The sequence below is a fragment of the Varanus komodoensis genome, unplaced genomic scaffold, assembly GCF_004798865.1.
Source record: "Varanus komodoensis strain SLA01 unplaced genomic scaffold, ASM479886v1 scaffold7_1, whole genome shotgun sequence".
NCBI lineage: Eukaryota > Metazoa > Chordata > Lepidosauria > Squamata > Varanidae > Varanus > Varanus komodoensis.
The window spans coordinates 11,178,718-11,300,613 of NW_025336479.1; the positions used below are offsets into that span (position 1 = coordinate 11,178,718).

Below are 121,896 nucleotides of genomic sequence, written 5' to 3' on the forward strand. Positions count from 1 at the left end.
AGGTGACTGTGCAGGCTACATGCATCACCCTGATGGCTATGAGTGTGGACCGCTGCTACGCCACGCTGTACCCACTGCAGTCGTTGCATTATCGAACTCCCCAGGTGGCCATGGCTGTCAGCATTGCGATCTGGATTGGTGAGTAAGTCCAAAAAATCTACGTGCACAAAGCTATAGGAAAGAAGATGGCTGACATTACTTTTATTGCCACACACAACTAAATCTTCATATATTGAGCCTGGTCTTCTGAGCAGCTGTCTCACAATGTAACATCGAGGCAAATACCAACTTCTCTACAGAGTGCTTGATTGGTTGGTTTGTTGAGTGATTATAGTAAATTATAGCCCACACTTCTGAGTTCTAGAAGGCTAGCCATGTTTGTTTGCATCAAAACAACAAAGAGTGGAACAAATTTAGCATGCTGTTTTGGTCTCTTTGAGGCCCTGCCTGTAACCCCCCCCCCCTTTTTTTTTACTTCTCAAAAAGTTGGTGTTCCACCAAGCCTTTTTCTTCCCTCTTCTGCATGAATAGTACTATTTGTCTACATAGTCAACAACATTCGACATCTAAACCCTGGAAATACATGGAAAGATGAATACAGTGTAAGAGGGTTAGGCCTAGTTGGTTGCTGTACCCAGCTTTCTCCTGAGCTTTGGTTCTCAACTTCACTTATGCTAATAATCCAGTTTTTACTAGTAACCAGCCTTCCTTTACACCCATTCTTATCAAAGCTATTGTTTTCTGGGAGGCAAAGATGTGTGAACATGGACTAATTTGACTTGCAAACACTGGATGCTATCCGATGTTAGTCCTACACAGAGTAGACCCACTGAACGGATCAATGGATCTATGCTACATGGGACTAACATTGGACATTACCCAGAGGTCAAGTAAGTTGTAAAAATGAATTAAGCTGTATATGCGGAAGTATATAATTCATATTTTAACATATCCAGTGGGATACAGTCTACAATCAATTTAAAATCATGAGGTAAAATGTATTGAAATGCATTTCAACTGAAAAGCTGCATTAAGCAAGAATGCAGAGGCATCTGAGCTGCTCATCCTTAATACCCATGCCAGTACTACCTCACAGGACCCTGACTTTGGTATCTTTTGCCTCCAGGGTCATTCATCCTATCGCTGCCCATGGCTGTGTACCATCGGACTGAGGTGGGCTACTGGTACGGCTTGCGCACCTACTGTATTGAAGCCTTCACCAGCAAGAGCCAGGAGCGCAGCTTCATTCTATACACTTTCCTGGCTGTCTATCTGTTGCCCTTGTTTACTATCTGCCTCTGCTATTCCATCATGCTCAAGCGCATTGGGCGCCCCGTGGTGGAGCCCATGGACCATGATTACCAGGTAAGATGGAGGACAAGAATTTAGGGTCACTCTGTTTCTTCAAGTGTTGGACCTTTGTGAAGAAAGCTCCAGCAGCCTACCTGTAGATAGTTCAGGTAAGGTTTTAATTCAAGGAATCTAAAGAATATGTAGGAATCAATCCTTAAAACACCTGGCAAGGTACCAAACACCTGTTCTCCCAGACATGTATAATGTAATATCAGTTTCATTTGGTCTTCTTCTTTAGTTCACTCCTTTTACGGTGAAAGTGTTCCTAGGTATTTTATAAAAACACAGGTTGTTGAACTTTTTCCATAACATTAGACAAGAAACCATTTGAAAATATTTCAGACTTCCTATTTTCTTTCTAAAACTTGTTTTTCTGAAGAATTAATTCAGATGTATGTATCCATGCAGTGACCTTCCTCCATATACTCTTAAACTTTAGAACTGCAGGCTGAAAGAAAGAAAGGAGGGAGGGAGGGAGGGAGGGAGGGAGAAGAAAGCTGAGATTAGCAGGATGCCACTTCTTCGCTGGATACGCAGATTTTAAGATTGCATGGCAGTCCCTTCCTCATGAATCCAACATGTTGCTCTAACCTACTAGGATCTCTTCCTTACCTAGAGAGGAAGCCGATCTTGCTGCCATATCACTGCACCACACTATATTCTGGATCGACTATCCATGCCTTTTCTGTTCAATCCCAGCAGGTGCAGCATCTATCTGAACGCTCAGCTGCCATGCGGGCCAAGATTTCCAAGATGGTTGTGGTGATTGTGCTTCTGTTTGCCATTTGCTGGGGGCCGATCCAGTTCTACTTGCTCTTTCAGGGTTTCTATCTCCACTTCCAAGCCAACTATGAGACCTATAAGATCAAGACATGGGCCAACTGCATGTCATATGCCAACTCTTCTCTCAACCCCATTGTCTATGCTTTCATGGGAGACAGTTTCCGTAAGTCCTTCAAGAAGGCCTTTCCCTTCCTGTTCCGCCAGCGTGTACGGGACAATGGCATCCACTCAGGCTCCCACAATGCAGAAGGGAATGAAATTTGTCACTGAAGAGACCTAAGTTGTTCATGATCGAGCTTCCACAAGGAAGCATTCTGCTTGATATGGCATCTAATAAAACTGGATGGCTGCTATTCAAGGACCTCACAAAATGTGAATGGCGTTTAGCATTAAAAGGCCAGAGCACTAAGGAATCTACGTAGCTCAGATACATAAAGTGATAATGAGGGCTAGGAACTCTGTGTGACTGATTGCAGATTTTAGTTCTGAGTGAAAGCTACAATCTGCAAATTATCTGAAACTTAATCAAACTTGAGTTGAAAATATAATCGATAGAACTATAATCTGCAGTAAAACTCTGCCATTCTTGTGACTTAGCCACAGGACTGGCAGAGATAACCCTGAGTTTTGGCCTGTGTATATTATGGGCACAGAGTCTTTTTCAGTCTGAGGGCCAACTTCAATTCTGAGAAATTTTCTTGAGTCACATTACACCAGTGGTAGAGTGTGGAGGAAATGATGAGGAGAGAGACCCAAGTGTCCCAAACTTTTATGACCCAGATAGTGCCCCTTGCACATGCTCTAGAATAAATTGGGGTGGGGGGGGGAGATGTCGCTACTAAGTATGGATTTAAAGTAAGGATTTTTGGACTCCAGTGACATTACATGCCTCAGCCAAAGATTAGATCAGTATAGGCAGTTTTGGGGCCATTTTCCAGCCCTTAGACTCCCCAGAGGTTGTACTCCTACCACCATGCCACCTTATCACACACTGGCAACAAAAATTGGTTGCTTGCCACCAAAAGTTGGCAACACAGCACTATAGAGACCCAGAAGGGCCACGTTTAGCATACGAGCTAACTTTGGTGCTTTTGACTCTCCACAGTAGTTTGTTGCAGGATTTTAGAGGCAAACTACTGGTTTTCTATTTACTTTTCTTTTCTCATGATGTGGGGGGCAGGCATCTGTGGTCCCTGGGCTGCATGTTGCCCTTTTCTGTATTAGGCAGTGGCCACTTGCTTTGACAATGGTTTACCTTTTCCCTGCTATGCCTATGGAAGAAACGGGAATCTTGCCCTCTTGCCATCCTAATTAGAAGGTATAGGCAGGCTGGGGGGAAGCAGAGCACACGGTTCTGATCCGTGGGAAATCGGCAGGCCACAGGCAGGCCCTTTGCAGCATTCCGTGTTCTCAAGGGCCACCTGCTGGTGGATGTTTTAGGTTGCCCTTGAACCTCTGAGTAAACATACATGAGATTGTGTCCTCATGTCTGATCATCTTTGCTTTGGGATGTACAAAACACCCAGACGGAAGAGATCAGCTTGGAAAGTGTCAGGACAAAACGAGCAACGACTTTGCCAAACTGTGGCTGCTAAAAGCCTAACGCTGTAAGAACGGCTTTCGACTCAAGATCAGGAATCCATGTTGCAAGTCCTGCTAACGTCCCTGTCCCGAAATACTTGTCCTTTGGGGCACACCTTAGATGTGCTAATATCTGCCTTTCCTGAAGGCTCTTCTTTTTTGTATTGTGTTCACCCCTTCTTGTTTTATTCTATACCGTGTAGGCTTAGGGCTAGGATCTCCCACCCCTCCTCCAAACTGTGTATGTAAGTGATAGGTTATAAAGTTTCTTGTGCAGACTCCATCTTTGTATTCCCTTCAGGGACTGCCTACATGCCACATGTATTTCCTGTACGTCTGAATAAACTGTAAATGTTCTTTTGACTGTATGCCCCCAGTCGACTCTCAGGTTTTTTTTTTTTTCATGTCTGTCAAAAGAGAAATTGCTTTTAAGCAGATACAATTGCAATCTTGTGCTAAGATGTAAGTAGCCATTAGGGAAGAACAAGCTGGCCCCCACTCCTGCATCGTCATTGCGTTTGCCTGGGCACAGCTGTGTGCTCCACAAGCAAAACTGTGTTTTTCAGACTTGCAGAACTCCATTTACCAAGTGTGCATAGAAGGCGGAAGAGTGGATCTTTGGCTTTCCATTCTTGGGAAAGAGCGAAAGGGTAAATCCATTATCTTTATCTTTACAAGAGGAGGGGTTCTCAAGCTCTGCCACAACTCAGCTTCCCACCCCTCAGATCAGAATCTAATAATCTCAAGCTCTCTACACATGACTATGGCAACAGGATGAGTGACTGACAAAGGCCGATTAATCACACCTCAGTACTTGCGATCACTCACACATGCAAAAATTATGGAGTGAGACCTCCTACCAGTATTCCCTACCAGTAATAGTTAAATGTTTGACCTATTTTCAACTGTAGGGTGTGAGGGTCTCACGCAGCAGAGCTCAGAGGCTGAAACAAGATCACAGTATTGGGACAGGCTTCAGTCCTGAGCATGCTTGCTTGGAATAAGGACATGTGAACTCAGTGATATTTATTTATTTATATTTCCATTTATATGTTGCCTACCACCCAAAGGTCTCAATGTGGCTTACAGTTAATCAAGGCAGCTTACAAGTAAACACACACAGAACTGATACTGCATGAACAGAGTCAGAAAATAAGGATTGTGAATACATAATATATTAGGAATCAACTCCAATAGCTGCCATGGAGTTACAGAGGTGGGTAGAGACCTGTTCTCCCCTGCAGAGGAGGGCAGGATGCATTTCAATGGAGCAAAGCTCAGGGAGCCAAGGTTCCGTTTGGATGCCAGGAAGCACTTCCTGTGAGTTAGGACCCCGAGGGTATGGAATGGGCTTCCACGGAAGGTGGTTGAGGCCCCATCGGTGGGAGTGTTCAAAGATAGGCTGGACATGCACATGGTGAGCATGTCATGAGCGGATCAGGCTGGAGCCAGGGGTCAGACTAGATGGCCTTGGAGGCCCCTTCTGACTCACTCTGTTTCTGTGTTTCTTTGTTTCTATCTCTTCTGCTGGTAACAAAGGTCTTAATTCATGGTCATACTATGAATGAGTGTGAAAGCTTGACAGTGAAGAATGTTGACCGGAAGAAAGTGGATCAATTCAAAAGTGGGTGTTGCAGGACAGCTTTGCAAATATCCTGGACTGACAGAAGGACAGACAAGTAAGTGGGTCCTGGATCAAATTTATTTATTTAGAAAGCTTCTATGCCGCCCCATTCGCCGAAGCCTTGGGGCGGCTTACAACAATACATAAAAACAATATAAAACAATATAATATAATTGGAGACGTCCTGGCCATAAGACGTCTGGCCAAATCAAGCCAGAACTTGTCCCGGAAGCAAACATGACAAAACTGAGTTTGTTGTACTTCAGGCGTATCATGAGAAGGCAAGACTCAATGGAGAAGACAATCAGACCAAGGAATGTCGAAGGCAGAAGAGGGAGACCAGCTATGAGATGGATCGGCTCCATATAGGAAGCCACAGCCTTAGTTTACAAGAGCTGAGCAGGGCTGTCAAGCACAGCGCATTGTGGAGGGCATACATTCATGGTGTTGCCATGAGCCAGAGGTGTCTTGATGGCGTGTGACTACATAACGAAAACAACGTGCCTTGCATTCTCCATACGAGTTCACTGCTGTGCAAGGCTGGTTGATGATGCAATCAATAGCAAGAAATAATGTATGTGCGTGCATGTGTGTGTGAAGATACACATTGCTTCTCTCCTCTCCCATCTCATCTTGAATATGTTGAGGTGCCTTGCGTTAAAGAGCAAGCCAGTGACACTCAGAGGGCAGGTGAACTACTCTTCGCAGCTACAGTGCTGGCTTCTGCAGTTTCCTAGGCAACCAAAGGCGGACAAGGCTCAGGAGCAACGCCTCTCTCTTCTGATGGCAGGAAAACAAGGCCAGGAACGCCAGGGGTGCCAATGGAGAGGCAGGTACTTCAGCCCAAGCAGCTAATGGAGTAACCCTGGAGGCAGCCCCTTCACTGCAGAGAGCAGCCCTAGCTTTAGTCCCATTATTATGCAAGCTAAGAAGAGAGGCATTTTAGAAGGCAGCTATTCAACTGGTGATGCTCCTGTTCATGAAAACACTGAAAACAATCCAGCTTTCAGGGATTTGCAGGTGCAACCTACTGTGGCAGAAAGGAACATTGCCAGAAACATGCTAAGGGCAAATAGAAGGGCAGTGGATTTGATGCCAGCCTCTGTTGTAACATTTAACTGTCTCTGCTCTCGTTTCCTTATTTTTGAGTAAATTGTTACTCAGTGTGAAGGTAACTCCTTGGACATTCTTACCACACTTATTGAACAGTTGCCCCCAAGTAGGCCACACAAGTTCTTTCATGTGGATATGTTCAACCACTTCCCCCAGGGGTGGGATGTTCCAGCGGAAACTTAGTTCACTTTGAATAACAGAACACTGGAGACTTAGAATGCCTTTAATATATACTTATTGTATTTCAGTTTCTGTTGAGTCTATGCGGTGTGGGGTGTTTCCGTCCAAGGCTACCGCCTGCTGTGTCCTCTTCCTAGATACTCCATTCCACTCTCTCTCCTCTGGCTTTTCCTTCAACAGAAAATCAACATTTTGTCTCTGTAGCATGCTTGATCTTCATTAGATTTGAGGAGGGGGGATCTTTAGCAGATCTTGCTGTATTGCAGAGTAAGCTGGCACTTCCTCCTTTTTTTCCTCACTGGCTCCACTTGGGCAATTCACTTAGTAGCTCAGCTTATGATTAGAAGAAGTTGTATAAGCAGAGCCTTTTGGAAGTATATTGGACACTCCTTCAGTAGGCAGCACAACCCCGAACAACAATGTAAGTAGTGCTGCCCATGAAGGTTGTACCCCTGGTCTGAATGAACTCCATCAACAAATCGCCACTTCCTCTGTCTCTGGATGCAGAGGCCTTGGGGAGCCATACACACGACAACACTGGGGATGGATGTGCTTTAGTTGTAGAGCTACCCTCATTTTTCCCATCCTCACTCCTCTAATGACAAACGACAACTAGCTCTGAATACAGCACTGATTTTTATCCCTCACCCTCATCTTTCAAACAGAGTGTTGGCTTTAGCAGAAATACTTTGGACACCTGACATATTTATTTGGTCCAGCATTTACAGGGAGGCCCTTCTCTGCTCTGCTCTGCTCTGCTCTGCTCTATTCCCTCTTCCCTCCTCTGCTCTCCTCTCCTCTTCAAAGAAAAGCTTGGAAGATTATACTGTGAGATGGGCTTTATCAAGGGTTACAGCCAAGCACAAGGTCATCCAGTCGGAACGCTGCATGGCTGACTAAGGAGGGAGGAAGTTTGTGGCACTGATTTTTATGCAGGCCAGGCTGTCAGTATTCTTCACAGCCAGTTTCTGTTGGAAACAGAAAGAGGTGGTTGCTCATAATTCAGTTATCGGAGGTATGTTGTACATTTGGCCAAAGAGGTGGTTGGTGGTCGAATGCAAAAGAGGACATCATTCTGCAGCAAGCAATCGTTTTGGTCGCTAGCACTCCTTAAGGGTGTTTGCCTGAATGTGCATGCAGAACATTCTTCAGAGCCTTCAGATTAGCAGGCCAGGTTCTAACCAGGAACTGGGGACACGATGATGCTGCAGCCGAGGCTTGAACATAGGCAGGGCAACACATCAAATTGCCCCTAAAGAATACCTTTAGTGAATAAAAAAGTATCGGAATGTTAATGTGGGAAGTCACCGTCACTCCTCCACCAATCTGTCATCCTTCAGCATGAAAGATGTTGACAGGGTAGAATAAAAATAAAACAGGGGTGAGAAGCCCTAAACAAAAACATAAGAACTCAAGAACGTAACATAAGACAAGCCATGCTAGATCAGACCAAGAATGATCTAGTCCAGCTTTCCAGTCACACAGTGGCAAGCCAGCTGCTCCCAGGAACCGTCAAGGAGCTTATGAGTGCAACAGTCCCCTCTTGCTCAAGTGCTCCAGGAACTGGTGCACGCAGGCACGCTGCCTCCAATTCTGGAGGGAGCATGCAGCATCAAGAGGAGTAGGCGCTGATAGCCTTTTCCTCCATAAACTTCTCCAGTCCCATTTTGAAGCCATCCAAATGGGTTGCTATCACTCTTTGTAGCAGTAAATTCCATAGTTTAGCTATGTGTGAAGAAGACCCTAACCCTTCATCTGTCCTGAATCTCCCACCAGTCAACCCACCTTGGGTTTGAATATTATGGGAAAGGGAGAAAATGAGTCCCATGGAGTTACATCCCATAGGGAACTGTATCAGAATTACTTCCTCTGTTGGTACATTTATGCTAGTATGCATTTGGCCTCAGTTTTTATGTCTGAAAGGGTATTGTGTGTTCTTCATATAACTCATGGCTAGCCAGGTTTCATGACATGGCACCCCCCACCCCAAGCAGCTGTTTTATGTTGAAAATAGCAGCAGCATGTGCCACAGGCTCTTCGTGAGATAAATAACCCACCTAGCATGTTCACTTTTCTTAGACTTTAATTTTACACTGTTCAGACTCATACAAAATGCTTTCTCATTTTTGCTGGCAAATCTTGCCCATGGCGAGTGTTCCTCCACTTTGCTGTGTCTCTTTGCATACCTTTACCTCTCTCCCTTATCGGGTGGAGTTTGCTGGGGAGAACTAGAATTCTGTTTGCCCAGGATGTGTTCTGTGCCTATTCACCTCATATACCACTTGAGCTTTATTAATACCTCATTCATGCTTGGGATATCCAATATGCTCTTGGTACTTGGAATGCCCTGTTCAGAGTCAGCTCTTGCAACGCCTGTGATTTTTCTTGGACCTCTTCTGAGCTGGATCCTGTTCATACTCAATACTCTTAATAATGTTTTGAAAATCACAGTCATTGGCTATGAGGCGCAACTGCGTGACCCACTCGTCTATTGCTTCGGTTGCCCCTTGCTTCCCTTCACAAAGCAACTTGTACTGCGCTGCGATGTTCTTATGGGTGTGCAGCATGTTTCAAACAAGGCAAACTATGCAATAAGCATTTTTTAAAATATTCTTCAGACAACTACCATGGACAGCGTGGACCTTGCAGCTTCCTCTGCCTTTCTACCCAATGCTGATCAGCCATCTTTCCGTCTAGGCTTGCAGATATGCATTCCATGAACTCCCTCCACTGGACCCAATCTTCAGCACCAATGCCATGATCAAAGTCTATAGGGGGAGGTACTTTTCTGGGGCCGAAGGCCACCTCTGATCCTTCATGTTCTTCACAAATTTTAGCTTTTTCACTTTTGACACTGTATTCTGTCTTTGATCTCTCACAAACAGACTGACACCCTCTTGTCTTTGTAACTATTTTTATTTTGTCTTCCAGTACTTAATTGCAGCTGTAGGGTGTGAACTCTGTTACCAATTTTGATAGCCTGAGAGAAGGCATTCTTGGCTTATTATAGGTAATCATGTCCTTCCTTAGCCTTTTGGGAATATGTTGTATTTTTATGAGTTCACAGATACTGTAAATAATCCCAACATTTCTTGAGCAAGTTCCTTCCATGACCAACAATTCTTTGTGCTGCTTATTCTATCTCTACTTTTCTTGCTTCCAAGTTTCCTTTTTAAAAGCCAAATTTGAACAATTCACCCCTTTTCTATATTTCTCATTCCTATTTCACCTGCCAGTTGAGCAATAAGACAATTTTTCTCGCATCTTACTCCTATTATTGACGTAGTCATTACTTTGGGGAAAAAATCATTTTCCAGCACAAATTTGCTTTCAGAATTGCTTTTTATCTTGCTGTTCTTATTTTCTCATGCTCTGCTTTTGCTATTTATAGGTGTCCTTAATTATCTTTCTTCCCCTTCCATCTCCTGTATATTTCCCTTCTAATTTGCAGGTCAGTGAAAAGCAAGGTACAGTCCTGTATGATCCCTTAAGGTACAATCTTACGCACATTTAGGCAGAGAAAAGGCCTATAAATCCCAGCATTTTCTGGTTTAGAAGGCCAGCGGTCAATCTCTTTCTCACTTAATAGAGCTGATGCAAAGATGCAAATAAATAGGCAAGCTGCAAAGCCTCGGTCTGCATGCATAGACACCCTCCCTCCAAATTGGATGGGACTCCGTGGAAGTAACAACTCTGGATTCACCTCTACTGCAGTGCTGGAGCTGTGTGAGGCATGTTCCTGTCTTAGAAAGCATAGAATGGCAAGATCTTCTCCATGCCTCCCTCATGTGCCAGGGTACACATCAGTCAGAGTACACACAAAGCGCAGGCAGTAGCACTCCACTAGTCTGTGGTTATAACTCCTTGGACAGAAACGTACAGTCTCCTTCAGTCTGAGGCAAAGTGATCTCTGAGAGAAGGAGGACAAACAGACAAAGCCAGGCTGGGGTTGGGGGCAGGCAGACAGCGACAATTGCTTCGGCTTGCTTTGGGTCTGGTGGGGTGCTTGGTGCTGGTTGTGGCATGGACAAGCTTGCCAGGTGCAGCAAGAAACCTTTTGCTGCTATTGCCAAGGAGCCACAAGCCAAGCCATCCTGAGGAAAGCGGTCTAGGTTTGCGTGGCTTGACCATCCACCGTGGCTGGCTGCTCATGCTGGGTTGCTGCGTCATGTGAACCAGGTCAGTATTTGTCCGTCTGGCCAAGTACTGGCAGCAGCTCTCCAGAGAATCAAGCCAACATATCTCTGTTATCACTTCACCTGCTCCCCGATCCTTTCAACTGGAGATGTCTGGGACCGAATATAGGGAGCTACTGCATGCAAAGCATGTGCTTCATCATTGTGTGGCCGTCAGTCTGAGGCAATGTATACTCCAATGTTTGTTGGAGATGCAACTGGGAAGTGGGTACATATTTCCATAGGTGGTGGAAGTGTAAATAAATAAATAAGTTTTGGGAAATGTTTTTAAAGAAATTAGTAAAATATAGAATTTAAATATTGAGCTGGCCCTGGACTAGGGAGAAAGCGTTTCCCACTGAGCGGGATGGAGTCGGTAGCGGGCACGACGCGGCCGACCGAGGCTCCCCTGATGACTGAGAAGGCGCTGGATGAAAGGGTGCTGGTGTGTTTTGGTGCCACCCCCTCTGATCGGTGAGGTGCCACTCTCGGAGGAAATGATGGGGGACGGGGAAGGAGGAGAGGTTCAGAAGAAGGGGAAAACAAAGGAATGTGGACTCTCAGATATAGATACAGGGGAGGAGATGGAACAGGGGAGGGAACAAGGAATAGAACCTCTAAGCAGTTCAGAGGAAGAGATGGGGTGGCCGAAAAGAAGAGGCCATGATTACATAATCCGGAAAACATAAGAGAAGGCAGGGTTCAAAAGGGGGGATGGGGAAGGAGAGTCAAGTGACAGATATTGCCTCTCGAGAAGGGATGGGAGAGAGTGAGGAAGGACAGGGAAGCAAGGCAGGGAAAACTGTGGAACACCATACTGGGCCTTGTGGTTCTGTTTCTAGTTTCAGTGAGAGGAAAACTTCAACAAGAGATGAAGAATCCGTGATCAGGAGAAAACAAAGGCAGCAGACTGCCTTGACAGATATGTTTCTAGCCTCTGAACTCGCTTACTGGAAATTTTGGGCAAAGTGTAGAGCGGTGCAAAGGGCAAACCTCCTTACTAGAGGGTTTCGAGGTAGTCCCCCTCTTCAAAGGAGACAGTAAAGTCTGACTGTGATCCTTTGCACCACAACCATTCCGGAGGAGGATGTGGCCCGGTGGGTCATTATTTAGAGAATAGATGGGACAAAATACTCAAGAATTGATGATAAATTTATTAACAGCAGTAGGATTAATAATAGCAAGGAAATGGAAAATAAAAGGTGAATGTCAAATAACTGACTTGGTATAAAGAAGTCTGGCATATAGCTATTAATTATAAGTTAACTTGTAATATTAAATGGAAAAATGTTTGATAAGTAAAAACAAATTTGAAAATATTGGGGGACCTTTTATTGAATATGCTTTAATAAAAGGAAAGGCGTGTGAACCACCAGAAGAGTCAATGAAGTTCTGGAAGGGGAATGGGGCAACCTGAATGAATAAATGATCTTAACATTAAGTGACTTGAGTTGTTGGTTCTGTTGGAGGTCGCACTAGTATTAATGCATTGTTTAATTATGTTTATTAGTAAAGTTTAATTAGGTTCACTGTTATTATATTAATTGTATTGTTTTTGTTCATTTAATAAAAATAAAAAAACAGAATTGTGAATAATTTCTGTCAAGCTGGCTACTAACTTCTCTTGCTTAATGGGTTCATAACTGTTGAGCAAAAGTGGATCCATAGATGACTCTACTTCTTCTTGGAGTTCTATAAAAATTTATATTTAAGAATTTTAAGGATATACTTTTTGGTCATGGTCTTTTATAGTTTTGTATGAGCATGGGGTTTCTACTTTAGGTTTTTGTAGGCAGATGTCCATCTGGAACCCACAGCTTAATTTCTTTTTCTATAGCTGACTTACCTAAAGGTGGGAAAGATTTTGCCTTTCTGCATTGCTGCCTGTATGTTTTATATGATGCTGCCCTTCCTTCATGTGGTGACCAATTCTAAGACTCTGCCTTCAAGGAATAACAGATTACAGTGCTAACAGAATTCAATCCATCCATTCATTATTGCTTATTTAACGCATACATTTCCCTGAGTGCCATTTTTGGTTCAAGAAACCCCATTCCACATCATCAAAAGCACAATGGAGGCAAGAAGAAATCAATAAACATTCTTACCAGAGTAACTAGTTTGTTTGAACTAGCTCTGCTTTGCATATGAGGACTATGCTACAGAGTTCTGAATCTCGGCTCATGCTTGACTGGCCTCCAGTATTGACCTCTGGAGCACCCACCCCACTGCTCAGCAAGCTAGAAGCCAGCTAAAAAAATTGGGAACCACTGAAACACATTCATGAACTTACAAATAATGCCAAGGAAGGCTCTTGTCCAGAAATAATCATAAAAAGGCATACTCATTGGATATGAATGATTCATCATTGGCATAGTATTTATTCTCTATCACATTATGTTGTCCAGAGAAGTCAGGGGGGAAGATTGCAAGTCATGGGCTATACAGTTTTTCTGCAAATGAGCATGTAATACTTATAAATTAATATAAAGCCTTCATATTTCTCATGTTGGTTGTTTTTCACAAATGTAACGATGAGATTTAGAGCAAGGAGTCTGTGTTTTCTTATTTGTGCCATCTTCTTGTAAGACATATACACAGCTTGTCTTATTCATTATTTTGAGCTGAGAACTGTAAAGAAAGAATGACATGCATTACTTCCATTCCAATCCAAAATGCAATATAGTAAAACAACAGAAAATTCCTACAACAAAAGACTGAACAATCATTTAGCCATGAGCCTCACCTCTAAACCATATATTTGCCCACATAGCTCTTTGTTCTGGGTTTTCATGAAGCTTCCAATTTGGGTTGGCAGGCACATTTTCTGGAAAACATCTGGGGCTGATTTACACCAAGTTTTTCCACCTGTCATTGTGATGCTTGGCTCCCTCACACAGCACTCCCCAACCTGTTCTCCTCACACTATTTCTGCCCTAATGTCCCCAATTTATTTAGACTATGTTTATCACTTTTCAAAACAATGTTGCAGTTTCCATGCCATGCAGCATATATTTTGGTGTGTACTAGCCTGGCCATTTTCTAACTTATCCTGCTGTGAGTGGTTCTGGCCCATACAGCTGGGTCAGCAGCCTTCCTTTCTGTTCTCAAATTCCAGCTCCTGCAGGTGGCTTTATAGAAAGGAAATACGGTGTTGTTATCTATTTGTTCACTGCCATGAAGGAGGGTGAATCATCAACCATTTCTTTCACAATCTTGTTTTAATGCCCACATAGAAAACCCCTCAGCTGTTCTCCGGGTGGACACGCTCACAGGTGATCCTGCCCACATATTATCCGCTTCACAGCTATTTCCTCCATGGGACCCTTTTTGGGGGTATATTCCTCCAGTACAAGTTACACTTTCAAAGGACAACCATTTTAACTTGCCTCTCTCACTATCACCATAGATCATTATGGCAACTGGGCTCGGCACCCCAAACCCTACAATTGTCACCCTTTGCGTCTTTTGGCAAGGGCGTATTTGCAGCTTCTCCTCACTGTTCTAGATGTTATGGCAACAGAGTGAGTCATTCATCCAGATTCAGAAAAAGCAGCAGCATCAGAGGAACATGATGTTCCTGTCTGTTCGTGACCACATCTCCAGGAATAGACAAGGGCGTCATCAGATGATGTTCTATATGGTTAAATAAAGAGAAGCCATTATGCTTCTGTTCTCTGTTGCCACTCTGTTTCTCTCTGCAACAGAGGCAGAGAAGCAGCTTCTGAAATAGCCATGGCAATCTTTGCACCTCTCCACTTGTGTGCCTGTCCTGCTCCTCTCTCTCTCTCTCTCTCTCTCTCTCTCTCTCTCTCCCTCTCCCTCTCCCTCTCCCTCTCCCTCTCCCTCTCCCTCTCTCTCCCCCTCTCCCTCTCCCTCTCCCTCTCCCTCTCTCTCCCTCCCTCCCTCCCTCTCTCTCGGCCAGAGAGGCAGTTCAGGTTTGGTTACTCCAATATGCTACCTCACATGGTTGCTCCTCCACTGCTGTGGTCACAACAGCTGGAACAACACTGGAGGCAAGAGAATCTTGCCATGGCCATCTTGCCATGCTGATCACGTGGGGACAGCTAGCAAGCCCTAAAAAGCTTGCCAGATACGAACATTTGGCAGCTCCACCGGCTGTAGAAAAAATATCTCATGTGCATGCACACACACCCCAAGGTGGCCAAGCTCAGCTTATCACCACCTTCCATTTCTGACACAACTGCATCCATACAGTTGTGTCAGAATTATTTATTTATGTATGTTTTTATGTATTCTTTGTGAGCCGCCCTGAGGCTTTGTTGCGATGGGGGCGGCATAGAAATGTTTTAAATAAATAAATAAATAAATAAATAAATACTAAGCATCGTGTGACACAACATTGTGTCATCATGGAATGCTTACATGGTCTGGATATTTTCAGCCATTTCTCCTGCGATTGCAACATTACACATTGTTGTGAGGTGCAGGAAGACGTGATAAACATGAAGTGTACCACACAGGCCTTGTTGACATACGCCCACCACTGAGAAACGATTGCAGCATCAGAACAATCCAGCCCCGCAGTTCCTTGGGCATGAAGAGCGCTCTCGTGTGGATCCTACTGATACCCCACTGAGGTCTCACTGTCCTCCTGCTGCGGCTCTGCAGCAGGTTCTGCAGCCAGTTCATTTCATGCCCCAGCACAAACCGCGGATGCAGCTCTGCCACAAATCTTTCCTGCACGAGGGGCCATTTCTCAGGAGCAGTTCTGATAATTTAGTCAAGCTGGTAGCATGAAATCTTTCTCTCTGCCCACTGTCTCGGTGCAAGACGCATTAGCCATGATTATCCTCTGCTACTCAACTCCATTGGCCAGTGAGAATTACTCAAGGCTGGAAGACCCTGAGTGGAAACAGCACTTGAAGTTCCCAGAACTATTTTATACAAATTACAATAATCTGGCACTATTTTCCCCAGAACTTCCCTGAAATTTCATCCCGGCAGTACAGCTCATTATGAGTCCACTTCTCATTTTGTTTTATTATTATGAAAAAGATACCTCACTGGATGCACTCACTTCCTTTGCAAGGTCACTTGCCATGACAACCTCCTTTCCTACCCGCAGATCCTTTTTCAGAAGGAAAAGGACTATACTACTCTTTGCCGCAGCCTTCCCTCAGGAAGAGATCTCCGTGAAGCAGGACCACCCTTCCATTTTCTAATGGCTAAAATAGATGCTCCATTGTACATGTGCTATCCAAGGGATGCTGTACTCAAGATGGTGCCACTTTACCAAGGCTTCTGCTTCCCACAGAATGTTTGTAGGATTATTCTTATTATTCCACTGTATTTATATCCCACCAATATCAGGTGCTTTACATGTGGTCCCCCCACGTCCAGGGTTTTTTTCTTCCCTTCTTTGCTTTCATAAACATGCTCTATTACACAACCACAAAGTGGAGCTTCAGTAAAGCAGAATGGCAAAAATAAGTGAGTTTCTCAGTCCAGGTTGTTCTGCACTGGCAATTTAGTAGCCTCTTTTCTTCATTCTAAAAAGGATCTGGGCATGGGAGAGGCCCTGGTGACTTTGTGCAAAGCACTCACAATTCTGTGAGTAGCACAACTGCACAGTAAGTGCCGTGTATAGAAAAATCCTAGGCAATCGTAGCATTTTCCTACGCTAGAATAGGCACGAGGGGCCCAGTCCAGAATGGGACCATTGTGCAGAAGTACAGGGGGCTGAACCTTTCCACCCAGCCACATCCCCTCCCCGCACCATTCACCTCCCTCACACCTCCAGTGATGTTTCTTCCCTGACCCCATTTCACACAATGCTCACTTTCACATAACAGGCCACGGTCTTTTCCTGCATGTGGATTCACTTCTAAGGAAGTGCTGATCCTTCTGCTTTGAGGGAAAGACTGGGGCCCTTCCATGCTAGGGGGAGCAGTTGTAAGTTGATGAAAGCAGGGTGCTTGTTTACATGGGCTGTGCATGCCCTAAAGCGGCATACAATTTGTAGAGGACTAAGGGTGACAGAAGGACAAAAGAAAGGAAGACCGGATGGACAAAAGGACGGACTTCTTTTTTCCTTTGTCCCAAGGGAAGAAAAGGCTGAGGCAAACACAGGTCCGGATCAGAGCCCTCAGGGCATAGTGCAAGCCAAGGGTGGGGCAGAGGCCTCTTTCAGTAGAGCTGTCATGCAATGAAAGGAACTGGATTCTGTGGATGTTGCATTGGCACAGGCCGAATCTGCACAAGCTGCTTGCCCATTGTGTGTGCATTGTGTGTGCTCAGTGTAACTTCTCTAAGAGCCTCTGTGAGCATACTGTGGATCTGTGCAGATGGGAATCTGGGTCCTTGACCTCCTATTCAGAGCCTCATGTGCGTATGATGTGCAGGCCTTCTTAGAAATTAGACTCAGCAGGTGTGGAATGGGTAGGGTTCGGGCTGGCAGATGCAATTCCTTTACCCCTCTTTGCATTTAGTCTCCCCCAGTGTAACATCTGTGCAATCTTTTTCTTAAGGAATAATCTAAATATAATCAATTAAATCTACCCATAAATAAAAGTAGTTCTGAAGGAACAGGCATTCTGGATGACAGCAACCAAGCTGAAGCTCAGTCCAGGCAAGACAGAGGTGCCTTTGGTCCGTCAAAAGGCAGACCAGGGAATGGGGAAGCAGGGCAGCACTCCTCCAAAGACTCAGGCTCTCCTGCGTGGGGCACACTGCTGGATACAACCCCGAACTTGCATGCCAAGGCAGGTTTCGCTGGAGTCCAAGAACGCATTTGCCCAGCTGAGACTCGAGGCCGATTCCTAGAGGGGTCTGCCTGGGCTACAGCCACACAGGCCTTAGTGACATCCAATTTGGACTGCTGACAAACTGTGCAGAAATTTCAGCATGCTGTGACCGACTGTTGATGGGAGCAGATTGCTAGGACTTCCTTGCTGCAGCAGATACCAGACAGAATCCAAAGCAGACTATGACCTTCAAAGCCTCACAGGGCTGGGGACCAGGTCACCTGAGAGACCGCCTTCTCCCATAAGAGCCTGCCTGGATTTTGGAGAGGGCTTCTTTCAAGACCGCTGCCTTCAGAAGCACGTGTAAGTCTCTGCTCCCAGGCCAAGAAACTCCTTCCCGTGGAGTTCTATTGTTTTAATAATCCATTTTCATTACACCTGTAAGTTGCCTGAGGTGACATTTTTGGAAGAAAGGCAGGATGCAAAATCCAATCAAACAGAAAAATAATCCTTTCTTTGTTTCTCAGATCATGCACACACACATAGGGGCCAGGTCACATGATCAAACAAGCCACAGTGGCTTAAATAAATCAAAAGCATTCCCTTTGAACCAGCGATGCTGCCCAGGTTTGGAGAACATGAGAAGCTGCAGGTGGGGCAATAATTCAGGAAATGGCACCTGGCCTACCCCAGCATGTCCCAGGGATTAAGGCAAATGATTGTGGCTTAAATAATGGCAGCTTCTTGTGATCACGTACATGAAGTCATTGCGGCACACGCTCTTGGGAAGTGCACTGGCTTTTGCACAATGAGCAAGAAGGACAAATATTTATACTAAAATGTCACCTGCCAAATCTGATTTTTTAAAAAGTCCTTCCATTAGAACAGTCATGGCACTACTACTTAGCAGCCCTTTCTACCCATCTATCAAAAGGTACTTAATCAATTAGTCCAGCTAGGTAATTACAGAATCTTTGCAGCACTAGCAGTGAATAATTACAACACATGGGTAGAAACCTTGGCTTAATGAACAACTAAGAAAGAATACAAATAAAATGGGAAATAAATGTTCCCCCATCCCTGTATTGGTGAGGGGCTAACATGCTTTCTAAAATTCTAGTGGATATATACATCCAAACGAAAAATTTCAACAATGGGTCGATTGATGTGTGGCTAAAATAACTAGACAAGATCAGTGGGCGAGAAACAAACCTGACAGGGATTTATTTTTGAAATTAACAAAAATGTGAAACAACTACTCTGCTTCAACAGCTTCTTGGGAAAACTTGGGCCATTATTACAAGGAACATGGAAGCAGGCAGATAACCAGCAGAGGGTGGCTAAACTCAGAACACGACTCCCACAGAAATGCCAGGAGGCGAAAGAGCCGGGCTCTGTAGGGAAGCAGTACTGGATTTATCATCTCCCAGGGAACATTTGGTACCAGGCTGGTTGCAGGAGTATTTTTAATATGATGACAGCCTCATAAATGTATTATTCTGAGCAATTTTGACAGGATGAAGCAATTTTCTGAATGCTTTCATGCGTCAAAGCTCCCATTCTCCAGGTCCCATTCGCAGATTTTTAAAATATATTGAACTGCAATTTTTCTCATGTTACAGCATTCCAGTGATCTCCTGGGAACATACACCTGTGGGGAATTAATTGCTAATGGCCATGTGCATTGCCATTAACCTAGTTGCTGTAGCTAACCCACAATGATTTTTGTTCTGCCTGCTTCTTTTGTCCCATGATTCCATCATGTACAGTCCATTTCTTAACGTTCTCTTTGAAAACATACTATGCACAATTGCACATCCATGTCTTCTCTGGCTGTCTTCTCAGAGTTCTTCCCCCCACCCCATGCGTCTTGAGAACAGGTGGAACATTAGAGAAGTAGCCATCATCTCTCAAAGTAACTTACGTGTCAGATTGGGGTGTGCCATCCACCCACACCAATCCTCTATTCTCATAATTCTTCAAGCCAATCCAGTAACTAAATTTTGTTTTCTGGTCCAGAAACATCTTGGAGGAGATAAAAGCAGAAAAGCACATATCAATATCTGTTCCACTGCCCAAGTCCAAGATGGCTTGTCAACCATCCCAACAACCTGCTTTCCTGGGTTTGCAGGAAATGGGAATTTGCAGGGTGGTCTTGGACTGACACCTGGGCACTGCAACCTCCCATGGCTACTAAGTCTTGGTGGGCTCCAGAGACTGTGCAAACCTCATCCAGCATCCCACCATGTTCACCTAGCTCAGTATCCCACTGTGGCCACCCAGATGCCTCCAGTAAACCAACTAGCAGAGGACGAGGGAGACAGGATAACCCTCTTTGCAGGGGAAGCAATTTGGAGGTGTTGGCTGGGTCAGCCATCAAAACACAGAAATGTGAAACCAAAATTTGAATTACATTTTGGGAAGGCAAGGAACTGAAAGGGCAGCACATTGTACACAAGAGGTTATGAACTCACACCAGCACTTAAGGATAATGGTAAGTACGGAAAATGATGTTCGCTGCTGTCAGGTGAACAGAGCAAACCGCTGGTGACCAGAGGAATTGGCCCAGAGGAAAGGCAGCCCTTTGTTTTGTGGCAGAAATGATGTAAGAACAGAAGTACAGGGATGCTGGTAGGAGAGGCGGGAGGTTATGGCTCAGACCTTTGCTGTTACATGATAGTCATGAATGGCTCACCTGTTCAGCTGCACCTTCCTCATCATCACCAATCACCACCAGGTGTGCACCAAGGCTCTGGCAGGCCCACTTTGCCTCCATCCATGTAACGTTGTTCATAGAGAAGTGGTAGCATTTGGCCTGGAACGTCTGCCAACCGTATGGGCAGCGGGGAAAAACTGCAGTGCATAGAGCAGTCCTGGGGTGAGTAACATGGAACTGAAAGCGTTCTGTGTTCCAGGAATGGGCGTGTGCCACCAGTCCCAGAACAGCCAGCTTTTCAGAACCATTTCGACCTCTACTGGATTCTCTACATTGCATGTCCAGTGCTGTTGCTGGGGATATTTGTGCATGCATGCATGGCACAAGAAGGGCCCTGCCGGATGAGACACCCACAAGCAGGACACGAGTGCAGCAGCGACACACTCTCTGGGCAGGGCAGGGGATGCGTTAGGCTGCTACATAGATCATTCACCAGGGTGTCTGTTAAACTGCACCAGAGCCCTGTCCTACCTCCTTTCCTTTGGGCTGCAAACGTCTTGTTACCCCTCCCAAGTTGGCCACTGGCCCCCTGTTTACATGCCACACCTACAAATTTGAACCATTCTGAGAAAGCCAAGGAAGGTATCCTCGTCAACCATGAAAGTCAAATCTTTATGGGCACACTTAGGCAGCTGGCCCCATTTTAACTCCACATAAACATAAGCCTGAGACAATCCCATCAGTAGAGCTCTGGGCTTGGTCATCAGCACTGCCACGTCAGTGGAAGTGACTCCATCAGCAACCCACCGCAACAGGCTGTGATTCTGTAGATGGAGGACAGATGACATGCACTGCACAGCTCAGATAGGGAACAAGTGGTACTCTGTCATAGGAAATGTGGTGTGAGAAAGAGCTAAGAACCCCTACTCCCTGGTCCTGCATCTTGGTCCTGATTTCTCCTGTTCCATGGCTTCTTTAAAACTGGACATGCAATTGAAGCATAACTGCAAGGAATGTGATGTATAGCTTTGTCCCAAGAAGTAACCCAACTTGAGCCAAGACACAACACATGTTCTTGAATGACAGAGCAGGAATGATCCACATGCTTTCAGTGGCTGGAGTGGGCCCTTTACCAGTCTGGCTGATATAATCCATATCAACATCAACAACCAGACATTTGTGGCTAGCATTTCTGAGCCTTTCTCCCAATCCATCCACACAACTCTTTTATTGAACTTACATTTCAAAAAGGACAGCACAAACGCTGTTGTGGCTATTAACAGGGAAACACACACCAAGAGGTAAAGAATGACAATGGGTGTTTTCCAAGATCTGCCCCTTGTATTGTCAGTCAATGTGATGGATGAAGGAACATCTGTAAAGAACCACAAACAAGGTAAGTACTGTTACTGTTATAGTAGAGAGTTGGTATTGGAAAGCAGGCCCAGTATGACTTGTAGATATAAAAGGCGGGAGGATAGTGTTGAAAAGAAGGAAAACAAGCAAATATGCATACGGGACTTAATGCCACCCCTGTTCAACCACCAAAGATCCTGTGGGTAGGGGACACCATGGGAACTAAGTTCCAGGATGAAGTGGGGTGGGTGAGGATATGGTGCCTTGGTGGTGTGGTGCTTCAGGCCATCAGCTTCCACGTTCTCTATTCCCTGTAATCCTGGGAGACAGAGGGCCTAATGAGTTGAGCATGGAAAGAAGCAGCAACAGTTCTGGTTTAGAACCTGCAAGTGAGCCTTCCCAAACCTGGTGCAGACGTAGCTCCCATCGTGATGTAACTGTAGCTCTCATCATCCCCGGCCCATATGCTCACTGACTGTACCAGTGAGGGGTGCTGGGAGGTGCAGCCCAACACATCTGGAGGGGAAGGCTGGTGTATTGGGCACTGAGATCGAAGTGCAGGGAGTTCAAGATCTTTTCTTAGCCCTTGGATCTAGTAGGCAGATCTGCGTGGAGAATTCTGCCAGAAGTAAGGGCTTTGGCCAAATAGTCTGGAAGTAAATATAGGGAAGTGATGAGGTAACTAAACATGCTGGAAGGCTGGGAGTTTGTGTCACAGTTTATTTATTTATTTATCATTAATTTAGGAGGCTTCTATGCCGCCCCATTCGCTGAAGCCTCAGGGCAGCTCACAACAATAAATAAATAATCAAAATATAAAAACAATATAATTTGAGTCGACCTGGCCAAAGAATAAAATAAAAAATAATATTAACAATTAAAATAATGCTTAAATAAAAAGGTCTTGGCCTGGCACTGAAAAACAAATAACGACGGCGCCAGGCGGACCTCTCTGGGGAGCGCATTCCATAGATTGGGCGCCACCGCAGAGAAAGCCCTCCTCTGAGTACCTACCCTCCTAATTTCTTTCACGGAGGGTTCCCGGAGAAGGGCCTCTCCCGCTGATCTCAAGGGGCGGGTGGGCAAATATGGACGTAAGCGCTCCTTCAGGTAACCAGGACCCAAGCCGTTAAGAGCTTTATAGGTCATAACCAACCAGTTGTTTCACAATGTTTGATCCCGCTGGGAGGAAGTAAAATGAAGTTATATGGCTAAGCTTGTCACAATATTTTATATGGATCAAGTTTTGACTCAAACAGTATGATGTGTCACAGTATCTTAGCTACTTAAAAAATGCACCACCCCTTAAGCGTGGAAACTCTTATAGCATGTTCATTTATACCAGGGCTTTCCTGTCACAAGATGTTCTGTTAGTTTAAGATCATCCTTCTTCCCCTTCTCCTGCATCAGCAAGTGACTGATTCTTTCCTGAAACACTGTATCTTATCAGTCAAATAAGGACATCCAGAAAGATGCCAAGGTGTCATGGTCATGGGTTTCACCACCCTGCTTCTCTGGTAAGATTGTTAATGATGCAACCACTATTGAAAGAGGTCCTGGTAAGCCTTTCTTGGAGGTGATAGGATGAGCCCTCACATTGCACATCAAGGCAGTTTTATTGCTCCCCAAACCCCATAAATAAGACTTCTAGATCTGCGGGACAAGATCATTTGGTGCTGCTAAGGAGCTCTTACCTGGCTTTGCTTCCCGTGCTGGCTTTGTACCTAATTGCTGCAGTCTCAGCACACGTGGAGGTAACACATTCTCATAATCTCTGTCCGAATTTTCAAAACCTTCAGAAGCTAGAGAAAGAAATAGCTGCTAAGTGCTGGTGTCCAAATGCAAGCCCCATTCATTTCATTCCTGTGATTTTGTACATGCAAGAGGACAAGACACAGCAAGCACCGTCGTAACTCTGGTGACTGCAGTGGCTAGAAGAGCTGCAGCCCCAGTTGCGGAACTGCTGCTATGGTTGCATGTCACCTGGTTAAGATGAAACGGCTCAGTTTAACCCACCATTTGCAGCAGCAACAGAAAGCTAGTGTACTGAAGGCAAACTCACTGCGCCCTGCCAGCCTCCTCTCTCTCTCTCTAGATTACCATTTAGAGATGCAGCATCAGCCTCTTTCCCTCTCACCCACATCCACACACGCACAAGCACAGACACTCCCACTGTGTCTGTTATCAATTTACACACACCTCCCCCTCTTCTCTTGCACTTTCTTTTTCTTTCTCTTACACACACACACGCCCCCATGTTATTGCAATGATATAAATTACTGTTGGGAATGAAAGAGGCAGTTGTGTTTGGTGCAAGTTTCAAGGGCTTTGGAGCGGGAGGATGGGCCCTGGGGCCCTCCAGATACTGAAATGGGAGAAGCGGAGGGGCTTATCTCTAAGCTGCCCTTTCCAGGTGTTCAGGCAGGCTCCAAGATTAGCCAGGATCTACAACTGCCAGGAGAGGGTGTGGGACAGGAGCTCCAGGAGCCAGGCAAGCCTGGTGCAACTTTTGCACAGTGCTGGGAGAGAGGGGCTAGCCAGCTAGATGGGTGGCATACAGCAAAGAGGCCGGCCCACCTCAAAGGGGCCCTCCCAGAGGGAGGGGACCAGGGCTGCTCAAAAGGAGGGTTCTCGAAAGTAGTTGCTAGATTGGGTTCAACAAACTGCTCTGTGCATGCTCAGAGACTCGTTCTGTGGAGACTGTGCTTACTGGATGTACTTTGGAGTATACACAGTTTTTGCCAAAGAATGGTCTGTTGCTTTGGATACATAAAGGGGGAACCCAGCTCCCCAAAATCATAGAAACATAGAAACAAAGTGAGTCAGAAGTGGCCTCCCATCTAGCATGGCCCCTGGCTCCAGCCGCTCTGCTCATGTAATTCCCAATGTGTGGTTGCCCAATCTTTCCTCGAACATCCCCACTGATGGGGCCTCAACCACCTCCCGTGGAAGCACATTCCATATCCTAGGGGTCCTAACTATCAGGAAGTGCTTCCTGACATCCAACCTGAAGCCTAGTTCCTTGAGTTTTGTCCCATTGAGTGCCCTGCCCACCACTGCAGGGGAGGTCACAGCCCTCCTCTACATGACAACCGCTCCCAGACCTCTATGTTGCTAAAAGATCCCCTCAGAGACTCCTCTTCTCCAGGCTGAAAAGACCCAGTTCCCTCAATCTCTCCTCATATGTCTTCACACCCAAACTGGCTATCATTCTTGGCCCTGTGCTGAGCCAATTCTGGCCAAGCTATGTTAGGTTAGTGGGTGCACCAGAGTCATTTAAGTGGTACTAACACCTCCCTAGCTCTGGAACCACACTTCTGGCTATCCATCCAAGGGTGGCATTTGCCTTCTGAACCACCACGTCACACTGCTGGCTCATGTTGACAAGTCCCCTGAGATCCCTTTCACAAGAGCTGCTCTTCAGCCATTTGTCTCCCATCCTGTACCTGTGACACCTATTCCCGTGTCCCAAGTGCAAGACCTTGCACTTATCCACATTGAATGCCATCCTGTTGTCCCCCAACCACTTCCACAGCCTGTCCAGATCCTTCTGGATCTGGACCACCTGCTCCTCAGTTGTGGCCACTGCCCCCACTTTGGTATTGTCTGTGAATTTGGTCAGGAGACTGGTTATCCCCTCTTCCAGGTCACTGATTAAAAAAGTTGAACAGAATCGGTCCTAGAACTGAGCCCTGGGGGACTCTCCCGGTCATCGGCTGCCATCCTGATGATTCCCCACTGATAGTCACCCTCTGCTTGAGGCCCATCAGCCATGCCCTAATCCATCAGACAGTGCATCAGTCTGTCCTAAAGCTCATTAATTTCTCAACCAGGTTATCATGTGGGACCTTGTCAAAGGCTCTGCCAAAATCCAGGTAAACCACATCCCCCCCTCCCCCAATCTAGCCACTCAAAACCTTGTCATAAAACTCCACAAGGTTGTCTGGCAGGACCTATTTTTGTGGAATCCGTGCTGTGTGGCTGCCAACCTCCCTTCCCTATCTAGGATTTCTAGAAATTTCCCTATTATGAGCCTTTCCATCGTCTTTCCCAGAACTGACGTAAGGCTAACTGGTCTGTAATTCCCCATATCCCCGCTGCTACCCTTTCTGAAGATTGGAACCACTGATGACACCCTCCAGTCCTCCAGAACTCCTCCTATTTTCCACAAGGCCTCAAAAATGAAGGCCAACCAATATGAGAGTACCCCTGGCAATTCCCAAAGTGCCTTTGGATGTAGCCCATCAGGGCTCAGCACCTTTGTAACATCCGGGGCCCTCAGGAGCTCCTTGACTTCTAGTGAGGTAGCTCCAATCTGTGCCCCCATGACCCCAACTTCATCAAGCCCCATCAACCTGCTTTGGGGAGAACACAGAAGCAAAATAATCATTCAACGTCTGTGCCTGTTCCCTTGCATCAGTTACCAGATCCCCCCTCCCTTTTAAGTGGTCCTACCGTCTGTCTTCCCTTCCTCTTCCTATTTGCATGAGCATAGAAGCCCTTTTTGTTGCTCTTGACATATTTAGCAAGTATCAGCTCATAACCAGCCCTAGACTTGCGAAGAATCCTGCATCATGCCACCTCCTCCTGGTATACCCTTTTGTCCACTTGCCCCAGTGTCCATTTCCTGTGGAGGCCCCTCTTCCTTCTCACCCCTCTTACCACCTCTCTTTGCATCCGCAGTGGTGCCCTCCCACGCCTCTCAGCTTTGCTAATCAGCGGTATTGTTAAGCCCTGTGCCTCTAAGACCTCCCTTTACAGAGCCATCCACCCCTCCTGAACTCCCTTGCCTTCCGGTACCCTCTGCCAGGAGACTTCCCCCAGCCTGGCCAAAGCTGGCCCCGAGAAGCCCCAGCTCCTAGTACATGACATGCCATTCGTCCCTGTTCCCCTGATCTCAAAGCATCACATATATTGTACATATGCGACAGTGTAAAACGAGCCAAGAGAAAATACAGCTATTTTAAAAACGAGTATCTTATATTGCATTATGCTTGTTACCAAGTCTTACCATGCTGCCATATGTCTGTCTGGGTTAAAAAAATAAGCAGTGTGTGTCTGCCTGTGTGCATGCCAGAGAGAGATTTAGGGCTTCCCCACATGAAGTACTTCCTAAGTTGTCCTGATTCCTCACACTTGGTAATTTATGGATGCTTTACATGATGTTATCCTACAGGATTTCTCCTGTGTTTTATGAGCATTTCTATGACCCATTTTTTGAAAGGAAGATACTGGGCTATTAACAAGCTAGCTCACTATAGAATGCTACAAAATGGTGGAGTATTTTTGTAATTCTGCTATAGCACAGTATCACCGTATGGTGGTGAAATGGAACATATGGAAATGCAGGGAGAGAAAAACTCCTGGGGAATCAGAAACATTTAAAGGACCCAATCTTAATCCCGTGAAGAATCAGGAAGCCTCAGTAAAGTGGCAGGTTAAAACAAGTTAGGGCCCTAATTCACAGAAGCCCTTGGTTTGAGCCCAATCCTAAACATGTTTCTTCAGAAACAGTTCCCACTAAGCTCAGCTGGGTCCACCTAGTGCCCATGTAATCGTGCGTCGGAGCCTCATGCGCTGCCCTGCCTTGCAGTCTCTGAGAGGGAAAAGGAGATGCAACAGCCTGGGGACACTCCCACCCTTAACCACTGTGGCTGTGGTTGCAAGGAAGCCACTTCTCGTCAACCCAGTCACGATTTCCTTCGGCGCATGTCCACGGCTCCCAGATCAAGGGCTGAAGACTGGGTAGCAGCTTCCCTTTCTTTCTTTCAGCTCCCAGAAATACAGCAAAGTTAAACAGGCTGTGAACTTTTGCACAGCACTGCAAAAAAGTAATCGAAGTTTGATATAAGTGCTAATATCTTACTAAAAATAAAAGAAGTTACCTGCAGTCAGAGCATGCCCATTACATGCATAGGTTGCACGTCATCCCAATAATAATTTCCAGATCCAGATAATGAAATCCCAAGCACATTTTGATCCATCTGGTTCTCTTCAGAGGGAGATATATAAACAAGAACTAACTCTGGGGGATGGCTTAAAGATTGCACCGATGGGAATTTTTGGAGAGTTAGCCAATTGTTTTAGTTTCTAGTGACATTAGCCTTTATGTTAAATGTTATATTTTGGGATATACATAATTTTCTTTTAACCTACTGTATATAGTTGCCGTGGTTGTAAGTGGTTATGGGTGGAACTCACTTATTACTCTTAGCTTTTGCCCTGTTATGTGGGAATAAAGAACCCAGTTGAATTCAGTTGGCTTTACATCCAAGTCATCATGCATACGATTGTATTGTAAGCCTGTCTTGAGGTGCATATGCAACAGAGTTCCAGAAGATACAGGCGAAAAAGATGTGAAAGAAAAAAGGTGTAACAGAAAAGCCATGCATCATCATCATCATCACATTCCATGAATACCCAGCCTTTCCTCCTCTTGTAAGGAACTCAAGGCAGCTTACAAGGTTCTCTTGGTCTCCATTTTATATGCATGACAACCCTTTGAGGTAGGTTAGGCCCAGGGTCACCCAGTGAGTGTAATGGCTAATGGGGGAATTGAACCTGGATCTCCTGAGTCCACCCATCTAGCCACTATGCTACACTGGCATTGAGGAAAGAGAGATCCCACAAACTACTGATTAACTTGGAGGGCGAGCAGGAGATGGTTCTGTACTTTGGATTTTCCAAGCCAAGATACTGGCAGTACCTCACTAGTATTTAACTATATACGACACTACAAAGATAAGAGTGATATGATACATCTTGAGCCATGGTTTTCCTGCCAATATCATAGCTGACCCAAAAAAGCCTACATTTCAGGAAGGGTGAATGAAAAGGAAGAGGCTGGGAATTAGTGTAAAAAAATTTCTACAGCTAATGTAAAACAACCATCCAAAATCTATGAATCTTGGTAGCCACTGCCCGCTAGAGTTGCTTTAGATGTTTTATTTGGCAAGTACCTTGCCTCATTGTTGGAATTTAAGGGAGTCCAAGCATCAACTTTGTCTTCCATTTATAATCCTCCCATGTTTTCCTACCCCTTTGAGCTTGTTTTCCTCATCACAGCAAACCTATTATGGAGGGAAAGCTGGAATTGCTGAACAACACATTTTGATTGGTAGGGCTAAAAGCATTGTCAGGAAGCTTGCCAGGTAAGATGGGCAGCTCTGATCCAACCGGCAGCTTTTTCCATGAGTAAGAATGAAAAATATGTGTCTCTCGTCTTTCTCTCCAGCTCCCAGCATCTCGCTGCGCTTGCAGTACCTCTCCACGGCATGCATCCCAGCCGATCAGTGGCAAACCAAGTGCCTGTAGGATCCTTCAAGCAGGGCAGGAGAACAACAGCCCCCTCCTGCCCGAGTGTCCCAGCAACTGGTGCGTGTGGGCATGGAGGGAGGGAGCATAGAGCCCCCCTGACTGGTAGCCACCGATAGCCTCCAGGAATGTGCCCAATCCCTTGTCAAAGCCCTCCAAGTTGATGGTCATTACTATTTCTTGTGGCAGTGAATTCCACAGTTTAACGGTATGCTATCTGAAGAAGTACTTTTATCTGTATCCCTCTCCACTTTTTCCACACCAAGCATATCTCTACTGTGTATGTCTAGAGGCTTTGAACACCTCTTTTATGTATCCTCTTACCCTCATTTTGTCTAAGCTAGACAATTTCAGCTAATGTAACCACTCCTGAAAGGCGAGTTGCTTCAACTCCTTGATCATGTTAGTTGCCTTTCTCTGCACTTTTTCCAGCGCTATAATGTCCTTTCCCAGGTGTGGTGTCGAGAACATGCTTGGTCTGTCATTGCTTCCTCAGATCCCATCAGCTTATAGTTGAGGTTGGGATTTTTATTTTATTTTATTTTACTCCAACATCCATTACTTTACACTTGTTTAACTTGAACCACATTTGCCATTTTGACGCTCATTTTCAGTTGCACCAAGGAGTTGCATAAGGGAAGTATGATCTTGGCAGTAGCATTTTCAATTCCTTCCCTAATTATGCCTAACCTGGAGCTTGGTTTTTCCACAGCAGCTGCACACACACTGGGCCAACGTTTTCATCAGCCTGTCAACCACATCCCCAAGATCCCTTTCTTGGTCAGTCAATGGCAGCTTAAATTCCATTAGCTTATACTTAAAGTTGGACTTTTTTGACCCAACATATATTACTTCACACACGCATACCTTGAACCACATTTGCCATTTTCAAGCCTATTTTCTCAGCTTGGAGCACCTCACAATCCCTTTTTGGTTTTAACCTCTCTAAATGGCTTGGTGTAATTGGCAAACCCAACCACTTTGCTGCTTATTCCTAATCAAGTACCCATATCAAATATTAAAGAGACAGGCAAGAAAGGAGGGGTGGGCAGTTAAGTGGCTGAGCTGCAATTGCCAACCTCAGAAGACTGTCATAATGTGCCCATAAACAGTGTGGTTCTTTTAGGAAAGGCACTTGAGCCAGCTGGAGCCAGGGGTCAGTCTAGATGGCCCAGGAGACCCCTTCTGACTTGCTCTGTTTCTATGTTAGGAAGTCAAGAGATGCCGGTGACAAGTTAGGACAGTAAGTCAGAAAGGGTCACTGCTTCTCCAAAAGCGAAAGATGATGTTGTGAATAGGCCAACCAGAAAGCAGGCAAGAATACTTGTTCAGGCTTGGGTGGTGGTCCCTTCAGGCACAGCCAGGCTGCCCTGTTGCTGAAAGTACACATGCACAGTGAAGGATTTAGCTGGGAAGCAGATTCTCTTTCATCTCAGGCACACTGCTCCTCCAGAACAGGCTCCGTCCTGCCCACAGTCGGCACAATCATTCCCCCCCCGTCTCAGCTTGCTCTCACTTTTCACGCACTCCTACTGTCTTTACAGTAAATACTGTCATCCAGCAGACAGTGGTGCAGGTAGAGAAGGACCGCTTCCATGGCTATCCCCCCACCTTGCCCATGGCCGAGTTCCTACCTGGCCGGAGATGCGCCATTTGTTCTTTTTTGTGTGTACAGTGCAGCTGCAGTGTGTCTGAAGAGGTTGGTCATGGAGCGTTCCTTCCAAAGTGAGATTTGGCAATATCCCCAAAGGCAGCCACTGAGTTATAAGGAGGGGATCAACATGGCTGTGTCTTGCAAGAGCGTTTCCGGTAGCTCAGAAACCACAGGAAGCAAGGAGCCACAACCCAGTTCTTGACACTAACTATGCTACTTTCTTTGACCTGATTCGGGAGGATGGCAGGGAGAACATGCCGTCTTAGGAAGCCGTGATCACTGCTGGAGCTAGCCTGAGTCAGGCATATCTGTTCCAATGCAACTTGGGACAATAAAGGCAGGAGGAGGGAAGGAAGAAGAGACCTAGGAAATATCCAGGAGAACAACACATTGTTGACCTTGTACACAGAGAAATGCGGGATGCAAGCTACTATAGAAAAAGTTAAAATAGAGGATCAGCATGCTTTGCTTTAACTAACAGCAATTAATCGGATTAATCAGCAGGGCTGATGAGGAAGCTCCCCAAGACAAAGAAGCAGTTCCTGGATCTCCAGGGTAGGGACATTTAAGGCATGGGTTGGCATGGTGTCCCCAGAGCATGCTCTTGCATGTCTGGATTTTTCTCTGCTTAGCTTGCTGAGGGCAGAAGAAGTTGGCTCTCTGTGGATGGGGTGTCATTTTGGGACTTCTTTTGCAGCGTTCCTTTCAAATAAATCACTAACAAGTTTAGTGCTGGAGTGTACAGTAATGCATCAAAAGGACAAACGAAATCATCAGTATGCCGAGTCTCAGTTTGTACCCACAAAAAATGGAACATGAACATCTTTTCTGAACACACATATGCACACGCATATGTTCAGAAATACAAGAACCTAAGTCGGCTTGCACTACTTGTTTGTCTTCAGTGAGCTTACATGCACACGCACATGGCTTTTCCAAAATGGGAAGTATGTTTTCTTAAGCAAGTACAAAAAAATACACATGATCAATCATGGGGCATTCGACTGTTGCAATAATTATAGCAAGTCACATACACAGCTTCTAATATGGACTAGATCAGATCAGATTATACAAAATGAACAGTTCTAGGCATAATAAGCAAGTAAATCTTAACAGGGATCACATATCTATCAATGGTGGAAAATCATCCCATGACTAGCTTACCTGCCCATGGTGAATTCTAGAATATAGCGATGGCATGGCTTGCTCTGAAGCACCAATGCATATTCCCATACATCTGCCCATAGAGTCCACAAGTGCCTGGAGGACCATGGGATGAAAAGCTTTATCATTGCCATCTTCACCTGACCTGAGCAATGCTAAAGATGCACACATGTGAGGAAAACATGGCCTCTGCCGCCTGTCAATGTGCCATTTGTTCTTTTCCAGGGACCCCCAGTTCATAGAACCCTTTCATTCTCTTTCTCTTATCTCCTGTTTTATGACATTAGACAAGTAGAGCTCATCCATTCATTGCGCATGGCTTAATCCTGGAGCGCTGTTACATGCTGCATTTTTCTAAAACCTTTTCTTCAACCTGTGATATTTTCCTTGCAGCACAAGGGGGAGCATGTGAAGCTGCATGCTGATTTCTGCTCTGAAAACCAGGGGGAAAATTGCACCCGGTGCTCTGCAGATACTTTTGTGCCTCTGAATATATCCAGAGATCTATGAATGTGCCAAGTTTCTTCTCATTCCAGGAAAGTCCCCAAACTCTCTGGTGGTGTTGCTCTCCCTCTGCCTCACTTGGGGCTCCAGATGCATTGTGAGCTCACTCTTCAGAGTGGAAGGAAGAGGAGCCCTGGAAAATGGGCTCTCCCAATTTCATGATGTAAGAGGTGGGAGGTAAATAAAAATTAAGATCACGTCACTTTCCATTGGCTGATTCATATATATATCAACCCATGTTCAAAACTATGTTTGCAACCCTTACAAGGAAGGCGAGTATAAAGCACAGCATGCTCAGTCGGGAGAAGAAATGAATTATGTGGAGGAAGCATGAATTTTGATGATTGGACATGCTTCAGCATTACATGTGAACTGATTTCCCTGGGCTTTTCTGCAGGATGCATTTAATCCACAGCTTTGCTGAAGCATCTGTTTTCTTTGTGTTTTTCCTTATTTGTTTTCCTTCATCCATGTTCCTATATGTTCTATTACCCAACCACAAGGTGGTGCTGTAGCATAGGCCAATTACAAAAAATAGTAGCACAATAGGAAATAGCTGACTTAGCTATTCCTATTTTTTTCAAAAAAAGCTGCAAAAATGGCTGGAAAATGCGGGAGAGGCCCCGGGGAATGATAGTGCTAATGATCTTGCAAGCTTCTGTGAATGAGGGAGCACATGCACAAGAAATGTGTTGTGCAGAGAAGCCCTCTGGGTCTATCAAGATAAAATTTATAGCAGTGAACAAAGCTGCTGAATCTCTGTTGCTTAGTGTACCCTTATATAACCATCTCTTTGAAACTTCATGGGAAATTTTCTGAGGGCCACAGCAAAAGAAAGCTCAAAGAGTCTTTTCATATACTTTTAAGGGAGCATATGGAACAGGTGTGAAAGAGAAGGAGATAATTACCTTCTGAATTGCCAGGTCAGCAAAGGAAAAGGACTGGGGAAATGGACAAAAGCACTAGTAAGTGTTCTATGCAAAGCTTTGCGATAGAGAAGGGAATCATACTAGAGTTGGGAGGGATCAGAGGGCCATCAGGTCCAACGTCCTGCTCAGTGCAGGACTCCAAGCTAAGCCGTCGCTCTCAGATGGCTGTCTAGTTGCATCCTGAATTCCTCTGGTGTGGGAGAGCCCACAGCCTCCCCAGGTCACACTGGTCTACAAGGAAAAAGCCTCAGAAATGAAAGTAGCTAAATTTTACCAGAACTGGGTCACTAATAAAGGAAAATTAAGTCCTGAGTATTAATTGGCTCCGGTTTCCAAGATACAGTTTCAGGTCAAAATTGCATCAAAATAATTCAAAATTACGAGGGGGATGTGTGATTATGCACCATAACTTTTCTGAAAAATGTGATACAGCAATGAGAATGGTCATTTAATTCACTCTATGAAATTAGATGTGGTTCAGGAGGAGGAATAAAGTTTGGGTCTGCTGACATTGACAGCCTTGGATCAGCTGCATCCTGCTCATTGTCATTATCATCATCTGAGCATAGAGAGGAGGATTCTGGTGGATCTGGAATCGGCAAGGGGATGCAAATGTAACCTCACCACAAATGTAGCAGAAGTTATTTGCCTCGTTTACACAGTTTTGAGGCATCTTGGCTGCTAAGGGGAAATATCACATAACTGTTCCTTGGAAATGTTAGACAATGACACTTTCACAAGCTGCCAGATGTAACTGCATGATGCGTAGGTCTGACCAAGACAAATGTCAATAAAAGAGCAATAAATTACAGTTAGATAATAATCTTTAGTCTCAAAGTGAAGATAAAGTTATACACTTCTGTGTGGTACCATTTTCATTGTTCTACCGTACTTTGTCAAGAAGTTACGAGGCATCATGATCATCAGACACCTCCCTCCCTTGTAGGCAAATATACTCACCTGTGCATAAATCTTTATTGTGAAATATCTTGAAAACTTTGGCCAACCAGCACCTTTATCAACTGTTTTCTAATTCATCTAATCAAAATATGTAAAAATTAGCACATTTTATCTTGGAAGCCGATAATTTCCCAAAATTTGTAGACCAGTGTCATTGGTTCCATTGTCTTACTGCTCTAAGAGTCAAGAAATTTTTCCTGATATCTAGCCAGAATCTGGCTTCCTGCACCTTGAGCCTGTTATTCCATGCCCTGCACTTTGGAATGATCGAGAAGAAAACCTGTCCTTCCTCTGTATGACAGCTTTTCAAGTACTTGAAGAGTGTGATCATATCTACCCTCAGTCTTCTCAAGGCTAACCATGCCCGATTCTTTTCGTATCCCCTCATAGAACTTTGCTCCCAGGCCCTAATCATCCTTGTTGCCCTCCTCTGAATTCTTTCCAGCTTGTCTGCATCTCTGCTAAACTGTGGTGCCCAGAACTGGACACAGTACTCCAGATGAGGCCTAACCAGTGATGATTAAAGAGGAACTAGTACTTCATGTTATTTGGAAGTGATACTTCTCTTAATGCAGCCTAAAATAGCATTTGCCTTTTTGCAGCCACATCACATTTAGCTTGCGATATACAATAATTCCAAAATCCTTCTCACTAGCAGTACTGTTGAGCCAAGTAGTCCCCATCTTGTAAAGATGTGATTGGGTTCTTATTCCTATGTGCTGAACTTGGCACTTGTCTCAGCTGAATTTCATTCTGTTGTTTTCAGCTCAGTGCTCCATCCTGTCAAGATTGCCTTGAATCTTCTGTCTTCTAGCTATCACACCCAATTTTGTGTCTTCTGCAGATTTGATAAGCATTGTCTGCACTTCCTCATCCAAATCATTAATGAAAATATTGAAGAGCACTGAGCCCAAGACTGAACCTTGCAACACCCCACTTACTACCTCTACTCAGTCTGAGAAGTTATCATTGATGATCACACTTGAGTCTGATTTTGTAGCCAACTGTGGATCCACCTGATACTTGTTCCATCCAGTCCACTAGTTCCATCTACTTTGCTTATCAGAATATCACGGGCCACTTTGTCAAAAGATTTGCTAAAGTCAAGATAGATTATGTCCATAGGAATCCCACAATCTATCAGGGAAGCTATTCAGTCAAAAAAATGAAATCAGATTTGTCTGGCAGGATTTGGTCTTGAGAAATTCATGTTGACTTCTTATACTCATTGCATTGTTCTCAGGGTGTTTGCAGATTGACTGCTTTAAAATCTGCTCCAGAATTTTTCCAGGGATTGATGTCAGACTGACTGGTCTGTAGTTCCCAGGTTCTTCTGTTTCCCCTTTCTTGAAGATGGGGACAACAGTAGCCCTTCTCCAGTCATTGGCACCTCCCATGTCCACCATAATTTCTCAAAGAGAATAGACAGTGGTTCTAATACTTCCTCCAGCTCCTTTATGACCCTAGGAGGCAGTACGTACTGAAGATGTATAAGGCCAAAACATAGTATTATATGAAGATGATGATGATGAAGCACTGTCAGTTTCCTGTTTTCATTACTTCTTGTGAGAGAACAGGGGAATCTTTTGTAAAAATACAAGTTGATTCACGTTTCTTTCCTTTATGTCTCATGTTCAGAATCAAATATAGCCTTATATATGAGGACTCCAAGGGCTTTTTCCTTTGAACAGGCATAATGCACAAACCTATTTGTTTTCTTGATACTGGAAAACATCCATGAATCACCAAGTTTCACTTGTGTTTGCAGCCAATTCTGTATAGTACAACGGAAAGTGGAAACTTCTCTATTTCTCTTTTAGTCCTATGCCTTAGTGAATCCTGCTCATATCCTGGAAAGGAAAATATTGTAAAGCAAAGAATATTTAAATATATTGACATTTAAAAAATAATAATTTCCTTTTTGGGGGGGCATTATATACTGCTTCCTAGCTGCACTGTTAAAGCAACTTTCTCTCCCATCCTAATTTAAGAGATTGTTACACCACCCTTCAACAGGTTTTTCATGTTGATTTATAAAAATACCTTCAGAAAAAATCATTAGAAATTACATAACAATCATGAAGCAAAGCTTAAAACAATATTTTGAAGAGTTTGAAAGGTCTAGTGGAATCAAAAGGCCATTGTCTGGCAAAAAAACAGTTAGCAATGCTGATGCCAGGTGGGCCTCACTGGGGGGGAGAAATTCAGAAATGTTGTTGCTATTTCCCATCAAGTCTTCTCCAACTTATGGTGACCCTGTCAATGACATAGTGATGTAAGCCGCCCCGAGGCTTTGGCGAATGGGGCGGCATAAAAATGTTTTAATAAATAAATAAATGAATGAATGAATACCCTTCAAAATGTCCTGACCTTGACAGCCCCGCTCTGCTCTTGCAAACTCAAGCCTGTGGCTTCCTTTATGAATCACTCCATCTCATAATTGGCCTTCTTCATCTCTCTCTCTCTCTCTCTCTCTCTCTCTGCCTTTATCTTTTACTAGCATGATTGTCTTCTCCAGTGAATCGTGCCTTCTCATGATGTGGCCAAAGTATGACAACCTCCATTTTGTCATTTTTGCTTCCAGGGGACATTCTGGCTTGAATTGATCTAGGATGTAGTTGTTCATCTTTCTGTTAATCCAGGACATTCACACAGCTCTCCTCCAGTACCATGTTTCAAATACATCGCTTTGCTTCCTGTCAGTTTTCTTCACTGTCTAACTTTCACACCCATACATAGTGATCAGGAGTACAATAGTGTGATCATGGCCTTGGTTTCCAGCAAATCATTCTTATGCTTGATGATGTTTCTAATTCCTTCACTGCTACTATTCCTAGTCTCAGTCTTCTTCTAATTTCATGACTGCAATCTCCATTTGAATTCTTGACTGAGCCAAGGTATGCAAAAATATTTCACAAATGGGGTAGCACAAACAATAAAGTCTCCTTTCTAGCCACGTGGGGACACCCACAAGAAAGCCCTCAAAGATAATCTTGGGAGAGGTGGGAACAGTGTAATTTCAACTACTTGAGAAGATGCACTCTGAATTATGCCAAGAAGCCCTTTCATACAGTAGAAGATACGTCCTCAAGTACAGCCCCAGAAAGTAACCTGAAAGTCATTGCTTCAAACAAAATGCAGTTTCTCGATGGTTTTGAAAGCTAGCTTCTCTTTACAAGATATTTCAGTGGTTCAACCTGAGGATGTCAGAACACCTATAACTGTGGCTGGTCAATCTCTCCAGGAGCTTCAGCTGGTGGAAGGTGCTCTGTGCCACTGAAGTAACTTGGACCTCTACTGACAAAGTTGACTATAAGAACCAAGCCTACTTTTTTAGGGAGAGCACAGCCCTATCCAGAACAGGCCAAACACCATCTTCTTGAACAAACCAACCACTGACTTTTAGAACATCTTATCAGGGCTGATTTCGGTTTATTGGCCATCATCCAGGCCACTGGCAATTCCTGACACCCATTCAACACTTCTGCTGTCTTATATAAAATGGTACCTTAGCCCCTTTGTGAGAGGCTAGCAACCACAGAAAGAAATCCCCATCATCATCACCACCTTCACTACTAGGAAGTGTCAGGAAAGCTCAGAATCACAGACTGGGAGAATGTACATTTGGTTTCACACGGAAAATGATACATTCAATTTCAGCAGTTTATTGGCAAAACACCCCAGGAATCCCTCTCTAATAGAGAATAAACATCAGCGCTGCTGGGTAGCCAGTATACCAAACTGGCTACAAGCTTTCCAGAGCATATGCAGAGTTTTTATAAGTTGCGGCTCATGTACAGTTTCAGGGCAGTGATGAGATTCTGAATGGCTAAGAAGGGAAGAACAATGAGGAAGCACAATATCATAATACAGAGACTTCAAGAAATCATTACAGACATCAGAAAAAACATCATGACACATTAAATGCTTGAGTAACAGATAACAAATAAAACAATCAGGAGTTACAAAATGCTAACAGGTTTCAAAGTTTTGTTTTTTACAATAAAAGATGCAAAATTCCTTAAGACAAAGCATGAGCTGGCTAGATATTATTACATTGCAAAGGAAGCACAGCTGCCCCAATTGCAACATTGTTTCCATTCTGTTTCAGCTGGATAATCAGGAGCTGTCCAAGAATGGGTGAATCACTAGCACAGCTTGGAACTGTTTTTCCTTTTTCCCAGAGAAGGAAATAGAAAGGAAAAACCCTGCATATGTGGGGCGGGAGAGGACAGGTGAGGCTTTTCATATTTTAACATATAAAATGTATAACTTTTATTAGAGCAACACCAAGAGAAGGAAGACTCATATGAAGAGAGAGATACTGGATCCAGGCCATTTAGTGTTTCTAGGTTAGAACTAGCAGCTCGAGTAGTTCACAGTACAAAAAGCAGAAATGTGACTTCTTTGGCAAACCGTACATGGATATATCCATTTGCAGATGCATAGAGCTGCTGTGACTTGCTATACATAAGACCACAGAAGAGATATGCATATAACTAAGAAATATATATAAGAACATTATAGCTATGATGTGCCATTTTTGGATTAGAGATAAATCAAAAGCTGCCAGCCTCCTTAACACATGTCTTGGTGTGGACATGGCTGAAGTTGGTTACTAGCTCCCAGTTCCTTGTTCCTTGAAAGCATGGCATCCAGCCAAGTGCAAAGCTTTAAAAAAGAATTAAAAGAACTAAGGTCCCTGCACCTTATAGAGTGTCTTGCCATAAACAAGGGGGATGGTCCTCTTCAAACTAAAAATGTGCTGGTTTTGCACAATGCTTTTTGCTGTGTGATGACTGTGGAACAGAATTACAAACAAGTGATTAAAGAGGTACAGTGGCACAAACTAACCTTTGGAATACCCCCAGTCATACACCCAAACCTCAAGCATGTCCACTGTGATGGCATAGCGTCACATCTAGCCCAACAACATTAAGTGTCCTGTCACATAGTGATAATTTCATCTTTAATACAGGTTCTTGGGCAAACTTTGGGCAACCCCAAATCATAGGTCCACACCTCCAAGAGTGCCACACCCCTTGTATGAAATGGCATCGACTGGCATTTAACCTAAAGCTTCATTTCCAACAAACTGAACACCTTTCTCAGACACTGGGAATTCCAATAGTAGCCATATTATGGTCCATCCAGAGCCAAAGTATGCAGCTGAATGCCTCAACCACGTAAAATCCACTTAAAGAATTCTTAGAAAAGAATGGAAATCCCGTTTTTCATTCATTCTATTCGGTTTTTTCAGTATAATGCCTGCTCTGCGCGTTTGTGACCAAAATCGTCCAGTGGAGAGAGCCAAAGGACACGCGACGAACCTCCACCTCAAACCTCGCCAGCGCCTGATACAAGGAGAGCTCCATAGATCAGAGAAAGGAGAGAGATTAATTGCAGTGCGCATGCGTATAACCGCCTTTCGCTCTTGCGGAGAAACCGGAAACGTCGATCTACCGACCACTTCCTTGGTAATCATAGAGGTGGTAACTAATAGCTCCTGTAACATTCCCACATCCAAGACACGTTTTCCTTTCTTTCCTTCCTTCAGCTTTCTGACGAGCCCCTATTTTATTCTGCATCTTTGTGAAAGACGCGTAAGTCTTTTACTATTGTCGGTTTCAACTCAAGCTCACAGGCTTTATGCACTTCGCGTTCTCGTTGCCATGGGGACGCTGGCTGGGTCTTGATACTTCCGCTAAGCTCATGTACTCCGTCTCGACTCCTTTTGCGGCAGTCGTAAAGGGTGTTGTAGAGGCGGAAGTGATCGTAACAGCTTGATAACTTCATACACTGGGTGAGAAAATGGGGCTGTGAAGGGGATGTGGGGAGCTTTAGTGTGCAGTAAGGGTGGGAAGGAAGTATGATGGGGTCACATGCAGCGCTTTTCCGCTACAGGCGCTTTTCAGCCATCCCTGTCGCCGTACCCCGCAGAGCCGAGTCAGCCTAGTTGAGAATGTCTTTAACTCTGGGAAAGAGGGTAGATGCCCTTTAAAAAAAAACCTGGCTTCAATCGAGATAAAGCTGTTTTCTGCTGCAAGGGGGAATATATCTCGCATCTGCCTTTGACAAGATTTGACAATTGGCGGGGTGAACATGGCTACTTCCAAAGAGAATCCTAAAGTTTTGTCATTCTTTGGTAATCCTCAGCACTCTCATAAAACTACAAACCTTATATAGTAAAACAGCCTTGAAATATTTTTGTCTGTAGTGTAAAGGAAAGAAATCTGGAAATGAAAGTTTGGTATCTCTGTATGTTTCTATCATTATTTCTGAATAAATGAAAGAAGCTAATGACAAGAACATTTGTTCCAGCTAATCAGATCCCACAATGCCCAGTTATATGCTTACAGAAAGCCTAGAAACAGGGCATGAAAAGCATAGCATCTCTCAGAAAAAAGTACTCAAAGGTGCTTCTCATTGGGTACCAAATGGCTGCCACTACTAATAGCAGTTGCTGGCCTTGATTAATGTTTGTAATTTTCATTTAAAACTGTGTAAACTTATGGCTATCACCATCGCATGTTGTAGTGAATTCATAAGGTCATGAGAAGAGTTGGGCTGCATCAGCCCAGAAACCTGTATAGTCCAGCATTCTGGGTCCAAAGCAGCTAGCTAAATGCTAGTGAAAGTCCACAAACCTAACATGAGGACAATAGCATATTCTTGCTTTCCATAAACTCTGTGTTTCTGGGTTGGTGCAAGATCTTTCCCCACTTAAGACAGAAGGGTGTGTTCCTGGTGGGGCGGGAATATGTGCCATTGCAGTCATATGGGAGGGGAACATGAGCTACTGCTTGCTGCTGTTTGGAGTGGGAGGAATGTGAACTGCTCTGCCAGCTGCTGTCACTTTCTCTTCCCCCCAGTGCTTTGCTCTGATGAGTCCTTTTTTAGAGCAAGGCAATTGTCAGGGTGGTGGCTTTAGAAACCACCTGTTCACAGCAGCACAGGGATCCCCAGGGTCAGCTCCCTGACGATGCCTTCCTCTGAAGGGCCCCAGAGGCATTTGGCCAGGCTCTGCAGGCAGCTGAGCTGGACACTCTCTTGCTGAAGTTCTGCCTGTACTCATTTAATACAAGTGCTTATTACCCCAAAATTTGTGTTTTGCTCATTAGCACCATGGATGCACGTTTTACACGTGGGAAGTCTGCTATCCTGGAACGGTCGCTCACCCGACCCAAGACAGATGTCAGCCTCAGTGCCTTTTCACTCTTGTTTTCTGAGATTGTGCAGTACTGCCAGAACAGGGTCTACTCTGTTTCTGAGCTTCAGAACAAACTCTCAGAGCTAGGTCAGCAAGTGGGAGCCCGTATCTTGGATGTGCTGGTGATGCGAGAAAAAAATGGCAAGCGAGAAACCAAAGTCATCAACATCCTGTTGTTCATCAAGGTGACTGTATGGAAGGCTCTGTTTGGGAAGGAGGCTGACAAGCTGGAGCAAGCCAATGATGATGACAAGACCTACTACATCATCGAGAAGGAACCTCTCATCAATACTTACATTTCAGTTCCCAAGGAAAACAGCACACTCAATTGTGCCTCCTTTACGGCTGGCATTGTGGAGGCCATGCTTACTTGCAGTGGCTTCCCTGCCAAAGTCACAGCCCACTGGCATAAGGGTACTACCCTCATGATCAAATTTGATGAGTCGGTTATAGCACGTGACAAAGCCTTGGATGGCCGTTGACTTCCTTTTACATGAATTTATTTGAACTGTTACTCTATACATGTACTTTACCGGTGTTCTGATATAACTACCCTGATCGTGCTTGGGCATTGTGAGAAAACAAGCAGTCTCCATCAGAATAAGTGATCTTGTTTCATTCACTGATGCTGAATATTTCTATAGCATTTATACTGATTACTTAGGACCACTTGTGCTTCTAGAAATCTACTCCAAATCTGCTCTTTAACTTTTGACAGAGTCTGAGAATTGAAGAGGGAATAAAATACATTGTTTTCCTTGTCAAGAAACATCTCTTCTAAGCAGGGCTAAATTATGTGAGATTTAATTTAAGACATTCCTCTTTACTGTTGTCTTGCATTTCAATTGCTTTTGATTTTGTTACTGTCCTACAACTGAAGTTGCCACTAGAATATAGTAATATAAAGTGTATGTTGTTGAGAGGTCAGCTTTGGAATGAACTGAAATTCTACTGTTGCTTCTTAGCTAGTCATTATCTGGAATTATTCAGCATTATAATGTATTTGCTATCTTGCCTGTCAGGTTCAGCAAAGCAGATACAAATGATATAAGCAATTTGTTTTAGAGCTGATGAGGCTTGCAAGCCAAATACTTTGCATAAAATGTTCAAGGACAGGTAAAACATCAGAAAAAGCAAAAGCTATGTCTATTTCTGTTTCTGCTCTAGAGACAAAAAGGCAACAGAAGTTTAAATCTAGTGCTTGCTTTAACTTGAAAACTTCAAAGTAAAGGGTTTCTGAATGTTGCTGTTATGGAGATTACCTTTTAATACAGTCGGCCGTTTCCTTAGCCATTTTCTGCTATTCTTGTTGAAAAGAGGAGGATGTGGTGCATTTCGCACCTCTCTTTTTGATTTTAGGAAAAAAGAATTCAAGAACCAGGAACATAGATTGCATTTGAACACATTACATAAAATCATCTTAATGATCCCCATTAACCCAAGACAGCATGGCCAATGATCACTTTGAGGAAGACTGTGCTAATCCAGGGGTTAGCATTAAGTATGAATTCTCTGTACTATTTTTGCAGGATTTTTCTTTAATCCAGTTTGAAAATGTTACATTAAAAAGACTCTTAAAGACTTTGAAGAATTAGTTTACCCAGTGAATATATATGATAAAATGCCTGTCAGGGTGCATTTTTTCCCTTCTAAAATTGACTATTCATTTAGTGAACTTTACCCGTGTCATTCCTGTTCTGTATATGATCTATCATGTATGACTGAAACAGTATTAGTGCTCTGTCCAAAGGGACTATGTGATGGAAAATTCTGTTGACACATTTAGTTTATATCCATGTGTATAGGGACATAAGTGAGTTTGGTATATGGTTAGCACTGTGTTTTATCTTTTTTGAGAATGAACCTTTCCTTTTTCTCAAAATATCTCTTATGTATTAAGCAAGGTTTAATTACACAGGTATAAAATCTCTGTGTGAGAATTTGTTCCAAACAATCTTTTGATTTAGCTAGTTGCCATTCGTCTTTAGTAGAAAGCAATCCAGAAAGTAAAATTATGACCTGAGCTGCATCCTACAGTTTCTTTATCATTCATAAATGGATTATCTTCCATTATGGACCCTCTACCTTGCTGTGCAATAATTGGCTCCCAGCAATTCAGACTGAGAACTAGAAAGGAGATGGTAGAATTCAGGTAATAGGAAAAATGGGCCTTGGGGTACTTTCCCCTACCTTTCTGCCAGTGGTTTCGTGGGACATGCTACATGAAAGCACATAAACCAAGTGTTTATAGAAATTCAGGTAAGGTTAAAAACATTTTGATCATGTAATAAAGTTTCTTTTGAGTCTGAAATATCTAGATAGCTTAGGGTGTATTATGGAAACATTTTCAAAACCATTTATCTTTGCTAATGTTGTATCACATCAAAACTCTTCTTGGAGAAAGATCCTTAAGTTGATTTTTTTTGCACAGGTGAGAAGTTTTGGGAGAGCTGTAGCTGACCTTTCAATTCCTAGAGAAAAACCAATATGATTCCCAAAAGGAGCTACTATCAGTAAAACTCGGAGTCTTGTATATGCATGTCAGTCAACCCCAAGTAATACTGAGTGACTCCACTGAAGCAATCGCCCCATTCCTGTCATGCAGTTCATCATGAAATGACTACAAGTAAACTTACACTCTTTTTTGCATGCCTATTTGGAACCAAGATATACATAGTATTACAGACTTTGAGAGGGCAATCTTACGCATATTTTGACAGAAGTCCTACAACTCTCAGCACAGGGAGTAAGATTTATTTCTGTCTAAACAGGCATAGGATTAAACCCTTACTTATATATAACATTGTCTATTCATTGCTTTTGGACTCATTGTAAGGGTAGCCTTTGTTCACCCATCAGAGCCAGAAGCTTTCTTGTCATAAAAGAAACAGTTTTTTCTATAATACCATGTTAATCCAACAACTAAAATGTGAGAGGAGAAAGGGCTTTGCTTAGATCAGCGATCTGAAAGATACAACACTCCAGATGTTAATGGACTGCACCTTCCATCTTTCCTTATGCTTGGCTGTGTAGCTTAGAGTTGATGGAAGCTGCAGTCCTCCAGCTGACATTCCCCACCACTGCTTTAAACAGTTAATTAAACAGTCTCCATGGAACAAAAGCTGCTTCTGAGTGATGATTGGTACTTGAAAACGAGTGCTTGTGTATAAATTACATGCATATAACTTTAGTTATGATGGTCACACAGATATATAAAATGGAATGCCAGTCCTTTCCTCTTCCTGGCTGTGAAATGTGTAGGTATAATTGTTGGAGAAAATAAATACCTTCCTAAGTGCAGTGGTTTTCTTTTCCATGAATGTGTCTCTGTAAGATCAAGGCAATAGCCTGGTGACAGTTATAAATACTCTGGTGACCTCCAGTTTGGATTACTGCAATCCATTGTACATGGGGCTACCTTTGGAAAATGGTTTCGGTTCATTTAGTCTAAAATAGAGCCGCTAGGCTAGAAATTCCGACTGGCTGGTATGATTATATGACACAAATGCTTTGTTAACTGCACTGACTTCCTTTTCATTTCTGGGCTCTATTCAAAATGTTGGTTAAACTATTAAAGCTCTAAATTGTGGCTAGCAGGGATATGACACTTCTTTCAGAGTAATGCCCAAATTCAGTTCAAAAGAATTCAGGGGCCAAATTTCAGTGATGAGTGGAACCAGAGGAAACTTTAGGATTGGATCTTTGCCCCCTTGTCTTACAAAAACTGGCAGGGAAGGAACACTTGGCTGTGCCAGGGAGGGCAATGGCTCCTTGTGAGGGAGTGAGAGCACTCCTGAATAAACCTTCCTTGTCTCTGGAAAAGCTTAATAAATTCAGGCTCTAGTCCTGCACAGGATCCTTGAGGAGATTGTGGCCAGCAGCCCTCAATGCTCTTCCCTGAGACCAGTTATCTGGATCCATTCTAGCTGGGGTTCAAGCTGAATTTTGGCACAGAAACAGCCTTGGTCACTGTGTATGATAGCCTATGTTGGGGGAGAAACAATGGGAATGTGGCCTTGTTGATTCTCCATGGTCTGTCAGTGCCTGTTGATACCATCAACCATACCATCATTCTGGGGTGATTGAATTAAGAGCAGGCTGCTCTGTACTACTGTACTTTCTTCTACTTGCATGGCTGGCTCCAGAAGGTGGTCCTTGGAGAGTACTGCTTGGCCCTGTGTATTCTTTAGTACAGCATTGATTTTGTCCCCTGTGCTATTTAACATCTACATGAAGCTGCTGGGTGGAGTCATCTGGTTTTTTGGAGTGTGTTGTCCTCAGTATGTTGATGATACACAGTGCTTTCTGTTGTGTATGTGTTAGATCAGTTCTTTGCTACAACAGTGGACTGGATGAAAGCTAATAAACCAAAGCTCTGTCCAAATGGAACCAACATGCTGATAGTGGATGGTTCTTCTGACTGGATAGAGGGTGTTCAACTTGTTCTGGATGGGTTGCATGTCCCCCGAAGGAGCGGTTTTGGAAAGTTCTCCAGGAGCCATCTTTATCACTTGAAACTCAAATGGCCTAAGTGGCACAGAGTGCCTTCTACAAGTTTGATTTGGTGGCCCAACTATGCCCTTACCTGGACAGGGTTAACCTAGCTTCAGTTGTTTATGCATTGATAACTCCCAGATTAGACTATTGCAATGTGCTGTATGCAGAGCTGCCCTTGAAGATGGTTCAGAAGCTGCAGCCTGTGCAAAATGCAGTAGTCAGACTGATAACAGGGATAAAAAAAGTGGGAACACTTGATTCTGATTCAATTGTGTTTATTTCCCAGCACAATTCAGAATGGTGGTTTTGAGCTATAAATCCTTACATGGCTTGGGACTATAGTACTTGTGCTGGCATGAGCCTACCTGTACTCTACACTCATCCTCTAAGGCCTTGCAAGGGGTCTTGGAAGGTGACAAGAAAGATGAGAGCCTTCTTGATGGCAGTCTCTTAATTATGGAATAAATGCCCCAGTGAAGCCAGCCTGGCTTCAGTATCCTCTTTGGCCCCAGGTCAAGGCCTCCTTCTTCCAGCCATTTAGTACCATATCATAGATTCTAATCAGGATATAGGGTATCATTTGGATTTGTGTCTGTTTATAAATTTATAGCTTAACTGCTTTTATGTTATAGACAATGCAATATTTTAAAGGGTTCTAACCCTTGTAAGTTAGCCAGAAATCTTTGGCTATTGGGCAATATAAATATGTAATCAATGGAGTGTCTTGAAAATGAAAAAGAGCTGGGTCAAATTACCAGCATGCTTTAGTTTACAACGCTTCTTACCAGTAAAGATGCTTTAGGAAAGGATTTTCAACCATTCTGTATAGGGAAGATGTTGGACAAAATCTGAGATACCACAACACTCTTGGTGGCCAGGAGAAATGCAGGACTCTCTTGGTGACAGAGAGATGGCATGACCTTATTGGGACCACAGGTGGGCTGGACATGGACATTTGACACCCCTGGTGCAATGGAGCACCTCTGATATGCACCAGGCCAGATTCTCAGCTTGCTTTGGAGGGCCTCTGCAGGTGCCTCCACCAAAGGAAGTGAGATGGTTGGCTACAAGACCTTCTGGGTTAGGGCAGCCTGTTCATCAAATGCCACCTCAGAGGAGGCTTGCTTGGGGTCCACACTGTTATCTTTTCAGAAGCAGGTAAGGTGTTTCTCTCAGGTAACATCCTTACTTTGATTTTAAAGAACTGTATTAATTTTCTGAAATCTGTTTTATTGTGAGCTACTCTGAAAGCCTTTTGTTGTAAGGCAACAAAAATACCAAACAGAACTTGGAACAGCAACAATCTGGCTTTCTGAATATTGTAAGTACATCATTGTGGATCCCATCCACACATCTCAGATATCACAGCAACAGCACCATTCATCAACCTCAACGAGAGAGGCAGGGATGTGCTGCAAAGCCATGCAGGATGTGCTTGTGCAGAGCTCATGTATATTGTGTCTGAGCATGAACTGGGTACACATATGCTGAGTGAGTCCTGGAGCTGTGCCTTGCCTGTGTCTTGAAAAGAAGAAATACAATGCACACCTGAATGAAAATGGTGACAGACATGTGTGCCTTCAGTGGGTGGAGCAAAAAGATTCCAGTGGCACAGCACCCATTTTAGGAATTACTGATGGTACCTCGTAGCATTTGCTCTAAATAGGTCATTCTGAGCCAGCAGCAAGCAGTGTGTGTTTTACTGCTTACTGAGTCACAGAGTGATGTTTTAATGCTGAATGATTTGCAATGCTGCCATAGCTCTGGGATAAAACTTACTAATGCAATACATTGGGGATGGTTGTGCTTGTGGAAAAGCATCTCAGTCTGGAAAGTGCAAGAGGTGTGTCTTAACAGTAACATCAACCATACTGACAGAACTGGCTGTAGTACAAAATATTCCAGGATGGGGTTCTCCATCCTCTTTGGGTTGGTGGGTACATTTGGAAAGTTGTGAGGTCATCGTGCCATTCAGATCCCAGCTGTCACTGTGGGAATCGCTGATCACAAAATACTCCTTTCCCACTGGCAGAACAGTCTTTTCCCAGTAGGCAACTAGTAGCACTGAAAGTCACTTGCCTAAGAACCTTTAAGTATATGCAAAGATGCAGTCAAAGCTTCAAAAACACAAAACCTCTCTTTTGAACTCAAAGGCGATACTGCACGGCAGCACTTTGCTTTGCAGCATAACAGCCACCTAATCAAATTCATTTAAAAAAATCTTAAATGCGAAATCAGGAAGGTGCGGGGGAGGAAGCCTGGAAGATACACAGGGGCCCCTTGGCTGTCATGTTGGAGGCCCCGGTTCTAAAAGAAGAATGCCGTGCATCTGGCCATGGAAAGAGGCAGGGCGTGATGGCTGGACAGGGAAAAATAATTCTTCACATGAGAAGCCACTTGCCTGGTTTTAAAAACTTCTCCCTTGAGGTTCCTGAATTACACAACCAGGGGATAGGCTCAAAACAGGAGAAAATGCTGGTCAGGTCATAAAATCCCCAATGACTATGTTTACATCTGCTTTTGTCTGCCTGCTTTGAAACTAACCGATTAGCACTTACAGCATGTCCTTCTAATGGTGTATCAAGGGAGGGGTACTTGCCTAGTAGACAAGATCCCCCTCACTGCCCACAAGCTGCAAGGCTTTATGGGTAGTGCTGGCCTAGCTCTTCTGTGGCTTCTCAGATAGAAAGGAAGCTGATAATGATAGAGAGCTAAAGCATCTGTTTGCTGGGTTGCCTCAATTACAAGAACTCTTGTTGAGGCAGCCTCATCCAGCCATGGATGAAGACTACCAAAATGAAGACTACCACAACAAAGAATACCAGAATGACACAGCTTCGGAGAAATCATCCCAGACCTCAGAAGTGTGCTCAGAGTTGAAAGATGCAGGAACAGGTAATGGAGGGTGAGAAAAGTTCTCATGGGGCTGCCCTAATTCTGTTAGTAGATATTGTATTCACACAACAGCTGCAAAAAAACTCCTGTAGCAAAATGCCCTAGCTGGGCAAGGCGTCGTATTTGTAACTGAAGTGTGGTGCCCTTCCCACTACATATGGGTAGGCAATTTGTGGCCTTCTGAAATACATTTGGCCTATAACTTCCATCATCTCTTGCCATTTACTGACTAGGGTGCAGGCTAGGGCAGATGGGGATTGTGGCCTTCCAGATGTTCTGGCCTACCTGGCGCCTGCCCCCTGCCCTGCATTATCCAGCTACAGTTTTCAAAGGATAATCAGCCATTTTGCAGAAAACTCAAATCTTGTGGTTAGGCTGCAAATGTTAGTTATTTATACAAACTTTTAAAATTGGCATATATGCTAAAGTATCCAGCACACTGAAGATTTTTACATTCTCTTTTCTTTGGCTGCCAGCAATTAATGAGGGCTAAATGTTCTCCGCAGGGGAAAAAACATCTGTAGCAATGAGGGCTGGGTGTTGGGGTACTTGCCCAGGTGCAACCTAGACAAAAGGGCATGATTGGCTTCAAAGTCAAAGCTATGATTAAATGATGCTAATAAATGATGATAGTGTCCCCATTTGGAAGAAAATACTAATATCTCGCTGTGTGTTTAATGGTAGATTAACTTGAGGGATGGAAGCAGAGGCAGAAGGCCAGAGAGGATGAGAGAGAGTGCACCATCTAATTCTTCATATCTATTATTAAATCCTATCCCACTTTGTTTCTTCTTGCAAGGAGCCAAGGCAGTGTACACGATCCTCTCCACTCTCCATTGGATCGTCACAAGAAGGCAGGCAGAGGGACAGGGAAAGTCACTCACTGAGCTTCAGAGCCAAGATCTCTGGAGTCCAGTTCAACAGTTTAACTGATACGTCACACTGGGTCATAGGCTGAAAGCAGGGGTCCAAACATGCATAGGCAAATCTGAATAAATATTGGGAATCAACAACCCGAAGGACAATGGTTTTTTTGGGTGGCACTTAAAAAGTGGAACTGGTATTCTCAGGGTGCAATTCTAGGCAAGTTTAAACAGAAAAATCGGCTACAACTGGCTGGGGAAGACTGGATCTTATACCGAATCCTATTGGTGCCCTAGCCAATGTAGATGGCCAAAAAAGGCCTCTTTGAGCAGATACCTCTTCCTTGGTTGGCACCGTGTTCACGGGGGTGCGCTGGTGCTGCCAATGGTGGGGGGGCAGGGAGGGGAGAGATGTCTTGGTGGGAGTAGACTGGGAGCCACGCTGTGCCGATTTTGGTGTTTTGCTCTTTTGTTGGCACTTTTTGTTGCTCGGTTTCTGGTTGTTTTGGAGAAGATTCTTTTTTTTTTTTTTTTGGTATTGGTTTTGGAAACTAATACACAGACTACTGTTTTATGTGTATGGTGCTTTTTCTTTCTGCCTCAGTGGTTCCCGAGGCGGGTCCCCAGCTGTGGAAAGGATGAAAACCAGTGCTTTAGGTGACATTGTAACTCCCCAGTTTTGCACCTGCTTTTTAAAAGTATTTTTACTGGTAGGTAGAGGCAGCTGGAACAGAAGAAATCTGGCATTCTTGTCATCATGAAACAAAGCACAATTACATTACCCACCAATGTAATTGCATTACTCCACTGTGCCACAGTACCACCAAGAGGTTATATTGTACAGAAAGCCAGGAAAGGAAAATCGCTTCATGCAGGGCATAATTCCCTGCACAAATTTCCTTAATTTTACAAGGAAGGTAGAATAGAAACAGTAAATTAAACAACTTTGTCTAGAAAAGCTCTAAAACTTTTTCCTGTTGTTATGTGCAGCAACAGCATGAGCTGGAAGGTGTTCCTCTTTTGATCCCTGCTGGGAGAAATGCTTTTTTAGTCTTTGAGTGATATATTCCATCTTTATTTTTGGCATTGTATTCTGTAGAGACCCAGATGTGAGCACTCCCAAATGTATAGCAAGACTATTCAGATGAGAATTAGGATGTGTCCTAAGCAGGCAACCCCTTAAATTGCCTTTTCTATCTCTAGAATCAGTGACTTCAGACCAGGGATACGAAAATGCTGAGCAGGAATATGAACACATCCCTCTTCCTGACATGCGGATGAGAAGGCTGCCAAAAGAGGGAATGAAAACAGAGCCAGGTGAAAGCTTCAGCACACTTTCTGCAGAGGCCTTTCCAAAATCTCTTACATGCTTTGAAAAATGGGAACATAATTAAAGTAGTATATAATATGGGGAACAGACATTCTCTCTGCATGCTATAATCCCTTCAAATGTGGCCTTTTTATCGGAATTATTTAGATAAATAATGTAACTATTATTATTATTACTAAATATTATTTGATAATGATATATTTTACCTTCCTGTGAGCAGTGATGACCTTAGAGATGCTCATTACTGATCAGTAGTCACCACTTTATGTTGATTGTACATCAGATTGTGGCACTATTCAGGAGAAGCTAAACAGGCATCTCTCATGATGGGCAAAAATGGCCATGCCACATATGTCTCTGAATGAAAATAACAACAATAGTAACCCCATCAATGCAACATTTTTAGTGATAAATTCCAAGTATCCTTTGAATAGCATGTGGCTTTGATTAAAGAAAAAGATTCACAATGGAAATGGTATGACAGGCATAATTTTTATATCCACAAATCAAGGAAATTATTTTGAAACAGCCAGAGAGATTCCTCCCCTCCCACCACCAATTTGGAGCCCTGCTTGGGCACAACACAGGTAGAGAAAACACCTGAGCTAAGAATGCTTGTTCTGCAGGTAGTGGTAAGTCGTGTTTTGATGTTACCACACCATTGAAATCTGAAAAAGTGTTATTTCAATCAGCACATGGGATGAACCATCCAACATCTGTTTTGGGTCTCCCCCTAATATAATATTCTTGCCATAATACTTGGAGAACGACTACACAGAATAAGAAGCAGGGCAGGGTATGGAAGCTCCATGTCTATTGAAGTCTATGGCTTCTTTTACCAGACACTACTCCAGCGACTTTTAGCAGACTCTGCTTTTCCCCCTAAAACTGTGAGAACTAAATTTTCATGTTTTCCCTTGCGCATCTGCAAATCTCAGGATGACAGTTACTGTCTCTTAAATATTCTTTGTATTTTCCAGTTTATTCCAGTTGCATTGTTAATGTTTTTCTGGGGAAATGCTGAAAGCTACTGCACCTTTGAAACAGCATGCTTAGCAGAAAATAAGTCGCTTGCCTTTGCTCTCTACCTGCCACCCGTGTCTTGGTCCAGGTGTCCATCAATTATTTCACTGAGGTGAATTCAGAGACCATCGGTATTTCTCTGCTGTTTGCTTAGCTAAGCTCACTCCACCTGTTATCCACTATCCATCTGTCTGACAAGCATGGTGCCCCTTTCTCATATAGGTTGTGCGCCTTTTTACTCTTAATAACTTGGTCCTGAAGTCATCTGGTCCACCTACAACTTCCAGACTTACTTTTCTTCTTTGCAGCACTGTGTGCATCCACAGCTGACGAATGGAGAGCCCCTGACCGGAAACTGTTCATCATCCTCTCTGTTCTGCTGCTGCTTTCCTTGCTGACAGTGATGGCCATTCTTGCGCTGGCCTGCGTTAGGTGTAAGTGCCGATCTGATGCTTTGGACATCGTCTGCCCACATGAGGCATTTAACCCGACACTTTAGTGAGGCTTCGTCTTCTGTTTACTCTGAGGGAGTACGAGCACATCCTCTGCATGTGTTTTTCCCAGGGCCTTCCTTCTCTGCCTTCTATGTGTTTCTGTTTGTTCCATTGCACAATCACAAAGTAGAGCTGTGGTGTAGTGCGGAATTTCTCCTTCCGATTCATGCTGATGTTCTGAATCATACATGACTTTTCTCACTCTGCCAAAGCTGCAGAAATGACTGCAAAACAGGGGAGAGGCTCTGGAAGATAAGTTGTAGAAAGTGTTCACAAACTTCCATGAGTGAAGTATCACAAGTGCGCAATAAATGACTTGTTTATTGTGTAGAGAAAATCTTTGAATTATAAAAGTATAAATCATGCTACATGCATGCACCCTTCACAACTGGTGCAACACGTGTCTATTTCGTGCTCAGGCTTCCAGATCTAAGTGGAGACTGATAGTTTGTATTTGGGTGCAAAAATCTGGGTACAGAAAAGAGACAGGAATCATGTCAGTTTAAAATGCAAGGTGCCCTAAGACAGAAATAAGAATGCTTTGTCCTTTCTTTTCCTTCTTCCTTGTCCTTTCTTTCTCTGCTCCACAGAGAGCAGTGGGGACTTAGGGCTAGGCATGATTCCTTGGTCGAATCTGCTTTTCCCTGGGGCTCTGTAGATGAGCATGTCCTAGCATCTCACATTTTTATATAGAAACACAAACAATGCCTGTAAGTGAATAGGTGGTCCTATTACTTTATTACTCTATGTGCTCAGTGAGTAATGAAGTAAATGAATTCATTATGTATATGTGTATGTATTCATCCAACTAGGAAAAGGGGTAGATCCTTGTACATTGGAGAGCAGGTTCCAAAATCCACTATTGGGTTTTCTAAAAAGGGGTGGATTTGCATATCTTTATCATCACACATGTTAATTTCCCTTGAAATGAACTTAAATTATGATAAGATGTGGACTTTCTTGGTGGTGGACCCCTGATTATAGAATGTTCTTTACTCAAACCCAATTAGCATCAACATTGACATCTTTTTGGTGACAGGTCATTCCTTTACTACCAGGAATACAGCAATATGTGATAAGGTTTTCAACAGGTCCTGGGATATACTATTGAGTGTTTTGTTGTATGTTGACTTAATACGATGTGCTTTACAGGTTTAATCTTTAATCTAAAGAGGTTTACAAAGTCCAGAATGATATAGAAATCCAATAAATGAAATGAAGTGAATGAAATGAAATGAAGACATTTGATCCTGATCCAGTAGTGGTCCATCTATATCTGATGAACAACACACTATCTGAAGACACTGCAAACAACAGCGTGATTAAGTTAAAGGAGCACAAGAAGTCATTTGCTGAGTGTAACTCGATGGTAGAATTCCAGGCTAGCTACAAAAACAACAGGGGGACTGGCTTGCTTAGGATGTTGTCGCACAGGCAGTATCACTTCAACATATTGCAGGTTTTTTAGAGTGTCCATCTACATGGCAGGAGTTCCAGGATCAATGCTACTATTACAATAAACAAGTGAGGAAAAAATGGCATGAGGCCCGAAGTAGCTGCCAGCAGCAGGGAGCCGATCTCATGGTGATTGACCATGAAAAGGAACAGGTGAGTCTCACGAAGGAGCAGAAATGTCCCGATTGCTGCACAGACGGCCCCTCCTTGCCAGTCAGAGGTGCCTGCAGACTCCCTTGGCTCTGAGGGATCAGAATGACAGAAGGCACAAATCCCACACCAAGACAATGGGAAGGCCTTGGACTGTGAACCTTTCTGCAGATGGTGCTGCCTGAGGTGGCAAGCTGAGGGGGCCGAAATCTGGTCTGTGCCATTTTTGCTGCAGTTTACTCTTATTTCTGATTGCTGGTTGGTGTCTTACATTTAATTACTGTCACATAAAAAGAGGAGAGGAAAAAACCTTCTTGCCTGTAGCAGCTGCTTCATGGTTTGGGCTTGGGACCATCGGGCAGTGGATAAAGAACAAATCTCTCCTGTTTTCATTTTGGCCTAGGACTTTCTGATTTATAAAATGAGTTCTGAACTGGACTCTGATATCTGGATTGGATTAAATTACACAAAGGCTGAAAACAAGTGGAAGTGGGTAGATGGCACAGATCTACCCTATAGGTGAGTAGAATTCTTCAATGGCACATCCATTACCTCGTCAGAATATATTGAAATTCAGGCTCAGCTTGGTTTAAGCATGTCAGGAGTAACATTTGGAATGCATGTTTTTATAATATCAGTTGGAAAAAAAAGAATGTTATTCACTTGAAAAAGTGACACATTTGTGAATGGCATCCTCATTTGAGGAGGCAAATAAAAAGTAAAGATAGTTGTTTTGGTCTGTGTTGCTCTTGATGCTGTTATGTGTCGTCAAGTTGTCTTCAGCCTATGGCAACCATATGAATGAAAGCCCTCCAGAATGTCCTTCCCATGACTGCTCCATTCAGCTCTTCCAGGTTCAAGGCTGTGGCTTCCCTTTTGGAGCCACTCCATCTCGCATTTGGTCTTCCTTTTCTTCTTCTGCCTCTGACTTTCCCTAGCTTGACTGTCATCTCCAGGGAGTCTTGCCTCTCATGACGTGTCTGAGCACGGCAGCCTCAGTGTTGTCATTTTTTGCTTCTAGCAAAGCTCTGGCTTCATAAAATTCGATGAGTCCTTCGCCTGCTTCATTTCTTACCCCTAGGCCAAATTTTCCTACAACATTCGATTCTGCTTTGTTTCCCACTTCTGCATTCAAGTCTCCTAAGGTTAGTAACAAGTCTTGTCTTCATGTGTTACCAGTTTCCTCTTGAACACCTGCGTAGAAGTTGTTGATTTCTTTTTCTTCAGCATCTCTTGTTGGAGTGCAGACTTGAGTGATGGTATTCACTAATCTTGATTGATACTATTTGGTCAAATTGTGCATTATAGGCTCTTACTGCATGTGCTACTTCTTGTCTCTGAATTAGAGCCAGCCCATTTCTTCTGAGTTTGCCATTTCTTGAGTAAAACACTTTGTCTCATGGAAATGTCCCTTTCCAATCCACTTTAGTTTACTCCCACCAAGTACTGCAACATGCATTGTTTCCATTTCTTGCTTTACAGTTTTCAGTTTCAGGCAGTATTCCCCTTTTTATAGTCTGTATGCTGAGCTTTTAACAGTCATTGCAAGTAAGAAGACATTAGGCTAGCTGCTTGTTGGGTGCAAGCAGCAACAATTTATACACCTGTTTAGAGGCTGCCTTTAACTGCCAAGGCCTTAGAGGTTTATTGTGCCCTGCACAGCACAATTCTATGCATGTTCGCTCATAAGCAGGTCCCAGGTGATCAATGGGGCTTCCAGAAGTGTATGTGGGGCTGCAGCTGGACAGTTTTTCCAGCTGCTCAGAATCCACAGCAAAATGGATTCCAGCAGTGAATGCTTTCCCAAATCCAAGGCCTGTCCCACGTGTGACATTCTCTGTTAGAATGCAACTCCAATAACATGCTGCTTTTCTTTTTCAGTAGCTGGAGCACTGAAGGAGGAAATCCACATTTGATAGACAATAAGCAAGAGAATGTCTGTGTTATTGCACAGGAAGATGTGAAATACAAATGGAAGAACATTATGTGCAAAAAGTACCATCATTTTTTTTGTGAACTGGGCAAGCATGTTTCCTGTGTCCTGCGATCCCCACTTTTGCTCCATTAAAGCTAGATTTCTGTGTGCATATAAACAGAATCAAAATTGTCTATTAAATGTCTATTTCTTGTCTGTATTTTATCAGTATTTTATCACTTGCATTCGCAGCTTAAGCTTCGGGGCCATCCCCTGCGGGTAGGGGACGTGTGTTTCGAGAATAGTCAGAGTGATGGAACCAGTAACAAATGTCTGTCAGAGAAACAGAGGGCAGGGAGAGAGATGTCGACTGGAAATGGCTGTATTGCTACAGAAAAAGAGACTCCAAGCATGCACTCATTATTTCCTCTCCCAGGATACCGCTCAACTCACAGAGCCTGGGTTGCCCCAGTGGCAGTCTCTTTGGTCGAAGATATTGCCAGACCATCAGTGAATAGGTTCAGATAGCATGAGGACCTACGCTCAGGGCCTCTGTGGCTTGCTTTGTCATCCACCATGGTATCCTTCCAGACTGGCTGCCTGGGATGGGATTCAGAGGCACTGCCTTACTGGCTTTCTTGGAGGGCTACTTCCAGAAGGTGGGGCTGGTGGACTCCTTTTGGACACCTTGCCTGCTGTCTGCATGATGGTGTCTCCCAAGCTTCTTCCTTCCTGCAAGCTATTTCCCATATAAAGGTTATCTGGGGCTTGCATGTTTGTTGTTGCCAGTATGTTGCTGACATCAAATTCTATCTCCATTTACTACTTTCAAGAAATCTATTTAAATTCTGAATCAAAGTCTGCTGGGCTGGATGAGGGGAAACAAACTGAAAATTCCAGCAGGCAAAGCAGAAGGGAACAGATGGTGTAATACATCTTGCCGTTGCGCTCCCTTAAGAGTCTGCTTTGCAGCTGGAGTGTATTCCAGGCTGATGCACTGACGCTGCATGCCCAGGTTTCAGTGGTGCCCAGGAGCACTTTTGCACGACTAAGGTTGTGCACCGGGAAATGCCGCATTTGGCCTCTGCAACCCATGTCTTAGTTGCATCTCTTATGGACCACAGTTACACAATATCTGGTGCTGCCCTTGGAGCGTCTTTGGAAATGTTGGCAGCCAGACTATTAGCTCTTAGCAGGTATTCAAAGAGCTTCATTGGCCACCTGTCCTGACACCAGGTCTGGCCCAAGACATTTTCCTGCCTGAAATAAGGACCAAGAAGGTGTCCCCGCATCCCAGTCACAAAAGCCAACTGGACCAGCAGCTGAGTCTCACTTCAGTGCAGGGATGGGAAAGCTTCCTCCACTACATCTGGTTAGCAGATGGTTCTTTCTGTTACTCCGCTTAGCTAGCTCCTTCCAGATATTCTCATAGTCAGACTGCTCTCCTGTAATACATGGAGGAGAAGGCTGCCAATGGTGGCAAGTCCTGGTGACTTCAGCCTCAGAGGCAACGTGGCTATGTACAGGAGTCACTCAGAGCACTGGCGGGAAGGTGCTGCTGCACCCACATCCTGCTTGTGGGTTTCCTGTGGGAACCTGTGAACAGACCGCTACAGCAGCGGCACACTTGCACTGAGTCCGCAGGGAACTTCTTATGTTCTGCTTGTTGGAAAGAGCTGGAGGCAGCAAAGCAGTTGCATCCCATACCGTCTATGAGCAATTCCCCTGGCACCTTTCAGTGGACTTCTCCAAATGAGGCATTTATTCTGCACCTGTGTTTCTTTACTCATGGACTTTTACAGGTCCTTTTGATGGCAGTCCCATGTTTTCTAGCCATTTTCACTAGCATTTCTTGTTGAGCTACTGCCCATGATTTGCCACAGAGGCCAAAGTATCGTGTTGCGGTTCCACTCCATGGCACAGCTCTGCCTTGCGCTTGTGCAACAAAGCCTGCAGGTGCATGCATACAGGCGGCCAGGGAAAACCTGGGGAAAAGCCTCCTGCGAAGGACTCGCCAATTGTCTCACAAGGACAATGGAAGAAGAACCTTGTTAAAGGGGCAGGTGAAACAGCTCATGGAGAGAAGCCCAGTGTTGGTGAGCCTTGCAAATCAAATGCTTCGTCCCTCTTCAGGGTGTGAAAGCTGTGTCTCTCTGCATAACTTCACAATACTTAAAATCCAGAAACAATAATAAGAGGAAACCATTGATTAAGACCTCCCTCCCTGCGAGTGAAACTGATTACAGGGCAATTAAGTGGTAACTCAGCAGTAATTAATTGGTCATGCTGGAGCTGCATAGGAAGCAGAAGGAGTCCCTTCATGGAGGAAGTTCTGATTAAAGCAGCATGGGAGCTTTACGGATTGGAACTTATTTCTGAGAGACCTGGAGAGAAGGGCTTTGATGGTAGGGATGAGGATTGCCAGTAACAGAGCTGCTCTATCCAGTGCTGCATGGAAGCACCTTTCCCTTTCATGCCCAGCTACTGCAGAAAAACAGTGCCTCCACAGTGCTAAAGAGCCATAGTGCAGCAGAAGTCAGTCAGAAATCAGAATTTCCTGTCCGCTGTAGGGACAGAAGATGTGGCATGAAATCCGGCTTCTGACAGAAGCCCCTTCCTAAAAGGGTCTGGGCAGCAAAGTAATGATGAAGTAATGGTCAAAAGGACCCAACCTTTCTCCTTAAGGATGGGAGAAGCAAAACTAATAGATTATTAACACTGCAGTCTTGCAAGAAGATGAACTGAAGCTTCTCCACTTTTTTGCTAGTCTGAGGTTTTTCTGCAGACTGGGCTGGACTGGAAGCATATGGACCTGATTCCAGTAACATTAAAACTTGTTGTTAAAATAGCTTTGCACTGTGTAGGAAATGGCTAATCTAGATAAGAAGAAACTGGCTAGATAACAGTCTGGATAAAAATGACATATCTAGAGAATGGGCTAAAACAGGCTCATGTGGCACTGCAGGTTTCTTTCTTCTTCCTTCTGCCCCAGCCACTCCTCATCCAGTCACTCACGGTTCTATCAGATTTGTGTCTTCCTCGGCCTGTTCATGTGCCATGCCATTGAGTTATCACTGGGAGTGAGAAAGGGGGCTTTAAGGGTTTTCATGCTCCTGAAAACAGTCAGCTGACTTCCTGATGCAGAATTGAGGAGACTCCATTCTCCAAAGATGGAATTAGTACTGGAAGGAAATCCCTCACTGGGACAGTTCCAGTGAGAGCCCTTATTTCCAGTGGCTTGTGAACTTGTAAACAAGGTTAACCTCCAAATGGCAAAGCTTTAGGATGGGTGCACATATGCAGACTCTTCTGCAGCTTGTTCAATAAAAAAGGAAGCTGATAACAATAGAAATTGCAGGCGTCTGGTTGCTGGGTTTCATTGGTTCCAAGAGATATTGTTTCTCCATCCTTTTTCCACCATGGATGAAGACTACCAGAACGAAGACTACCAGAATGACAGTGCTTCAGAGAAACTTTCCCATGCTTGGGAACTGCAGCGTCAGAACTTGCATGGACAGGTAATGGGGTGGAGCTGGGAAGAAGGGAGAGTAAGAAATCATTCTCAAAGGGCTGTACTAGTTTTGCTACTGATGTGACATGTTTACAGAAAAGAAGAGAAAAATATTTCTCTAGTTTATTCCCATGAGAGCTTCTCATTCTGAACTGAAAACTTTTCTACTGAAGCCATTGATAGAACACTCATTATTTCTGACTCAAGTTATTTGGGGGTTGTTTAGATGATGCCTTGGCCCTTCTGTTTAACTTCTGATTTTTTAAGATCACTTTTCCAGATTTTGTTTTGTTTTGTTTTAAAGGGGGTGGGGTGAGAATGGAACATTATTCCTACAAGTGAAAGTAAATGTATTTTTCTATTGTGCAATTGTTGTATCCTCCTATAGCACAGCATCACCTAGAGGATATATATAGCAGAAAACAGGAAAGGGAAAGTCTTTGGTGTAGAGCTCAGATCTCAATCTGCTGAGTTTAAAGGAACTTGATCCAGCAGATTAGCAGCCTCATACAGAAAAGCTCTAACGTTCAGCACCCAAGACATTAGGGAAATACAGCCATAGTTCTCCATGTGTGGCAACTCCACATCTTACTGAAGTATTTACCCGCTTTCTCAGAGCTCTTTGTTAGATTTCAAGAAGCAGCAGAAGTTAGGCTCAGGGTAGCCAAATGCAGACATTTCTTGCACCAGCTGGCTGTTAGCACAAGTGCTATAAAAATGTAAGTCCACTAAGAAGCCCTTTTTGTTTTGCTTTTGTGTCTTTGTGGGATATATTCCACCTTTCTCTGGGCTGTCATATTATGTGTGAGCCAAAGAACTGGACGAACACACACTCCCAGAAGTGTTGAGGGTGGCAAACAGCAGCAGTGCCAAATAGGCAACGCATGCCTGAGAGCTGACTCTTTCGCTTTTAGAATCGAGGACTTTGGACCAAGGATATGAGAATGCAGAACACGAATATGAGCACATCGTGTTTCCTGACATACGGATGAGAAGGTTGCGAAAGCTGCAACACATCTCCACAAACGACTTTTTAACATCTCTAATCATGCCAGACTAGCAGTGTGATCCTATGCATGTTTAGACAGACAAACATCCTACACTTCCCAGCATCTGCCCCCTGGGCAATGATCTAGGACATTCTTCTGTCTAAGTATGCATAGGACTGCACCCTAAGACGTTAGTTCCTTGAAATGGAGCACGTATCTGTCAGGCAGAGAAGGCAGATTTAGAAGTCTTTGCTGATGATTTGGAAGCCTGTTTTCTCTCCTCATTTCTTCCCTTCTACATCATAGTGCCAACTGAAGTGGGTCACTTTGGCCTGCCCCATCACAAGGTTGACCCTCATCTCCAATACATTTGCAAAAGCATGTGAGCATTTTCCTTGTTGTTCTAATTGGCACCTTTATTTCCAAAGTTCAATGGTGAATGTAAATCCTTGTGGATCCACATGTACAAAAGGGCGGTATCAGTAGGCATTGCGGGAGGTCAACATTTACAGAAATGCAAACAAATGGATTTGTGTGTAGTGTATGTGAGGGGGTAAGACAGGGCATGGGTTGTTCCATCTAACATTTCTTTATGTCTTTTGCTGTAAGGTTAGGAGGCAGACTACAAAGAAGAAGGAGCAGTGCAGAGTATAAAAGCTCCAGCTTTTGGCTACTGAAATTTCAGCTCACCTCTCTTAGCGGAAACTACATTTCCCTTAAAACCATGAGGGCTAGAAACTTCATATTTTCCCTGAAATTCTACAAACCTCAGACTGTCAGATTTTGTCCCTTAAATATTCCTATGCAATGCAAAATTTATACACATGTTCTTTTGAGATTTTTTTCCACTAGTACTATTAGTAATGATCTCCTGCAAAAATGATAGTAGCCTACATTGGAAAGAGTAATACTGGCTTTAATTTGTTATCGAATTCTGCCCATATTGGTACCACTCATCAGTTCTGTCATTATGGAAATCCAAATATTCAGAGATTCTTTCTGCTGTTTCCCCAGGTAGGCTGTCTCCCTTCAATGCTCCAATCCAGCAGTCATTCTTTGAAGAACGTTGCCTTCCCTTTTTTAGGGGTAGATGCTCCCTCTCTGTCTGTCTTTTTATTTAAAATTCTCAGTAACCTGTTCCTGAAATCCTCTGGTCATCCTACAACTCCCACACTGACTGTTCTTGTTTACAGCACCGTTTGCATTCAGGAATGACAAATGGCGCGCCCCTGGCAAAAAACCCTTCATCGTCTTCTCTGTGCTGCTTCTCCTTTCGCTGATGGTGGTGGTGGCTGCTCTTGCGCTGGTGTGCCATAGATGTAAGTGCAGATCTGATGCTGTGGACCTCACTTTTCTGGGCTTCTTTGGATAAGGCTTCTTTTTACTAAAGCCCATCATTCTCCCTCCCTCCCTCACTCCCTCTCTCCCCCTCCCCCCTTCAGGATTGATGCAGTTCTGTGCCCGAGTGCATTTTTTCTGACAATAATTAAAGCCACTCATGATGCTTGGAACACAAGAGGAAAAGAACTGGGAGGACTCCCCTTCCTTTCCTTTCTTTTTTGTTCCTTCTCTGGGACAATGGAATGGAGATTTAGTATGGACGGACCACCGATTCTTCGTAGGGCTGGCTTGAAGGGGAAAGAATGATACTTCTTTCGTTTTAGCAAAATTCATTCTGCTGCTGAGGGCATTTTCCTAGCTCAGTAACTTACATGAAGGAAATATCACCCCTTAATTCGGGATTATTCAGGGCATGCATCTTTGAACAGAGAAAGTCATAAGTTGCAGCATTTCCCAGCCAGCATTGCTGACTGGGGAATGTTGGGAGTTGTAGGACTTTTTCCCTCCTTAAACAAACATAGGATTATATTCGAGGTTCTTGCCATCCCTGAGCTCTGTTATGTTAAGGATGATGGGAGCCAAAGTAAGATAAATATCTACCTGTTAATAACAAATCAATCTGATCTATACCTTGTTTTCTCTTTACAAGACATATCATTTGTGATATTGGCCAGATTGACTGCTAGTTTGGATGGTTTAAAAAGAGATTAGATTAACAATTCATAGAACAAAGGTTTTTCAATAATTGCATGGGTATTGCCAGCTATGTACGCCTGCTAAATGGAACCTCCATGTTCAGAGGCAGTATATCTAGAAATGACAGATAATGGAGGGCAGGGGGAGGCAATGGCAGGAGTGGTTTTCTTGTGGTGCTTTAGCCACTGGTGAGAGAACAATTGAAATCGGGGAACTTCGCATGCACTGGGTCAGGACTCTAGCAGGAGAAATCTGCAAGAGAGAGTGTTGCAGAAAGTTAGCAGAGAGAGAGTGAAGTGGTGTGCAAAATATACTCAGCACATATTCAGAGGTATTGCACCTGAATAGAGAGTGTTTAATTTTTATTACAAAAAAGGAACATGAAAGCAGAGCCCCCACAGTAGTAATAACTTTTAAAAGTGTGATGCATGAATGCATGTATTTATACTGATTGACAATATTGCATATGCATAGTAAGAAAAAAGGGAAAACTCCCTTGTGGACCAGCTGGGATTGGTGGCTGAATATCTAATTGTGATAGAGTCTGACCAGTGAAATACTTTAGATGCATTCATGCTGGGCAGCATTATTTCAAGGGCTGACGTTTTGCAGGTGTTCTGCTTTGTCCAGATGGCTGGGAGAAGTACCATGATAAATGCTACTATTACAATACAGAAGTGAAAGAGTGGGGTGAGGCCCGAAGTAGCTGCCAGCAGCAGGGAGCCGATCTCATGGTGATTGACCATGAAAAGGAACAGGTGAGTCTCTCACGATTGCTGCACAGACGGCCCCTCCTTGCTGGTTAGCTGTGCCTGCCAACTCCCTTGGCTCTGAGGGATCAGGACGGCAGAAGGCACAGACCCCCCACCAAGGGAACAGGCAGGCCTTGGACTGTGAACCTTTCTGCAGATGGTGCTGCCTGAGGTGGCAAGCTGAGGGGGCCGAAATCTGGTCTGTGCCATTTTTGAACGCTTATGACATAAGAAAGGTAGCCACCATCTTGGAAAGCTAGCCAGAATTTGGGTTTTGCATGGCTGCCCTTGACAAAAGAGCTCGTGGTTCTAAATTGCATTAGGCGCCAAAAAACAAGTTGTTTCTTTTACAACTTTGAGCTTGATTCTCTCTTCATATTCTGTCCAGAATTGGTGATGGCAGTGCTCCTGCTGATGATGATGATGATGATGACGATGATGATGATGACCAAATCTAATTTCACCCACATGTCAGTCAAGGCAAGATATGTAAAAAAAAAAAAAATCAGGCAAATTTCCCTTACAAGGATCTATGGAACAGATATTCAATTTTCAAGCATTTTATGTTACCTTATATTGTCCTCATAAAGTGGTCCTATCTTTCTCACATTGAGAAAGATTTTATGTTACCTTATATTGTCCTCATAAAGTGGTCCTATCTTTCTCACATTGATGCACATTGGCCTACTGAAATTCACTGGTTATTTCTATCCTCATGCATGTCAGTCTTTCTGCTTCGGCCACTCCATCCTATTATCCCCCAGTCCAGTTGCCTTGCCTGTCCACCACTCAGCTGGATCCAATGTAATTGGTTCTCGCAGTCCGGGGGCAACAGTACTAAATCCAGTCTTGGAACCATCGCGTGGCTTTCAGAGCTTCATTGGAATGTCTGCAGACCCCTTTCCTTGACATTACTGTGGAGTTTGCAACATACGGATGCTGTGACTTCACCATTAAGTCAAATCCGTTACTTCTTGCCTCTTGAAAGCTTGCATGTTGCAAACGTTGTTAATAAGATATGAAAAAAACCTTTCTAGGAAAGTTTTGTCAGGGAATTTAGCCCTGCCTTTCCTTTCCAGGGGACACCGGAAGTCTTAACAGTAACATGGCAAAAAGTTCTTTGCACCTAGAATAGGTGCTGGTGGGGTGCACAGCCTGTGGCAGCTGTTTGGTGCTTCCTTGGCACATTTTGGCAATCAAGTTGTTGTTTTCACCTAGGAGTTTCCAGAGGAAACATGGCATCCTAAGGAAGACTTCTGGATTGGCTTAAGTTACATACAGACTGAACAAATATGGAGGTGGGTGGATAACAAAACACCTTCCTACACGTGAGTATCATTCTTCAGTGGATCCTTCTCTCCCATACCATTACCAGATTGTAACTCAGCTTAAAAATAATTTTTAAAAAACCATTAGTTGCCAAGCTTTTAGCCAATCAATTCATGACTAGATTATATTTGCATGGATTCTCATATGCATACTGGATTTTCTTCTTTCTCCATTAGTAAACTAGCAGTTAAAGCTAAAAGCCCAAATAAAACACCTTTACTGATTTCAGCAGGCCTATGTGTGCCCAAGTCAACAGAAAACCTGGCTATTATGGTGTGTAAGCTCAATTGGATTCAGAGGGACTTGCATCAGAGTAAACATGCATAGAATGGGGATGCTACCTTTGTGATCTTACAAATGGAATAGAAGGAAAATCAGCTCCATACTTCTCTTTTAAACTTGGAAGGAAAAAGGGAAGAAAGTGACTGATGCAGCATCACCGAATAAGCTCCAGACTTACTCATTCCAGGTGCTAATGCTTACATGGTCAAGACAGCACCACCACCCACAAGTGGAAGGGACTAGCAGGCAGGGAGAATGATAGATTTTGCAGAAGTATCCCAAAAAATCTATGATCTCAACTCCCAGCGGGGATTCCTAAAAATGAGGACAGGGCCTATAGTGACCACAGAACGTTGAGCATCTTTGGAGGGGGAAACTGGAATTCAGACTCCTGCCCTGCATTAGTTCAGGGGTCTTGCATACAGCACTTGTGAAGGGGTCCTCAACTGTGTGTCCACAGTAGTTTCTCAAGTTCTCAAATGTTCTCATGGTCCAAAACCTTTAAAGAAGCTTGCACATGGGTATGTCTGACTGGTTAGAAGCCTGCAAAGAATTATTGCACACTGCAACTTTTTGTGATCATCAGAAAAGTAAACAATGTCCCTAAATTTGCCTACAGCGTGACCCTATGCATGTCTACTCAGAAGTAAATCCATCTAATTCAGTTGGGGTTATTCCCAAGTGAGGGTGTATAATATTTCATTCATAATTTCTTAGGGCCAAAACAGATATAGCAAACATTTTAAATTTTGACCCTAGAGTAGATGGAGGACTTGAGCCAGATTTAGATCCTAGGGGGCTTTTAACACTTCCTCTGCTATGGGCCCAATCCAGATTGGGGGGCATACCTGAAATTCCTTTTTCACAATAATGACCCATAAACCAACTTCAAGTCATATATGTTTTTAGCACTTAGCCGTATTAAAACCTGTCCCAACTCCTGTGGTTTAATAGTCAAAAGTCCTTTTGAAGTCTGCTCAATATGTTCAACAAGATTCTGCTCCCTGCTGAAGACTTTTGTATACAGTGGAGTTTCAGTTCCCTGTTCTAGATATTTTTTGGTACTAGTTCCTCTGTTTTCTTTCTAAAATCCTATTTATTTATTTATTGAGTTTCCACAGCTTTGCCAAATATGTTGATTTTTTGTTTTGGGTTTTAAAGTTGATCATTCTTTGCATGTACCAACAAGAAAGCTTTCAATCAAGTTGTCCCCAACTATAGCAATCACATGAATGAATTCCCTCCAAGATGTCCTGCTCAGGTCTTGCAAACTCAGGGCTGTGGTTTCCTGTATGGAATTGATCCATCTCACAACTGGTCTTCCTCTTTTTCTTCTGCCTTTGAATGTGCCTTGCATGAAATCTGCAGTGAGTCTTGTCTTCTCATGACGTGCCTGAAGTAGAACTTCTATTTTGTTATTTTTGTTTCCAGGGAGAGTATCTATCTATCTATCTATCTATCTATCTATCTATCTATCTATTTATTTATAAAATTTGTATGCCGTCCAATTACTAACATCTCTGGACAGCTAACAGCATAAATAAATTGACGACACACTCTGGCTGCAATTAATAAAATACAATAATAAAGTTCAATATTAAACCTTATTAAAATATCGATTAAATAAAAAGGTCTTTGCCTGGCGCCAAAAAACATACAATGATGACACCAGGCGGACCTCTCTGGGGAGCGCGTTCCATAGTCGGGGCGCCACCGCAGAGAAGGCCTTCCTCCGGGATCAACCCATCTGTACATCTTTCTATCAGTCCAGACATTCAGAATCTCTCCTCCAGCACCACCTTTTGAACGCACCCATTTTCTTCCTGCCAGCTTTCTTCACTGTCCTGCTTTCACACTCATCCACTCTGACTGGGAGTATGATGCTGGGAGTGATCTTGGCCTTGGTCTCCAATGAAACGTTCTTAGACTTATTTTTCTTATCCCTTCATTTCTGCCTTTCCAAGTCTCAGGCATCTTCTAACTTCTTGGCTGTTGCTTCCCTTTGAATTGATGACTGGCCAATGTATGCAAAATCTTTCACAATTCAATTTCTCCATTGTTAACCTTAAATTTGCGCATTTCTTCTGTTGCGGATTTAGTTTTTTTAATATTCAGCTGCTTTAAAAGCTTAATTCTCCCATTCTGTTCCCTTTTTGAAACACTAATTATTCTGCTATATCAAGTAATACGACATCTTTTTCTGTCTGTACTGTTCACAAGGCTTGTCATTTTTACAGGCTCTTTCTGCCAGCTGATACTGCAGTTCCAACCTGGGCTGGAGCTGATACATAGAGTGAGGTGCCTGCACTTGCTTTCTGTGCCTTGCTTCATGAGCCAGTTCAGAGTCTACAATGAAGGCCAGTGGCTGGATTCACTCTTCACATGTAGCACCCAGCAAATTCTCTTTATCCTTTACAGAATGTGGAAAGAGGGAAATCCAGAGATGCGTGAACATTTGGAAAATAGTAGGGATTGTGTTGTTTCCGAGCCTGCAAGCAACTACAAGTGGAAGAACACTTTTTGCCAAAAGCACCACCCGTCCATCTGTGAAAAGAGCAGGCATGTAGCCTGCGCTCTGCAGTCCCCATTTGCGCCACACTGAATTGTACACAAGAACTTAAGATCAGACCGAGCATCCACCTAGTCCAGCATTCCAGGCACACAGTGGGCAACTGGCTGCTCACGGAAGCTGACAAGCAGGACATGAGTGCAACGGCCTCGGTCTGCCCAGGTTCCTCAGCGACTGTTGTACATGGCGTCTGATAGTGGAGACAGCATTGAGCCATATGGACTACAAGCCATTGATAACCTTGCCTCCAGGAATTTGCCCATTCTGCTTTTAAATCCCCTCAAATTGGAATCCATCACAACTTCCTTAGTTTCTCTGACCTTCCATGGGGCACTGCCAATTTTCAGGGGTTTCTGGCTTCCATGATTGGCACTCCATCCCTTGTTTCCCAACCCCTAGTAATACCATGCACTGTCCAGTGTGTGTCCCGTATCTGTCCAGGCAGTGTATGTAGTGCTGTGCAAAATAAGGTGACAGTGCTGGTAGTGGGTTATAGTAAATTGCAGCGTTCTTGTTTTAAGGACTTGTTTTGTTTATGGCAAAGTTGCATCATGGGAAAACAAAGGGGATTTGCACATGTGTTTTCATCCATGTTCAGTTGAACTTGGTTTGCCTCGGAGCCATAAGAATGCATTTCGCACTCATGCGGGAGTGTTCTAGCAACACTGAGCTGGATTAGGAGCATGACATGGAATGGAGGGGCTTTAAAACTTTGCAGTTCCAGTGCAGTTCCAGTTGCAATGCAGGATACTTGCTATATGCAATGGGAAGTAAGTTTTAGCTCTTGTCAGTGTGAGTTGGTCATGAATGTGCTGCCTATTTTGCTATATTATGATCCCCTAGCCTTGATTTGCACTTTGCTACTGGGGAGTTCTGAATTAAAGCAGAAAACATTTGAAAGGGCCTTTGCCTCTGGAAAACTATGTTACATCTTAGCCTGTAAGGTGCAAGAGATGTATCACAGTATCTCTCTTTTGCTATTAAGAGAGAGAGAGACCACCATGTTTCTGGATCCAAACCTGACTGGCATTGCCTCTAGTCCCAAACATACCAGAAGAGTTGTCTGGAGTACAAATGTAATTCTCTGCTGTGCAGCACGGCAAGGGCACTCGTGGCAAAAATCAAACCTGTTTACACCAACCCGTTTCATGATCCCAGGAATTTTCCCACTATACATAGCTTGAGATGCTACATAAACTGCATGTTTCCAATAGTACATAAGAGCATAAGAACATTAGAAACTAGAACATAAAAAGACCAATGGTTCATCCATTCCAGCACTCCGTGCACACGGTGACAAAGCTGCTGCCCACAGTGCAAGACCTCCACCTGCCCAAGCAACTCAGTAACTGCTGTGTGCAGCATGTCAGCTCTGATAACGGAGGTAGCACATAGCCAGAAGGGCTAGTAGCCATCAGTAGCCTTCTCCACCAAGAAAACACAGGAGAACATCACCTCAATGTAAAACATGTGGCATACTGAGTGATGAAAACAGAACACAATGGATCTCTAGCACCACTGTCCCCAGAGCAAGGCTGAAGTAACCCTGTGACAGATTGGTGACAATCCTAGGCCTACTTTGCAACCAAGTCCCACTGAATTCAAAGTGGTTCCTGAGTAACTGTGGTTAAGTTGCAGCTCAATAGGACAACCATCCAACTGGTTCCACTGTTGTATTGCTCTCACAGTGAGGAAAATTTTCCTGATGTCCAGCCTGAATCTGGGTTGTTGCAGCTTGAATCAATTGTTCCATGTCCTACACTCTGGCATCACTGAGAAGAGATCTTGACCTTCCTCTTTGTGACAGCCTTTGAGGTACCTATAGAGGGATATCTTGTCTTCTCTTCTCAAGGCTGAACCTGCCCAGTTCTCTCAGTCTCTCCCTATAGGGCCATGTTTCCAAACCCTGGATCCTTTTTGTTGCCCTCCTTTGGACCCTTTCTAATATTTCAGCATCTTTCTTAAATGGGTGCGGTTTGCTCATTAAGACAGATTTAGAAGTCCATATATCTTGCACAGCCTGAGCCACACTGGATATCAAATGAAGATGAGAAGGACATATTGTTGTGCTTTTCAGTAATTTGTCATTTCAAAAATTGTTCTCTACCATAATGCTGTTCCAGCACATAAAAATGGTGGCTTATGCCCTTCCTGGTTGGAGTCTGCCCCAAACTGGAGAAGCAAATATGAACGTGTTAAAATAGAAGTATAGGATGCCACATCCCCCACCTCAGGGGTTTAGCAAGAGGTGGTGGGCAACCTCCCAGAAGACACCCCATTTGCACAGGCCATAATGTTGAGATACCGCTGTCCCCCGGACAGGATCTTCACCCCAGTTATGGAGTTCTGGGGCTCAGGCAATGCTGCAGCCATAGGGCCTCCTCGCTCTCCCCTTACTTAGGCAAGGGCAAGCATCAGTGAGTGCTGCAGATCAGGGCCCCATTGAGATCTGGAAAGAGGCAGAGCAGCAGGATCCTCCAGCAAATCATTTAGCAAACGCCTCGTATTTGCAGGTGAGACAGTTCTGTGAAGAAGTTCCCTTGCCTAGCTTTGCCAGCCAGGCCCCCATCTGGCTCTCGGTGATTTCCCAGAAGACCCGACTCCTTTTATGTGTTGCTTTCTTGGCTTCTGTGCTGTCTTCTCCCCATTCTAAAAGACTGAAATGCCTCGGTTTGATTTCTGGCACTAAAAGCATTAAGCTACACTATGCTGGCATTTTGGGAATTTTGGTCCTGCCCCTTTTGCCTTCCGCTCCAGTTAGGTGGGGGAATGGTGCTGCTATTTCCCTCTGCTTAACGTGGAAAGGAAGGCCAAGACCATTGGCCTACTCTCCTGTCTCATTTGCCAGTCCCATGGCCCTCTACACACTGCGGCCAGAACATATGGAAGAAGGAAGCCTGCTTTCCCTGTCTAAGCTTCCCCACTCATCCAGGGCTACTTGGAAAGTTCTACTGACTGTGTTTGCTTCCCCCTCTCTAACCTCCTGTCTTCATAATTCGAGAGAAATGGATCAGTAATTACACATTCATGGAAGCTTTTGAGTTGCACTGCAAGTCCAGTCCCAAGAGAGCAGATGAAACTTTTAAGTGCTTGTAACAGCTCAAGACCTTTAAAACAATCAATTTTCCTGTCTTGGAAAGAGACTGTCTGGATTTTACACTTACTTGTTTCTAAAAGCAGCACAGCTGAATGTTAGTTGGAATTTAAAAGGAACCTGAGGTAATCAGGATTCTTTTCCCGTAGTCTGACCTTTTCTAAAAGGAAAAATACCCCACACTTTTGGGTTCCTTTGCTTTGCATAATGTTCTTCTTTCTGTGTTTGGAATAAGAAATCCTTCAGCATGTCTTAGAGAAATTAGGACTGTGGTGCCAGGAACAAGAGGTGGCTGGTGCACCCACACTGATCGTTGGATGAGGTATGCAGTCTTCTGTGAGAGAGCATTGCATAGTTAGGGAAGGGCTCAGGGAGTTCTGGAGAACGTGCCAAACTAATTTGCTTCTCCAACTTGTGGAGAAATTGCCTGAAAAGGAGAAGAAATAACAACAGAAACAGCATGTTAGTGGAACATGGGAAGGAGAAATCTTTTTAAATGACGAATTGCTTGAGAGATCATTTTGGAGGGCACTAAATGTTTAATTTTCACCCTCACTGGAAGTTTTTGAAAGTGCCTCACAAGATGCAGGACATACTATAAAGAAAATACTTATATGTTTTATAGGCAGAGACCTCTAAAACACTACAAATTAGCATATGAGCCACTCCTCAAATGTTGCAGGAGAGCAGCACTGTTATTAAATCATATGAGCAGAACTGGAGCAAATTCCACCTCTGAGCTCAACCGTGAGTTGATTTTTCAACTGCAAATGTAGCAACAAAACACTAGTCTGCCACTCGCAGCATCTCCTTCCATAACTACATCAAGGCAAACTGATCTTAATGGTTGCTACTGCTGCTATTGTTTATCTTTTACATCCCGCCTTTCTCCCATTATGGAACCCAAGGTGGCTACATGCAGTTCCTAGATCGTTTCCCCTCCAGGCTCAGGCCAGCCCCAGACCTGATTAGCTTCCACATGGTGGACACCGTATGTGCCTTCAGACCATACTGTATTATATCATTTCACATACATTTTACAGCTTTAATGATGAATGGTAATAGATTGGCCACTGACACATTGCCTTGGAAGAGGAAGAATTATATCACCAAAACAGAGAGTAAAAGGACATGCAACTTTGCATAAAATGGGTGTGTGATCATTTACACACATTGATGCAAATTCAGAAAAAGACGGTATGACTGAAATAGAAGTTAAAAGGTTCTTCTGCACTGGGAAGAATGTTGTCCAGGCATCTGAGCGCCAACCTGCTCAGCCTGCTCTCCTGGCACCGGCTGCTGCAGGGCCACTCCAAGGTCCCTCCTTGCCTTTCTTTTCTGGTATTCTTTCTCTTTAAACTGAACTTGGACTGGACAGCTCTATAAAGTGAGCCAGATGGCTCTTTTATTGAAGAATGATCAAAAAGGTTTCCTTAGATCTCCAAAGATGAATATAAAACATTGTTTTCTTGCTGTAATGAAATGCAATTTCATATTGGAAAAATTGAAATTGTAAGCTGAGAAGGAGGTGGCTAGATGAAGTCACTGAAGCAGTTGGTGTGAGCTTAAGTGGGCTCCAGGGGATGGTGGAGGACAGGAAGGCCTGGAGGAATGTTGTCCATGGGATCGCGATGGGTCGGACACGACTTCATGACTAGCAACAACAAGCTGAGAAGAGTGTAAGTATTTGTGACATACCTTTATTTGGAAAAGTTGGCATTAGAAATGGTGACAAATGTAGAAATGCAAATAATTTTTAAAGTCTTGACATATGGACAACTCCTTAATAATTAAAATTTAACCAAATTCTCACTAAGCTATTTAGAGTTTATACTTTCCTTTTACGTTTTACTTCTTCCTAAGAGGAAAAAAATGGGATAGCCCAGCCAGTCTTATCATACATGGCTATATATATATATATATATATATATATATATATATAAGATAGATAGATAGATATATCACGCGCGCGCACACACAATTATTATACAAATAAGCAGAATTAAGTGCACTTCTGCAAACAGAGGTATGATTTTACTACCTAAAGATAGATTGGAGGATGGTTATATAACCCCCAAACTAATGGTGTCAGTTTCTTTGGTTATGTGTCATGAAAGTTACAAATTCTCAAACTTACTATTTGAAGTTTAAAGAAGGAGATATTAGTTTGATATTATGGACTGTGTAAACACCCTTTTTCAGTCCTAGCATGATTAATGTTATGATTTGGGGGGTGGGGGGGAATTATATGGTAAGGCATTAGTGAAATGTTGAATGTTCAAATGGTGGCATTTACTATCTATTTATATCTGTTAAAATCATTAAATAAAGTAATTAATGAAGTATAATATGCATTATTGTTAATAATGGATTATAGTGCGAGTTAGATGTGACTGTATCAATACTAACGATGATGCGGAAAATGCAACAGCACGCAAGTGAATTTCCACTTGTGCAGCAAGACTTTCCCCTCCTCTCTTCCCCCTGCACACACGCCATGGATGGAAGCTGTTTGTTCAGCAGGAGGAGCTAATACAACACAAAGAAAAGAACAAAGGACTTGTGCTGAGCATTGTGTGTGACCCAGAGCATCATGTTTGCTCGCTATCATCCTCTTCTGTAATTTCAGGCTCTGAGGTGGTGCACCAAGATGAAGAATCAAACATACGCGAAAGAATTTATTCTGACAGGTTTTTCCAGTTTTCCAGAAATGCAGGCAGTTTTGTTTACTCTGTTTTTGTTCATATATAGCCTAACCTGGAAATCTGCTAATCATTTCAGTCACTGGGTCCTTTCACAGTCCTTTCTTCCTTTTCATTTTGTCTTTTTCTGAAACCTGTTACAGTTTAGTTATTATCCTTAAGAGGCTGGCTGATTTGCTAACAACAAGCAAAAAGATCTCTTTTGCAGGATGTATGGCACAGATGTTTTTCTTTCTTGGACTGGGTGAAACAAAGTGCATCATTCTTACAGTAATGGGGGAGGATGACCTCCTTCTAGCAATACGCTACCCTTTGCACTATCCAATCCTTATGAACTTGCAGGAACTTCTTTGGCTTGTACATGTTGCATGCGCAGGAGGGTTTCTCATATCCCTAACACAAACAGCTCTGATTTTGGGACTGCCCTTCTGTGGCTCCAGCACAGTCAGCCACTTCTTCTGTCTCATGAGGACACTGGCCAGGCTAGCTTGGACAGATGGCCACACCATCGGAGTGGTGATCTCTTCCATCTCTACTGTGGGCTTGGCCAGCAGGTTGCTCTTCATCATGTTGGCATGTTTTCATCTTCTCCACCATCCTGTGCATCCCCTCCACAGAAGGCCCCCAGAAAGCCTTCTCCACTTGCGCTGCCCATCACATCGTGGTGATTGTGCATTATGGGTTTGCATCCTTCATCTATTTTAAATCCCAAACTGCAAATCCATTAGGTAATGATACGTTGCTGTCCATACCCCACACAGTAGTTACCCCATTTCTCAGTCCCATGATACCTACCTTGAGAAACAAGGAGAGCAAAGGAGATCAAAGACTTTTGCTCTAAGTAAAACAATCAGCAGAAAAAATATTTCCCCAAAAGATCTGAAAATGCTCAATGCGCATTTCAAATGTAAAGAAATTGAAATTGTATTTAGGACTATTTAATATATGCTTAGGTTTCTTAAGAAATATATGCTTAGGCTTCGTGATTCTAGGCTCTTAGGTTTATTGATTAAATGTTTGCTTCCTGCAGTGACTTTTGGTAAACTTTTTGTCCAAATTAAGAATGGAGATGGGCAAACATTTGTTCCCCTTCAGTGCTAAGAATTGTGCAAATAATGAACAATGGCTCAAGAAACAGGAAAAGTGGGGATATTTTTCATGAAGGTATGGTTGGAGAGGAAGGTATGAAATGGCTCTACATGTCATGGCTTAGCCATCTGATAAGTTTTGCTATACCACCTGCAGGTTTACAGAAAGCATTTCAACTCAGTCACTTTATCATTGGCTTGGTGTCAGGGCGGGAAAACTCCTTTTGACACAGGGCCCAGATTCCAAAAAGGGAAATGTCTCAGGGACCCCATTCCAGCCATGTCAGGGCTAAGGGCGTGGATGGGGCTGAGGACAGGCTAGGCCAATGGTCGAATGTGGGACATTATGCTGCCAACCCTATAGAGCACAGTTCAATGCTATGCATGATGGCTCAGAACTTTAAATACCCAGCTATTTAAAAAATGAAGATATTTAAAGGTCAGGGTATCAGAGTTTAAATCCTTTTAAATGACCTCTATTTTCTATCAGTGATTGGAGAAAAGAGCAGAGTTTCCCTGCTCACCAGAAGTGACTGTTCTCAGTTTTCTTCTTAGCTCTGATCAGAGAAGGGGCAGAGCCTGCTAAAGAAACTGGGATGGGGAAATTTTGCAAGCCAAACCTGGCCTGTAGGCCAAGACTTCCCCATCCCTGGCTTGCTGGGGATTGCAAGAGTTTTCAGGATTTTCCATCTAAATATACATAGCATTGTACTATTGACATTGTACTATTGACATATATTTTTTAGAAAAAATATCCACCTTTGCCAGTACTCTTTGCTTTAGGTTGGGTTGGGACTGGTTTCTAAAGGCTGGAGAAGTATGAAAGGAGGGATCTCTTAGACCTACCTTGTTTCATAGATCTCAGGTGCGATGGTGTAACGTGGTGTCCTGCAACAGCAGGGGGTTGAACTCGATGGCCTTCATGGCCCCTTCCAACCCTTCTGTTCTATGATTCCATGATCAGGTGGGGCACAAAGGGATTTTTCTGAAGTCATGCCAATTCCAGAGTTTTTTGCGGAGATTGAGAATGACTTTCCAAGGCTATGCAAAGTAGCTCACAGTGCAATCCTAAAGCTGGCTAGGGTATGCTGGAGGTTGTAGGGCCTTTTTGTTTAAATATACATAGAATTTTGTTTTAAACGTGACTGTACAGCTGTCATTGCCTATGGAACAGAAGACCTTTTCCTTCACTTCCCCATCCTACCAAGCTCTCTCTTCAAACTGAATTTGTAACTCTATTGTAGGGTTTCAAGCATGTCCTTATAGTATTATGAACAATATCACAATGGGTGCACATCTCTTTTGGGGTCCCTCTTTTTTAGGTACCTCTTGAAGAACTTCCAGAAGTGGCAAAATATATGTAGCATATTCTGATCAGTAAACTAGTGCAACGTTTTTAAAAAATTAAGCATGTGAAAGGGGAGACAGAGCACACAACCAGTGCAAATTCCCTGCTCAACAATCCTTGACATTTTGCAACATTTCCTTCCTTCCACCCAAGGAAACTCAACCAGTAGCTGTTTGCCATGCTCTACACAGAAAAGTAGACAGTGTCTTATATAAACGGCTGTGTAGGGTGTTCTCACATGGTGTTTTCTAAGTGCCATGAAAGAAAGTGGTTTCAGTGGGAAGAACTAAGAAGGACCTGCCAGACACAGGCAAACTGCACATTCCTCTCACAAATGAATAGATATTTATTGTGGCATTCGACATCGTGCCACTTGTAATTGCCTTCTTCCTCTAAGACAGCACAGTCTTCTTCCCCTGAATTGTTATTTGGTTCTGAAGAAGCCCAGTATCTGAAAGAGATAAAGAACATTTGTCCTGAGATCTGCTTAGGTGCCACTGTCCCACTTTGCATGATCACTGTAGGTCAGCTCAGCTTTGTCAAGCCATGGTGGTTTGCAGCATGTTCCAATGCCCATTTTGAATGTTCAGACCTCTATTGGGGGAGGGGGTTGCCCTGATTTCTGAAACTGGATGCCAAGGCTTGGCTTGATGGAGAGGAAAATAACCTTGCAATGAGGTGTGGGCTTCTAGAGAGTTGTTTCTCCCTCCAACAAGCCATGCCACCCAGGTTCAGAGGTTGCAGAGCACTATGACTGGGACTTGAATAGGCAACTATCTTGTTGTGGCTTAACTAAATCATGTTAGCCTGTGAAGATGGTTGGAACAAGGTCACTGTTAGATGGGTAGCTCACCTTCCCCTCTCCCTCGCGTATACTGGAGAGAAAGCAGCTTTCCACCTGGTCAGGCCATTCACTGGGAAAGCAGAACTAGCAGCCTGAGATTTCTGCAGCTTGCAAATTCCAAGAAGCAGGATAAGACACTCTGGAGCACTGGGGAGCAAACAGCACATAACCCTGAAGCTGGCTTGAAGCCATGGTGACCCCTTCTCTCTGGCAAAGAACCCCCAAGAAGGGAGCGGTTGCAATGAAGTCGACATGGAGAGCGAGGGAATGTTTTGCTCAGACTCAGGCAACCTGGAGCTCTCCAGATCATATGGACGACTACAGAAGTCTCCCTAACCCAGGACCATTTCCCGGGCTGGCTGGGGCTTATGGGAGGTTTCTATCTTCCCTGCTTTCCTTCAGAACCTGCCTCCCCCACTGCCCTGCTGCAAAAGAACAAGGGACCGGCAGCACAAAACTAAGGAAACCCTTTCCTTTTCCCTCCCATTCTTTATCAGATATCAACTTCCTCCTCCTGAGAAGAGGAAGTCCATGCACTCCCTGTCTGCTCCAGAGCCCTGTTGGATAACAGGCACGATGCTGTTTTCACATCCATGGTTCAGTTGACCTGTTCCCAAAAAGTATGAGGGCAATCACCATTTCCTGCAGTCCTTCCTTAGGCTTACTTTGCTTCCCTGAAAGCTCGGGTGCCACATACAGCTGCTGTCTCTGTGGACCCAGCTATATAAACCTGAGCAGTTACTGGCTGGGCTGAAGACCTCAGAGTATTTTGTGTGGTAAATGCAAACAATGTGATGTGTGGCAAAGTGCTTATAAGGCATTTTAAAGCACTCAAGTTGTTTCTCCACTTTATCCATGCATGATTTTGCATCTGTTGCATTTGTTGAGCTTCCCAAGTTTGGGTCACCTAAAAACATTTTGCAGCTTTTGATGCATCATATTGAAGAGGCCTCCAACAGAATGAAAGGGGCCCAGAGAGAGCCTAGAACAAGTACTGTACTCTCACTGAGCAGTTTGACAAACAACTGTACATTGTTGCCCAGCTCCAAACTTAAATTTACATTTAAGAAGACATAAAAAGCTCTCAAAGTCTTATAGGGTCCTGATATCCCCACCATATTCACTAATTTCCACTAATGCTACTGAACACAGGGGTGAGTGTGCAATCTATGCAAATGATCAGCAGGAGTTTGGGGACTTCTCTCTGTGGAAAAAGGGCAATGCACTTGGGCTGCAATTCTGTACCTCGGGTGGGGTGGGGGGTATTTTCTGGAGCAAAGGTGGAACTGGCCTTGGGGAGGCTGTCAGAAGTGGAGCCTCTGTACCTGCAGTAGGTGAGTCTTAGCTCAGGTGCACAGGATTCTTTGAGCAAATAAGGTCAGCTCCTTTACGCATACTGTATATACAGGTGTATAAGATGACTTGTGTATAAGATGAGGTCAATATTTTGTGCTGTTTTCTGGTGTTTGTCATATGTCAGGCATATAGGATGACCCCTGATTTTTGCTTCATTATTTTCAGTTTCAAGGGGCTCTTATATGTCAACATATGTATATATATTTGTCAGCTGGAAGCTTTTGGACCAGGGGTCCTCAGACTTTTTGAATAGGGGGCCAGTTGAAAGGTGTCAGCAATGGGTGCGGGCCGCAGAAAGGCAGGGGCATGCGTGCGCAGAGATCCTTCTCTCCCAATGAGTCCAAAACGATCTCCTTGTGAGCAAGGAGATCCTTTTCTCCAAGCGAGTCCAAAACGATCTCCTCGCGAACAAGCCGGCACCTCACCACATGTGCGTGCGCACACACGTGTGGCAAGCTATGGCAGGCCAGATTAATGGGCATGGTGGGCCGGATCCAGCCCACAGTCCATAGTTTGAGGACCCATGTTCTAGACCAGGGGTCTCAAACTCACGGCCCATGGGCCAATTGCCGGGCAGGCAGGGCACGGGGGAGGGGCCCTGTGGCCTTCAAAGCGCCGGCGGCACCCGGGCCGGCCTCCGGGAGCCACGTGGGATGATGCGGCCCAGCCTCACCCAGACTTTACTTCCAGCGGCCCCCAGGTAAGTTGAGTTTGAGACCCCTGCTCTAGACTCTCCTGACGTCACAATAGTCATGTTACCTCTCTGATTTGAAGGCCTACAGCAGCCCACAGGAGGACTGGCTGGCTGGGGCCAGTCGGGGAGGATGGTTGGCAGCAGCACAGTGGATGGGCCCAGGGGGAACCGCACAGGCAGCACGGTGTCTCTGCACAGATAGCTGCGCAGGGGATGCTCCCATTCCCAGGCACGGTGGTGCCCAGCCCAGAATGGTGCACCCTCAAGTCCAGGTCTGTGGCAGCATGCAAAGCTTGAAACATCATGCAATGCAGGATAAGCTCCCCGAGTCCCAGTAGAAGGTTTTTTTAAAAAAAAATATTAATTTAAAAACACAGTTGTAAATACATTTTTAAAGCAATTAATATAATCTGATGAAAAAAATTCACCTGATGTATAAGATGACCCCCCCAATTTTTGCCTCACTATTTCTGGTTTCAAGGGTCATCTTATTAGTGATATATGATATTATCATCTTATTAATGATATATGGTATCATTTTCTGGGGTTTTTTCTTTTTCTTCCTTTCTGTATGTTCCATTGCACAACCACTAGGTGATGATGTGGTATAGCAGAATTACACATACAGGAGGTTTCCATGTCACCATTCACTGACATGCCAAACTTTCCTTGTTCAAAAAGAAAAAGCTAAAATGGTTGCAAAGCATGGAGTGCCCTGGATCATAATGGCATCATGTAGAGGACCCACAAATTCCCCTGACTTAAGAGTCACAAAAGCACAGTAGAAAGAAAGTCTCTCTCAAGGCATGTGTTCACATGCAGAGAATCCCAACTGCATGGATTCTGAAGAAAAATTCATCCAGTCTCCCAGTTGTCAAGCTTAGTTGTGTAGCTATTCCAGCACAATAGAATGGAAATGCATACACTGTGTGGTTTTACACCCAAAGTGATGCATCTAGAATCCATCTGGATTAGTGGACAGCATACAAATTCAAAAAGAAAATAAATAAATAAATAAATAAATAAATAAATAAGACAGGCATGCTCTTAAATTTTATGGAAAGTCAGAAAGCAATCCATTCAAAAATGGCACACTCACTTGTAAGAAGCGTTTGTGCCATCCACCCATTTCCAGCTTCCTTCATTCTCGAGGTCACTGTAGCCAATCCAGTGTGACTGTTTATATTGTTTGTTAAAAACAAGAAAATCCTAGGCAAAGAAGATTTGAAACAAGTCAAAGAAACCCCCAGGTTTATCAAGGATGCAACCTAGGGGCACAACCTCATGCAAGTTTAGGCAGGGAAAAAAGTCCTACAACTCCCAATATTTCCCAGAAAGCATAGGATGGCCACCCAAACTGTTAAAGATGAACATTTCAAAACAAGGCAACAAGCACCTTGCACCATTCTGTACAATGACTGAAGCAGTTTACAGAAACACTGGCTACTCAAATGGAAGAGTGAAGGGGAGAAGAGTCTCCCTTATAGAGCGGACAAACTTCTGAAGATGAAATCCAGTGCTCCAAAATGCAGGAAGCTGCAGGAAAGGTTCTCCTCTTACTTGCTTTCTGTCTACCACATGAAACACATAGCAAAAACTCACCTGCTCCTGTCCACTGTTAATCACCACCAGATCTGCATTCAGGTTACGGCAGATGTGCCTGCTGTTTTCCCAAGTCTCCTTATTTGGGGAATAGTAGTAGCACTTCTCCTGGAACACATGCCACTCAAAGGGGCACGATGGAAAGCCTGTGGCACATGGAGCTTTGCATTAATGCAGCAGACAACATCCAAAAAGTTCACGGTTTACAAGAGGATTTTGTGACATGTGCCACACACTGCCTCAGCCAATGCACTCGCTGGGTGGGCCTTTAGGAGGTCCTTTTGCCTCAACAAGGATGTAATGCCACTGCCAGCAAACTTCCCCATTGCTGGCCTCGTATCTGGGCCATTATCGGGCTGACCCTTAAATTCCTTACCACGCCAGGGGATCTTTTCACAGTTAACCAATTCACGCAACAGTTGAAACATTATGTGTTGGAGTACAGGCTCAACAGAGTTGACTGCTTGCTATCTCTTACCCTGCAGAACAGGGGAGCTCACCTACCACTGCTCTTCTTCAGGAATAGAGGGAGTGGGATTCAGTCCCCTCCTGTGGAAGGCACCAGCAGGTTTAAGAGAGCCACTGAAGTCAGTAACCAGCAGCCTGCAATACTGGGACTCCCAGACCCTAAATAGTGATGTAGGTGCTCAGCAGTGGAATAGTATTGTGCACAGCCTGGTACAAAGCCGGCCTGACCGTTAGGTAACAGGGACCTCCTAGAGCGGGTGCCTGCCACAGCTGGACCAAGGAGAATGCCAGGCCTTTGCAGGCTGAGTACTGACTGCCATCACTGTGACCACAGCTGCCCCAAGGGAAGGAAGAGGAGGGGGCCACGCCACACACCTGCCCCCTCCCACAAACACACCTCACAGAAGGCTGGCCATGGAGCCCAGCCACTGTTGCTGCTGCTGTGGCTGGCAAGTGCCCAAGGTCAGCCTCACCCCGGGGCAGATCCCACAACACCGCCCCCCCCCCCCCCCTTTCAGGAAGAAGCCTCAGCAGCCCTTGCATGCTTTCCCAGCCTGAGAACATGGCCCTCTCTGCCACGCCAAGGGAGACACTTCCACCACTTATTCTGGGTCTCAGCCGTGCTGGAAGCCAGAGGCTCCCCCAAGTGCTGCAGCCAGCCTCCAGCAGGGTGGAGCCCCTGAAAGGCCTGGCCCGGAAAGCCCCCCTAAGGCCTCCATTAGCTGCAGTCCTTTGCTGGTGGAGTAGCTCCCTCTCTGAGAGAACGGCCCTGCTGGCATCTCCTGTGGCGTGAGCTCCGGAACATGCCAGGGGTGAACCTCTGTGGAACGTTTGTGTGGTGGGTGTTTTGCCAAGGGCAAAAGGTTCTTTTTGGATCCAGAAGCAATGTGCACACAGGTGGATTAAAGTCTAAAGATTTTATTCTAAAACAGGCACTACAATATAAACAGACATAATAACATGAAAAAGGAAATACAATAGCAAGTAAGCTGGCTTTCCTCTGTCAGCTGTCAGGAGCCCCCCCTCGCGAACGACAAGGAAAAAACCCTAAGTCTTGGCCGGTGTGTGTCACCTTCCTTGCTCTGCTAGATCTCACTCTGGAACTTGCACACAGCTTCTCTCCCTACCCCAAATCTAAGAGTGTTACTTGCAGTGGAAAACTACATCAAAACAGTTAGCCACATATGCTTTCCCAGCTGTCATGGTGATAAGCTCCACTGTTTACTTTTCTGCATTCCAATGCTGTACCATCCTGATTAGCAAGCGGCTTCCCTTGCATGCTGGAGGGCCTCAACTGAGTCTCCACAGGTGAGGCAGGAACAGAAGGGCAATGGTGTTACACAACCTGTCTCCTCAGTATACAATAGTCTTCTGGCAATTTTCTTCTACAATCCACCCCTTGGGGTACTCAATTTTCCTTCGACTCCTATTGCTTAGTGGGCCCCAACCTGGAAAGACGTCCCACTCCTGTGACATTCACCTGCCACAGGACTGGCTGTTCACATAGAGAGACGGTGGTCACGTTGTCCTTCCAGGTGTCAGTGGCAGTGTGGATTCTGACACTGGCAGGTTAGGCTGTGACCAGATCATCACCAAGACCACATTATTTTCATCCTCAACCTATAGCTAAGTAACAAAATAACAGCTATTTTCTACTAACAACAGTTATTTTCTACTAACAATGCAAGTAAGATATTGAGTGTTCTACATCTCTAATATACTCTGGCCTAAAGAAGTGCCACATAGGCATCTGGATCCAAAAAGAACCTTTTGCCCTTGGCAAAACAGTGGGCCATGCGCCTCGGGCCTGCAGCCTGCCCAAGACAGTGGCTGTGCTTGCATTATGGGTGTGGAAGTGAAGGGGCAGGGGCACAGCAAGTTCGGGCAGGTATCACCAGAAGAGTCAGCAATAAGCATGGCTCACCGGCAAAACCTCAAGTCACAAGAGCCCTAACCTTCAAAGGAAAGTCATCCTTTGGCATTTTCTGTTCTGCTTCCCCTCCTAGGACCAGCTTGTTGGACTCAGGGACACAGATATGGCCATTCCTGCACTGGAATGATCTTTGCCTGGGCCCTAGGCAGGCAGCTGGTCAGGCCTGGAGTTTGCTTTGGGCCAGCACTTACATCTGAGAAGCGCAATCACAAGGGTAGCGGTTGCCATTGTCAGGGAAAGCAGTGCCAGGACGTCGATGGTGATAATAAGCAGTCCGTACTCTCTCCATTTGCTAGCACTGGATGCAAACAGAGCTGCAAACAAATGAGACGTTATGGCAGTGTATTTCTATTGCAAGACTGCAAAGGGCAGGCAGTAGGCCCACCTTCACTGCTGGAAAGGGAGGAGAGCTGGGAGGCTGGCTACCAAGGAGGAGAAAAAGCACCCAGCAGGGCAAAACAAGGAGGATCCCAGAGTGTTGAAGCAGGTGACACCTACCTTAAATGTTGTAGCTCAGTGATAGGACATCTGCCTTGCATGCAAAAGGTCCCAGGTTTGATCCCTGGCATCTCCAGGTACAGCTGGGAAAGACCCCTTTTTAAAACCTTGGAGAAGCATTGTCCCTCAATGTTGCTGGTGCTGTGCTAATGGGCCAGTAGTTTGACTTGGTCTGAAGCAGCTTCCTGTGTTCCTAATGGTAGCAGTTTCAGGAGAAACTCAAAAGCAACCCTGAAATAATCACATGATGGGCACTATATCTTTTCCAAGGAAGTAGCAAAAGCAAATTGTATCACGGGAACCCAATAAGGGCTAGGCAAATTTCTATCCTGGTACTGATATTTTTTCTACTCAATGGTTAGGGGGTTCAGGTGCAGGCTTATGTGTGCCGCATGTGTTTGTGTAGAAGCATAGGACACGGTAGGTTGTAGCCAAGGGCTAGAGCAGCTGGGGCTTGCATTGTTTTCCTAATCAACTACCTGTATACCCAGGCAATAGCCCTTCAGCTTGTGTTTATTGCCGCCCACTTCACTTACTGTTGCCAACATATTCCAAATATCTAAAGATCAAAATTACAGAACTAGCACAAATGAGCAAGGCTCCTAAAGCCACACCCGCCCCAGTTCTTATGGCAACTGCTTCTGAGCCTGCTCTGGGTCACAAGATCAAAACGTGTGTTATCACACACTTAGAGCTGAAACAGCAGATATAAGGAAAAGAACTTCCTCTTTACACCCGACTCAGAAGGATCTTGGTTTAAAACAATAATGATGTGGCATTTGAACCAGAATCTTCAACACTTTGCACAGTGGCAAACCCCTGCAAAAATAACGTAGACCAGTGGTTCCCAACCTGTGGTCCGCAGACCCCTGGTGGGTCACAATGTCGTCACAGGGGGTCCGCGAAGGATTGAAGAAATGATATGGGTTTTTACAGTTTCATCTGAATGAACGAATGAGTGAACCAATGAAAGCAAGAGGGAATGGGATATAGAACAAAATCTTAATTTTACTTGTTTTGAAAACTTGGCTTTTTTGACCTATTGCCTCAATTTAAAACAATCAGAGGTATAAATTGGCTATGAGAGTAGCTGTCTGATGCCAAGCAGCTGCATTTGGTATTTCTGCACATGCTGGGAACATGAAAGTGAATGACTTTGAGTGGCAGAGAAAAGGCATGTGACATTTCTTGCTATCGCGCAGACAGTCAGAGACTGCGAGGCAGAGAAAGCCGAGTCAGTCATTGTCAGGGTGAGTGAGCGTTTGGACCGATTTCGTAATTGTCTTTGATTTCTGCTAACCATTTGGTTATCATTCGTTCAAGTGGTTTTTCGATACTGCTGCAGTGGATTTCGTGACAACACATTTCAGTTTAGCCTCAGAATGGATCGCTGGCTGAATCTGAAACATAAAGGAACTGATGATGTTGATGAGGGTGCATCCTGTTCAAAGCAGGATACTATTATTTGAAATTCGTATGGAATCATTGCAATAAAGATATAATAGGAGTGCGTCCATTAACAGATTGACTTATTTCCCCTTCTCTCCAAATTTGAAGGCCCTTCATGAGAAAATAGAAATAAATATTGATACCGTCTGTTGCTTTAAATCTTGAGTTAATTCTTGGTGGTCTGCAGCCACAAAAGGTATTTAAAGGGGGTCCATGGTGAAGGAAAGGTTGAGAACCACTGACGTAGACCACAACATCTGCCTTCCATTAGTTGTAATGCTTGGGAGATGCTAGTCTAGTTCTAGTCCTCACTTGGCCATGAAGCCCACTGGGTGACATTGGGCCAGGCTCTCACTCTCAGTCAAACCTGCCGCACAGGGTTGGTGTTGAGGATAAAATGGTTGTTGTCGAGTTTATCCCCACAGGATAAAATGGAGTTATGTGAAAGACAGCTGGGCAAGCTGCCTTGAGTTCTGCATGAGAGGAAAAAAGGTGGAACATAAATGCAATGAAATAATAATAATAATGTGAGAGACTCAGTTATAGATTGTGATTTGGAAATGGTAGGAAAGCTACCACTTTGGTCCCATCGCATCATACTTAAGACTGTTCTGCTTCTTATTATAAGTGGCACCACTGGAATGCCTTGGGAATCAGGGACATGGGATGCCAAGAATATACAGACAGCTCTTTCCACAGCTATGTCCAAATATGCTATGGTGGAAAATTCCTTGAATCAAACATTTCAAAAGTTGAGGGTTCTTTTCTCACCATGAGAACATTCCTTTGCCCAGGTAGCTTATCTTTGATATTTCATTATCAGCATCACTCTTGCCCCACATTATGAACATAATGTGCCTCTCTAACACACATTGTTGCCATTTTCAAAATAAACACATAACAGGGAGAACCCAGGAACAGAGGGGAAATTCAAGAGAGTACAATTTCCAGGAATCTTCCTATCTACTATTGTTATAATGCATAAGATACAAAATATTTTTAGTAATATCCGTGCAAGCTCTCTGAATTTTTCACCTTGCTCTATTTTCAATTCTTTTGTTGGAAGCTTCCTCATCAACATGATGGGATCTGGAATGTATTCATAGTCTGTGTCGGTATCTTCACTTCTGGTAGTCACTGATTCTAGAGGTAGAAAGAACATTAATCTGTCAGGAATCCACTGGGCCCCTTCGAATTGTCCATTGCGCTTTCTCAACTCTGTATTTTCATCCTATGAAGACAGAACACTGTTGTCTCAATAAAAATGGAGATCTTAAACTTAAGGTATCTTAACAGGATTAATAACAGGTTGTTCCAATTTAGAAAAACGCTTTTCATGGGTAAAGCAAAAAGCAGGACATTTGGATATATATTGTCAAATTGAGATTCTCTTTCTCACATGCCCACATTAATTATAGGTGCACAAGTACATGATCATCCCACATAATAATCCACACATGTGCTTCATGCATTTTCCTACATACAAGTGCTTTCCATCTGGAAAAAGCACAAGATATGAAACAACTTGTTGGAGACAGGTGATAAAGATAAGAATCGGGAGGGGGGTGAGGGTAAGTTTCTAGGCTGCAGAACTGTTACTATATAATCAGGGATGGGGAGCAGGATCAACCCATCTCAAAGCACTGGAGGAGCCACCTAAAAGTTGGAGCAGAGCCTGGAAGAAAGGAAGGAGCAGCTCTTCTTTCAACTGCTCTGAAATTCTTCACAGTGAAGAACAGGGGGCTGACCAATACGATGCTTTTTCAAAATCATGTGGCAGACTCTGTGGGGTAAATTCAGCCTTTTCGAACATATCAGCAAATAGGCAAGCATAGATTTTTAAAGGTCTTTTCAAGAGGCTCTCTCTCTCTCTCTCTCTCTCTCTCTCTCTCTCTCTCTCTCTCTCTCTCTCTCACACACACACACACACACACACACACACACACACACACACACTTACTGGCCAAATGCCCCAAGCTAATTTTAGAACTGCTTCAATCACTATCAGTCTGAAGGTCCTATGGCAGTGTGGCCTAAGCGAATGAGGGTCAATGCAGGACAGCTTTGAGCAAAAAGGAAGCTAACAGCAAGTAGGACACATACAAGAAATGTGCACCAGACCCCAGCTGCCACTTGGATCCTGGTCTGGTTTAATACTTGCGAAAATGGCCCAATTCAGCTTGGACAGAGTTGGAGGCCATCTGCTTGGACTTAGTACTTAATGCAAGTTGAGGTTCAGAAATCAGAGGCTTTGTGCTTCCCATGGACTATCATGGAAGATTCAAAAAATGGCTATAATGTTATTTTCCCTTAGTCAGAATTGCATAATTGCAGGCAAAGCAGCACCTTAGAGAGGGGAATGCGCCTGCTGAGTGCCAGAAAAATGGGAATACAGGTTTTTGTGCATGTTTTATGATTTTATGTTTTGGGAACTTCTATAGCATTTTAATTTCTTGACAAACTGGATGAAAATTGCAAGGATGGTTGTCCCTTCTATGGGGATCAAGCCTGTCAAGTATCAGAATTATAGTTCTGGAAGTATGTGCAAAATGTCAAGCAGCCCTGACATTTTGAATATCTCCAAAAGAGAACTCACATATCCCCCTGGACCTCTTGGACCACGTTTTCTGAAAATTTATTTACTGATTAATCATTGGACTTGTATGCTGCACCCTTAGCCTTAGGTTCTCTGGATGGTTTACAATACCTTAAACGGCACCGTTAAAAAAGTTACAGATCCTAGAGATTTCTCCAGCTGAGAAATCTGGGGAATGATTGGCACAGGAGTTTTATGGTGGCCGAAAACCAGTTTAAAGCATTTTCCGTTGTGGAGCTTTGGGCCGTTGGAAGAATGGCTTCCCTTGCCCGCCTCTAAAGCACAATGATTGGACTCCTGGAAAAACATGCCGTAGGATTAAAAGCTGGACATAGTCACTCACGCACACTCTCCTTCCCCTTTCCTCTGTTCCTAATCGGCAGGACAAAATGAAAAGACACGATTTGAAGGAGACATAAAGTCTCTGTTTCCAAAACAGAAGTGAGCCCTCATTTGGCCACAGCTTTAGTTATGTTGGCTTCTGAGAGAAGCCCACTTCAGCTTGGGAAGCCACAGAAGTGGAGCAAAGCAATCCATTCTGCTAGGACTTCAGGGTCTGCTCTAATCCAATGCACTTTCCCAACACCTGCCCAGGAGAATTGTTTTCTCTTCTGCACTTTGCGGTTCCAAAACAACCTTTTCAGGCATGCCTTCTTTCTTCCTTTCTCCTCCCCCCCCCCCCGCCACACCTCTCATTTCATGTTTACCTGCTCCTCCATGTTCTGAATGTGACTTTGAGGTACAGAACAAGCTCTCCGGAATGGTGTCCTTCTGGTACTCTTCATTCTGGTAGTTGTCCTCCATGGCAGAGTGCAACTGCATCAAGCGCTTTCAGGGCAGATCCAGGCCAGCGACTTGATGATTGTACTTTCCTCCTCTCATTATCAGCTTCCTTTCTATCTAATAAGCCACACAAGAACCAAGACACTCACACCAGCCCGAGTCTGCCATTGTTTAAGCAGTGGGAGGGGATCTTAGAAACAGCAAGTCAGAAAGGATCTCCTGAGTCATCTAGTCTGATCCTGTCGTGAGCTAGGTGTTCCCTACCCAGTAAGACAGACCCTCCAGCACTTCTTGTAAGCATCTTTCTTCTTCATAGAAGATTGTAAGCACACTCAAGCCTCTGAGCAAACACAAGGAGAGATGCTGAACCCTTTCTGCCCCCCTTTACCCAAAGCTTTGCTTATGAACCCTTCTGGGCGTGGTTTGGGAAGGTGGGATGCTGTGGAACCAGGTGTGCCTGCGCTCTGCACTCTGAGCCCCTAACTGGGCCAGCCTGTGGCTGTACCGATGGGCCCTAGGGTCCAATTCCTCAGGGGGCGGGCGCTCTCCATCCAAGGGACTACCCAATTCCAAATCTCCTCCCTCTAGATCAGGGGTCAGCAACCCGCGGCTCTGGAGCCACATGCGGTCTTTCATCCCTCTGCTGCAGCTCCCTGTTGCTCAAAATATGTGCCCGCCAGCACGCGGTTTGCTGAGCTTTTTGACCCCCGGTAGGCCAACCATGGATAAATCCAAGAAAAGAAAAGTTTCAGAAGAAAACAGAACATATAATGGTACATGGGCAGATTCATTTGCTTTCACTGCTGACGAGGCTGGTTTACCAGTCTGGTTTTTTTTAGGTAAAAAATGATACATGCAGTGATCTTCCTTTTAGATGTGAAAAGGGTTTTGTGACTCCCGGTGTTTTCTTTGTGGGAAACGGGTCCAAATGGCTCTTTGAGTGTTTAAGCTTGCCGACCCCTGCTCTGGATGTTTCTGCCCATCTTCTCCTTCATTCTCACAGACAGAGAGATCAGGCTCCGTGGATGACCTTGAACTACTTTCTTCCAGAGCAGGCTCAGACTGGTACTGAGAGACCGGGGCTGCAGGTGCAGGCCTGCCCATTGCCACAACCATTCTGTTATCAGCGTTTGAACTCCAAGCCTCATCTGGTTCTGCCTCAGACTCTGAGCTATCAGTTCCCCCAAAACAGTCAGCTTCTTGTGTGCGCCTAGGAATCTCGCCAGAGTGCGCGCGCACACGACAGACCCCTGGCACAAGCCAGCTGCACTCACATAATGTCCAACATGTGGGTGTCCAATCCTTCCTTGAACGCCCTCACTGATGGGGCCTCCACCACCTCCTGTGGAAGCCCATTCCATATCCTAGGGGACCTAACCATCAGGAAGTACATCCTGACATCCAACCTGAGGCCTGGTTTGTTTAGCTTTGCCCCATTGGAACACACCCAGCCCTCCACTGCAGGGAAGAACAGGCCATGGCCCTCCTCCACGTGACATCCGCTCACATACCTCTTTGTTGCTAAAAAGATCCTCTCAGAGTCTCCTCTTCTCCAGACTGAAAAGTCCTAGTTCTCTCAATCTCATCTCACATGGCATCCCCCGGAATCCAGCTACCATCCTGCACTGAACTGATTCCATCCTTGCTATGGCCCTCTTGTAATGTTGAGCCCAGAACAGTGCTCCAGTTGTGGGTGCACCAGAGTCTTATAGCATGGCACCAGCACCTCTCTCGATCTGGAAGCCACACTTCTGCCTATCCATCCAAGGCTGGCATTTGCCTTCTTAACCGCCGTGTCACACTGCTGGCTCATGTTCAGCCTGCTGTGTGCAAGTACCCTGAGATCCCTTTCACAAGCGCTGCTCTCCAGCCACTTGCCTTCTTAATCAGTTGCTAAAAGCTACTACAAAGTGAGGTTCACTATGGAAAGAAGGGGGTAAGAAGAGGCCTAACTGAAGAAGGCTGACCTTTTTAAAAGCTACAGTTGATCCAAGGCAGGCTTCTGAAATGGCCAGCAAGGGTAAGGGCTCTTTAAGAGATGGACTGGAAGATTCAATGGTTTGCCACCTTTTTTTGGTGTCCCAAAAGTGTGCAAATGTTTTCATAAATAAATCCTGTTTGTAATTGGGCTTGTCCAAGTATGTACTTGTGCTCTTTTGGTGGGCCGAAATGAGAAGCCTAACCAGGGTGGTGCCTTGGCAGATGTTTGCTGTCAAAAATGCCACAGGCGCCTACCACAGACATTGGCCCAGAGAGGCTGCAAAGAGGATTGTTTGTTTGTTTTTATATGCTGTCCAATACCAGAGTCTCTGGACAGCTTACAAAAACAACCATAACATACCAACCAGCAACACACTGCATTCAACCATTGATGATAAAAACAAAGATAAAACCAATTAAATGTTAAAACATTGGAAATATAAAAAGATTTTTGCCTGATGCCAAAAAGAATAAAGCAACAGCACCAGGCAAACCCCCCTGGGGAGCATGTTCCAAAATTTAGTTTGGATTACTGTTTACTTGCTTTTCCCTGACAGCTGTCAAAAGTTGAGCTCTCAAGAGAAAGCAAAGGCTCAAGTGATCTTTGCTTGCAAGAAGGTATGGCTCACCCACTTTGTGCTAAGATCCTGTACTTTTGTGGGGAGGGGCAGGGCCGGGGCTGGTCCTGACTTCTCAGTGTCCTGCATCTTTTCCACCTTATCCCAAGACTCTAAGTGTCTGGGAGGGTGACAGTGTGCAAGCCACCCCTTTTACAGGAGCATGGAATTTTTGTCAAAAATCAGATAACCCTTTAAAACAAACTTTTTGACAGGGCAACTCCTTCCCACAGACATAAACATTGTTACCATATAAAGACAGCCACCCCTGGAAGACCATTAAGCTCAAAGTCTCAAATTACCACATGGCCACAACTGGAAAGAAAATTAGATTGGTACCGAAGCTGTCCCTCCCCATGCTTTCCTCATACTACCAAAACAGCATGCAGGAGAGGTGCTCGTGACTGGACCTTTGAGGACTCCCCTCCACCTCGCCCAGGGCACCCGTCCGTCCTTCAGGCACAGTACCATGCAGGGAATTCACGCAGTGTGATGCTGGAGAGGACTTAGGTGGACCGCACAGCATCGACCAGCCCCAAATGTAAAGCACTCTTATGCACCCCTTCGATGTGCACGCACCTAAGGCAGCATATAAAACCGATCAGTGTGACAGGCCACAAATAAATTGCCTCATTCAAGCAACTACTGTGAGCCATTCATGTCCTAGAATGCCTCTCATTTTACCTAGCAGAGCCACCCTATCCAGCCAACGCTCCCACAGGTCCTTGTGGCTGACTCTCAGTGCCAGCAGGTTACTTTTTGAACTGGACGTTGTTTCCTTCATTCTCCCACGTCTGTTGCAGGCAGTGCCACGGCTTGCTTTGCCCCGCTCTAGGGCTACGCATGCAGAGAGCCAGAGGCGATGGGGTTGTGGGGGCCGCCCCATCACCTTTGCCTGTACCTCCACCTCCACCGGCAGGGCAGCCAGCCCTTCACTCCTGATAGACTAATGGGGTGAAGCCACTTTCCCTGCTCACACTGCATCGCGTTCGATGAGCGGAGCCTGAACGAGCAGTCAGGGCTCAACAGATGTGCGGGATAAAGAGTACCCTGGACACACCCCTCCCACTGGGAATAGAATCCGCAACTTTCAGACAGGGGCATTATGGCTACTGAATGCATAGCGGTGGCGATCCAAGCCCACACAGTCAAGCTTCTTGCACTATAGTGTGCCAAACAGAGAAATCATGGGGTGTGATGTGGTGTTGTGTCTCTTCTTCCAGTTATTCATAAAAGAGCACAGGTGTATGTCTGGATATAACCAAAAAGGCAGCACTTGTTCCCCCCAGTATGAAAGATCTTGAAGGGCTTCTTGGGAAGAAACCCACCCAAACACACATGCACACAGACACACACTTTTTTGGCGCTACCTTTAACTCACCTTGCAAGGGGAAAGAAGGTTGGTGGTAGTGCAGGTGGGAGAAAAGGAAATGGCAATTGCTCATTTGTATATATCATTGGCTATAAATTCATGTACATTTTAAATTGCTCAGTAGATAACTCTATGCTGTATATTTTTAAAGTGTTAAACTCTGTTGGGTTGTAAAGGCTAGACCAAGAGTGCAGAGCTTCTTTCAGCCCGAGGCTGAATTCTCTTCCGGCTCAGGGGCTGAACTCCAGTCATGGGCATGGCCGAAGGAGAAAAGGGAGGCGTCAGTGCTGGAAGGGATGGGGCCAAACCGCCAAACCTACCAGCGTGTTCAGCTTAAAGCTCTCTGCCAGTTCTGCACCCTACAGGGGACCATGCCAACCTTTTAGCATGGGGGAAGCCCTGCACTGAAGCTGGGAAACCATGAAGTGATCGCTGGCTTGGGCACAGGCGGTGGGCCAGAGGAAGAGGCAGGGCTGCCTGGAGGGCCAGCTTTTGAGCCAGATGGATTCAGATTTGGTCCCCAGGCATGAGGTTCTGCACCCCGGTGCCAGACAGTTGGCATCTTCAACTTTCACACCCTTGCTATCTGCCAGGGGTTGTGTTTCGTGGGTGGTGGCTACTGGCCGAGTGGGCAAGTTGTTCATCTTCTGTTGAGGAACTTTAATAGGTCCTTCTATGTGAGACATTCGAATTGCATGCTGGGCAGCTGCCCCTTCTCTGCTTTACTCACCCCATCAATGTTAGATGAGCTCATTGTGGTGGGACCAACATGGCTTGTGAGATTTTGCCTGCTGGGAATGTGTGTTTGGCTACAGTTGCAATGAAGCATCTTGCACACCAGCGATTCCTGCTCAAGGGACTTCATAACAAGCGAATGATCCACAAAGCGGCACAACACTCCTAGCACCTTGTTTGAAACTTTCCAAAGTGCCCATTAGAGTCTGCCCAACGTTTTGAAGAGCTCCCTGTGCATCTTATTCAGAGATTGCTACTACATGTCGTGAGGCAGGCCCTCCTAGCTCACTGAAGGGCAAGCTCTGCAGTTTGCTACAGCAAAGATGGACATACCCATAATATCCATCCTTTAGCTGAACCCCTAATTGCCATCCATGAACGGGACACAGATAGTGTTCCACCTCCCTCACTGTTCCTCATTGTTTCTTCAACTGTAATGTAACAATGAGGGCTGCTCTTCCAGTTTGTTTGTTCTTTGTGGGCCACCAGCTTCTCTTACCTGGTTGTGGTTACCTGTTGAGATGCTTGAAACATCTCATTGCCCAACCACTTTGCTCTCCATTTGGAACCTCAGTTTCTCCACTTGATTCCATTCCTCACGCCTCTTTCTTGCTTCTCAAACAGGGAGTGCTCTCCCAGAGGCTTCACAGTCTCCTCTCCAGATTCTTCTTGGCTCTGTTCCTTATGGCTTTTTGAAAGGTCCCACTTCAGACTCGCTAGAGAGGCAAGCTGCTTGTCAGTTTCCTTTTCAAAATGACGCTGAAATGTCCTTACCCCTTCAGCACACAGTGGACATCTCTAAGACCCTATTGTTCCTCCTCAGCATTTTGTTTACTTAATGCAAGTCTGCCGTGCCTTTCTTCCACTCAAGGGTAGGGTGGCCGTGTGTCCTACTTTATAGAGGACAGCCCTATATTTGAGGGTAGCCCCTTTTTAAAGGGCTACCCTACAGAAAGCTGGCTTAAAGGTCATGGATCACTGGAATGGAGAGTGGCAAGCTGGGCTTTGACCTTCTCCAGTGGGGGCTGGTGATGCCTATATCAGTCCAGCTCCTTATTCACTTCTGCTTATACTGAGCATTATGGGAGCTGTCCATGCTGCTGAAGTCCAGCCTCAAAACAGGTTCACCACCTTTAAAAGCTGCAGTATAAGAAGTCCCACTGACCAGAGAGCCAGCGTCCTTTCTGATGTTGTCCATCCATAGTGAGCACCCAGACAACAGCCAGCATGGAAGTTATCTTCTTGTGGCAACACATATTGTATTTCTCTTTAAATGGCAGAAACAATTTCTCAATGCTCGTGTATTTATTTAAATCAAAACATACACATTTTATGCCGATCTGAGCTCTCTTTTATCATATTATGAGTAATCGTATTTCTCCCTATGGAAAAATTAAGACCTCTGGCCTTTAGAGGGGTTTGGCTGCTGATTTCCAAAGTTGGATCCCACCTATAGCTAGATTTCTGCCTTATCTTAAGAGACATATTTTCAAACTTTATATCTCATCTTTCAAACAAATTCCCAAGGTAACTTTTACAATACAAAATCAAAGATACAGCATAAAGCAATTAAAGGTATCAGACACTAAGGCTAAAAGTGGTAGGATTCAAAATCTTAAAAGAGCTGCACAGGAGCGTGATGGAGATGAAACACATTTATTTAGATTACACTGTTTTGGAGGGGATCTTTTCCTGGTGCTCTAAATAACTATAACACAGGTGCCAGGTGACCCTCCTTGGGAGAAGCATGTTGCTATCAAGGCCTGTCCCAATAATCAGCCACCCACGCCTCTCACATCGTCTTCTCCATTCCACAGGCTGTGAAAAACGAGTCTGTTTAGTTGGCATTTTAGTGAATGAGTGATTAGGTTGTGAATGTAAGAACAAGGTTAACCTAACATGTAAATAAAGTACAGACTGAAACTGAAGCCAAGACTTCTAGATGTTATGCACAGCTCTGGAATTACGGTGAAGCCTAGCAAAGCTATGGAGGAAGGCTAACAAATCACAGCTTGAGTCCTAGCTTTCGGCTGACTTACTGATGGCCCTGCATCATCAGCCGCCTTTCTGAGAGGGGGGCACCCAGAAGGGTTAAAGCCGCCTCTGCTGGGAGCTGTTGGTTACAGAGACACAACAGAGTTGCAGCGCCGCAGAGATCACACTGTGCAGGGCTTGCGTTCTGCTCCTGCTTGGACATAGCTAGCAGTTCCAGCTCTTTTCGCAGATCCAGCCATCTGTGGTGCCGCCACACTCACGATCTTCCCACCAGCCCAAAGAGTTCATTATGACACAGTCCTCCCCTTTGCCAGCATTGTTGGGCTCCCATGGATACCAGTGGCTGCAATTGGAAACATCACAGAATGAATGAATGAATGAATGAATGGCAGGACCCGCCCATCCCCACGCGGTAGCTTTGCTCACAACTGAGGCCCTAGCCAAACACGCCTCTGTGCCCCGCAGTGAATGATAGTGCCTAGCAGGATTAATGAAGAGAAGAAATGAGATGCTGCACTTCAGGATTTTATCTTAAATTCCGGCTGGGACTTAAACTTCTCTCACCACAGTTTTTCTCCAGCATCCCTCCTAGCTGGTAGGGCTGATTTAAGATGGGTGGGGAGTCTTCAGTGACTTAAAAACGAATCAAGATAAAAACAAGGGTAGGGGAAAATCCAATCCTTGCCTTCCAAAGTGTGGCAATACTCACCTGCATCAGTGCCATGCATCTTCACACAATTGCAACAAATAAGTCAAGCCAAGCCAGCAGGGCTCAGTTACACATCCTGTGATTGTATATCTGTAATGTGGCTCTTAAGACTTCTGTAGGTAAGAGGCAGCTGATAGCTGGGAATATTTGTGTGATGTGTTTCGGATGGATGGGCCTAAGAAGGCAAGTGATGCAAAGATCACTCCTCACTTTTCCTCCACCACCACTAGACAAGGAAAGAGGGCGAGTGAGGACTGTGTATGCCGCAAGCTGAGCTGGTAACAATGGAAATGCGGAACAGAAATCTGTTGGCATGTTGACACTGTGCCCCTCTATCTTATGTGCATGGTATATAGGTGTGCTTCAATCCACTGTCATGGTCAGATCACCTCCTGGTGAGGTTTGTGCTCGAGACCAGCCTCTCCCTCTATAAGAGTGCGGACCCGATTGTATGGGCCTGCCCCCAGAGCCGGATGGATTCAGATGGATTCCTGAAGGCCCTGGGGGAGTTTCCAGCTGACAAGACTGGTGCTCCTGTCGAGGCTCTGGTCGAACTGTGGAACGGAGAGATGACCAGGGCTGTGGACACGATCGCTCCCAAGCGTCCTCTCCCACCGAGCAGAGTCCGCTCTTCCCCTTGGTATACACCTGAATTACAGGCGATGAAGCAGGTTGGGAGACAACTGGAGCGTAGGTGGAGGAAATCACGGGATGAATCTGACCGAACACACTTGAGAGCCCACTATCGGGCCTATGCTGTGGCGGTGAAGGCGGCGAAAAAGAAATTTGTTTCCGCTTCCATTGCCTCCTCACAATGCCGTCCGGCGGAGCTTTTTTGAGTGGTACAAGGCCTGGTTCGCCCGGGTCCTAAGGAAGATCCGATGCCACCCTCAAAGGCCCGCTGTGACGACTTTGCCAGGCATTTCAGGGAGAAAATCGCTCAGATTCGTCTCGAGCTGGACTCCACTAATGAATCAGAGGTCTCTGGGGAGACGCCAATGCTACCGTCTGGTCCAAAATTGTTGGAGGAATTTCAATTATTGCGGCACGATGATGTGGACAAGGTACTTGGACGAGTACGTCCCACCACTTGCCTATTGGATCCTTGCCCGTCTTGGTTAATAAATAACTCCAAGCATGGGATTGGGACCTGGATCTTCGAAGTGGTTAACGCTTCTCTGAGGGAGGGTCGAGTGCCTGCCCCTTTAAAGGAGGCGGTAATACGACCAGTCCTGAAGAAAGCGTCACTGGATCCAGAGATGGCCACTAACTATAGACCTGTGGCCAACATCCCGTTTCTGGGCAAGGTGCTGGAGCGAGTGGTGGCAGGACAACTCCAAGCACTCTTGGATGAAACTGATTATCTGGATCCTTTTCAGTCCGGCTTCAGACCCGGGTACAGTACTGAATCTGCCTTGGTCGCCCTGTACGATGACCTGTGCAGGGAGAAGGACAGGGGGAGTGCATCCCTGTTGGTTCTTCTGGACCTCTCGGCGGCTTTCGATACCATCAACCATGGTATCCTCCTGGATAGGCTAGCGGGATTGGGGGTTGGAGGCACTGCTTTGCAATGGTTCCACTCCTATCTCAACGGTCGATTCCAGAAGGTAGTGCTGGGGGACCATGTCTCTGCGTCATGGCAGCTATGCCATGGAGTACCACAGGGCTCCATTCTATCCCCTCTGCTATTTAACATCTATATGAAACCGCTGGGAGAGGTCATCAGGAGGTGTGGGCTGCGGAATCATCAATATGCTGATGATACCCAGCTCTACCTCTCGTTTTCCACTAATCCAGGTGAGGCAGTGGCTGTGCTGAACCGGTGCTTGGCCGAGGTAATGGAATGGATGAGGGCCAATAAACTGAAGCTCAACCCAGACAAGACGGAGGTCCTGTTGGTTGGCGGATTGGGCTTCGGAGAGGGTGTATTTGACCTGGTCCTGAATGGTGCAACACTCCCTCTTAGGGATAAGGTCCGCAGCTTAGGAGTACTCCTCGACCCGGAGCTTTCTTTGGAAGCTCAGGTGACAGCGGTGGCGAGGAGCGCCTTCCTTCAGCTTCGGCTGATTAATCAGCTGCGCCCCTACCTGGAGTTCGACTGCCTGGCGACGGTGACACACGCACTGGTGACTTCCCGCCTAGACTTCTGTAACGTGTTTTACGTGGGGCTTCCCCTGAAGACGGTCCGAACACTTCAATGGGTGCAAAATAGAGCTGCCAGGTTGCTGACGGGGACGGGGAGTTATGCTCACATGACTCCAGTCCTCCGTCAGCTTCACTGGCTGCCCATTGAAGCCCGGGCCCAATTCAAGGTGTTGATTATGACCTATAAAGCCCTAAACGGCTTGGGTCCTGGCTACCTGAACGAGCGCTTACGTCCGTATATGCCCGACCGCCCTTTGAGATCTGCGGGAGAGTCCCTTCTCCGGGAACCCTTCATGAAAGAAATTAGGAGAGTAAGTACTCGGAGGAGGGCTTTCTCTGCGGTGGCGCCCAACCTATGGAATTCACTCCCCAAAGAGGTCCGCCTGGCACCGTCATTACTGGTTTTTCAGTGCCAGGTAAAGACCTTTTTATTTAAACATCATTTTAATTGTTAAAATATATGATCTGGCCAGGGCAACTTCTTCTTCCTTCTCTTTTCTCCTCCTATATTATTTATTTACTTATTTTATACTGATAATTTTAATTTTATATTATTATGTTTGTAACTCAATGTATTTTTTGTATTTTTGTATTTAATGGTAATTTATTATGTTCTATTGTATTTCAATGTATTTTATTGTGTTGTAAGCCGCCCCGAGGCTTCGGCAAGGGGCGGCATAGAAATGTAATAATAATAATAATAATAATAATAATAATAATAATAATAATAATAATAAATGTCATTCAGCCTCCAGTGGCCTCCTCCTAAGAAAACTGAATCCTAGGTAAGCACTAGAAAGCCAGAAATGTCTCATCATTTGAAATAGGGGCAACACTGGCTCATCTCATTTCAGGTCCCTTGGTCTTGTCAGGACAAAGTGAGTGAAAGCTCTGCCATAATATGGCTGCTGGAAGCCTGACACTGTAAGAACTGCTTTTAAATTAAGGTGGGATTCCTGATCAGATGAAGTAACCATGTTGCAAGTCTTGTTTCCCAGGTACACTCTTAGGTGTGCTAATGGTTTACCTGTCCTGGAGGTTCTTTCTGTATTGTGTTGTCTTAATCCCATTTTGTTTTACCCTAATGTATTTCTAGCAAACTGCCTAAGTGATTCCCCACTGGATCCCCCACCCCTCCTCCAAACTGTGTATGTAACTGAAAGGTTATAAAAGCTTTTTGTGCAGACTCCATCTTTGTAGTCCCTGCAGGGTGGGCGGGGGGGGGGGACTTCCTACATTCCACATGTATTTCCTGTATGTCTGAATAAACAGTAAATGTTCTTTTGATTGAATGCTCCCAATAGACTCTCTTTGGGTGTTTTTCCCCATTCTTGACAGTCTTTAGTTTTTTGAATCTGAAATTTGACCCATCGTGCAACAAAATAGATTCTCAGTTTAAGGATGATGTTAGTCATTTGCCAGGAGGTGCTTCCAGATGGAGGGCTCTGGGAGCTACTGATCAAAAGAAGTTGTGCAGCTATTCTGCCTTTCTCTCCTGGGCTGCTTTTTCGTGGTAAGAGAAAAAGAGGGAGCAGTGGGAAAACATGGGAGACTACAAGTAGAAGATGGCGACCTCTTCTCCTACCCCTCCAATAAAATCCAAATATAAGGCAGGACATTGACATAAAAATCCCACCTGGGAGCGCCCCAAGTATTTGTAAAATGGTGTGGATAAACAAATCCATATTACTAGACTTACTTATATGACAGTGTACGTCCATCTACCCAGACAAATGTGTTTTCCGTCTGAATGTCATTGAGACCAATCCAGTAGTTCTTCTTTTTGGTGTTCGAGGTAAGAAATGCCTGAAATGCAAACCACATTTAATTATTTGAGCTGAGAGGTACAATCTGAAAGGCCTATACGGAATGGCAGCATGGCCTCTTAGATGCTATGCAAGAATCCTCATGTCAGAGAAGCAAGTATGGCTTTGTGTAACACATTTGCTTTACCATCCCGAACATGCTGGCATCTCTGATGATCATAGGTAAAAGATACATGACACCTGTCCCCAGCCCAGTCTCTTCCCCTGATCCTTGAAGGTCTGGCCAGCTCCAACAGGGCACTTTGGAGGGTGCAGGTACCTTCGCACTGCTAGTCCAAGGAGGAACCTTGAAAAATAGTAGCTATTTATTTATTTAATTTCCGATTTATATCCTGCCTTTTTCCTCCAAAGGGCTCAAGGCAGCTTACATCATCTCTCCTCCACCATCTTATCCCCACAACAACAACCCTGTGAGGAAGGTTGGGCTGAGAGTCTGTGACTGGCCCAAAGTCACCCAGTTGGCTCCATGGCTGGGTGGGGACTAGAACCCGGATCGTCTGAGTCCCAGTCCCAGGCTCTTACCCACTGCACCACACTGGCTCTCTCACCCTCTCTCTCACCCTCACTGTCCTTGCCAGATGCCTTTTGCTCATATCTAGGAAAGTGCTGGGAACAAGTCAACACTGAAGAAAAATAGAGTTGACATCACAATCGGTATCCAAGGGGTGGCCGTGATACTCACTGATGTTCTACACAGCAATCATAACACCCTCTGGGAGAAATGCCACATTTCTTTGGAGTGCTTGAGAACTGTAATGGCCCAGCCACAGAATCACAAAAATGTGTGGGCTGTGCTGGGAAGTAAAAGCAGAGGTTCACCTTGCGCAAAAGCCTTGAATTACCTGCTCCTCGGAATTGTCAATGACAACCAGCTGGGCACCTTGAGCCTCACAGGAGGTCCTGGCAAAAGACCAGTGCTTGCTTGTTATCTGAAAAGAGTAGCATTGTCCTCGGTTCAGCATCCAGCCCTCAGGACACATTTGGCAGGCTGAGGCTATGAAGGAATTGCAGACATTTCAAAGCAGCCAGTTAATAATGGGCAGGGCTTAGGACAGTATATTGTCATGAACAGCAAAGCTGTGAAGCTTACTTGATCCACATGGCAAATCCAGGCTGTATTGAAATGGCCATTTCATGGTGTGGAGAAAGTAGAGAGAGAATTTTCCCCCTCTCCCATAACACTTGAACCCAGGGTCATCCCATGAAGCTGATTGGTGAGAGGTTTCAGACGGATAAAAGGAAGTGCTTCTTCACACAGCATAGTTAAACTGTGGAATTCACTGCCACAGGAAGTGGTGATGGCTGTCAATCTGGATGGTGTTTAAAGGGGATTGGACAGATTCATGAGGGAGGAAACTATCCGTGGCTACTAGTCTTCCTGGCATAGTTCAGGGAAACGGCTTTAGATATCCAAGGAAACTGATTAGTCTGTTAGCACTGCATGCTGGAAATAATTTCACTTTCACTCTTCGGTTACTTTTTGCCAAAGACAGCAACCAATGTAACCATCTGGAAGTTTATGAGGCCTTTTCCTCGTCTTCTAGGGCCTCTCCTGGGTTTTCCAGGCAGGAAAACTGGCTCTTTTTATTGCCAGGAAAGTCAGCTATTAAAGTTCAAAGTGGGGCAAAAGCCTGGGTAAAGTCGAAATTCTGTTATACTGCAACTGTACCACTGCAGCACCTTGTGGTTGGTCAGCAGAATATATAGAAAAGCAACAAAATACAAACCCTGGGGGGGGCATGTAAAGGAAGTACATTTCCTCCAGCAAGAAAAACAAAAAAAAGAACCCTTCACACGGCAGCAAGTTAAACCCTCACGTAGAGAAGCTCCAAGCTGATTTTGCTGAACTCACAAACCAGCTTCCCAGTTCCAGGCTGCAGTGGGGTCAGTTGGCCCATCACTAGTTGCTGCCCTACCAAATTGGCTCAAGAGCCAATGTGATCCTTCCGGCTTATGTCTGCAGCTTCTGTGGCAGAGGAGCCTTTTACAGGCGAGCAAGCTTCATCTCTAACCAAATGCAATGCTATGAGTCCAGGAGCAGAGGAGGCCTTGTATCTTACCATTAATTTTATATAATCCATTCTGTAGCTTAAAGGTTTCTGCCCAGATTTTTCTTTGGTCAGCTTGCATTTCACCCATAATTTTGTTCACTGAGAATATAAATGGAGGGAGAAATGTTTAGTGAAAAGAGAACTTGGACGGACACAATTAGCATGCAGAGACTCCCAAGCAAAAGTGTAGAAAACCTAATTAAATATTTCTCCATGTAAATGATAAATTGATTTGCTAAGATTTAATTCTCAATGAGGTGGTGAACCTGCTCTGGGGCTGCACCCCTTCATCCTGCAGGAGGAAGCTCACAGGATGGGGTGCCTCACTGCCCCCAAGGGGGAAAAAACACACACCCAAAAAAGTGTCATGGTAAGCTGGAGTCCTCCTTTCTGCCATGATCTAGATGTTGATGTGGGGGGGGGGGGGTGATGTATGGATAAAGATGCTTCCCTTCCACCAGGTGAGCAGCCACCTGGATTCTGATGCTGCATCCCCTTGGGAAGAAATGAACAGGTCATTTTCCATTCTTTGGAGCAGGGGGAGGTGATATTCCATATATGCCAGTTTTAATTAGTGGGGTAATAAATTAAGGACATGTTTGTTTATTTTTGGAGGCTAATTTTGATTCTGGTATGACAACACAATGAAAAATTTAGAAGTATGAAAGGTGTGTTCTGAAATTTAGAACTTCACACTACATGCTTTTCCCATAGTTCTACGTAACTACCAGAATCTGGAGAAGTTTCAGAGCTGGCCTGAGTCAGCATCAAATGCCTGCCCTGTTAGAGGGGCCATATCTCCTACTTTACAGAGGCCGGTCCTCTATGTAAAAGACTGTTCAGTCCAAGGCCAGCTTAAAGAGAGAGAACCCTAAGAAGGTAAGCACATGAGTCATCTCCCCCACATGGCAAGATGTATTTCTGCCTGAATTATTGCTGAACTGGCATCTATTCATGCAAATTTATGCAAGTCCTCTTTTTTAAGAAACATAATGGCCTCCCTGTCCCACTTCTCTTTCTCTTCAGAGTAGCCCTGCTTTCCTGCTTAAAAGATTCTGGTAGACTTCCCTAGAATCATTTTAATAAACTCCAGCATTGTCTTGAACTGGCTTTCCTGGGTCCCTGAAACTCATACAAGTTGGCCATTGTTTTTAACAATGAATGCTAATGTATATTAAGTTAGAAGCTATCCTACACTTCCTTCACCATCTCAAAAAATCATCTATTTTGATGTTGTAATAATATCCAAACATTCTAAGACTGCTATCCTATACATACCTATCTAAGAATAAGTCCCATTTATCTAAATACGGTTTACTTCTGATTGTGTAGGATTGTGTTATAAGTGCAATAAGTTGATTTAGTGAAAGGCAGGTTCCTGATCAATGAAAGGCTTAAGCCATATTCTCTCAAAGGAAGCACCATAGTCTATTCTCCCCTTTGGCTGGGAAAATATACCAATGGCCACAACATGCCTGTCCTGCTGAAGGTGACCTAGCAAAACAGTCCTGCCTCCAGAGGCTGAGCCTTCATCTTTGGCAAAAGCCCTTGCTCACCAAGGGGTCTGCAGGCCATATGCGGAGAGCTGAGCAAGAGAAATCAAATCTTGCAAAACCAATAAGGCATGAGAGCTTCTCAAAAGGAAACATTGCCAAAGCACTTCTCCAGGAACAAGGATAGTTGAAAAGTATTGGGAATCTGCCTAGATATTTTAAGGAATGCATCAACATTGACTCTGGGGAGATCCAAACCCTCTAAGAAATGCTGCTCCCAAGCATCCTGCCAGCAGATCTGGCTCCTTTGCTCTGCCTCTTCCCACTAGAAATCAAGCCATTGTCTACCTACCCACAAGGAGAACTTACCATTGTTTTTCTCTGTACTGTAAACAGCCCCCAGCTTCTGCAGGCTTTCATTTACCTTCAACTCTGGAAAAAAGCCAGAGATCAGTGGTACTCATGGAGAAAAAGTACTTTGATGTTTACCAGACTTCCCTGAGCAAGAAAATGTGCAAGGCGAGTGCGTACTGTAGGGTTACATGTCCTTTGTCTGAGAAAACACTTGGGAATGATGATATCTTTCTAAAATTTATTCTATTTCAGTTATGTGAACAAAGCAAAGTGGAAGCCAGCAGACACCTCCAGCAGACAATACACCACTAAAGCTACATCTCAGATGCCTCTGTCCATTCGAAGAATCCAAACTGTCCAGCCGCCTTTTTCCTCTGCCCCACACATTCTTGCAGGGGGCAGATCTCAGGTGCCATCCTACAAATCAAATCCCCATGAAGGAAAAACATGACTGAAGTTAATCTTAGCTTCTGTTAAAGAAATGTTTCCTTAAGGGTATGATACTGCGCATGTTTAGACATGAAAAAGTCCTCCAACTCTCGGCATTCCTACAGGGGAATTGTAGGCTTTTTTTCCCTTTCTTACCATGTGTAGGATTGTCCCCTAATTGAATGCATGTTAGGGATTTACACGCTGTCTCTTAATACATTTCTATTACCCATCAGTCATCTTTGACTATTCGCATGCAATCAACCGAACAGAAGTTGGTCAACCCAGCAGTACTTCATGAGGGCCGGGAGAAAGAAAGCAAATGCATTTAGCAATTGCTGAGCAGAGAGGCAGGAAGCAAAAGGAAGCAGCAGGTGATAACCAAGGAAAGGCGTACCTTGGATGGACTGCTTGGAGTGAAGCACCTCCAGCCGCTTCTCTGTGTTAGAGCCTGGAAGAGATAGAATTCCGTTAGCCAAGGGGACTGCGTCCAAAGGCCACCGAGTTAGCAGCGGTGGCTATGCACATGAATTGAACTGGCTTTCTGAGGGATCAAGAGCTGGCTCCCACCATATAGGGACAATGTTGTTTCTGTGCAGGGATGAAAGGTGGGTTCACCCTATTACACTGTGTGAAGAGGAAAATTTGGCACCGTGGGGACTTAAAGAGATGTGCTTCTCTGAAAAGGCAGTAGATTTGGGGCAATCTTGAATCAGGGCTGGCAAGGTTGTGCAGGCCTGGTCTGAACAGGCTGCAGAACGTGCTACTTCTGGGAATTTCTACAGCAGCGTCCCACTGGCTGCACGTGCGGTACTGAGTGTGGGGTACCAAGGAACTCTGGTATTCTGGCAGATATTTTCAGAAAGGTCCAGTTTCAAGAACTGCCCAAGTCAGGATCCTTCTTGGCTCATCCACAAATCCTACCAAGCACCAGGCTTATTTGCAGAACTGGGAGTGGTTTGGGAGTGTTTCATCCATTCGTGTTCTATTCATTATTACGTATGATGAAGTCCAGCTCAAGTGACTTTTTCCAAATGGTTATTTCAAACCAACCCTTAAGGTAACCTTTGGTGTATATGTTGCCTTCAGCAAAGTCAGTTAGACCGAACATTTTCCAAGGAAATCTGTCAATTTTCATCAAGCTATAAAACACATTTCCCATGTGTTTTATTCAAACTTCAAGCAGTACCACCACATTGTTGAAGTTCTCCCACTCCCAAATGCTAAACAACCTCTGCTGTTGCTTGCAAAATAGTGGGCAGGGAGCCCATCCTTCCCACAGCAGTTTTAAGCAGCCGCCACAAGCCAAATGGTCAGTGATTCAGCCCTTATTTATATTGCTGAACAACGCATTGTTGCTTCATCTGCCTCTCTCTTCCTGAAATAAACATCCTCACAAGTGGAGAGCAGAGCCATGCTTGAAGACAGAAGTTGCCTGCAGCTGCCTGCAGGAAGGACAAGAGTTTAGCTGCTTCATGTGGATCAATGCCTGGTGATTCCAGGCAGGCTAGGAGAAAGCCGCTTGCCTGAAACTCTGGGGAACGCTGCTGCCAGTCCGTGTGGACAGTATTGGACCAGAGGGACCAGGGGTCTGACCCAGTGATGACTCAAGGATAATCCTACCAGGAAAGGCAGCCAGATGGCTCAGCAGTGCATTGTCAGCTAATTCTTTCCCAGAGCCAGATTTAGATGCCACCTAAAAATCATACATCTCACCCCCAGTGATCCTTTCTCCTGCCCCCTAAAAAAGGAGCAAAGGGAGGGAATAATGTATCCACACAAGGTTAGATTGTGAAACTTGCCTACAAGCCCATGGCACTGAGAAGTGATTTAGGGCCACAGAGGCTTACATGCAATTTATGCCCTGAGTGGGACTTTGCATGGAATCTCCATAAAACACTGGGAAGGGGAGGCATGGCATTTGTTGCCTTCTAGATGAAATTGAAGGGAAAGGAAGGGAAGGGAAGGGAAGGGAAGGGAAGGGAAGGGAAGGCTGAGGCACCAGGAGGAGCTGGTGTAACTCTCAGTGGCAGGCAGCCTCCTGCCCTCCCTATCCCCAGGCACACCCCTCCTTCTCCCCCCAAAGCACATTTGTGGCCTGTCAGCATGGCTGTTTCTTTGCCAGCTATGAAGGGGGTGAAGAGGGGGCTTGACCCTCTCAATTCCAGCTCCAAGATTGCAGGATCTCAGAGGTGGGACGCTAAGACAGCCCAGGATTGCAGCATTAGGCAGGAGGAGTGGAAGGAGAAAAATGACTGGGCAGGGAGAGGGTTAAGCATCTCTCTTCCCACTGCTTCCTCAATCCAGAGCTGCTTTTGGGGTGAGGTGATAGAAGCATTGAAGGTGACTTACTGGCATTTATGTACAACACCATGTGGAGCCTATACTGAGGAATCAAAAAAGGTGTGTCTGGATGGCTATTCCTGCGTTTCTCAGCAGGGTCAGATAACATTTCCCCTGGAGCGACACCAAATCAACTGCAGAAAGCCAGCCCTTGGCCCAGGCAGTGAGAAGCTTGCTGTGGCTCTGGACAAAGTGTAGGGATCTGAAGTGCAAAACTGGTGTGATTTCAGTCCCAAGCCATTCCAGCTCGTTCACACAGGCATGGTGTCCTCCATGGCTGCTTGCGCTTCCGGGTGCAATCAGTAGCGCTACGCTCCAGTGAAATGGGCTCCTGCAAAAGGCAGGTGATGTTTGCCCAGTGATGGCTGCTTCACACAAGCAAGCTGCCCCTTGATGGTTTTGGTAGGGGCACATGGAAACAGGCGCTCATGCATGTGACCCTAGAGGCGTCTGGAAAGGAACAGCTTAGAAAGCATTGTGGGGCTTCAGTTGTGCTTGTAATGTGACCTTTTTCAATGCATGGAAGTTAACTTGCCCCTCCCTGCCCTGCCAGCACTATCAAAACATGTGATAGCTAACAATGCAACACTTCTGCATAGTCTGAATGTCTGTGCATTTGGCTTCATCAAGATTGGAGCACTACACTGGAGCATTTCCTTTCCTGCTTTTTGCCTTGTGTCCTCTAGATGATGCTGTAGTACAGCAGAATACCACCAATACACAACAGGAAATTATGCCTTCTTGCTCTTGCCTAGCTAAATGGCACAAGTTTCCTGCTTAAAAAGCAAAACCAAACAAAACTGGAAGGTCATTACATCATCTCAGAGACCCATAAACAACTATGAGTAGGGAACTGAGAGAATGTAACAAATACCTCATGTAGAAAAACGGATACATTCATTACTGGGAGAGTGTTAGTCTAAGTGGTGTCTTGTAGTTTGAAGGACTCTAACTTCGAATGATCCAGAGTTCAAACATTGGAGTCAATATAAAATTGCTCCACGGTCTGAATGATGCTTCTAAGTTCGAACTGTGAGTAAAGTGAAAAAAACGTGGTTGCAGCCAAAACGTCATTGGTTGTGCGCCCAAGTCGAAAAAAAAGCCTCGGTGTTCTGAATCAGTTCATCTTGTGCCAGTTCACCTCGTCTTGACTTGAACAGATTTGTCTTGAATCAATTCTGGACACTGAGGCAGCCACAACAGCACTGGGGTGAGTGAGTGTGTTCGAAGGGAGGGGGAGTATTTTGAGGGGGATTAACCTTGAACTTAATTCCTTTCAGGAGGCTAAGTTTGCTGGGGCTTTTTTGCTTTTGCTTAGGGTCTGGAATGGATTAATTCACTTTCCATTATTTCTAATGGGAAAAATTGCTTCAGACTTCAAACTATTTATAGTTCAAATAGCCTCCTGAAATGAATTCAGTTCAAAGTATACGGTACCACTGTATATTGTATTTTGGATTAAAACACTGACCTGGTTTGCCTGGCACAATAGCTCACCATGGGTTAATTTACACACAGTGGCTGTTGTGCTTTGGTGGGCACTGGTGGGCAAAATTTTTGCATGGTGCCTGGGCTGTCATAGGTTGTCATCTCATGTAAACCCAGGCATGAGCATTAGAAAAGCCTCACATAACCCATGGCTTGTTTTAGGACTCTGAGTTGTGTAACCCTCAGCCATTCAGATTTGGTAGACACAATCAGCCATGGCAGCCCCTGGTGGGATTAAATATTTATTTATTTATTTACATATATTTATAGGCCGCCTATAATTTCCAAGACCTTCCTAGGTGGCTTACAATGTAAAACATACCAACAGTAAAACACATAAAAAACCAATTTAAACATAATAAATTAGACATCTATGAAAACAATTAAAAAGGGCCACAGCATATGGGCTAAATATTCAGAGTGACTGCCTCAGGTAAACCAAGGGGAGGGGGGCTGAGGTGATCTTGTGAACTGACTTATGAATGAATAAGTCACAACTGACTTGTGAATGAATAAAGAATGGTCAGATTTTTTTCCTGAAAAAAAAATTCTACTTCTACTTCCTGTAGAAGTAAAATCTGAGATTTCAAAGAGAGAGGAACTGAAGCAACTCCATTTTTGGAATACCTCTATCTGTCCCTTCTCCTTTAGCCATTTTCACCCTACATGCCAGGATATTAACTGCTAGCAACCTAAGTCTGTCATTAAAAGCCTTTCCCTCACATGCAAACAGTATCATTGGTCCTGCAGGTGAGTATCAGCCTTCAAAAGCTTGCTCTCAGGACAGAACCGAGACCAGAACAACCTACAGTTTGAAGCTGAATCCTTACCATTTACTTTCAGTGCGGTTTGAGTACTACGCAGCTGTTGCAACTCCTTGGCCATTTCTGAATCTGGAACACAAAGTCTGATCACTGTTGCATCTACTAGAGTTTGTTACTCCAAATTGTAGGTTTTGCTCTAGAAAATACTTTAAATTAAAATAGAGGGGGGAAAGTGTGCTCTTTAATTTTTCCACCCTGTTTTGACAAACAAGATATGAAATAATTAAATAATATTCAAATGCTCCAGATTGCAATTTTCCCCACCTCTGCTGTCTTGCCCACCCATGTCTGCCCTCCCAACATGCATATAGATGAAACACTGTGGACTCCAGAATCCATACTTTTTGAAATCATAACAGATAAGACGATGATCCACAGCAGAACTGAGATGGCATTCGCAAGGTAAAGGATGGATGTGCACATTGTTTCTGAACCACACCTGCACTGTTGGAACCGGAAACCACCTGGGGACAACAGAAAGTGTGATGGAGTTATATTCAGTGGTGGGGAGTGAAAACTAGGACGAAATACAATTACTCGTCAGAGTGCAAGTCGATAGTCTTGGAAGCGCTGGAGGAATCAAGAGCTGAGAAGTCCACCACACAACAAGTGCCACGAGGGCCGTCTTAACGCACAGGCCTGATGGGCACTTGCCCATGGGCCCCATTTTCATCTGTGTATGTTAACCCTTGGAAAATCGGAAAACTTCCAAAATTAACAGTAGTTGTAGTTGTTGTAGGGGCCCCAGGACACTGCTTTGCCCGGGGCCCATCATGCTGTTAAGACGGCCCTGAGTGCCACATACAACTAGAACGGCACTCATTCTTGAGGTGTGTTGCATTTTTGCCCGGGAGCCTCATTCCTAGGGTGAGCAGGGAGGAAGCAAAAGCGGTATGCCAAAGGAGAAGGAGACCGGCATATTTTAACTTGAAGGTCTTACAGCCAGTAACAAAGCCTTAGGAGAGGCATTTCAACCTTTTGGAATGGAAGAAATTGCACAAAATCACTGAAAATTTGGTGGCTTAAGGAAAGGGATGTGTGGCATTCTAGGGAACCCAGGGGGCTGGATTCGGCCCACAGACCTGCCTTGCAGCAGCAGAAGCACTACAAGCTTCTTTGTGTGGCATTCTAGGGAACCCAGCTGGTTTCCTGCTTTCATAGCCAGCAGCCTAGTTCTTCATCAGAGGCCTGACACCAACAGAGCAGGTGGTAGCAGCTCATGCAAGGGAGGACTGGAGGGAATCGAAGTGCCCCTCCCGATCTCAAAGGCTCCTGGAGGGCACCTTGTGTGATCAACCATCTTCAGAGCACTGGAGTCTATTTTCTGTGATAAGCTGAATGCATCCAGGGCGCATCCATTAGGCTCCCAGTTGAAACTTGGATGGTGCAGCTGCCTTGCCTTGTCCACAATATTTTACAGGAGCTCCAGCTGATGTTGTCTTCAACTTGTTGCCTTTCCTTTTCCTTTCCACAAAAAAAATCCCATCGCTACATAATGCCTTCCATTTGGAAGCCCCCCTTTTCTTTGACTGCTTTATACAGCTTTTTCAAACAGCACCTTTTAAATGTCTGCCTCTCAGTGAAAAACAAACTACTGCTGTCTCACTTTCCACCATCTGCAGCCTGAGAAGAAGCGTCCAGCCATTCTGTAATCCATTGCAATAAGTAAGGCAAGATGGGCATTCTCTCTTTTCTCAAAAAGGAACCCGGCTCCTGTTTGTCCACACAGAGCATCGTCAGCTGCATCGCATTCTCCAATGTGCTGCATTGACTGGAAACAGCAGGGCAGCGCGGTGATCACCGCAGCAGTAATTTAGCACCGCACTGCTGCTGGTCAAGGGGAAACCCTACAGTGTTGCCAGCGCCCCGCTCAGAGCTTTTGCCCCAGAGTTGGGATCGTTGCATCCTCGTGTCTCCTGGTCTAAAGCCTGGCTTCTTCTCGCCTCCCTCAAGGTCAGGGCAGGGCAGGGCAGCCTTTCTGAAAGCAAAAGCCACCTCCTCTCATAGGCAAGTGGCCACAGTTGGCCGAGCGATGGGCGCCAGGTGCTCGGAAGAACCAAATCCAAAGATGCCACCACAGATGGAAGCATGCCTTCTCCCCTTCTGCCGTGCCATTTCCTCCTTTCTTTCATCTTCTCACCGCCTCTCCTTGTGCTTCCCTCCGCCCCTGACTGTCCACCCCTCCGCACAGCTAGGTGAGGAGGCTTTGGGAGCAGCCCTGGGATCCCCCTGCTGGCCTGTCCCCTTCTCTGGCAGTGGCAGCACTGAGCAGTCAGAGCCCCAGAGAGGGCCTTGTGGAGCATCATCCCGGAAGATCGGTGCCACCCCAGCCTCCGTGAGCGCTGCTGGACTGCATGGGTGCCTGCCTGCTGGCCTGCTCTTCCTTTGCTCTGTCAGCAGCAGCATGAAGGCCAGTGGGCGCCTGGGGGCCATGCACAGGGAGACCCCACTCTGGAGGTTGCCCACCTCCATTCTGGAAAATGTTCCTACTACTCTGCACTACTCCTTAAGAAGTATCAGGCGGCTCAGGCCTTCCTTGACCTGTAATTGGCTATGACAATAATGGCAATTATGCTCGGTTGTACAGTTGTTCTTGCTGTAATATTTGCCTATATATGGGGGGTGTTTGACATTGTATTATATGTATTTTATATAATCTAATTAGAGGCAGTTTACAATAATCTATTAAAACATCACCTAAATGGACCACAAAATAAAGGCATTAAGGAAAAAAAATACCATACCTAAAAATAAACCACATTTCAAACCCATTTCAAACCATATTTAAATATAAAATTCCAATAATATAAACAAGATAAAACCAGATTGACCCAGATTAAAAAAATAACAAAAGCCCAATTAACTAAATGCCCTGAGGTAAGAGGAAAGTCTCGGCCTGGTGCTGGTTGGTGCCAGGTGGGCTTCCATGCGGAGTTCACTCCCCAACTGGGGAGCTACCACTGAAAAGACCCTTCTCCTTGTTGTCTCCAACTGAGCCTCCCTTAGAAGTGGCTGTCGGCAGCAGGCTCCAGAGGTTGTCCTCTTTCCCAAGAGGACCCTGAGAACTGCAGTCTGGAGGTGAGGTGTCTATGTAATTAACCCCTGGTTTGCCTGGAATGCCACATGTCTGAATGAAGAGCATACTCATTTCCAAAGCTGAATGAAACTATAACATGCTGCATCATTCCACATGGAGATTCTGGGAAAGAAGAGAAGGAAAACATATATTCTGCTTCACGCTTCTCCATGCTGCTTCCACGCAGTCAACAGTGGGCTGCAAGTTCTAGTTCATTCTGCTTCCTGACTCCAAGCAGAGCAGAGCACGTCAGAGCAAGCTTCCCCGGCTGGTTTAGGGCCTCTGAGATACAAGCAGCCAAGGTCTCAGGGAGCGAGCGACCAGGGAGAGCAAACAGGAGTTTGGCGGGAGAGGTCGGGGGGGGGGGGCACTAACATTTTTTCCCCTTATTTCACCTTAATTCCCCCACTGCATGCAGTGGCACAAGCGATGCACCAAGAAGACTCCATACTGGCAGCCTGCAACAACTGCAACTGTTGCACACCAGTACCCCTATTACAGGAAAAAGTGAGGGCACTGGAGCAGCGAGTGTCCGCCCTCCAGACAATAAAAGAAAATGACGTTTCTAGACAGAGCGGAGGAGCTGCAACAGGTAAGTGTAGTCCAGAAGGAAGAGCAACAGCAAGCCGAGGCACCAGAAGAGAACCCTGAGAGAAGGGACAACGAGAAAATGCGCTGGAACAGGGTGACAGACGCAGTCGACCTAGAAAACACTCTGCACCTGCAGAAGCAGTGGAAATCTAGAACCGCTTCAAGTTACTTGAAGAAGAGACGTGTGAGAAACTCACTGTGAAAGAACTACACGATACACTGGATAACTCTTTTTCAGAGACAAAAGGCCACTCAAGCAAGGAAAGGGATGGCAAAATTTTCAACAGAAGGAGAAGAATGCTAGTAGTGGGAGATTCCCTCTTGCGCAGAATGGAAAAATATGTACATCGTGATGACCCAGAGAATCACCAAGGATGCTGTCTCCCTGGCGCCAAGATTAAAGATATAAACAGCAAGTTCACACAACTCATACGACCCACTGACAAATACCCCTTCCTTCTCTTCCATGTGGGAACTAATGACACTGCCATGAGAAGTTTTGCTGAAATAACAGCAGACTTTGAAGCTCTAGGGAGGAAAATAAAAACACCGGGGCCCAGATAGTCTTCTCCTCAATCCCACCAGTACGTGGAAGAGGAACTGTTAGAGAAAGAAAAATCCTTCAAGTGAATGAGTGGCTATGATGGTGGTACCGTAAAGAGAGATTTGGATTCTGGGACCACAAGCTAAGCTTCCTGGAAGATGGACTACTGGCAAATGATGGGCTGTACCTCACAAGCAACGGGAAGCAGGTGTTTGGCCACTGCCTGAAAAACTTCATCAGGAGAGCTTTAAACTAAAACCTTTAGGGGAGGGAGATGTGTAGCATGGCATACCATCACCTGGCAAGGACTTATACATTTCAACAGAGAAAAAACCTCAAGCGGGACTCAACACCAGTCCCCCCAAAAATGTAGAAAGAAAACTAGGGCACAGTAAGAACGAACTTCGATGTCTCTACACCATTGCCCAGAGTATGGGAAACAAACAACACAAACTTGAGCCGATAGTACATGAGGGCAATTATGATCTTATAGGAATAATGGAAACTTGGTGGGATGACTCATATGACTCGACCTCTACAACTGATGGATACAACCTGTTCAAGAAAAATGGAAAGGACAAAAAGGGAGGTGGAATTACACTATATGTAAGAGATACATATATCTGCACAGAAATGCAAGAAGAACTTAGTAGCCTCATTGAAAGAATCTGGCTAAATTTAAAGGGAGCAAAAAATAAGAAAAACATAGTTATTGGCATGTATTACTGTCTATCCAGTCAAAAAGAGGACAAGGATGCAACCTTTGAAAAGCAACTTGCTGGCATTTCCAAGAAGAATGATGTAGTCAATATGGGGGACTTCAATTTCCCTGATATATGCTGGGAGACAATTTCTGCCAACCATGCCCCCTCCAAGAGATTCCTGGCATGTATTGCTGACAACTTTCTCCAGCAGAAAGTAGAGGAGGGTACAAAAGGATCAGCTATCCTCAATTTAATACTAACTAACAGGGATGGCCTGGTGGACAAAATAACAACCATGGGAATTCTGGGGAAAAGTGACTATGCAATACTTGAATTCTGAATTATAAAGGAGACAAAGGGTAACTGGAGCCAAACATGCATCCTGGACTTCAAGAAAGCCAACCTTAACAAAATGATAAGCAAAGTGCCATGGCAACACACCCTTGAGGGGAAAGGTGTCCAAGAGAGGTGGGAAATCTTGAAAAAGAAGATTCTCGAAACACAACTACGAACAGTTCCATCAAGAAAAAAGTGTAGAAGACAGCAGAGGAAGCCCACGTGGCTCCACAAAAGGATAAGTGACAGCCTGAAAGAAAAAAAAGAACATGTACAGGAAGTGGAAGTAGGGTCAGGCCACGAAAGAAGAATATAAACAAATAACAAGGAATTGCAGGAATAGCATCAGGAAGGCTAAAGCAGGAAATGAACTGAGAATAGCAAGGGAAGCTAAGCACAAGAAAGCCTTCTTCAGATACATCCAGAACAAAAAAAATGAGAAAGAGAAGGGTGTCCAGCTATTTAAAGTGGATGACAGAGTAATAACAGACAACAAAGAAAAGGCAGAGGCGCTCAATTCCTACTTCGCCTCAGTCTTCTCCCACGAGGAAATATGCAATCAAGAGGAAGTACAAGCTGAAAGTAAGAGATGGCAGCCCAAGATTGACAGATAAATGGTCAAGGAATATCTAGGTGGAATAAACACTTTCAAATCTCTAGAGTCATAAAAGAGCTAGTGGAGGAACTCTCAGAGCCACTGGCTATTATTTTCGATAACTCTTGGAAAACAGGAGAAGTGCCAGATGACAGGAGAGGGGCTAATGTTGTCCCTATCTTCAAAAAAGGGAAAAAATATGAACCTGGGAACTACAGACCAGCTAGTCTGACATCAATCCCTGGAAAAATTCTGGAGCAAATTATTTAAAAATCAATTTGCAAGCATCTTGAAGAAAATGCAGTGATTAATGGAAGTCAGCATGGGCTTATCAAAAAAAATCCTGTCAATCTAATTCAATCTCATTTTTTGACTGGGTAACCTCCCAAATGGATAAAGGGAACACTGTGGACATAATCTACCTAGACTTTAGCAAAGCTTTTGCCATAGTGCCACACAACATTCTGATATGCAAATTAGCAAAAACTGGACTAGATGGAAAAACTATTAGGTGGATCCAAAATTTGCAGCTAAATCTGTCACAAAGAGTGCTCATCAATGGCACCTTCTCAAACTGGGTGGAGGTAACTAGTGGGGTGCCACAGGGTTCAGTCCTGGGCCCAGTGCTCTTCAACATCTTTATTAATGATTTAGATGAGGAAGTACAAGGAAAGATAATCAAATTTGCAGATGATACAAAACTGGGTGGAATAGCAAACACCCTAGAAGTCAGAATGAAGATCCAGACCAGGCTGGATAAACTTGAACACTGGGCTGATAGCAACAAAATGAGATTCAATAAGGACAAGTGTCAAGTCTTCCACCTAGGAAAAAGAAACCAAATGCATCAATATGAGATGGCGCAACAGAACTGAAAAAGAAAAAGATCTTGGAGTGATTGTGGACAATAGGCTAAACCTGAGCCAACAATGCAATGCAACCACCAAAAGGGCAAATGCTATTTTGGGATGCATTAAGAGAATTATTACTTTCAAATCACGAGAAGTAGTAGTTCCTCTACTACTAGTGGTCCCAATTTTCAAAAAGGGTAGTAGAAGGGACATGGGGAATTACAGACCTGTTAGCCTTACGTCCATTGTAGGAAAAACAATGGAAAGGCTCATCATAGAGAGAGATTTAGTGATGCTAGATAGGGAAGGGAGGCTGACAGCCACACAACACGGCTTCCGCAAAAACAGGTCCTGCCAGACAAACCTTGTGGAATTCTATGACAAGGTTTCGAGATGGCTAGATGGAGGGGATGCAGTGGATGTGGTATACCTGGATTTCAGCAAGGCCTTTGACAAAGTGCCCCAAGATAACCTGGTGGAGAAACTGAGGAATTTTGGGATACACCAAAGCACTGTCCAGTGGATTAGGGCATGGTTGACTGACCGAAAGCAGAAGGTAACCATTAGTGGGGAATCATCGGGATGGCGGCCAGTGATAATCTTTTCATTAACAACATGGAAGAAGGGGTGAACAGTCTGCTGATCAAATTCGCAGACGACACTAAAACTGGAGCAGTGGCCACAACTGAGGAGCAGGTACTCCAGATCCAAAAGGATCTGGACAGACTATGGAAGTGGGCAGGAGACAACAGAATGGTGTTCAATGTGGATAAGTGCAAGGTCTTGCACTTGAGGCATAGGAATAGCTGTCATAAGTACAGGTTAGGTGAGAAGTGGCTGGAGAGCAGCACTTGTGAAAGGGACCTCGGAGTACTGGTTGACTGCAGGCTGAACATGAGCCAGCAGTGTGATGCGGTGGTCAAGAGGGCGAACGCCACCCTTGGTTGCATAGCCAGAAGTGTGGCTTCTAGATCAAGAGAGGTATTACTACCACTCTACACGACTCTGGTGCGCCCGCAACTGGAGTATTGTGTTCAGTTTTGGGCCCCTCATTACAGAAAGGATATAGCCAGGTTAGAGTCAGTGCAGCGTAGGGCCACAAGGTTGGTGGCCAGTTTGCAGGGGATGCCGTATGAGGCGAGACTGAGGGAACTGGGTCTCTTTAGCCTGGAGAAGAGGAGACTCAGAGGGGATCTGTTGGTGACATACAGGTATGTGAGGGGATGTCACATGGAGATGGGTAGAGACCTGTTCTCTCCTGCAGAGGAAGGCAGGACACGCTCCAGCAGAGCAAAGCTCAGGGAGCCAAGGTTCCATTTGGATGCCAGGAAGCACTTCCTGACAGTCAGGACCCCGAGGGTGTGGAATGGGCTTCCCCGGGAGGTGGTTGAGGCCCCATCGGTGTGGATGTTCAAGGATAGGCTGGACATTCCCATGGTGGGCATGTCGTGAGCAGAGCCGGCTGGTGCCGGAGGTCAGACTAGATGGCCCGGGAGACCCCTTCTGACTCGCTCTGTTTCTATGTTTCTCTATACTCCTCACTAGTCAGACCTCACCTGGAATACTGTGTCCAGTTCTGGGCACCAAGATTTAAGAAAGATGCAGGTAAATTAGAAAGGGTCCAGCAGAGGGCAACAAAAATGATACAGCGTTTGGAAAACTGTCCTTTGAGGAGAGACTGAGAGAACTGGGCATGTTCAGCCTTGAGAAGAGAAGACAAGATATCCCTCTATAGGTACCTCAAAGGCTGTCACAAAGAAGAAGGTCAAGATTTCTTCTTGCTGATGCCAGAGTGTAGGACACAGAATAATCAAGTCAAGTTGCAACAACCCAGATTCAGGCTGGACATCAGGAAAAGCTTCCTCACTGTCAGAGCAATACAACAGTGGAACCAGCTGCCTAGAGAGGTGGTGGGTTCTCCCACACTAGAGACATTCAAAAAGAAACTGGACAGCCATCTGAGTGGGATGGTGTAACTTGGTGTCCTGCAACAGCAGCGGTTGGACTCAATGGCCTTCATGGCCCCTTCCAACTCTTACTATTCTATGATTCTGTGATTCTATGAAATTGCAATCAGTACGTGCCTCAGAAACTGGAGTCCATGGAAGTTCAGAGAGGAGTTCATCAGAATCCTCTCTGACTGGATCACTGTTCCTCTCCCACCCCATTTGGGAATCACCCCCTCCATAGCCTGATTTTGAAACTGCTTCTCTCTGCAGTGAGTCAGGCTCCAAGGAGCACCATCTGCCCTTTTCCAGCACACAGCCTTTTCCTGGGATGCCTGGGGATGCTAGGAATTGCAGGCCAACTTGGAAGGCGAACATCGTGTTGGTGAAGGCTGAGATAAACCGCTCATTGAAGATTTTGTGTTACAGTTTGTCCTCCTGGTGTACCTGACCACTCATTTGTGCTATAAAATGGGCAGGGAGGGCTGGCAGGGAGCAGTCTTCTGACATCTCTCAAACATTACAAATCTGTTTCTTTTTCCTTTTATTTAAAAGGAAATGGTGACCCCCTGCTCTCATGCCGCTAACGCAGAAAGTATTCCTCAGCCAGTTCTCGGCAGGAGATGGGTGAGAGCATGCGCTTGCACTGGGGCATGGTCTCTGCCAGCCCGGAACCCTCCTGGTGTGTTGGACTACAACTCTCATTATCCACAACCATCGTGTTCTCGTCCAACACACCCAGAGGGTGCCTAAGCGAGCTGCCCACAGAGAAACCGCAAGCAGGACAGGGCCGCTGCAGCACCCTCCTGCCCATGCTCCCCAGCAACTGCTCTACACAGTCATGCTGCCTCTGCTACAATCATCATTAGACAACGGAGTTGTCTAATCCAGTCACAAAGCCACCCAAATTGGTGGCCGTCACCACATCTTCTGGTAGCAAATGCCATAGATTAACCGTGCACTGTGTGCAAAAGCGCTTTCTCTTAGCTGTGCTGAATCCCTCACCACTCTGCTTCATAGGATGACCCTGGACTGTAATGTTAGAAGGCATGGAGAAAGATGTATCTCTGCCCACCTTCTCCACTGCATGCATAATTTTGCAGCACCTTTGTGATACCTCCTCTTACCCACCTTCTTTCCTAAGCTAAACAATCCTACCTGTTGTCATCTTTTTCTAAGCTGAACGGTCCCAGCTGTTGAAGGGGAGCTGCTCAGATCCCTGATCATTTTAGTTGTCATTTTGGCACTTTTTCCAGCTCTTACAATATTATTTTTCAGGTGAGGTTACCAGAACTATACATCATATTCCAAGCAAGGCTGCATCAGAAGTTAGTATCAGATTATACCAGAGCTTGTATAAAGCTCAACAGTGCCCTCAACAAACAACAACTGCCAGGGTTCTTTTGGAGAAACCACGACAGCTAAATTCCTATTGAACTGATACAAGTTTGTGAGGCAGTAGATTGCCCAGTCCCAACCGTTCGCCTTTCCCATGTGCGCACTGTGTCACATTCAGCACCCAGCTGCATTTTGCTGAGTACAGCAAAGGAGGCTGCTGTCTGTCCTCTGGCCTGTGATCCTAGACTGTTGAAAGCAGGAAGTAGCGCTTTCCCTGACGCGGCTGTCTCAAGGAGCAATACCGCAAACAGAAGGAAGGTGCAGGAAGTCGGCCGTGAACAGAATGAATGGCTCATGCAGTGGAAGGAACCTGATGCTCCCCGAGCCATTGAGCAACAAGGCCCATCTGGCCTCAACCTCAGGATGCTGTGGGAGGCACAGGGACTGAGGAAGCCACCATGAATGATTACATTTAGCCAAGTGTGGCCCACCACAACTGGCTACGACACTCTAGGATCTATGACCACCTTCTTGAACTGGATGCCCTGCAGTTGTGTTGGGCAACAGCTCCCAGAATCCCCAGCCACATGCTGGCAGGAGAGTCTAGGGGCTGTAGTCCACTGCATGCGGGGGGCACTGGGTTGACGAAGGCTGGTCTGGGCACTGCGTGAGCAATGCCAGTCCGAGCACGGGGCAGATCTGCAGTGACCTGGATCCCATCCTGAGCCCCTTCCTGTGCCCAAGCCTGGGCCTAACATTAGGAGGGGTGGAAGGACCTGCCTCTGCTGACACCATGAAAGGACACCCAAAAGGTCAGTTACTTAATTTCTTCCAATATTTCCTCCATCATGGGGGCACCACCTGGGTTTTTCCCCCCGATGTTCAAATGTCTGGGGCCATATCAATCCATATTGAACATATGCAAATAATTATAATTTCATATATTCAGTTAATGACTGTGTTTTCTATAGGTCATAACATTCTTCAAGAATAATTAGGGTTGGATTCTCAACAAAGGCCTTTTTACACAACTTTGTTAGATGACAATCAGAATCAATAAGGAATATATTCCTTGCCCACTGGCCATACAGAATTAGGCCTCTTAGGTGTTGAGTGTGGGTTGCTGTTGAACTATGAGTAGTTGTTGAAATATAGGATATTGTATTGTCTGAACCCAGCTGAGATAACAAACTATGGTGAACAACCCACAGTTGACAGTCAAATGACAAACCGTGAGTTCTCTTCATGCTCTGTTCATGCTTAACAAGCCATGGCTTGTTAGATCAGTGAGGTTCAGGCAGCATGACAACCCACAGTTCAGGGACATTCCACATTCAGCCCATGCTCAACTCTTGAGCATGGGTCATCCTGTTTTCTGAATGCAGTCAGTGACTTCACCATGAAGTTCTGATTTGTTAGTGTGAAAGAGGCATTGTTCATCTCAAAGAGCAGCTGAGAGTCTCATAGTGCCCCTGATGCAACACTTTCCAACATAAGCAGTTTACAAATTCAGCTATGACGGAGCAAGTGTTAGGTAAGTTTTAAGCATCTCAAAGTTCTAGAAAACAACACGAGGGGAGAAGAAATAGTGAAAGTTGCATTAGTGGAACCTTAGCTGAAAGCAGACAGAAAGTTGGCTGCACAGAGAAAGCAGGACAGTGGGCAGGGATAATGGCTTACTGTCAAAATTTGGCAGCAAATCACAACAAACTACTGATGGGGAAAATTTAGCTTGTTCTCAAACTAAATGTGTCCCTTTTTGCACTCCATAGCTATTTATGGTTAGGGCTTTTTCCCCACTGCCACCCAATGTGCTACCGTGTCACGCCAGGGGTTAGGGGTGGGGGATGCTCATCCCTGGGTGCAACATTACCTGCTCTGCTGGGGATCGTGCCCTCTTTGCTCATGGCGTGGTGTGGTTCTTCACACCTCCGATAGATCCCACCGGGTGCCATTGCGGTCAGTCTCTGCAAGCCTGTGCTGTCAGCCGCCCTGATCCCCCGTAGATATAATGAAGCCTTCTTTCTTTTAGGAAAGGAAATGCGTGAATCAGGCAGCCTTCCTCTTTTTAGCAGAGAGACAGCCCTCTTCTCAGGGAAGCCACTTCCCCCTGAAGGTTCTTGGGAATCTTCTGGTGAGAATCTCCGCATCACAGTGCGCGGCTTTACAGGGCCTCCTCAGAGTGGAACTGCATGTTCAGCCCACTTTCCGTATCGTCTGGAGCATGAGAAAGTGCCCTGGTGTGTCAGAACATGCTGCTGATTTGGCACGCACAATCCATACCCAGATGTTGAAAATGGCAGCCCCTGGGCTGTCCTCTCTTGGTCCAAGGCGCTTCTGCAGCATCAGCCCATCACAGAGGCAGGATGGTGGGATACCAACCCCAGTGCAAGAGTCAGAGCCAGTGAGGTGCAATGGTTAAGGACGTGGAACTGCAACTCAGGTGACCTGGGTTCTAGTCTCCACTCAGCCGCATGGAGCCACCTGGGTCACTTTGGGCCAGTCACAGACTCTCAGCTCACCCTACCTCACAGGGTTGTTGTTGTGAGGATAAGATTGAGAGCAGGAGGAGGAACAGAATGATGTAAGGCACCTTGACTTCCTTGTAAGCAAAAAGGTGGGGTATAAATCTAATACATAAATAAATAACACTGTCCAAGTCATAGTCACCCCAAGCCCCTGCAATAACAGGAGAGGAAGTCACCCTGCATGCACTGAATGGAGGAACGGGGTTGTGCTGCTCAGCCATGCTGGTCACAAATATGCCCCCCCCCCCCCCGCGCCCCGTGCAAGTCAGAGGCACACGAGGCACACCTGGCCAAACGATTTGGAGGTCTTTGCAGGCCCCATGCATGTAAAGCTCCTCTGGGTATGGTACAGACCTCCCCTGCTCAGGGTCCCACATGACACAGAGGAGTCCTCTGCACGTATGTCCGTTAGGCCTCCCAGGCTGCTAGTCAGTGTTAAGATTTACTCAACAGAGGAAGATTAGAAGGCCTTTTTCTTTGCACAACCCCCTTTGTGATCCATTGAGCTGCTCATACCATTTCTAGAAAGGGACCTGCTTTAGCCTGTGGCAGCAAAACGAAACAAAAGGTCTTTTTTTTAAAGTAAGTTTTATTGTTATTTTTCTACTAACTAACAAAAATAAACTAAAAATCATCAATCAGCAAAAGCATCAGACCTACTGGGTCAGCCCCCTGTACCATTTTTTTATAGTAATCCATAAACATATTTAAGTCTCTGCATAGTCCCGTTTCTCTAGCCAATAATAAAAGGAATTCCAAGTTTGATAGAAGTCTGTATCCTCTTTCTCCTTCAGAGACAAAGTTAATCTGTCCATTTCAGCACAGTCCAAAATCTTTTTTAAAATCAGTTCATAGACAGGTGGTTCTTCACTCCTCCAATGTTGGGCAAATGCAGTCCTCGCCACAGTAGAATCAAATTGCATGTACATGTAGAATCAAATACATTGTTTGTTTACCAACATCATCAGGTACAATGACTAATAAGAAAACTTCAGGTTTAAATGTTAGAGGTTTTTGTAACATTTCCTCAAGCCATTTGTATATTTTAATCCAATACTTTTTTGCCTTTTCACAGGTCCACCACATATGATAAAAAGTACCCAGTTTGTGTTTACATTTCCAACATCCATTTGATATATTTGGAAACGACTTAGCTAACCTATTTGGCGACAAATACCATCTATAAAACATTTTATACAGGTTTTCCTTGTATGAAG

At 44.9% G+C, this 121,896-nt stretch overlaps 5 protein-coding genes across 7 annotated transcripts in view; 3 read left to right on the forward strand and 2 right to left on the reverse strand.

The window, feature by feature from the left end:
• The window catches only part of LOC123035615 (G-protein coupled receptor 54-like), a 7,157-nt gene extending 4,741 nt beyond the window's left edge, over nt 1–2,416 (forward strand). Inside the window, 4 exon segments of the mRNA XM_044454009.1 lie at nt 3–138; nt 1,127–1,365; nt 2,053–2,385; nt 2,387–2,416. Coding sequence (XP_044309944.1) covers nt 3–138; nt 1,127–1,365; nt 2,053–2,385; nt 2,387–2,416 — 738 coding nt within the window.
• Nucleotides 2,417–13,156: 10,740 nt separating this feature from the next.
• Nucleotides 13,157–30,594, reverse strand: LOC123035628 (C-type lectin domain family 2 member B-like). 2 transcript variants are annotated; one of them, XM_044454030.1, is made up of 6 exons: nt 30,477–30,594; nt 23,223–23,330; nt 21,413–21,547; nt 20,212–20,369; nt 19,441–19,541; nt 13,157–13,440 (listed from the first exon to the last, which is right to left on the reverse strand). In XM_044454030.1, the coding sequence occupies exons 1-6, from the start codon at nt 30,493–30,495 to the stop codon at nt 13,314–13,316; spliced, it is 648 nt and encodes a 215-aa protein (XP_044309965.1). In that variant the 5' UTR covers nt 30,496–30,594; the 3' UTR covers nt 13,157–13,313. The 2 variants fall into 2 exon arrangements, with proteins under 2 accessions (XP_044309965.1, XP_044309966.1); XM_044454031.1 differs by lacking the exon at nt 19,441–19,541.
• Nucleotides 30,595–39,799: 9,205 nt separating this feature from the next.
• Nucleotides 39,800–44,563, forward strand: TRAPPC5 (trafficking protein particle complex subunit 5). Of its 2 annotated transcripts, none has more exons than XM_044454025.1 (2): nt 39,800–39,856; nt 41,175–44,563. In XM_044454025.1, the coding sequence occupies exon 2, from the start codon at nt 41,179–41,181 to the stop codon at nt 41,743–41,745; it is 567 nt and encodes a 188-aa protein (XP_044309960.1). In that variant the 5' UTR covers nt 39,800–39,856; nt 41,175–41,178; the 3' UTR covers nt 41,746–44,563. The 2 variants fall into 2 exon arrangements, with proteins under 2 accessions (XP_044309960.1, XP_044309961.1); XM_044454026.1 differs by lacking the exon at nt 39,800–39,856 and adding an exon at nt 40,016–40,198.
• A 14,741-nt stretch (nt 44,564–59,304) lies between these two features.
• LOC123035665 (olfactory receptor 10X1-like) lies at nt 59,305–73,991 on the forward strand. The gene is given in 7 exon segments (XM_044454088.1): nt 59,305–59,403; nt 60,692–60,767; nt 61,579–61,704; nt 63,053–63,180; nt 73,078–73,205; nt 73,207–73,725; nt 73,727–73,991. Coding segments are annotated over 7 exon segments (1,341 nt in total).
• A 19,808-nt stretch (nt 73,992–93,799) lies between these two features.
• On the reverse strand, nt 93,800–120,165 carry LOC123035675 (C-type lectin domain family 4 member G-like). Its single transcript, XM_044454101.1, has 9 exons — nt 120,025–120,165; nt 108,512–108,634; nt 108,177–108,239; nt 103,913–103,966; nt 103,102–103,164; nt 101,249–101,338; nt 100,031–100,182; nt 99,062–99,168; nt 93,800–94,851 (listed from the first exon to the last, which is right to left on the reverse strand). Exons 1-9 carry the CDS (start codon nt 120,104–120,106, stop codon nt 94,713–94,715), a joined length of 873 nt encoding a protein of 290 aa, XP_044310036.1. The 5' UTR covers nt 120,107–120,165; the 3' UTR covers nt 93,800–94,712.
• Nucleotides 120,166–121,896: the final 1,731 nt, after the last annotated feature.

What these genes read in the sequence shown, in the direction of transcription:
- LOC123035628 (XM_044454030.1), bottom strand. An exon ending in AGCACGGGAAGCAAAGCCAG is followed by an intron (nt 21,548 to 23,222) that starts GTAAGAGCTCCT and finishes GGTTCTTTACAG; the next exon opens with ATGTTCCTTCATCCATCACA. An exon ending in TGTGCTGTCCTTTTTGAAAT is followed by an intron (nt 20,370 to 21,412) that starts GTAAGTTCAATA and finishes TATGCACTGCAG; the next exon opens with TTTTTCCCCGCTGCCCATAC.
- TRAPPC5 (XM_044454025.1), top strand. Translation starts at nt 41,179, where the DNA reads ATGGATGCACGTTTTACACGTGGGAAGTCTGCTATCCTGGAACGGTCG.
- LOC123035675 (XM_044454101.1), bottom strand. Translation starts at nt 120,106, where the DNA reads ATGGCACCCGGTGGGATCTATCGGAGGTGTGAAGAACCACACCACGCC. An exon ending in TTGACAATTCCGAGGAGCAG is followed by an intron (nt 99,169 to 100,030) that starts GTAATTCAAGGC and finishes TTTGCATTTCAG; the next exon opens with GCATTTCTTACCTCGAACAC. An exon ending in GGACGTACACTGTCATATAA is followed by an intron (nt 94,852 to 99,061) that starts GTAAGTCTAGTA and finishes TTCCAATTGCAG; the next exon opens with CCACTGGTATCCATGGGAGC.